We start from the raw sequence: 144,179 nt of genomic DNA, 5'->3' as shown, positions 1-144,179 counted from the left end.
GATTTAGTAACAGAGATAAGACATTTCTGCAAAGAAAATCTGTCATGGTACAGTTGGACTTTCATTCTCTTCATTCACTTGAAATCATCATTCAAAGATCTATAATGAAATCCAGGTCATATTTCATGTTCAATATTCAGGCCCAATTTTACTCAACATCATTTTGTGCAGTTTGTGGTTCTCTCTTCTTTGAAACTTTTTTTTTTTCTACTTGGTTTCCACAGTACTGCTCTCAGTTTATCTCCTCCTGCCTGGTCACTCCTTGTTTCCTTTGTGGGATCTTCCTCTGTTTCCCATCTACACACACTGAAGTGCCAAGGCCTCAGCTGTGCACTCCTTCGCGTCCCCTCCACATTCAGGCACTACTCCACATGTGGGCCCGCAGTCTTATGTCCAGCCCGATCTTCCTCTTGGCATTCAAGACTCATCTATTCAACTGCTCCTTAATCTTCCCTCTGGGGTCTCATTGCTACACCCTGGCTCAAGTCTAGAGTATTGCAACAACCACTTGCTTTCATCTTTGTGGCCTGTTCTCCACAATGCAGTTAGAGTGACTTTTAGAAAATATAAGTCAGATCATGTCACTCCTCTGCTCAAAACCATCCAACTGCTTCAGTGATTATTCAGAATAAAAATGGAAACCTTTCCAGTGACCAGTAAGGCTCTATGTGATCTGGTGTTACTTTATTCTATGCCCCACTTCTCTAGTCTCATTTTACTCTTTACCTTGCTTGCTTCCCTCCAGCTACTCTGCCTTCCTTGCTAATCTTGCCCTTAAGATCTTTCCTTAAGATCATTGCACTTATTGTCCTCTTTGCCAAAAAAATCTCCCCACACATATCCATAGACTGCCCCCCTACTTCCTTTATGCCTTTGTTAATTGCCAACTCCGGGCCTCTGTATAAAATAGCATGTCCTTCCCATTCCTCTCTGTCTCCCTACTTTGATTTATTTTTCTTCTTAGTTTTCCTTACCACATCTGTGGTTCTTTGCTTATTGTCTCTTTGCACTTCCACTCCCTTTGAAACATGAGTGTTTGAGAGCAATGACTTTGTTTTATTCACTGCTGCATCCCCATTGCCTAGAACAATGTCGGCACTTAGTAGATGCCTAATGAATATTCAATCAATGAATGTATGAAAGTATTTTAATTATTAAAAATACATTACTAAGATATATTGCTTTACAATGAGTTTTCACAGAAACCATGTCTACAAAAACTGCTCAGAAATCTTCGAGCATCTTCTTTATGGTTTTCTCATTTGCATTTTGGGAGATCTGCCTGAGATACAGAGAGATACAGAGAGCCTTCCACTTCTTTCCTTTGGCCAAGATTATTTTCAGGAGAAGGGAAGGATAAGTCGGAAACAGTTTTTTCTGACCTGAGAGCAAAATGGAATTTTTATAGTGCACAGTTATTTGTCATGCAGAAAAAAGTCCTTCAAACGGGCTGGGTAACCTTTAGAACAAAGCCCAGACAAAGCCACCTTTGCTCTCGCTCTGCCATTGCTCTGACTGGAGTCCGTCCTTTATTCTGTAACCCAGTGATCTCCTCTTTCCAATCCATTAAACAGATAATAATACTGTCTCTACCTTACCATGTGCTGGGAAGCTTGATTAATTAGTAAAGGTTTATGAAACACTTTGACATTCTCAGATGAAAGGCACTAAAGGTGTACAGTGTTATTATATTTTAACAATCAGAAAACCTAATATTAAAGTAATGACATTTCACACTTTCATAAGATCAAAAGCCTTAATAAACAGAAGTCATTTTATACTCATTTGATTTTTGGAACACTGAGGCACAAGAAGGCAGAAGTCTATTTCCGGAGGTGACTCTGCAGATCAATTGAACTTGAACGGTCATAGATGGATAGCAGCACGTGCAAAGAAAGGCCACAGCACAGGGAACAAAGTTTAACCACCTTAACCATGAGGATAATAGTATGGCATTAAGAAGGAACAGCTTATAGTAGAAAGGTCACTTGACCAAGAGTGAAGAGGACATTTTCATTGCCCTCATTGTCAGACCAATTCACATGATAGTAAGTAACTCATTTAAGAAACACTTAGTAGCTGACTAATAACCTGTACAGGTACAGGTATTACTTGTCCTTGTCCAGAGATTAATGGTACTGGAGCAGCATGGAGACTGGAAGGGAGACTTGACATTCCTGGATTCTAACAAGGTCACTGAAGAAGCACCTTCATTTGCTCAGGGGACTAACAACAGCCCAATTCCTGTGTGTTTTCTGGGAAGGGCCCATACAAACCTGGGAATTCTTGTGAGCCTGAAGGTAAACTGCCCTTTCAGCTGAATTTCTCCTGGCTCTAGAATTTGGACAGAGCTCTTGCTGGCACTGGGAGGAAACTGAAAGCCAAACTGCTTCTCTGTGCCTCATCAAAGTATTAACAGCTACCATACCTTCACTATTGGCCATCAAATACAAAATGTTATGCTTTTTTCCGTTCTCTGTACTGTGGCTCTAACCTGATAAAGAGCAATGATAAAGATATTATCACTGCCTGAACTGTACAAGTGCTATGAGGACATAAATCTGTCAGCAAATAAAGAATAATAACTTAATTAAAGAGCCCCAGTTACTGAGGGGAAGAATAAGGGGCTCCTTTTGTGGTAGAATCAGTAGAAGAGTCAGAAGACAACTTTAACAAATCAGCAATTGCAAACAGATCACACGCCAGAAAAACCTTTCTGTGTCTACTAAAATGGAGGGTAAAGTTTCTTTTCTGACGTTCAAGTGGTAGAAAATTCTAACAACATGGAACAAAAATACAAAGTGATGGATATTAAATAAAAGGAAAAAATCTTAAGAGAACATATTCTGTAAACATCCATGTGGATGATAGGCGTTCCATAGGGAGAAAAATGAAGACATAGAGTGATCATAACGTAAATACTTCAAGAATTGACTGGGCTGAAAGTGAACTGGAGTTTTTTCACTGGAAAACCCTCTTGGAACCAGGAAGAATTATAGATGGCCCCTGAATTAGGATGGTTCGACCTTATTATGGTGCAAAAGCACTGTACATTTAGTAGGAAATACAATTCAAATTTTGAATTTTGATCTTTCCCTGGTCTAGCGATATATGGTACATTACTCTCTTGTGTTATTGGGTAGTGGTAGTTAACTGCGACTTCCGATCAGCCCTGTGATCACCAGGGTAAGCAACTGATACACTGACCACTGTTCTGTACCCATATAACCATTCTGGTTTTCACTTTCAGTACAGTATTCAGTAATTACATGAGCTGTTCAACACTTTACTATAAATGGGTTTTGTGCTGGATGATTTGCCCAGTAATAGTCTAATATAATTGTTCTGAGCACATTTAAGGTAGGCTAGGCTAAGCTGTAATGTTAGGTGTATTAATGCACTTTCCACTTATGATATTTTTAACTTATGATGGGTTTATTGGGATATAACCTTGTCATAAATCATGGAAGATCTGTAATTTACAAAGCCAGATGCCTAGGCTTATTTTGGTGACTTTTCAGAATTTCAAAAATAGAAAGGAAACCTTATTATTTTACAGAGAATAGATAACCTAGAAAGACAATAACAGTATTCCAGTATTAAGTGTATCATTTGCAATATTGGATGCTAGAAAACAGTGGGATTACTATAATGCATGACTGAGCGACTGCAGTCAAGAATCATATACCTAGCCAAGATATTATCTAACTAAAGGAAAAACATTTCCAGGAATTCAAGAGGTCAGAGAATATACAACTTTGTATCTTCTGAAAAATATGTTCAAATCTGTGTCCTAACTAAATGACAACCAAGGAACTCAGGATCTCAAGAAGAACAACATAGCAGGTAGTAAATTGAAGGTGCTGCTCTTTAAGTATTAAGTTTGAAATAAATGACATACTCATTCCACAATGGAAAAACTCAGCAATTGCTTCCAGCTAATTTTTTTTTTTCTTTTGGTGTAGAAGTAGGGGGAAGGAGAGAGAGAGAGCGAGGGTGAGGAAGAGTTAAATACTGGAACTAATATCATTCTTCATTTCACTTACAAGTAGATAGCTCTGAATGAATGTGCAATCGGAGATAGGAGTCTGTTGTTCCTTCCATCAGCAGCATTTCCGATGTGCCTCTGACAGTGTATGTCCGCACTGTTGAAGGTTTTTAGTGTTCAAAGATATATTAGTTACACAACATGGCTTGTAAAGTCAAAACAGTGGCTTCATCTCGTGGTCAAGGATGATCAAGGATAATTTCCTGTATGCAGTTTCATGACTTAAACTGTAGATTGGGTTAGCTTCACTTCCATGTTAGATCAGTAAAACCCAGGGATTAAGGAATTCATGTTCTAAAGATCTTGTATGTTGGTGTGGAGAAGGGCAGTAAAAGAAGCATAAAGATTTTATCTTGATGTGTTGGGATGGGATGTAGGAAAGGAAATATAACAAAAGATTTGAAAGAGATTAGAAGTATGAAAGAATATTAATTGCAATTCTGTGGCAATAAATTTGCAAGCCAAGAGAAACTGGATATTTTCTAACCAAAATGAACTGGATGATTTTTGAGGACACTATCAAAACTAACTTAAGTAAAAATACAAAACCTGAGCAGATAATAATTACGGGAGAGATTTGGAAGATAATGTAAAATGTGCCATTAAAAAAGGCTAGTTTTTTTTTTAAATAACAATACCATTATTTAAACCATTTTTTTTAAAAGATTTTATTTGTTTACTTGACACAGAGAGAGAGATCACAAGTAGGCAGAGAGGCAGGCAGAGAGAGAGGGGGAAGCAGGCTCCCGCCGAGCAGAGAGCCCGATGCGGGACTTGATCCCAAGACCCTGAGACCATGACCTGAGCCGAAGGCAGAGGCTTAACCCACTGAGCCACCCAGGCACCCCTTATTTAAACCATTTTATATCTTGGAAAAAGATGAAAATCTCTAGTTGGGTTTATGTGGCTGAGGTTTATGAGGTTTTTTTATTGATAAGATGGTATCAAACTATTTATATATTTCAGAATATAATATAAAAATCCTACTCAATTATAATTCAACAGAATTGAGCAGCCATCAAAAAATACACCATGATCCAAGCTGAATTACTCAAGGAGGGTGAAGAGAGTGCAATATTAAGAAGTGTATTAATGCAGTTAATTGAATCAAAAAGTTAAAAGAGAAAACAAAAAAAAAGATTACCACCTTCTTCTGACCACCAATACCTGAAATATTGTTTTATTAATTATATATTATCAAAACTGATAACATTGAATTCTGCCTATTACCATGGTTCCCATGTAGAGTTCCACAATCAAATAGATTTAGGGCTCTTTACTAGTGTTTTGACCATGGTTTTTCCTTGAAGTTATTATTTTGAGTCGTCTATCAGTGGGCCCGTTTTCACTGACCAGCAATTTTACAAGAAGGACTCAGGAAAACTAATTACTAGAACAATATTTCAAATATCTGTGGTCAGGAGAAGGGGAGGTGGGGAGGAAGGGGAGGTAATTTTTTTTTCTTTTTGAGAGAGGAGGAGCAGTTATTCTATGACATATTTTCTGGATCTTCCTTTTACTTTGTTCACGCATTTTGGGGGGAGGCGAAGCTGTATCTGATCAAAGATGTCCTGTAAAGGCCAGTTATTTGATGAAGAGTTACTTGTAGAAGGTGAGGGGTGAGCTAACATAATCTGAGCTTCAGTTTTGTTTGCCTCTCTTAAAAATCTCTCACACGATCCTTTATTTAGTCTCCTCTAGGATGGCATTTCCATCAGTTTTGGTGTTCTGGGTTTGGTGAGTCTCACGGTGGAGGACTTCATATCATCAGCTTTGTGGTTTTCCATCTAATGATGACTGTCTCCCTTTTCCCATTTTATCTTGCTACCCCATCCATAGTCTTCTTGGTAGGAGCTGGGTGAAAGTGCAAATGACATGTATCTGGAAAACAGACAAAGGATCTAAATAGACATTTCTCCAAAGAAGATATACAAATGACTGATAAGCACATGAAAAGATGTTCAGTATCATTAATTAATAGAGAAGTGCAGATCAATACCACAATGTGATATCACCCCCCCCCCCCACTAGGATGTAAAAGGAATGTAAACTGGTGTAGCCACTTTGGAAAGCAGTTTGATAGTTCTTCAAAATGTTGAACTTGAATTTACCATACGACCCAGTTATTCCACTCTTTTCTGTATATGCGAGAGGAATGAAAACACACGTCCACACAAAAGCTTGCACATGAGTATTCATAGCTGCATTATTCATACAGAATTATTCGGCTTATGACAAAATGTGGAAACAACCCAAACGTCTATCCAGTAATTAATGGTTAAGTTAAATGTGGTCTATCCACACAGTGGAATATTACTTGACAATAAAAAATTATGATGTATTGATGCATGTTACAACATTATCAATCTCTTAAACAGTATGTTAAGTGCAAGCAGCTAGTAACAAAAGACTACATATTGTATTATTGAGTGATTCCATTTATATGAAATGTCTAGAACAAGCAAAACTATAGAAAGTAGTATAGTGGTTGCCTAGGGCTGGGGCTGGTGGTGGGAGGGGATGGGTGATAGGTTTTGCTTTGTGGGTAATAAAAATATCTAAAATTAGATAGTGATAATGATTGTACAGCTCTGTGAATTTTACTAAAAACCACTGACTGTATGCTTTAAATGGATGAATTATATGTGAATTACATCTCCATCTTCATATCTTTATTGAGCTGTTTAAATGACAACATATGACTGAAGACTCTTGAGTCAGAATGTCCAGTTTCAAATACTGGCATTTCCAATTGGTCATGTGACTATGGGCAAGTTTCTCCACATCTTTGTGCATCTGTGTCATGTGAATAATGGTATTACCCACCTCCAAGCTGGATTGTGAGGACAAAAGAGCGGATGCTCAGAACAGTATGGTACATAGTAAATGCCAAGGAAATGTCAGTTATTTTTTGAGTCTATTCACTGCATTTTTAAAAAATCTCAATGACCTTATTTTTCATTTCTACAAGTTCTGTTTAGTTATTTTCTAAATCAGCTCATACTTTCTTCATGTTACTTTTCTTATGTTCTTGATTACTTTTTTATATCCTTAATAATTTTTTAGCACTTTGTCTATGATTAAGTAAATGTAAATAACTTGGCACATAGGAGGTACTCAGTAGAAATTTGTTGAATTTATGAATGGATATCTAGTAGAAAGTCCTGTTATCCTCACTCTTCTAGTATGTTTTCTTGAAGAAATTATTTAATCGTCTTTGCTTTAGTTTTTTTAATCTGTAACACAGAACAATATCCATCCTCTGAAGTTGTTGTGGAGTTTAAATGAAATTGTGTGCAATTTAGTGCTGGATATACAGTAGTTGCTTAACTGTATTCACTCTCTTCCCTTTCAGTATTCTGTTCATCTTTTTACATGTGTTCTCACGGACCCCACCCTCTTGGGAGTGGCTGAATGCTCAGTTTTTAAAAAATATTTCTACTCAGGCTGTGCTGCCCTGTTTGCAAATCCTTATAGAATCTGTTTATCCATCTCATAGCTCTTTCACTATTGAGTTCTTTGGAGCCAAACATATCCTGATGTTGTCTATTCACTTTCTTTTGATTATTTTGCTTCTTTTGCCAGTCTGGCTGTTTTAGTTACTGAATTAATTTCCACCTTCAGAATGTTAATAAATGCAAAAGCACCTTAGTGTCTACAGAGTAGAAACTCAGCGCATAACAATTGAATCTTAAATAGCTCTTAAATTCCCTTGCCTGTCACTCAGCGATTCCCTTGGTGTTCACTCACTGCCTCACTGAGGGCTGCACAGTAGCTGTACTCTGGCAGATCTGCAATCAATTCTCTTTCTGACCCTGGATAGCCAGACTGAGGAGCATCTTTTGCTTCGTCTTTTGAATTAAAAAGGGCCTGAGTCCCTAATAAAGCAATGTCAGTGCTACCCATTAGGAGGGAAAAACAAACAACTGAGAATCTCAGATTGCCTATTTAAGGTACTTCTTAGTTTTTGCCTATGATTGGGTATAGGACTCTTAGGTATAGGGATCTGCTTAATTTTTGTTGCCCGTTCCCTTTGGTGATGGAAGGGCTGGATATAGTGTTCAAAAGATAATAATTACTATATAAATTTCATCATTACTAAAACATAAGGTGAAACTTAGCTCAAGTTTTGGGTGCTATCCAAACAAAGATATTACTGGAAGGACACCATCGTAATGTTGTTTTATCAACTAGAACTATTTGTATCCTTGATGCTTTAGGCTTCAGGGCTAACAGTGTGTGGTTTCTTTTGTGAAAAAAATTAAAGCAAGAAATGGGGGCAGGAGGTATAAAAAGAGAAACATTTTTTAAAAGAGGTGAAATAATTTCAGGCACTGGTCAACTCCCAAAATGTAATTTTTCCTTCTCTATGCCTAGAATTCTGAAAATTATTCTTCCAACAGAAATAAAATATTTAGTGAAAGCATTCATAATTATTCAGTGAGTCAGATGTCCCATCCCATGGTTTTATTATTACAGAGGTTTATATTGGACATTAATTATTATGTTTTGTCTTTCCCAAATTCACAATCTTTTCTGGAAAAGATTCTTACTTTTTCTTGTGGAAAACACCCCTTCCCCACTTAGTCCAAGGGACTTGAGTAAAGTTAATCAGTATGTACTATTTTTCTGGTCAGCCATTCTAATTAATTCAGAGATAGGCACAATATTATTTAAAATCAGCCATACCTCTTGGGGCGCCTGGGTGGCTCAGTGGGTTAAGCCGCTGCCTTCAGCTCAGGTCATGATCTCAGGGTCCTGGGATCGAGCCCCGCATCGGGCTCCTTGCTCAGTGGGGAGCCTGCTTCTCTCTCTGCCTCTGCTTGCCTCTCTGCCTGCTTGTGCTCTCTCTCTCTCTCTGTCAAATAGATAAATAAAGTCTTAAAAAAAAAAATCAGCCATACCTCTTAAGGGTTATAAACTCTATTATTACCTTGGAGTTGCTGAGAAAATGTCTTATCATATTTTATTGATTCTAAGGTGTCCTATTTTTACCTACCTTTTAAGATCTCTGATGTTGGGGTACATTTTATATTCTGCGTCATAGCAAGCTATTCTGTTATTATTAAATGATCAGCATTTTTCCTTTCTTACTAGTATATAATAAAAATATTTTCTTATAGTCACTGATGTTGTAGGTCCCATGAAATATGGTATACCTGGTTTCTGGCAGCCATCTTGCCATGATGAGTGCTGAGGTGAGTCTAAGAGTGGAGAGGACAGGGGAGGAAAATAGTTCAGAGAACAAGAGCAACTGAGCATTGATGATATAATTTAGATTTTGTGGTATCTAATTGCATCTGAAGTTAATGCCCAGGTTTTATAAGCCAACTCTCTTCTCAGTCAGCACACACTCGTATTTGGTGTTGTTTAAATATGTTAGTGGCTTATCTCTCACTTTTAACTGTGAGAGTTCTGACCACTTGTATATCAAGTAAAGAAACACTTGAGATATATCAAAGACCAATACCTGAATAAAGAGAACTTAACTGACATTTGTGGTCATTCTCTTCTTTTCTCAATGGGGAAAAATAATGGACATGAAGCAAGGTGGAGTATCTAAAATATTTGACACACATAAATAAGGTCAGTTACAGGCATTTTCTCTCAGGAAATACTGAGATGCTTTATAATTCAGGAGGCAAGCATAATCCATAGACACATTCTAAGGCCTATGAAACAGACTAAGATTCTTAGTTCCCCTTAAATGAAAATGACTTACAGAGATTGCTTCCTCTAGGAGAAAGACATTCTCACATGCTCATCAAGATTTTGAGAATTTACAGATAAGGTAGGGTCCAGCCAAACTCTAGCAGTAGACACACTATAATAGGGTGTGACAAATGGGTAATGGGATGGTGTGTATGTGGAGACTACAGGGAATTCAGAGCCTAGAATGTTAAACCATCCAAAATGAAAAATTTTATGCCTCAAAGTAAACAGTGGGACTACATTTTTGAAGGTAAAAGGGTGTTAGTATAAACTCTAAAGTTTTCTAGTACCATTGTCTTGAAACTGTAATTTGACTAAGGCTTCTTCTACAATTGACCAAAAATACTTTCTAAAATTTCAAGTTATTTGATAACTATAAATCCTTAAAATGCTTATAGGTTAGGACGTATGTGGAGATACTGTTCTGTCTTGTTCAGATGACTTCCTTAAAGATAGAGGGTGCCTTTGTGCATAATCAGCATATTTTGGCCTTAAGCCTTGCACCTAGTAATGCTCTTCAAGTGATTAGGATGATCTGAGAAATGTTATAATCCCCTAGAAATGTACTGTTTGGTTTTTCTCAGTGTTGTTATGAAAATGACTAAGAATGTGTAAGCTGGAATTAAGGAACAGTGTTTCCTGCCAGTTAAAGGAACAGAACAAAGGTGCATATGTTCAATCATGTTTGCTGAACTAAGGACAGCTTGAGATCATTTAATTAAATTGTTTAAACAACACCTTTAAATCCCAAATCTTTTTGTCTTTATTGTAAAATGAACATTATGCAATTAACATTTGTTCTCAGTCTATTTTTCCTTTAAAATGATTTTTTAAAAAAGTGCCAGGGATCATGTTTACACGAAGAAGGTCTGGACAAGTCTTTAAGAAATTACTTGACACCTCACAGGCAGATTCAGTATAAATCATAACCGTTCTTTTTAATTTGTTCTTATTGGATTTTTCTTCCACGTCTGTCATCACAGTGGGAAATTTACATGATACTAATCTAGCCGAGATTACTCTCTTTTTAATGCTCTATCCAAAAAAAAAAAAAGTGGACCAGACTCTTGAATGAGTACTTTGGTTTGTATCAAGAAAGGAATGATTATGTAACCAAACATATTCAGATACTAAATCTGTACCCTCATCTTGGTACAGATGGGGGTACCTATCTACAAAATCTTCTTATAGAAAGAAGTTACCAGCAGAACCATCTGGAGAGCCTCCATCTCTGCCTGGATGCTCTCTGGTGACAGTTTTATGTTCCCAAGGTTCCCAAGGTTAGTAATTAGTCATTACTAATACAAGTACTAATACAAGTAGTATTTAAGTTTTAAACAAATAAACAAAAACAACATTATTTGTGAGTTAGGTTGTAGACAGCATGATTAAATAATAAATGTACTAAATAGTTCAGCTTTACACAATCGGTTACAAATAGGCCATATTTTTTGAGCAAATGATGTTAGTGTAATTTTAAACACCTCAAATCTCCCCTGTTCCCATGATATCTATAGTAGTTATCAACCAGTAATGACCAGTCCACCTTAGTTGTATTGTTTCACCAGTCTCTTGTAGTATACATTCTTGAGTAATTCTTTCTGTGGGTTAATCCATCACTATAGGTAGGATTTCTGACCCCTTTGTCAAGCCACATAAGTTTGTTTTCTCATTCTCCTGAACACACTTCCCTGCTTCCTATATGCTCTTTAAAAACTTTCCCTTTTCTTTGCTTCTACCACTTTATTTGGTCTGTACTCCTGTTCTCATCTGTCAGCCACTTGTTTTACCATTGCCTGGCTTTCTGTATTTCTTACTTTGCTTTATGTTTGTGTTCTTGGTGAAAAGGGCAAAAAAAGGGAGTATTGTTCTTAGGAAATGCTGTTTTAGGGAGTAAAGAAACTGGGTATTTTTAAAGGATTATTTAGAAGACCATCCATTCTAGTATACAAAATACACATTTCTACAGTTCTTTCTATTTCTGCAACTTAAGGCAATTAAAATCAGTGAAACTGGGGTGCCTGGGTGGCTCAGTGGGTTAAGCCTCTGCCTTTGGCTCAGATCATGATCTCAGGGTCCTGGGATCGGGCCCCACATCAGGCTCTCTGCTTGGCGAGGAGCCTGCTTCTCTCTCTCTCTCTGCCTGCCTCTCTGCCTACTTGTGGTCTCTCTCTCGCTTTGTCAAATAAATAAACAAAATCTTTAAAAAAGTAAAATAAAATAAAATCAGTGAAACTTACTGTATAAGCAGCTGAGCAACTGCATGATCTTAGGAGGCGTTAGGAGCACGGTCTCTGCAGTCCAACTTTCCGGCTTCCTCACTCCACCACACCACTTTAAAGCTGGGCAACTACTCCTTATTCACTGTTCAGAGTATTCTATGCCTCTGCTTCTTTCTTTTTCGTAGTCTTGACCCTAAGACTCCACCCTGTTGTAACCACTGAACTTCACAGTCATAATCTAGAAGACTTTATAACTAACCCTCTGTAGTCTGAATTACCAGGATTTAACATTCCCTCCCTAGAGTTCTCGTACTGTTATACGCTTACTCCTTAGAGTTCTCAACATTAATTTCACAAGATCTTATGATCTCGTTTTTCACTATCCATTGCTTCCTCATGTACTTTTAACTCTTCTTCTCCATCATGATTCTGTGGTCCATCATTATAATGAGTTCTCTCTACATCCTCAAGTCAAGCAAGAGCCTCTCTTGCTCCATAATGATCTCCTGAAAACCCAACTGCAGTTCAATTAAGCTTTCAGCCTACCCTATACCTGTAACCTCACAGCAGAATGTGACTGAAGAAAGGCACACCGTCAGGTGACTGGTATTACTTCACATGCATAACAGTGAACCTTGGCCTACATCTGTGGCCACATACTCGCCTTTCCTCCTCTTACTATGAATGAACAATTACTACTAAAAGGTAAGGCTGTCTGTAACTTGTACATTTGGCTCTCTCCCTTCTCACCTACTCAAGACCTTTGTTTCAACCGTTCTTCCCTCATTCTCTGGCATCATCTATTTTTCCCCCATCAGTTTGATCACTCACATAAGCATATAAATGAATAGAAATCTTCCTTTCTGTGTGTAGTAAATTTGTACCAAAGAATTGTCTATATTTGTTTTCTTCCATTGCTTTGTTTTCATTATCCTTTGAACTCTTTCCAATTAGGCATTTAACTGCATAATTCCATCAAAAGCACTTTGGTTAAGGATACCAAGGACAGGATGCCTGGGTGGCTCAGTCGTTAAGCATCTGCCTTAGGCTCAGGTCATGATCCCAGGGTCCTAGGCCTAGGCCCTGTGTCCGGCTCCCAGCTCAACCAGGAGCCTGCTTCTGCTTCTGCCTCTGCTGCTCCTTCTGCTTATGCTCTCTCTCACATGCTCTCTCTCTCTCTCAAAATAAATAAATAAATAAATAAATAAATAAATAAATAAAATATTAAAAAAAGGATACCAAGAGCATGCATGTTTCCAAAGTTAGTGGTCAATTGTCAGTCTTCATCTTGGGTACTCAACTGCATTTGACAGAATGGAATCCTAAATTCTACTTGAAATACCTTCTTCAGTTAGCTTCTGGGACAGCATAATCCCCTGGATTTCCTAGCTTCTTCATTTTCGTATTTATCCAGTTTGCCTGAACTTGAAAAGCTGACATGCCTCAAGGGTCAGTCCTTGAGGGGAGGGGAATCATTTTTTTTTTTTTTTCTAGCTAGAATCCCTTAGCGATCTCATTCAGTCTCATAACTTTCAAGATCATCTGCAACACTGATGGCTCCCAGTTTTGTATCTTAAACACAGCTCTCTTTCCTTTATCAAACTCGTCCATCCAACTTCTTACTCAACATGTCCACTTGATAGAAGTACCTAATAGGCACTTTAACCTTAACCTGTCCAAAACTGAACTATCACTTTCCCCCAAATTTTGTTCCTTTAAGACTTCCACTTTACTAGATAGCAATTTCATTCTTCCAATTGCTCATACCCAAAGTATTTGTCAAAACATAATTTTTTAAGAGATAGGAACATGACATACAAATATAAAGTGAGCACTTGCCAAAAATTTATTAGCTCGCATATGTTGGAAACAGCAGGGTGGTAAAGCTGATACAAGAAGAATAAAAAACTCAACAGAGATAAAGCTGATTCAAAGGAGAAGCAGAAATTATATAGTCAGGAAAGCAAGGCAAGTAAGTTTGCTAAGCTGGAAACAAGAGTGGTTAATAATCTTCAAGACAAGAAATCTGTTGAGGTTATCTTCTCTACTAGGTAGAAAATACTTGCATCTTCACTGGACAAAAGTTTACAAGTGAACATACAACTACATAGTAATGAAGTTATTTAAAATAATAACTGGTAAGTCAGCATTGATGGATGTCCTAGAGCATAAAGTCATCTCTCTCAGGTCCTATGAAGCAGTGGTCTGTTATGTAAGGAACACAGTCATCCCTTTGTCTTATGTCCAAGTTTTAGAGATTGTTTCTTAATGCCTTTAGCCATCCATGATTTCTGTCTTATTTTTACACCGTACATCATCAAATCTTGTTGACTCTAACTTCTATTACCAGAGTCTAATCACTCCTCACTATCTTTACTGCTATCAATATAGTCTGAACAACTGTTATTTCTTGCTTAGATTGTTGACATTCTTTCTGAATTGTTTCCCTTACACTTCTTAAATCTAGTTTCTATAAAGCAAACAGAGTGATCCTAAAGTAAAAGTTAGGATCATAACACTTCTGTTGTTAAAATTTTCTGAGTTTACATCTTACTCCCCACTCCCTTCCCTAAATAAAAAAAAAGGTCTTTCCAATGGCCTGCAACACATTCCATGATCTGTACCTCTCTCCAAAGCTTATTATCTCTCTGAGATAGTCTCCTACAACACTGGTCACTTACCATGTTCAACCTCAAGGGCTGTCTTGCTGTTTTTTCAACACCCTTAAGATGCTTCCATCTCAAGGCTTTTTAGATTTGTTCTTTATACTTGGAATATTCCTCTCCTGGATGCTGTCTTGGCTCACTCTCCACCTCCATTAGGTCTTGCTCAAATATCACCTACTGAGTGAGACTTGCCCTGAGTACCCTATTAAAAATCCACCGCATTCCCCCAGATTTCTGCCCCTGGCATCCCATTACCTTCTCTGCTTTGTTTTTCTCCATAAGACTTATTATTTTCTGACATACATATATTATTTACCGAAGGCAGATATTTTTGTCTATTTTGTTCATCAACTTGTTCCAAAAGCCTAGAATAGCACCTGACACATGGAAGTTATCCCAGTATTTTTGAATGAGTAAATGAGTGGATAGAGTATTAATTTTCCATCTGTCCCTAATGCCATTTATTATTTCTTTCTAGGTGGTCCATGTTAACTTTAAAATGAAGTTGTTTATTTCTGATTTCCATCCTAATATTGTTTCTAATTCAATCAAGTCAAGATCAGTTACTATCTACATACAAGACACTGCACTGGTCCTGTGGAGGACACAAGGAAAATCAGATACGAGGATTTGCAGTCTAATTAGGGATATAAGACTAGCAGATGAAAAGTTAAATGCTAAGAAAAGATGTAAGTAATGTTTCAAACCAAAAAATTGATGAAATGTTAGGAAGCAGAAATACTTAATTACTAAAGTATTTTGCTTTCTGAGCCTAATGCATAGATGTTGTAAAGTGAAAAATTTATGGACAATAAGGTATTGTCCAAAAAAAAAAAGAAAATTAAATATACAAAATAATTAAGAAACTTCTAAGAGGTTACTAAATGACATTGTTTTGTAAAAAACAAAAACAAAAACCCTAAAACTCATCGTGAGATGCAAATGTAAAGAAAAAAAAATTGTATCTCATGCTCTTGAGCATGAAGACCTTGCATGAAGACCTTTTTGGGGTAGAAGGTAACCTATTTGTTCATGTTCTCACCTTTCTCTTGTTCAGGATTTATCTTTGTGCTGAATTCTGCATTCTGCTTATTTTCCAAGTTCTGTCCTTCCTATTTGGCCTTTCCCTACACACACACACACACACACACACACACACACACACACACTCCCACACCCACCCCTCCTGATTGTGTTTAGTGGAATGACCAGTTCTTCTGTAGCTCTGATCATAGAACTAGAAGCTTTTTCTTAGAACTGTTTTGGTTTCGAATCAAGACCTCCACCAGTGGTTTACCATTTTTGGTTCCCTAATCTTGTCACAAAAAGAAATTTTTAAAATATATTCAGACTGCCCCTCTAGCCGTAATCTAAGCATCTCAAAATCATATGTAGATAAGTTAGATCTCAATATAACAAGTGCCGCTCTGAAAAGAATGTGCTTTGCTTAAGGAGAATGTTTATATTTCATTCCCTGGCTTCTTCCAAAAAAGGTTTCAGGCTACTTAGGTAAATGGAGAACAATGAAAACAGCTTTATCAGCACAGCTTATTTAATTTCTTTTGGAAGTAACATCGCTAACCTTTCTGCAGGATTTTAGTTGATACTGCAGGGAAAAAATGCCATTTGTACTGAGAAGCTACCATATAGAGCTGAAGTCAGAAGATAAATGTCATGTACTTACTAAGGCTATGTCCTCCTCCCATTTTGAAATTTCCTACCCTTAGGGCAGGCACCAAACTGTCTACTCTTGATGCAGTACTAACTGTATCAGTAATGTTAAATAAATAGGAAATAATGAATCCTTAGACTGCGGCAGTTAAAAGACATGTTCTCTGTCAAAACTGATCATAAGCAACAAGTTCAAACGAACTTCTTTTTTGAATAACCAAATCTTTAGTATTTGTTTTCACACTAGACCTTGGTCTTTAAATATAGTCAGCAAATTAAAAGTTTTTTAAAAACCTAATAATTTTATTAATTTATAGCAAAAATTGGACTTAAGTATTATATTTTAAGGGTGCTCAACATTTGCTCATTATTTCTATGTTACAGAATTTCCCTTTATAAATGTAGGTCAAATGAAAATCATATTTCCTTTGCTTTCTCTAAAGTCATTTTTAATTTCTTTTTCTTTCTGTCTGTGCTATTTCTGTTTCCCTTGATGCTTAATGTTCCAAAGTAGTTGAAGAATGTCAAAAATACATTGCCCTAGATATGTACATTGCTAGCTATTATTATGCCCTGTCATCAAAGTTCTTTCAATTCTAGGAAGAAATCTGATATAAATCTTGAGAATTTTTTTAAATATTAGGGTCAAATAAAGCCCATATGCCTAATAACAATAAAGGATTAATTCTTGTTACTAATGTTGTTTTTTCAAAAGCATCAGATTTTTGTCTTAGATTTATTCTTTACAAGTCTAAGGTTTTGAACCTTCTTTGTGATGCTGATTTCTGAAGTCATCACTACAGCTTTGTTTATAACCTATGCCATTAATAATATTGTTAGATTGGAAATTAATAACTAATAATCACAACAAACTTTTATTAAGCATTTGCTGTACACTAAGCTCTGCTACTTCTATATGTTCATATGTCACTTAATCATTGGGAAGCACTAACATTAACTTCTTAATAGGTAAGAAAGATGCAGTTTGGAAAGATCATTAAATTTGCTCTAGGTAATGCTGTGAAAGTAGGTCATGCTGCCAATAAAAGTGGGAGAATAGGGATATGAACATAAATCTGTTAGACAACATTTCCTGAAGAACTCTGTTGTATGATCTAATTTATTTTTCTTTTACAAATCACAGAAGATAAGTGTAATATTATACGAAGTGTATAGATGAAGAAACTGAGTAGTTAAGTACTTTATTCAAGATTACACAGCCACGGAGTAACTAGCTCTGTATTTATTGAATGACTCAATCAACAGATACTTTTTGAATGGCTACTATGCCTGGCATTGTACTAGGCTCTGGGTTTATGAAGATGACAAAAACACATTCACTGTCCTGGCAGGAGTTTATTGTCTAATGAGAATCAAAATAAACACTTTCAATGCTTAATAGAGGAGATACCACAGGGCCCTATGAGAGTCCACTGGAGAGCAGTACTCTAATTCAGACAGAGTAGGATGGCATCTGGTAAGAAGAAATGCTGCTTACCAAAAGATACAAGTAATGTTTCAAATCAAAAAATTGATGAAATTTTAGGAAGCAGAAATACTTAATTGCTAAAATAGTTTGCTTTCTGAGCCCAATGCTTAGGCATTGTAAAATGAAAAATTTATGGACAGTAAGGTATTTTCCAAAATAGAAGAAAAGAACTTAAATATACAAAATAATTAAGAAACTTCCAAGAGGTTACTAAATGGCATTGTTTTTTGTAAAACAACAAAACACTAAGAAACTCATTGTGAGATGCAAATGTTAAGGGAAAAAAATTGTATTTCATGCTCTTGAGCATGAAGACCTTGCATGAAGACCTTCCAAAGTGAAGGATGAGTAAGAGATGTGTAAGAGATGAGATGAAGGGAGAGAAGAAAGGAAGGATGTTCTGGGGAGAGAGACGAAAAGCATTCAGAGTCTAAGAGGAAAGAAGACTTGACAATTTGATGGAGTCATAGGTGTGGCCAGCAGGATGAAATGAGAAGGAGACATTAGGGAATGGTGAGGTGAGGGAAGTAGCAGGCATGGGGCTGTGGAGCTCCTGGGATGCTGTCCTAAGCTGCCGGACTTTTTATTCTGAAGCCAATAGCTACAAAATTGACAGATCAGTTCAGAAAGATCTGGCAGGTGTGGAGGTGAAGGTAGGAAGAGAAATAAAGCATGAAGCTACTGTGGTAGATGTTACAAAATGATACAGCTTAAACTAGATCATTAACTGCAGGCAGCGCGGGGTCGTGAGGGCAAAGATAGTGAAGTCACAGAACTGACAATATTTGGTAAATGACAGGTTGAGGAGCCTGTGAGAAAAGGAGGGTTTTAAGATGACTTCCAAGTTTCTGGGAGCTTTTTGTGTTTCATAGATTTTGTATAAAGAACATGTCTGTGTGATGTGACTGAATCAACTGCAGATGCTCTTTGACTAGCCTGTTCACCATGAAAATTTTAAGTGACTAACTGTGGACCTTTTTTTGCTCTGAATTATATTCAGTATACAGCTGAGTAGTTCAGATGTCAAACAAACTGTTCCAACGTCTAAACTAAATAAATTAGCCAAGAGATGATTCCTTAATTCTTGTCACTAAAATTTCCATTCACTTTTAAGATTGCAAAGTCGATGGGTATGTATGTCCAGCACATCCTTGACTACTTAGCGAAGAAAGTGTCATCCATTCATACAGTGAAGGTGGAAAGGAAAAAAATTAATATGTTGATCAAAAGGAACATTTGAAAACTGCTAATTCAGTTAATAATTTTTTTCCTTACTCAGTCTTCTGCCTTTGCATTCTGAAGTGATGATTATGTAATCTGGGGAAAAAAATGAGTCTATTTTTCCAAATTATGGATTTGTTTGGAGAATAAAGGCGAGAGACTTGGAATCCCGCGAAAGTACTCTATTCTATTCTACAAACTATCCCAGATCTGAGAATTCTCTGGGAATCTTGGGGTTGGTCCCAGTGTGATGTGTTCTAGGCTAGTGTAGAAGCACCTGGCCTGCTTAGAGGAATAGAGAAAGGAGAGTTCAGTGTGTGGGTATTAGTGTTCATTGTACTGGTCTGAGAATTACTCAATGGTCAGCCCCTTCTAAGTCCAGAAAGTAGATGTCTGGTCTTTTGTATAGAACTGTGGTGGGTGGGTGGGTGCTGGAAAGCTTTTTAGTTGCCTATCTCAATATGAAACAGCAGCAGTTGGGTAGAAAAAATGGCAGGGCAGGACAAATGAGAAAAAGGTTGAAGGTTAACCCTCCAATCTTTTATCTATCTGGTTAAAGAAGAAATTCAAGAAGTGGAGCAAGAAAGGGTCTTAAAGATGAGAGCTGGCATGTCTGCTGATGATCCCAGAGGCACAGGGAAGGGGATTTGTAGCAGAAAATGAGTTGAAGTTGTCCAAAGTTGGGCAACCAGTTTTGCCTGAGCCAGTGGAAGAATCAAGTGACCAGATCCATGTCCACCAGCAGAGAAATAACCATGAACCAGGTATCCCTCTGCCACAGCCATAGTCTGTGTAAGCCCCTCACTGTCACCTCAGAACCCCCAAAGTCTCATCAACTAAGAAGCATCCTGAAGTTACTGCATTGTCTCCCAGAAGAAATCCAGTTTAAAAACCAGAAGTGACTGAATCGTCTTGTCCTAAAGGAGTTCAAGTTTGCACTATCAAATGGATTTGTGGCTCGAGATCTAAGCATGCTATAGAAAGTGTGGTTATATGAGGGTGGACTGTTCTAACTGCAGAATTACTATCAGAGTATGAGCTGCTGGTCAGAGGTTGATGATTCAGGGCTCATGCATTGTGTGTAGTAGTGGAAAGAGTATAGGCTTTAAAATAGACAGGTGTGATTCCTCCACTTGATGACCTTGGGAAAAACATTTTGTCTTACTGAGCTTTAGTATCCACCCCTCCCACAATAAAATGGGTTTAAAAAAGAAAAACACATTTTTGTAAAAATGTATGCTTTACTGTATTAGAGAATAAGACTTGCTGTACAGCGGAAGAAACAGCAGACTGTAAGATGCCGTTGACCTGAGTCATAGCTCTGCTGCATATTCAACAAGTGACTTTGTCTCCTTTTTATAAGATCGTGAGAAGAATTAGGTAGGATGGAAATGATCTTTTTTCAAAGTATGAGAACTCATGAATATGAACCCTGGCTCCAACAGGAGTAAATCTTTAATATTTTTTTTCCTATATGAGTGATCTGTGTAGGCTTTATAACCCATTATTCAATTCCGATAGTTTATATTTCCTGAGAAAAGCATCCATTTCACTGAGATCTTAAACCTATTTGTAAGCATACATAGACAGTATTTTCTAAAACATTTTAAATTTCTTTTTCATCGTTTTCATAGTTCCTTTCCTATTTTTAGATTTATTGTTTTTCTACATTAGATTTCTGAGAGTTTGGTCAATTTTATTGCTAAAGAAAACAGCTGTGTTTTCTTGAATTCCTCTTTATTACTGTGTTTTTTTTAAAATTTCATTTTTATGTTAATTATTTCCTTCTGCTTGGTTTTCTTGGGCCCTTAATTTTCTCTTTTAAAATTCTTGAATTGGGGGTGCCTGGGTGGCTCAGTGGGTTAAAGCCACTGCCTTCGGCTCAGGTCATGATCCCAGATTCCTGGGATCAAGCCCCGCATTGGGCTCTCTGCTTAGTGGGGAGCCTGCTTCCCTTCCTCTCTCTCTGCCTGCCTCTGCCTACTTGTGATCTCTGTCTGTCAAATAAATAAATAAAATCTTAAAAAAAAAAATTCTTGAATTGAACATGATTTTGAGTATGTTCCCTCTATTCCATTATCTGTAAGATTCTGATAAAGATTGACCTTAATTATTATTATTTTTTTAATGTTTGGTAGAATTCACCAGTGACACCATGTGGCCTTGGGCTTTTCTGTGCTGGGAGAGTTTTGATAGCTAATCCAACTTTTGTTCTCGTTACTGGTTTAAGAATATTTCCTATTTCTTGCATTCAAGATCCATGATTCAATTGTGGTAGCGTGTGCATTTTTAGAAATTATCTGGTTTTCTTTCTAAGTTATCTGATTTGTTAGTCTATAATTGTTTATAGTAATCTGTTACCACACTATGTATTTCAGTGGTTATCTATTGTATTGTTTTCTTTTCCATTTCTCATTTTGGTTTTTGACACTTCCTTTTTTCTTTTTCTTAGTTAATGTAGTTATAGCATTGCCAATTTTGTTTATGTTTTTGGAAAGACTGCTCATTACTTTCAGTGTTATGTCATTGTTTATTCTGGTCTCTGTTTTAGTTATTTCTGATTTTCCTTTGTTATTTCCTTCTTCTATTAAATTTTAAATTTAATAGAATTTAAATTTTATAGAATTTAAATTTAAATATTAAATATTCCTTCCTCTATTAAATTTCTATTAAATTCTTTTTCTGGTTCCTTGTGGTGTAATGTTAAGTTGTTTATTGAACTTTTTCTTTCTTAGTACAAGAATTTATAGCATAAATTTCATTGTAACATCTGCTTTTGCTGCATCCCATAGGTTTTAGAATATTGCATTTTCTTTTTCTTTTGTTTTGACATGTATTTTGATTTGCCGTTTAATTTCTTATTTGACCCATTGCTTGTGCAGTAGGGTGTTAATATTTTCATATTCAATATTTAATACTTACATTATAGATTTTCCAGCTTTGTTTTCTTGTTGATCTTTAGTTTTATACCATTATGGTTGGAGTATATGTTTTTCTTAAATTTCACTTTTCTTAAATTTACAATATTTGTTATGTCTCTTTTTATGTGATTTAACCAGGGGATTGTTCTCTGTGTACTTGGAGAAAATGTGTACTCTGTTTTTCTTGGATGGAATGTTTTACATAAATTTTTTGGATGAAGTATTCTTCAAGTAAAAAAATATGCCTGTTGAAAAAAAACCCCCAAACTTTAACTGATATGCTTGTAAAATAAAGCATATCAGAGGGAAAGTGTGGAAGAGGAATGGGTGGAGTAGGTGAAGGGGACTATAAGAGTACATTTACCATGATGAGCACTGAGTAATGATGTATGAAAGTACTGAAACACTATATTGGAAACTAATATACCTGAAACTAATATAGCACTGTATGTTAACTACAGTGGAATTAAAATAAAAAACTTAACTAAACTTAAAAATAAAATTCTCAAACTAGACATGATTTTCATTTATTTTTTCTATTTTAAAATCATAAACATTTAAGAATATGTTAGTAATGAGTACTATATTTTTTCATTTACTTTATTGCTAAAGTCTTTAAGGCCATGAAATTAATTACAGTTTATTATGTTTAGATTTGATATGTGGCATTTTCAACTTTATTATTTTCAAAAGTTTGTTATTGATACAGTACTTTGAGCTTTTAAATCTCTAAGCAATTTGATTTAGAGAATATTATAGTAATGTTTATGTAAAATTTCTGTTTTATAAGATTATATAACCTTTTGCTGTGCAGTATTTGATCAGCGCTTAAAATTGTCCTAATGACATTTGAGATGCAGGTGGATTTTTGTTGCTAAAACAGCATAATGTTTGAAAATATAACTAGTAATTATTTTAAAAGTAATAGAGCTATTCGTTATTTTCTGACTTACGTCTCTTATTTGCTTTTTACAGACTGACAATGAATTATTAAAATCTTGCACTATAGTCATTATCTCTATTCCTCTTTTACATTTCTAGTTGTGTTTTTCTTGATGTTTTTGATGCTATATTATTCATCTGTCATAGTGTATCTATTTTGCTTTCAGTTTAGATGTTCCTTTTTATCTATCAAAAATGACCTTTAATACTTTTTGTCATATGTTTGATTTTGGCTAATGTGAAGAATTGCTTTATTTTCTGCTTTATTTGGAGGGTTTAATTCTTCACTGCTGTGTTTCTTTGCATATTTGTGATCATCTTTATAGATTACACCAGGAGTGTTTTTCTCCTTGCACAGTCTAACTCATTATTCACTAAAGAGCAAAAATGCTCCCTTGAGTGCAGGATTATTAAATGTTTCCTCTGATTTTCACATGCTGTGGTATAAAACATGCCGTATCTGAAGATATCTAGACCTTCATCCCAGTTTCAGCACTTTTCCAACTGTTTTCCTTTCAACAGCCTATTTCTTTTTGATTTTGATTAATTATAAGAATGATGTGGGGAGATTGTTAAATTAAAAACACTTATTAGTAGAAGGCCTTAGGTTCTTTGACTATTTTCTTCATAGGCTTGAAATAAAATAGGCTTGATGACAAGAATTCTTGCTGTTTTCTTTTCATCTGTGTATGAAAAATGATGATTTTGCTAGCTAAAGAACATTCAGTCCTTTGAAATAAAAATAAGTAAGAGTCCATGAAAGGCGAGAGGTGCCCTGTGCAAACAAGAGGATTAGAATGGGAGTTAACTGCTCTTTCTACCCCATCTGCTTTCCAAATGTGGGTCACTCCTTCAGATCTGCATAAAACAGAAAACGTGGGCAAAGTCAGAGGTTCGTTCTTGTTCAGAAAACCTTTATTATACTTATCAACCCAAGCTGCAATCATGCTGACCATTGAAAGAGACTATTTTCCTTATTCCCAGCTTGTGATTATCCAAGTGGATTTCTTCTAAAATTTTAGATCAACAGTAATATAATTTCTGAGTTCCAAATCAATAGCTTCCTTTCTGTCTTTCCTTTTCCAACTAAATCAGGAGAAAAATGATATAGATCTTCTCTAATGAATTTATTTATGGAAGATTTTCTTTTCTCTATACACTATATGCTTTGGTTTAATTCCTAAAGGATTTTGTATTCACTGTAAGAACCTTCCTCAAATGAGGCTGAGGTTAAAGTTCTCTAACATGAAGACAAGTAAGCATTGACTCATTCTAATATTTCATCTCTTTGCAGTTTATAGATCTTTATTTTTGACCTTTAGTCTCTCTTGCCAGACTGTCTCACCCAGAAGACAATTAAAGAGGAATGATTTTTCCTAAGCAGTCACAAAGGACATAATTTTTTAAAAGAGATGATCCACAATTTTTAAATGGTTAGTTTTTTGGTATTTGTTATACCATGACTGGTTAAAAGTCACCCTTTTAAAAAAATCCTTGTCCTAAGATCTATTTCTTTGTCTTCTGCTCTTTTCATTGGCTATTCCTTTTTTAAAAAAAATTTGAAGTGCAATTGACATATAGCATTATATTAGTTTCGGGTGTATAATATAATGATTTCATATTTGTATACATGCCAAAATGGTCACCACAACATGTTTAGTTACCATCTGTCAATACACATACTTACAATTTTTTTCTTATGATTTCTTTCAAGATCTACTCTCTTAATAACTTGCAAATATGTGATACAATATTACTGACTATAGTCTCCATGCTGTACACTACATCCTCCTGACTTATTTATTTTATGATTGGAAATTTGTACCTGTTGCTCCCCTTCTCCAATGTTGCCCACCTCCCAAACCCTCTCCCTTTTGACAACCACCTATCTGTTCTCTGTATCTGTGAGTTTTATTTTGTTTGTTCTTTTGTTTTGTTTTTCAGATTCTACTTATAAGTAACATCACATGGTATTTCTTTTTCTCTGACTTATTTCACCTAGTACAAAACACTTCAAGTTCATCCTTCCTGTCACAAATGGCAAGATTTTTTTTTTTTATGTATAGTTGATACATGATGTTACATTAGTTTCAGGTGTATAATACAGTGATTCAATAAGTCTATTAAATTATGCTATGCTGGGGTGCCTGGGTGGCTCAGTCTCTTAAGCATCCGATTCTTAATTTTGGCTCAGGTCATAGTCACAGGGTTGTAAGATCGAGCCCTGTGTTGGGCTCTACACTCAGTAGGAAGTCTGCTTGACACTCTGTCTCTCCCTCTGCCCCCTCCCAACTCTCTAAAAAAAATAGTATGCTCCCCACAAGTGTAGCTACCACCTGTCACCCTACAATGCTATTATAATAATCATTGACTGTATTCCCTGTCCTGTAGCTTTTATCCCTATGATTTATTTGTTCCATAACTGGAATGTTACTTTTTTTCACCTATTTTGACATCCCCACAACCGTTGATAACCATCAGTTTGTTCTTGTATTTATGGGTCTGTTTCTGCTTTTTATTCATTTGTTCATTTGTTTTTTGTTCTAGATTCCACATATAAATGAAATCATATGGTATTTGACTTTCTTTGTCTGACTTATTTCACTTAGCGTAATACCTTCTAGGTCTGTCTATGTCTTTGCAAATGGCAAGACCTTATTCTTTTTATGGCTGAGTAATAAACATTCCATTGTGTGTAAATACTGCATTTTCTTTATCCAATCATCTATTGATGGACATTTTGGTTTCTTCTGTATCTCAGCTAAATTTTGGGGGAAATTTCATGCTGTTTTCTGTGGCTGTGGTCAATTTGCACTCCTACTAGTAATACATGAGTGTTCCTTTTTCTCTATATCCTTGCTAACACTTGATATTTCTTTTTTTCTTTTATTTTCTTAACAAAATAAATCCTAACAGGAATGAGGTCATATATCATTACGGTTTCAATTTGTATTTCCCTGGAGATTAGTGTTATTGAGCATCATCTCATGTGCCTGTTGGGCTCTATATGTCTTTTTGGAAAAATGTTCAGATTCTCTGCCCATTTTTAAATAAGATTTTTTGTTGTTGTTATTGAGTTGTGTGAGTACTTTATATAGTTTGGATATTAACCCCTTATTGGATATATGATTTGAAAATATTTTTTCCCATTCAGTATGTAGTCTTTCATTTGATTGCTGGTTTCCTTTGCTGTGCAGAAGCTTTCTACTTTGGTATACAAATGGTCCCCGACCTATAATGGTTCAACTTACAAATTATCAACTTTATAGTAATATGAAAACAATACCACATGCAGTGGAAAGTGTACTTCAGATTTTGAGTTTTGATCTTTTCCCAGGCTAGTGGTATGAATTATAATACTCTCTCATGATGCTGGGCAGTGGCAGTGAACCACAGCTTCCAGTCAGGTGAACCACAAGGGTAATCATCCAACATACTTACAGTGATTCTGTATCCACACACACATTCTGTTTTTCACACTATTCAATAAATTCCATGAGATATTTGACACTTTAATATAAACCAGGCTTTGTGTTAGATGATTTTTCCCAACTGTAGGCTAATGTAAGTGTTTTGAGCATGTTTAATTAGGTTAAGCTGAGCTATGATGTTTACTAGATTAAGTATATTAGATGCATTTTTAACTTGCAGTATTTCAAGTGATGATGGTTTTATTAGGACGTAACCCCATTGTAAGTCAAGGCAGATCTGTGGTCCCATTTCTTTATTTTTGCTTTTGTTGTCCCTGCCTTTGGAGGCAGGTCCAAAAAACCATTGCTGAGACCAACACAAGAAATATATCACCTATGTTTTTTTCTAGGAGTTTAAAGGTTTCTGGTCTTGCCGTCACGTGTTTATTTTAAATTAATTTTTGTGTACAGTGTAAGGTGTGGTAGTCAAGTTTCATTATTTTGCATGTGACTGTCCAGTTTTCTCAGCACCACTTAGTGAAGAAACTGTCCTTTCCTCACTGTGTATTATTGTCTCCTGCTTACATTTTCTTATATTTTAGTAACTTCTAATTACTTCCAGTTGATTGTTTCTTAAGAATCTGTCAGAGCTGAACAATGGATACAGGAAAATAGTCTTATCATTAGCAAAGCTCTTTCTGTACACAGGGCCACAAAATGTTAGGGTGGGCTTCAAAGTGTATACAGATCACACATATAGTGAGATAGTGCCAAGCAAATAATTAATGAAAAACCATAACAACCTTATAATGAAAATTAAAAACATACAGCTAAAAACATTTTAAAGACCTGGAGAAAATGCCAGCTCAGAGAAAATACTCTTAATACAGAGATATTGTGCTTGTTATATAAGTGATAAAAGAGTTTGTCTTTATCTGATTTGTTGACTATTCCTATTTATTTGCCTCGAGTTGCTTACTGACTGGGAATGTAGTGTTAATCAGGCCAAAGTTACAGGTTTAATTCCTGTGTGAATTGGTTAGACAGAGTGACATATTGGGTCAGGTGTAGGGGTAGGCATCTTACCAAAGGCATTGCTTCCATACCATGGCTGTATTTATTAGGCAGTTGACTGGAAAAACCTTTAAACGTTCTGAGCCTCAGGTTCCTCATCTGCAACATGGGGATAGTAAGTAGTCTCTTGCCTTTTAATCTCAAAGGAGTGTGAAGGATCAGGGAGATAATATAGTTGAATGTTCTCTTTAAAACTGAACAGTGTGACACAGGTCAGGTTATAGATTAGTGCTGTTCTAGTCATATGTTACAATCTCCATTGTCTTATAAACCAGGTCTCTAATGTGCAGGGATGGCCAATCATTTCCATTTTCTAGACTGTCCTGTTTTCAGTAGTGAAAATCCCATGTTCCTGGGAAACCTCACTATTCTGGGACCACTGAACTGTTGTTCACCCTATAACATGTAGGAGTCTGTAGTTTATAGGATATAACTAATTCTCAGTTCAGTTGTGGTTTCCATCTTGAAAAGCACGTTCATTAATTCATTCACCCCTCATAAATTTTAGATCACCCACAACGAATGCAATCGGACTTTTCAAGACAATGAGTATATAATGGTAACCAAACAGATTGGGCTTCTGCCCTTGGAGAAAAGGCCATTCTGCTCTGAGAGGGAGAAATTAAAGCAAGTAAACATACAAATAAGAATACAGTTGCAAGTTGGAAGAAATGTGCTAAAGAAAAAGAACAGTCTTCCATTAGAAGAGGAGAGCTTTAGACTATCTGAATGAAAGAAAAATTGCTTTTATTTAATTAATTAATTAATTTATTTATTTTTATTTGAGAGAGATAGATCACAAGTAGGCAGAGAGGCAGGCAGAGAGAGAGGAGGAAGCAGGCTCCCAGGCAAGCAGAGAGCCTGATGCGGGACTCGATCCCAGGACCCTGAGATCATGACCTGAGCCAAAGGCAGAGGCCTAACCCACTGAGCCACCCAGGTGCCCCGAAAAATTGCTTTTAGATACGACAAAACAAAAATGGAAATTTTTTGAGAATGATTAAAGCAGAGAATTGATGTTTAGGGATAAAAAAAAAGGGGTTTTGTTGAGTGAAAAAGTAATGGTAAACATTGTTGCAGTGTGGCTGCTAGCAAGATAATTAAGGATAATTAAGGCAAAGGACACCATAGTCATGGGTCACTCAGAAGTCGGAGGAGAAGAGAGCAAATGAGTCTTGTAAAAGAGGAATTGTTAAAATCAGGTCAAATTAGTCCAGTAATTCCTGGGGTGTTTGAAGACATCTGTCTTGGAGTTAAAACTGGCAAAACCTATGTTCAAAGAAAGGGGTTGGGCATTACAACCTATGAGGTGGTGTTCCCCTTAAGACTTCTTTTGCAAATGGACTTTCCCCTGAAGGAGCTGAATTCCTCTGGGCTCTTGAGTGCCACCAGCAGGTAATTGAAGAGTACAATGAACAAAAGCATAGCCTCTAAAATCATGGAGGTCAGCGCATGTGCTACTTTATCTAATTTGACTGTTCATCTAATCATATCAATTACTATGATTCAATCAGAGGACTATATCTAATAGAATGGATAATTCTGTTTTTAATTATAAATTGGATGAAACAATGAAATAAATCTTCTTTTTTGGGGGGTGGGGGTGGATTACTTACTATGCCCATAGTATAAGGACAGCCCCTTTGAGAGTTTAGGTCTCCAGATCTTTCTCATGTCATGAAACTAGGACTTGAAGCTATATTTTATTGAGACTTTCCCTCTCTACAATATATTTTTCTCTAATTTTTAATTTCTTTTTGAAATAAGTGTGCATATACATTTTTGTACCTTTCTGAAAATAATCATATTTTACATGTTCTAAATGTTAGATTGGATATTGAGCAGTTGATGTGCATGCATTATTATTATAAACAGGAAAAAAATAGAAGTTAAAGAGAAATTCTTATCATTAGAGAGTAATTTTTTAGATTAAATACGTGATGGTTTTTTTAAACCATCAGTTGCTCCTACCCCCTTTTGTGAATCCCACGTTTAGGAAGTCTGGACACTATCAAATAATGAAGTGTTTTTCCATTTTTTATTAATTTCACATGTATGATTCAGAACTTCTGCCATGAGATATCTATAGTTACTTGGTAAATTGCTATAATTCCAGCCAATTACAAGAAAAAAATCACATGACATGTTATGATCAATAAGTGTTAAATTAGATGTCAGAATAGAAAAGTAATAAAATTGCTGATGGATAAAGTCTTATTTTAAGTTTCCTTGAGGTAAAAACCATTGTATTCAAGCAACTATTTTAAGTATTACTCTTATTTCAAGTTAATGCTATTTCAGAGTTCACAAACTATCAGCTGTCCATTGTATCTTTCTAAGAACTAAAGATACAATGTCTATCCATTTATTTTTTCACACATCGCTATATGCTGCTTTCCAATAATTCACATTTGTTCATAGATGTATGTGTGTCTTGCTTCCTAAGAAGGTCCATTTGTTCTTTTGTCCATCTATCCTTTCATCCATCTAGAAATCCTTCAGTAATAAGCATGGTGTCAAGTACAGAGGAGTCAGAAGAAGAAGACACAGCCTTTTCATTAAGGGGCTCAGAGTTTAGAAGAGCTCATGGTACCTGTAACACAGTAAATTACCTGGCAGACACCACGGAAATAAAGGGAAAGCATTGCAGATATTGGCTTGCATAAAGTTAACATCTTTACATGACATTATATTTTTTGATTTTTCCTTCTCGGACTTGTTCTCATAAGTAGTTAAGATAAAAATGAGATTAAACAGAACCATTGAGTATCCCCTCCTTGGGCCTATTCCAGAGTGGCTCTTAAAAAAAAGGAAAGGAAAAAAAAAGTTAGATTCTGGTAAACATTAAACAGATTAGCTTAATAAGCTACCTCATACTTTAGTAAATGATTGACATTTCTCTTCAGACTTTAAGAAAAATGTCAAAGCTCCTTTTGCAGTTGTAAGAATCAGTCTTCAGCTGGGGAAGTGCATTTTGAAGGAAAACATTGCTTGCATTTGAATGAGGAAGGGGCATCTTTAAGGTAAACCTAATACATTTTGTTCAGAGACTTACTCTTTCTTGACCAGACTCATTAACTGTGCATTTGGGTCTAGAAGAATGACATGAGTATGAGGGTTTAACGGAGGGCACAAAAGGAATACCAACTTCCTAGACTCTTAAAGCTATTTGAGATATCAAATTCTAAGAACAGAAGTAAGCAGTTCATGGTCAAAACCACAGAAGTGGCATTCTTCCATTTAGCACTCCCTTACCTGTTTTAACTTCTCAACATTGTGAATTTGCTTCATTTATTTGGTCTTTTATGCCAGCCTAAACGGTCGTGTTCAGGGATACATACATGTAAATGTATGTAAACTCACAAATAATTACATATTTAAATATGTTTGGAAATTTAAATGACCTCCTATCTGTCATTTAAGCAGATTGCTCCAATTTCCCACCAGCATGACCTGATCTAGGTCTGGAAATTAGTTAATAATAGCTAAAATACTTTTTGCAAGACATTATGCTCAGTGTGCCACATGGGTTTCTCTCAATTAACCATCATAACTGCTATGTATGGTTTGAGTCAGTATATCCTCAGGATATCATGAAGAAACTAAGACTAGCCCAGTGTTTCAGAGAAGTAGGTGAGAGTGCTATGATTTGAAAACTATTGCCATTGTTCATTTTAGCTGACAATAATTGTAAGACAAAACTTGGTTAGTTTTAGAAATTAAAGATTTAGAAATTAAAGATGCCTAATCCTTTAGTGCTTTGGTACTTTACATACGCAGAGAATACATGCTACCCCTTCTAGCTAGAATGCTATCTCCTCTTGATCCTTCACAGGGCAAGCTTTCTTGCTAATTTTTCATTCACAGCTCAGTTTTACTTCTCTGAAGAAGATATCTGTGTCAACCAAACTGGGCTGATTTCTTTTGTAGCACTCTGCACATAGCTGTTTCTCAAGTACTTTAAACTGTTCACAATTGTATGGTCAGCTTCGAACATGGACATGCCATGGAATAAACATTTGTTGAATGAATGGACTAACGAGTAACCCACATATCAAATTACTCTGAATTAGGTTAGAATTATATGTTGGGCGTGCAAAATGTGTAGCAAGGAATGAAAGTGTGAAAATATCCTAAAGAAAGAACAAGCAAAGCTGACTCATGAGGCATAATAGTTTGAGGAGATCAAACAGTATCTATTTAGAAAGCGTAATCAGGACAAGTGAGACTAACTGAACATCTAATTGCTGAGAGTGTGGGGAGTAAAACAAGGACGAGAGTAACACAAAACTAAACCAGAGATATTTCCTGGAGCAAACTGTTAATCCCATAATTTCCCTTTCTGAAACACCTAGGTGTTTTGTAACTAATGTTGATCATAGAGTTCAGTCATGTTCTTAAACCGTGGTGGAGCCACAAGCAGATTGAATATTGTTGTCGTTTTAAAAAGCAGTATGTAAATGACCCTATAAATATGCTAAACATTAGTTCACCAACTGCTTATTTTTGCAGTCCATTAGAGAAGAAAATTGCCCCATTCACAGAATGTTTCATTTCCTTGTCCACAAAGCCGATAGCTAAAGCGTATGTCTTGCTGACATGACAATTTATTTCAGAACAATAAGAAGAAAACCATTGTCTGAATTATTGAATTCTTACAAAATCAAGGTAGAGGTCAGAAGTGGGGTGGAATCCTCTCTCAATAGCTTAGAAAGAAATAGTATTAAGACACTTACACAATGATATCGTGAGAAGATGCCACTTTGGGCTGTCTTCCCCATCTTCCTACCTTGGCCTCAGTTTTGTGAGGAGAGTGGGCAAAGTGGTCTCCACCATTACCTCCAACTCTAAAATCTAGCACTATACTGCTTTTTGACATTTCTTGCTCCAACTGACTGTCCTTTAGCCATTTTGTTGGTCATGTTTGTGCTAAGATAGGCAAACATTCTCTCACCATACAGTGTGACTTCTTGTTAGCAGTTCCTGGATAAGAATGGTTAAAAGCTGGCGTTGGAGATGGATAAATGGTAGATTCATTGGAGTTTGCCAATTGCCAACTATGTGAATTCAGGTGAATTTCTCAACTTCTGTAAGCCCTGCTTTCCTCATCTGTAAATTGAGGTTAATAATAGAACCATGCTCATAGGTTTGTAGCAGGTATTAAATGAAATTGCATGAAAAGTGGTATACATTTATTGACTAACAAGAATTGTCTCATACATTTGTTGACTAATAAGCATTGTTTCCTTATTTTTGTTAATTTTTAGGAAAAGATGTTCAGTTTCAGATATTTGGATTTTTATGTGTGAATTTCAATTATTTTTATATGTTCTTTCCTACTATCCCAGAATAAAAGAGGAAATTACTTTAAAAATAAAGTTTAGTTATAATTTATAAACATCAAATCTCTATGGTATACTCTTGAAACTAATGTAACATTTTGTGTCCATATACTTATACAATAAATAAATAAATAAAGTTTAGTCAGTGGTTACAGGAGCCACATATGTAGTCTAATTGCTATATAAATGCTGCAGTGTTGTTTTTTTCTGAGACCCCAATTAACTTCAGCTGAATAAATGTGAAGTACGAGTCTCTGCTAATTCTGGACAGAACAATTGAATATGTCATAAAGTGTGTTGTTAAATAAATCATGGTTTCTTCTAGTGATTCAAAGGTGTGGCAGCACAGTATCATAAAAATGGGCAAGAATGTTGTTATTTTGCTTATAAGGTGTTTCCAAGATCTTGATCATTTGCTTTGAATGACAAACTTTAGATACTCTCATTAATTATATGTGAAGTTTGTTGCTTTGCTAAGTTATATTTACCACAATTAATGATTTTTCCATTGTGTCTATAGTTTCTTTGTGCCTTCCACTTTTCTTCCTGGAGATAGTGCTTTTTTTGCATTAGTGGTCTTATGCCACAAAAGAGACTCTTCCAGGAGCCAATTATCAGCTGTTTTGGTAAAGGCAGCCTGTGATCCTGAGGCAGTTTCATAAACAGCATTAAATTCATGGATTGTTTATTTACAATGATAATTTCCTAAACGGGGTCTAAGATGTGAAATCCTGTATAAAATAGATAACCAAAGTTACTCTGTTGCTATTTACTATAAATGTCTATGTATATTAGGGGTTGGAACTAATATGGAAATTTCTTCTACATATTAGATGCTTTATGCATGTTACTTAATATCCACAACTACAACCCTGGCTAGTTAAATTGTATACATTTTGCTTTTATAGATGTTTATACTGAGGCTCAATGAGGTTAAGATAGCTTGCTCAGTACACACAGGTATATAATCGAGTAAGCATTTGAACCCAGGTTAATTTTATTCCAGAATGTATAGTGTTTCCAATATGCCACCATGGCAAATATTATACACTCATGTTTTGCTGGATACATGATTTTTAAAATAACTCTGTAAAATAGATACTACTACTCAAAGCAAAAATGAAAGGAAACACTATGAAAAGGGACATTTAATTCAAGAAGTTCCAAAGTGAATCAAATGATCCTGATTCACTGAAGAGGTTTTCATTCATTCATTGGATAACTGCCATTCATTCACTGATAATTATATAATGCAGTCATACTCTGTGGCAGCACTGAGCCAGGTACCAGGGGTACCATAATAAGTAGAAGCCAGAATAGTGTTTGTATTCAAATTGCTAAGATCTTATTGAGAACAGATACCAACAAAATTATTTTACAATTATATTATTGCTTATATTTGCTATGTATTATTGCTTATATTACTATGATGTATGTTTTTACTGAAAAATATAGGGGCCTGTGAAATTATAATAAGGGGATATGGACTTATATTTGCTATGGGAAAACAAATTTAAAATAAAACACGAAAGGATCTTTCCTATTATATATATCTGAATATTCAGTTTTGTAATGATGAGGTAATAATGACATAAACTCATGTAATTGAGCTTATATTTTTTAATAATCAGAGTTACACGTAAATATTTTCTAATTTCATCATGGCTTTATTAGAATGGTAGGATTATGGGAATTTTTTTCTCTTTTTTTGTTTTCCACTAAAAGAAGTTTTTGGTGGCATGGTTTTTAAAAAAAAAAAAGTGGAAGTGAAATGATTTCACATTATTACAGAATTTCCTAAGAATTCTGATTGCATCTTGGAAAACACTGTAGGGTATGTGTGTGTGTGTGTGTGAGAGAGAGAGAGAGAGAGAGAGAGTGTGAGAGACTGTGCTGTGTAATATGATTTTTTTTTTTCCTTCCTTGTTTTTGACTGAATGAACTTTGTACTCCTGATATGCCTCATCTTCAATTTTGGAGGTAAAGGTCTACAGCTGCAACTCAGTTGTTATGATCTCCTTTCCTGGTTTCTTGGCTCATAGATTTGATTAAAAGGAAAATTGAAAATGTATTCAACCTTGAGTTAATACCTACAAGATTAGGGCAAGTCTGTGGAACTCAAACTTCTAAGGTAATTTCTGCTCATTTCTGTTTGTGCTAAACTTGAATGCAAAACAGAAATGAAAATTGTTTTGTTGATTATACATTTGCAGTCCTATCAATCCTGGATCAGAAGCAATTTTGGGGGCACCTGGATGGCTCAGTGCGTTAGGCCTCTGCCTTCAGCTCAGGCCATGATCTCAGGGTCAGGGACTGAGCCCAGAGTTGGGCTCTGTGCTCAGCAGGGAGCCTGCTTTCCTCTCTCTCTGCCTACTTGTGATCTCTCTCTTTCTGTCAAATAAATCAATAAAATAAAAAAGAAGCAATTTTGCATTAGGAGACATTTTCAGTGTCATATCTTAACATACATATCTAATTACAAATTAGATATATACAATTTATATACGCTACACATAGAACCATGTATATATATGTATACATATATATTCGTTGTAAGTGAAATATATTTTTGTCTTTTTTTCCTGAAGGTTTTCAATCTTACTTAAAACACATTTATTCCCTTTCAAGCTAGAAAATACTTATAACATGTTTACTATGGAAATTTTAACAAGGCAGGTAAGAAAAAGAAGACACCAGTAATCATTCATAATCCCATCACACAAAGATAAACTATGTTTGTATTTTTGTACAGGGCATTCTAGTACTTTTTTTCTATATATACATACTTATTCACAATAAATGTATGTACCTGTGTGTCTTATAACTCTAAGATATTTTATGTTCTTATTTTCTTGTATCTTCTGATGTCTTTTAACAGCTGTATAATGTTCTATCACCTTTATTGATCAGTTATTCTCTTAGTACAGGACTTCCAAGTGGTTTCCACTTTCTCACTATTGCATACAATGCTATGACAAACATCCTTAGAGAAATTTTGAAGATGCAGTTTAGATATAGATGCATAAATAGGTTAAGGAATACCTGGCTAGAAAATACACACTGTTCCCCACCTCTTCTTCCCTCTCCTTCTCTGTGTATGTACCCAATTCATCATCAAAAAGACTTCTCAGGCAGCTTAAAAAATACAAATAAAGCTTATTTATTCTTGAACGCTCTATGACTACCTTAAAATTACAAATACACTAGACCATCCCCAAATGAGTATCAAGTGATAGAGACTTTCAGAATGTTAACATGACTGGAGTTGTATAAAGGCTTCAAGAGAGCTGTATAAAGATTACCGGCTCTGTCTCTCGTCCACGGAGTCCACATTCTCTTCTGTCTCTGTGATATTTAGTTACCAGTGATTGAAAAGTGATGGTTACGTTTCTGTCGTTTTCTGTCTGACCATGGATATAAATCTGCAATGAACTGCTAAATTGGAAAACATAACATGGAGGAAGAAAACCAAAGTAAGTTGTTTTATGTGTTACATAAAACAAAGTTTTATGTAACAAAGTAAAGTTGTTTTATGTTACATTAAAGAATTGGAAGTTGGTGAGCAGAAACTCTGTTCCAATTTGTTTACACATCTCTGATGGAGTTAATATATACGGGCTAGTGCACATGAGTGTTAAATAGCCAAGTAATCATAGCCCGAGGCCAGAGAAACAGGGAGCTGACATCCTGACATTTATTTTCAAAATAGCTGAACGTTTTCCAGGCACATTTTGTCAGTTCTACTGACAAAAGTTCTTCTGTTAACCATCTAGAATGAAATTCTTCTCCACATGACATAATTGAGGATCCACCTTAAAACACTTTGAAAAATAAAGACCTTTTCAAATTCAGATTGCCTTTTTGTCTCTCTCAGTTTTTATTTTGTGAAGACACTGAGCTTGAAATGTAGTTCTGAATATTTGTGAGTATAAAAGAGTTGGAAATCTAAAAGGCCCTTTAGTGATGGCTGCTGCAAAGACTGTTCTTAAGATGTTTAAAATTTTTAAAACAAAATAGTACATGAAGAATTGATTATTGTATTGATTTTTTCCATAAGCCTTTCCATATTTTATATTTTATACTGACAAAGTATCAGATGGAAGTGAGGGTTATTTAAAAAATAGTGCAGCTGGTTTTAAGCCTAAACTTTCAATTTAGGACAGCTGCGAAGAGTTTAGATAGTGAAGTAGAGTAAAAATTTTTCTGGCAGAGAAAACTTGGGATGCATGTGGGGACATCATAACAGAAGGGTCACATAAAGTATGCTTGAGAAGATCATGGGTGTGCTATGCTGAGGGCCAAGGAAAGTCAAGGAAGGACTTGGCGTTAAGAAAGTTACATGACCACATTGTGAGGAGGATGGAATGAAAGTGAGTGATCCTGGAAGAGAGAGAGATTAAGAAGAAATTGGAGAACCTTGATTATTTTTCTCCTGGAGTGAGTTGGTGAGGAAAATAATAATCAAGTGCTTTGCAGTAGTTTGGGAAAGCTGTAGACAAGATTAAGGGCAAATTTAATCTAGTTCTTTAAAATAAAAATAATGAAGAACACTCAGGATTTTGAGGAGCTTAAATATTTAAATAAAATGGATAGCTGACCCACACAATTTGAGTGCATTCTGCAAAATGCAGACCCAAACTACACTGCCATCATTTTTTTTTCTGTTATATGGCAAAAGTCCTTTTTTATACTTTCCATTCTTTCAGCTTACCCATAACTTGAAATTTAAGCAGAATTTAGATGATATAATCCATCAACATGGGACAAGATGGGGAAATTAATTATATGCATATTCTAGGACCTTTTCTAATATACTATTTGACCATTTACTTTCTATATAATTTTCGGATATTTAATTTATATTATTTAGTGAGTTAGATGTCTTTACCAAAAGAAGAAAAGAAAGACAAAATTAAAATAAAAATACAATTTAATGACACCTAGTTTTCTTTCTTTCTAACTTGATATGGTGAATTATTATTTTAATATTTTTTTGTTTATTTATTTACAGCATAACAGTGTTCATTGTTTTGGCATCACACCCAGTGCTCCATGCAGTACATGCCCTCCCTATTACCCACCACCTTGTTCCTCAACCTCCCCCCCCCGCCCCCCCCCCCGCCCCTTCAAAACCCTCTGGTTGTTTTTCAGAGTCCATAGTCTCTCATGGTTCATCTCCCCTTCCAGTTTCCCTCAACTCCCTCTCCTCTCCATCTCCCCATGTCCTCCATGTTATTTGTTATGCTCCACAAATAAGTGAGACCATATGATACTTGACTCTCTCTGCTTGACTTATTTCGCTCAGCATAATCTCTTCCAGTCCCGTCCATGTTGCTACAAAAGTTGGGTATTCATCCTTTCTGATGGAGGCATAATACTCCATTGTGTATATGGACCACATCTTCCTTATCCATTCATCCGTTGAAGGGCATCTTGGTTCTTTCCACAGTTTGGCGACCGTGGCCATTGCTGCAATAAATATTGGGGTACAGATGGCCCTTCTTTTCACTACATCTGTATCTTTGGGGTAAATATCCAGCAGTGCAATTGCAGGGTCATAGGGAAGCTCTATTCTTAATTTCTTCAGGAATCTCTACACTGTTTTCCAAAGTGGCTGCACTAACTTGCATTCCCACCAACAGTGTAAGAGGATTACACTGTTGGTGGGAATGCAAGTTATTTTAATATTTTTTACATAGAAAGCTTCCTCTAATTGCTTCTAAATGTTTGTGTCCCTTTGAATTGTTTTCAAAGCAGAGTCTTTTCCTAAGAAAGAATAGATGTGGATCTAGATCTGAATCTAGAAATGCCTTTGGAGATGTCTGTCTTTTGGCCCCTTCTTGCAAATATCTAGCATAGAGCAATGTCTGGGGAAACATCACGCTTGAAAACTTCCATGGTGACATCATCCCTCCTGTAAGAACTTTATGAGAGAAAATGTCCTTGAAGACAACTCCATGTGAGCTTGGAAAAAAACAGACTAAGTTGCTTAAATAATGAAGCAAGGTCATCCTCTGCTTCCTTAGAAAATATTTTTATTACTCTGAAAGGAACTTTGGAATTGAATCAAAAAATGAATGGCAGCCCCTCCCAGCCTAGGAGTTGTGTTTAGATTATTAAAAGGATTCGTCTGGTGTTAGTGAAATTAAAATGGGAAATATGCAGTGCCATTTCAATTTAAAATCCATATAAGCTTTGATATGTAAGTCATACATTAGTATTTATTTGTGTGTTTTTAAAAATTTTTTTCTATTACATATTATTAGAGTAATAAGATCTTAAAAAGTCATCTAGCCCCAGTAACCATAAAAAGATGCAGACTTTAGTATAAAAAGATTTAATTATGCATTCTCAAAAGATTTATTTTAATATTTGACTAGATATAGTCAAAAGAGAAATTTTATTTGAAAATTATATTAAAATGGAATACTATATAAAGCCAAATTAATAATATAGATTTCACTGTTTATTTCTAACTCTTACTTTTGACATATCCTTTCAGTTAATTTTTATCAAACGCTTGAAAAATTTTTAAAAATACACTATTTTATGTCTTCTATGTTTATGCAAAAAAGTGGATTCATTGAAAAATATTCCAGATAATCAGAAAGGAAAATTCATGTTTTGGGGGGAAAAAAACCACCAGCTACTTGTAGAGCTGTTTATTTTCTATCTTGCTCATTATTTCTTCCTGTTTTCAAATAATTGTTGCTGTCTTCTTAACTCTCCTGTCTTTTACTTTAAGAATTAGCTTTAGATACATTCCAAAACAACTCTACACTCAATAATCATTAACAAACGTTGCCCTAGCCTGACCCTTCTAGTCAGACAGCCACCAAGAGATAAATGTTTTATAAGGCTTCACCCTTAAAAGGGCTTACTTCTGCCCTCCAGGCAACTTGAACTCTGGAGCCCTTCATTTCCTACAAATCTTTCTTTACATTCCCAAAGCAAATGGCTTATGTTGATTTAAAGGTTTTCCAGACTTTGTTATCACCATAGATTTTGTAATTCTCTGTTGCTCACCACCAGTTTCCTAACCCTAAATTAAAAAAAGAAATTTGAAATGTTTCCCAGTACAACAGCAAGCTGGAAAAGGACGTGTTCTAGGATTTAATATTTTTTTTTAGTTTTTATTTTAATTCCAGTTTATATACAGTGTTATATTCATTTCAAGGAATTAAACGTATTCACACAAATTGCCCAAGCATGTTTTGTGAATCTCAACTATGTATGAACTCATCTCTTCCCCTCAATTGAGATCCTAGAGGGCACAGTTCACATGGTTTAAAAATTTTTTTCAGTATGTTGTATGTCCATCATATTGCTTTACACAAATTAGATGCTCAACACACTTGGCTCTCATGGTCACTGCTGATGACAGTTCTTCTCTTGTCCTTCGTTATTTATCAGATGATTACTTGCTTGTCTAACTTGTTTCCTGGCTTCTAGGCTTTTCCTTTTCTAACTCCTCTTACACGGTATTACCTGAAAAACTACAGTAACTATGTTATTCTGTTGCTTAAAAGTCCTTCCATTCTTTGTAGGAATTCACCTGACTTTTCACTTTCTTTCTTAGACTTTAGTATATTCCTTGGGAAATGTTTACTATGAGCATGTAGTTTTACTTAAATATAATTAAGAATAAAAGCTAATTTTATTTGAAAAGATAAAAATAGTCAAAGGAATAGAATTTGCTCTAATAAAATAATTCTGAATATAATAGCATTTCTGGTTCCAAAATGAATACCAGTCTCTGCGCTTGAATCTGTTGCTGCAAATGCCTGAACTCTTTATCAGTCACTGTGGGGAGAATGAGAAATGTATGTAAATATACTTAAGGATTCACATATAAAACCAAAGATTTTTTTTAATGCATCATATGCTTCCTACTTTCTCATATTTTATATTTGAAAATTTATTTTATTTTTATTATTGACAGATGTTTTTATATACATATATCTGTATACCTATGACCAGAGATGGAGGTCTACAATGATATGTACCAAAATACTAATCATTTCTGTATTCTAGGATAATTTATTGTATTTACAATTGTACATTTTTCCTAAAGTGAGTTCATTGCCTTCATCAGATTTTTAAAGACATGAGCGATCACCCAAATATTAAAGTCTACTTTTCGAGGCATAATTTAGTCTCTAGATAATTGGTCTCCTGTCTTTATTTAGAAAAAAATCAGTTTCCTAACCTCCCTGCTCTTGCTGACGCCTAATCATCTTCCCTTCAATGTTCCATTCCTTTCTTTCAAAGGAAATCATGATTATCTGATCTTTCTTTCAAGCCCCAGATCACTCCCTCCCCTTCGCAAATCACCCCCAAATTTCTTCTTTCTCTCAATTCTGTCAGCACTAATGATCTCATTAAATGTTGACTACTTAATGACATTTCAGTTCTTTTTTTTTTTTTTTTTTGAGACTATGTGGCATCTTCCCTTCTGGATGGTAAGTTAACCAAAGGCAGGAATTTTGTCTTTTTTTTTTTTTTAATTGAACTGTGGTCGACACACAATGTTATGGGAATTAGGTCTCAATCAAATCTCTAGCTGTGTTCCTTTCAGCCTAATAAATCGTGTTTGAGACATAAACCGTTCTACCTGATAAAGCAAGCAGCATATGGAATGGTCTAAATGAGAAAGGAACATTTTATTCTTTCAATTTATTGAAAAGAGTAAATGATAAACTCATGTTCCATTTTTCACTTTACCCAAAACCCATAAAGTTACTGGGGAAGGGTATGTCTCTGACAGACTTTTTACAAATGTGTATGTTTAAGTACCCAATGAGGTTTTAAGATGAATCACTTTAAAGACATTTAAAAAAAAATACTATCTTCAAACTAAATGATTCAAGATTGTGGGAAAGTATAACAATCAGGAATTTTATAATGACCAAGAATTTCCAATTCATCCTCTTCAGGTCCAGTGGGAAAGTAACTGTATTTTCTGGTTCTTTCTTGTTCTCACTCTCTCATTGCTGCCACAATATTGTTTAAGGACAAACTTTAGGTGAGAGAGCGAGTATTTATAATTACTGAACAACACATTTTATGTGATCAAAACTAATTAGCCATTGAGTCAATGAGTCCCTCTAATTTCAAAACATGTCATAACCTCAGATTCCCTCTTTACCACTGAGCCCTGATCTAATCCAATATGTAAGGACATCGGTTCGGTTTCAGGTAATTCTAGGTTTGAATTTTGAGTCAACCACTTAGTAGCTCTCAACTTGAGCAAGTTAGTTAATCTCTCAGAACTCATTTTCCTTATTTATAAAATGGACCTAAAAATATTGCCTCACACAGTAATTATAAAGATTAGAAAATATTAAGTATAAAATAACAATACCAGGAAAATAGTAAGAATGCAATAAATGTCAACTATTCTTATTAATGTTACTAACCTTGTTTAAATCTAAAAACAGAGATGCCCTACTGCTTCAGGGCTAAGTGGGATCTTTGGGTATAGAGCATTTTGCCTGGCATTTGACCACTCTGTGCCTCTCCAAACTTGCATATTTCTAGGCTTGGCTGTCCGCATCTTTACTCCAGTAATCATTGTTTTTCAAGCTCACCAAGCTCTTTCAAGTCTTTTATACCGTTAGACCTGCGGTCTCCTCTTCCCGGAACACCTTTCCCATTTAACAGTCTTTCCTCATCCTTTAAGTTCCAATAGAAGGGGTTCCTTCTCTCAAGTATTCCTGCCTTGATTGTGAGCCTCTGAAGAGACTGTAGCTTATTCATCTTTGTGTTCCTGGTGCCCCGTACAGTGGTTGACACAAGTAAATTCAACTGAAAACAATGTCCTTTTGCAAGGCACTCTACACTTCAGAATCCTTCCCCAATTCCTTGGGATCCCCTATAATGCAAGCCAAGCTAAAACTAAAATTTAATTAAAAGTAGGGGATTTTGAGTCAAATAGATATAAGGTGTATATTATTTGCTACCTATATACTCTTAGGTTATTTAAACCACCTGAGTTCAACTTTGGCCTACAAACTGAGGTTATTTAAAGCTATCTTACAGAGACGGCAGAAAGGAGTAAAGGACAGAATGTAAAGAAAGTATTTAACAAGAGCTTAGGATATTTTGAGTATTTAACAAAATGGTTGTGCTATTGCTATTGCAGTTGTGGCCATTATTGTAGCTAGATTCTTTTTATCATCATGATCGTGGATATCTTCTTCACCAAACCTTTCACCATCAGGAGGTAGGAAATCTATTGTGAAAGGACAAGGAATGGAAAATATTAGCATAAGCCGTGGACTGCCATCCCCTCTGTAAAGGATTTAAGATCCAGTGAAAAATGCTAAATGGAGGCCTCTCCTCTTAAGAGAGGAACTATGCCTTTGCCAATTACTAAGAGCAGGGCAGTGGAAAATGAAAGGCACCACAAAAAGTTAGTTAATGGTTTCTTTTGAAGTGAGTGATTGTTACTTGTAAGCAATAAATGAAAGTGGTATTCAGTTAGAAAAACTAGATAATACTTGGAAGGTCCTGTATACCATGTTAAAACAATTATAATCCATTGACACCATAGATCAATCATCTAGAGAGATGGTTGTGTTCTTTTTCTACTGCTGCAAAACAATTTGCCCCTAAGTGAGCAGCTTAAAACAGCACCCATGTTTCATTTCACAGTTTTATAGGACAGACAGACAGCACCAAGTGACTCGGTTCTCTGCTCAGGGTTGCGTAAGGCTGAAGTCAAGATGTTGGCCAGGCTTCGCTCTTATCTAGAGGCTCTGGTAACAAATATGTTTCCAAGCTCATTAAGATGTTGGCAGAATTCAGTTCCTTGCAGCTATGGTACTGAAGTCCCATTTCCTTGCTGGGTGTCATGTGGAGTTCACTCCCTGCTCCTGGAAGTCACCCGCATTCCTTCTCACATGGTCTCCTCCAGCATGAAGGTCAGCAGGAGAACACTGAGGACTTCTCATGCTTTCAAATCTCTCTGACTCTTTATTCTGCCATTAGTCGGAGGAAAGCTCTCATTTAAAGGATCATGTAGGGGCACCTGGGTGGCTCAGTGGGTTAAAGCCTCTGCCTTCGGCTCAGGTCATGATCCCAGCGTCCTGGGATCGAGCCCCGCATTGGGCTCTCTGCTTAGCGGAGAGCCTGCTTCCCTTCCTCTATCTCTCTGCCTGCCTCTCTGCCTACTTGTGATCTCTGTCTGTCAAATAAATAAATAAAATCTTTAAAAAAAAAAATAAAGGATCATGTAATTAGATTAGGCTCACCAGGAAAATCTCCCTAAATTAAGGTCCACTGGTTAGTTACCTTGATCACATCTGCAAAATCCCTTTTGTCATGTAAGGAAACCATCACAGAAGTAACACTAGGAGGCTACGGTCATGGGACCATCTAGAATTCTGTTTACCACAAAGAACTCATCAGTGTTGTACAAGATAGTAAAGGAAAGTTCCCAGACACATAAAGACCGCTCAAGAACTATTTTGATAATTTGAGCTGAGGTGTTAAAGGTCTAGTTAGTTAATAACAGCAGCTTGCTGTACACTAGGCACTGTTTATGGTTTCAACTCATAGAATCTTCACACAATCCTTCATATAGGTGCTGTTGCTATTATTTGACTGTTAAAGAAATTGAGGCTGACTGGGGTTAGGAAATGTGCTTAACTTCACAGAGCTAGCATTTTTGTAGATCTGGGATGTAGATCCAGACAAAACAACCCCAGGGCCCAGGTTCTCAACCGTTACCGCACCCATTCTCTCTTAGTTGAAAGGCTGGGGACCGTAAAGCCAGGGTGAAGACAACATAACAGTTGACCCCTTGGTTCTGTTTGAATCATCTTCATGCTACAAATTTCCATTTTTATTCACTTTGTATATTGAACATAGACCATATATTAAGTTTTCTGCTGGGTAGTTTTGATGGACTGTATCCTAATTCATTCAATTTTCGCAATACTAAAAATTTTCCCAGTATTAGAGATAAGAAAACTCAGATACATATCTTGTTTCAGAGCTCAGAGCTACTGAGAAGTCAATGTAGACTTCGCATTTCAGTTTGCCTAACTTTGGAGGCTTTTTATTATATCATATGATTAACCTTAGGTTCAGTGAGTTCAAAGCTCTGATGACTGGAAACAAGCAGTAGCTACCAGCATGGAAGTTGATGGTGCCACACTGCTTATATGTGAGGCCCAGTTCTGCTACTAACTTGTCTCTCTGGCCTCGGTTTCCTAATTTACAAAACGAGGATAATATCTGTTTAAGAAGGCTTTATCAAAAATTAATCAGTCATTATAGGAAAACTCATAGAACACTGCCTGGTTTGTAGTAAATACTCAAACACTGTGAGCTATAAGAGATGTCTGGGAGAAATGTATGATACAGATATAGGAATTATTTTTACGGGTTTTTTTTTTTTTTGTCTTATTTGTATCATCAAAAGTTGATGATACCAGGGAATAGGGATTGGTTAAATAATATAGAATAACCAGTAGTATAGAATAACCTACTGCAGCTCAGGAGGGCTAGCTAATTAGGCTATTGGTGAAGAGACACTTATTTTGAGTTGAATTTTGAAAACCTGGAGTGCAGGTAGGAGTAGCAGGAAGTGAGGGGAAGGCTTTATATGTAGGTCATTTGTGAAAAGGATGATAGAAAGTGGCTTATGCTTGGGACAAATTAAGTAGACTTCCCTGTTTAGAATGGGGAAGATAGCGAATAGTATGTCATTATTCAGGTCAGAGCATGAAGGTTAAAGCAATGAAAATATTGAAAATTAACTCATGTCTTTGTATTTATTCATCCATTTGATGAACATTCATAGAAAAATCTCCAAAGTTCAAGCTCTTATCAAAAATACCAAAATGAACCATAAATCTTACCCTCAAAGAACTGATAAACTGATAGAGTAAATAAGATAAGCAAACACATAAAACTGAAAGTAAAAATTTCCATGAGTTATAAGTGAGGCACAGGTGAAATTGTAATGATGTTCTAAAGGAGGAGAGAGCCTGCTTCAAGCTGAGAGAAATTGGGAAAGGTTCATGAGGGAAATGACAAATTGCAGGGAGTATAATTGAGGAGAAAATTTTTAAAATAGGAATTGAAAGGTGGAGTGGGATTAGGTCTTGGCCCTTAACATATGAGAGCAAATATAAATCTTCCTTAGAGTAATAACAGTGACAGTAGAGGTAAAAAGGCATATAGGAGAGAAATGTTTGGGACAGAGTTGTTAGAAATTGACAGCTAAATGGATTTTGGCAAAAGGAGAAAGAAGTAGTAAAAGTTCACTAGGGTTTTGGTTTCAGTGACTAGAGAGTTGGTAGAATTAGGAGAAACACTGAATTGCAGGAGTACAGGCAGGGAAAGTGATGCACTTTTATTTTGGATAAACTCCATTTTACCTATTGGGCAGACAAAACCATCTGGAATGTAATATGGCTTGGCTATATTGATGCTGTTGGTGGAACACCCAGCTACCAAAGTCATGAGGAGAGGAGATACCTGGACAAGAGATATCCCCATAAAATGTACACCATCAAGAGTGAATCTTTTCTTTTTGTCTTTTTTTTTTCCTTAAGTAGGCTCCACACCCAGCATGGAGCCCAACACCAGGCTTGAACTCATGACCCTGAGATTAAGACCTGAGCTGAGATCAAGAGTCAGATGCTTACCTGTCTGAGCCACCCAGATGCCCCTCAAGATTGAATCTTAATGCATATATGGACTTGGAGTGCTAGTGATGTGTCGGTAGGGGTTCATCAGTTTCAACAAAGGCACCAGTCACTCTGGTGGCAATGTCGATAATGGGAGACGTTCTGCATGTGTGAGGCCAGGGAGTGTATGGGCTATCTCTCTTTTTCTTTCAATCTTGCTATGAACTTAAAACTACTTAAAAAATAAGTTTTTTTTTAAAGAAAGAAAAAATATCAATTAAAAAAAGAGAATTCTGTTCTATTTTATAACAATTCCAGACCAGTGGTTTTCATCCATGTTCTAGAAGCTCATCACTTACTTGGCAGTGCCTCAAAGGCAAGCTGACTGACCATACAGCTTATGAGTGTGAAAGGGGGAGCTATTAATAATGATGCTGGAACAACCAGTGTAAACCAGGACTGTCCAGAAGCAACTGGGCACCTTCTTCATTCTCTTCAGGAGTCACTAGAGGAGAGTGGAGGTCGTGAAACCAGAGGTAGCCCTACCCACGGACTTCTGTCTCTGACAGAATGTCTGTGCTTGTTTCTGCTTTGTGTGTGGGTTACTGTGCTGCAGAAAACATAACTTGAAAAGGGGTTTTGATTGCCATAGAAAATACTGACAATTTTGGCTTAGGCAAAAGTTTAAGGGTCAAGAACAAAAAGGTTTAAGTGGAGAATTTTTTTTTTTTTTTAAGATTTTATTTATTTGACAGAGAGATCACAAGTAGGCAGAGAGACAGGCAGAGAGAAAGGGGGAAGCAGGCTCCCCGCTGAGCAGAGAGCCTGATGTGGGGCTCGATCCCAGGACCCTGAGATCATGACCTGAGCAGAAGGCAGAGGCTTTAACCCACTGAGCCACCCAGGTGCCCCAAGTGGAGAATTTTTTTGAGAAAAAAAAAAAAAAAGGACTGCTTTTTTGGTTCCCATCTATCTCACAGGGCAAGAGGTGATAAAATATTACGGAAGCACGTGTGCTTTTTAAATTACAACTATATTTTTAAACAAACCATTTGTTGGTGATGCAATTGCAAAAGGTGTCTAAAATTGTCGTGTCTATATTTGATTCATAGAATTGCATGTTATGAAGGAATGAATAGATTCTTCCAGACTATGTTTAAATTCACTTGTAAGTTGTGACTTTGCAAGGCAGGTTTCATCTTGGATCACATTTTTTTTTTAATGCTGTGAAAATGAACAATTTTAACAATAGCAACAAATGTGCTGTGAGAATCAGTTGCTCAAGAGCCTTTTCCATTTATAGTTCACTAGTGTTGAAAGGAAGAAAAATTATCCATATAACTTGTGAATACCAATAAAAAATCATAAAAGTATCCATAATATTGAATAAGAACTAAAAATTCAGTAAAAAACTAGAAAACTATAAGTTAAGATCTTAAAAAAAAATCATTGAATTCTGACTTAATTCCCAGACCTCAAGTATTTTCCTTGTATTAAATGTCATGGAAAATTGAAATTCACACCAGAAAAGTTTTAATTTACATCAAATGTTTTAGCTATTAGATTAATTATATTTGATTGGTAGTTTGGCAATTGAAGTGCTACAAATGGTTTTATTAAATACTTTGCAGTTCAATTTGCAATTTTGATTTCAGGGGAAACTCAAAATTCAAAATTTTGGAATAATATTGTGCATTTTTCCTCCTCCTCCCATTCATCTTCCTTCTATTTCATCTTCTTTTTTGAGCATTTAGTGAGCTTAATATGTGTTTAAGAATGGACCTGATGAATTTTTCTTCCTCAAGTCTAACTTTGGTTCTTATATAAGGCAAAAAGATAAATATCATTTTCTCAAGTTGAGATTCATTAATAACAGGACTTACTGTCTAGATCCATTTGGTGAAATGTCTTATTTTTCTTGAAACACTAATCCATGAATCAATATTCTCTTGGAAGTGTCTGACTCTTCAGACCAGAAGTATCATTCATGACATTATATTCATTCACAATATAAGACTTTATTATATTGAGATACTGGAGATTTTAGTGTTTAGACCCAGTTCCTGACAAGGATCCGAACAATCCTGTAAGGAGATAGAGAAACAGAGAAGCAAATAGATAATTGCATACAATGGTAGGTGTCCTGGTAGGAAGGGGCACAATTTCCTATGGAATAATATAGGGGAACTCCGAACGAGGCATTAGGAAATAAAGGTAGCTTGAGAGAATATGAATGAGATGTATTCTGAAAACTAGTAAAAATTCTTCATAAAAATCTGAGTAGGGATTCACATGTTCCAGCAAGTTCAACCTCGTGTTCATTCCTTCTCACCTGATGGTAGAGTCCCTTGAATAGCTCTCTTCATGCTGTAATCTGCCACACTGAGACATCTATGTTCTAGTTGAGAGAAAAGGGAAGGGTGAATAGATCCCACTTCAGAAAGGTATAGAAGTGAGTGAAATACCCAAGCAGGGTCATGACTTTAGAAGTCAGAGATCAATATAAGGAGATATAACTTTTTGTCTATACAGTTACATGTACAAAAAATAATTACATATAAAATAGTTTATTTAAACTAACTGAATTTAAACTCCAAACCTCAATACATTAGAATGGTGAAAATTGGATCTTACTCATTTTTGAGACTCTTCATTCTTTGCTGGGCAAAATTCTTAGATCTTACGTAACCGAAGGCTATGGCAAATCTTCAGCTAATTGGATAATAGATTCATTCTGCTTCCAAGAGGATATCCATTTTCTAAGTTCATGGTCCCCTTAGGTTGGGCAACTCTGCTTCTTGGACACAAGTATCTTCATCTTTGGAGGGACTAAGAGCCCTGGTACCTGAGATTATGTCTGTAAATGCTGCACATTTCTTTTTAAAATCTTTCACCCATTTAGGATGCTACAAGGTCCTGCAGGGCAGGACCTATTTCTTTTTCCTTTTTAAAAAAAATTTTAAATTCAGTTAATTAACATATAGTGTATTATTAATTTGAGAGGGAGAGTACAGTGATTCTTCAGTCTTACATAATACCCTACTCATTATATCACGTGCCCTCCTTAATGTCTACTATCCAGTTACCCCATCGCCCCCACCTCCCCTCCAGCCACCCTCAGCTTGTTTCCTATGATTAAGAGTCTCTTATGGTTTGTCTCTCTCCCTCTGTTTTTACTTTTATTTTTCCCTCACTTCCCCTATGATCCTCTGTTTTATTTTTTAAATTCCACATATGAATGAGAGCATATGGTAATTATCTTTCTCTGACTTATTTCACTTAGCATAATACCCTCTAGTTCCATTCACATCATTGCAAATGGCAAGATTTCATTTTTTTGAAGGTTGAGTAGTATTCCCTTGGGTGTATATATATACCACTTCTTCTTTATCCATTCTTCTGTGGGTGGACATCTGGGCACGTTCCATAGTTTAGCAATCGTGGATATTGATGCTATAAACATTGGGGTTCATGTGCCCCTTCAAATCACTATTTTTGCATCCTTTGGGTAAATACCTAATAGTGCAATTGCTGGGTTATAGGGTAGATCTATTTTCAACTTTTTGAGGAAGCTCCATACTGTTTTCCAGAGTGGCCGTACAAGCTTGCATTCCTACCAACAGTGGCAGGACCTACTTCTTGCTGGCCTCTCCCCTCTCCAATCAATCCTGGAGTTTTTATGGCTTCCCCAATGTTTTCTTCACTTTCTTCTCTCCTTCTGGCATAATCCTTCTAGAGATTTTGTTTTAAATAAAAGCAGAAGTAGCTCTTAACATTTGTCTGCTTCTGGTTTAGCCCTGTTCAAATCCTTGAGGCCACAATTACAAAGCTGGCTGCCTGCTAGAAATGGGAAGGGAAGGAGTGTGTAGGCAGAACATGCACAATTTAATCTTTCAATAAATTATCCTGCCATTAAGGTCATAATTCATGGGAAGGAACAGGGAAAGGAGGTCAGTCCCAGTTAGATAAGTTGGAAAAGTGCCATGGTACTCTGGACATTTGTGGTTATCTATGCAATGCTTAACATTGTTTGTAGCCTTTAGCCGGCCTGGTGCAGGTTATCAATGCTACTTCCTGAAAACAGTCTGTTTTGGGGTTTTATATTTTATGTACTTCAAATCCCCAATGCCTTTGTCTTTTTCAAATTGGTAGCCACAGGGCTTTTGATTTTCCACTTTGGAGTCTTCTTTGGAGTTATTACATGTGTTCTCCAGATGCCCTACATTTTCAGAGCAGAGCTGGATTTTCCACATACTCCTGGGTCAAAGTGTGTACCCCATGTCCCTGCTGTCAAGGAGAACTGACTTTTTCTAACAGAATTGTTGTCATTATTGACTGTCATTATTATTAATAGAATTTTCCACTCTATAGCAATTAAGGTTTTAAAGATTTTTCACTCATTATCCTTTTTGATTCTCATGAGAACCCCCAAAACTAGGACAAATGCTATGCCTCTAACCATTGTCTTGATTAGAGCCCTTAAAAGCTGCAGGTTGACTCAACATTTGTTGATAGAAATTTAAGTGCCTAAAAACATATTCCACATAACAAGACTGAACTGTATCCAAGGCATTCATGTATTATTTCAGCTGAGGACAAATCATTGCATAGTATCTGAGGCATTCACATACTAATCTATGCAAGACATTATAGGAATTGTTATGGGCGGGGGAGGTTGAAGGACATTAGTTCTACATTTTACTTTGAATCAGATTATATCCCTTTGATGCCTGTTAAAATCTTCGTGGTGAAGCTGTTCTTGTGTAACATAATGATCACTGTGAACTTTTTTCTTTCTTTTCTTCTTTCATCCTTCTCTTATTTGTTAATTCATTTGTTCATTTGTTCCTTCATTCTTTCCTTCCTCCCTCCTCCTTACTTCCCTTCCATCAACCACATGTGACATAGTTTTCTATTCCCAAGGCTCTATAAAATACCTGAATAATAATGATTTCTCAAGAATTCAAGGGTTGGCATTAATTAACTCAATCAAATAATAAATATGTAGTTATATAATATATATAGTGAAATAATACATAGTTGTATATATTTACGATTTACTAAGTGAAATGTTTTTTATTTCAGACAATGTGCTAAATTTTACTTTTTTTGTCATTTAAACTTCACAACCATCCTTTGAAGTAGATATTACTACAGTAGCTCAAAGTAATGTCAACTGTATTTACTAAGACCTCGTAATTGAAAACTTACAAGAGGAATTCATTCTTTTTTATTATTATTTATTTATTTGACAGAGATCTCAAGTAGGCAGAGAGGCAGGCAGAGAGAGAGAGAGAGGAGGAAGCAGGCTCCCCGCTGAGCAGAGATTCCCGATGTGGGGCTCGATCCCAGGACCCCAAGCGGAAGGCAGAGGCTTTAACCCACTGAGCCACCCAGGCGACCCAAGAGGAATTCATTCTTGAGGGAGTCCACAGTCAATACTTTGTCATTCCAAGAGTGTACTGAAAATGGTGAAGTTCAGTTTTAGGTTAGAATTATACAGCATATAACCTCAGACTTGGATGTGGCTTCATAGGTTTCCTTAATGTAAAATGCTGCTCCTCCAAAAATTTCTGCCTCGGCAAATCTAGTCATTTGGAGTATTTTCTTGAGAAATTTGTTCTTATTTTGAGCCAAATTTTGTCTCTTTCTCTCTTTTTCTCTATATCTATCCCTTCTTTGATCTTGGTTATCTCCCATGTGTAGGTTGACCATATCTCCTGCTTTGCTCAGGGCAGTCTTGGAATATATATTAATCTGTTGTTCCAATATAAGTATTAATAGTATCTCCCTTCAACTCTCAGAAATGCTCCATTTGGGATAATAAATTATATGTCCACTCATTTTTGAGGCCACAAAGATTTAAGTTTTCAAAATATTTAAGAAGAATCATTGTCTCTCACTATTTATCTCCTCTGCAGGTTAATATTCCTCGTTGACCTTTAAAAAAAACGACACAGTTGCAAGTTTCCTTCAATCCCCTTTGGCCACAGTTTCCTAGACTTTTTCCAATTTAGATGTTCTTAACTTGGGCTTTATGAACCCTTCGGGTGTCCATGCATGGGTTTGATATTCTAAGAAATATTACATATAGGATCATTATATTAGATTCCTAGGACTGCTGTCACAAATTACTACAAACTAGGTAGCTAAAAGCAACAGAAATTTAATCTCTCACGAGCCAAAAGTGTGAAATCAAGGTGTCAGCAAGTTGGTTCCTTCTAGAGGCTCTGAGGTTCTCCTGCCTCTCTCTTAGCCTGTGGTGGTTTCTAGCAATCTTAGACATTTCTTGTTATGTGTCAGCATACATACTTCCAATATCTGCCTTTGTCATAGCATGACATTCTTCTCTGTGTCTCTGTGTCTTCTTTTCTGTCTCTAAATCCAGGATGAACTTGTCTTGATATCCTTTTCTTAATTATATCTGCAAAGACTCTATTTCCAAATAAAGTCATATTTACAGATACTAGAGGTTAAGACTTGGACTTTTTTTGAGGGGACACAATTCAATCCACTCTAAACATATATGCAGTATTCTGAAACGTGGACCAATAGATTTTCTTACACCACAGAGGAATCTGTGAGTTCCCCAAAAGTTGAATAACCTGCTCCGGTTTTTAATCAGTCCTGAATACAATATTCCCAGCACTCTTAAGGATAGTTTTTATTGAGCTCATAATGTCTGCCACATGGTAGGCATTTAATAAATATTCCTTTAACAAAAGATTGAAGGTTTGATTATTTTAGAGGACAGTTCCTCTTTGAAAATTGGCTTTTCTTATGGCAGTTAATGGATTTATTTATTTTTAAAAGGCAAATGCTTGCTCATGGGTTGGAAGAACAAATATTATAAAAATGCCTATGCTACCCAAAGCAGTCTACACATTCAGTGCAATCCCTATCAAAATGCCATCAGCATTTAACTCACAGAGTTAGAACAAACAATCTTAAAGTTTGTATGGAATCAGAAAAGATCATGAATAGCCAAAGTTATGTTGAAAAAGAAAACCAACACTGGAGGCATCACAATTCTGGAGTTCAAGCTGTATTACAAACAGCTGTAATCATTAAGACAATATGGTACTGGCACAAAAACAGACATATAGATCAATGGAACAGAATAGAGAACCCAGAAATGGGCCCTCAACTCTATAGTCAACTAATCTTCAACAAAGCAGCAAAGAATATCCAATGGAAAAAAATACAGTCACTTCACCAAATGGTGTTGGCAACACTGGACAGCCACATGCCGAAGAATGAAAACTGGACCACTTTCTTACACCATACACAAAAATAGACTCAAAATGGATGAAAGACCCAAATGTGAGACAGGAATCCATCAAAATCCTGGAGAATGCAGGAAGCAACCTCTTTGACCTCAGCAACAGCAACTTCTTTCTAGACATGTTTCCATAGACAAGGGAAACAGCAAAAATGAACTACTGAGACTTCATCAGGATAAAAAGCTTTTGCACAGCAAAGGAAACCGTCAACAAAACTAAAGGGCAACCTACAGAATAGGAAAAGATATTCACAAATGACATATCGGATAAAGGGCTAGTATCCAAAACCTACAAAGAACTTATCAATTTCAACACCCAGCCAACAAAATTCCAGTCAAGAAATGGGCAGAAGACATGAACAGACATTTCTCCAAAGAAGACATACAAATGGCTAACTGACACATGAAGAAATGCTCAACATCACTTGGCATTGGGGAAATACAAATCAAAACCATAATGAGACACCACCTCACACCTCTCAGGATGGCTAAAATTAACAACCTAGGAAATAACAGATGTTGGTGAGGTTGGGGAGATAGGGGAACCCTTTTACATTGTTGATAAGAATGCAAACTGGTGCAGCCACTCTGGGAAATAGTATGGAGGTTCCTCAAAAGGTAAAAATAGAACTACCCTATAACCCAGCAACTGCACTACTAGGTATTTACCCAAAGGATGCAAAAATAGTGATTTGAAAGGGCACATGCACCCCAATGTTTATAGCATCAATGTTCAGAATAGCTAAACTATGGAAAGAGCCCAGATGTCCATCAACAGGTGAATGGATACAGATGATGTGATACAGACACACACACACACACACACACACAGTGGAATACTACTCAGTCATCAAAAATGTAATCTTGTCATTTCAAGTACATGGATGGAACTAGACAGTATCATGCTAAACAAAATTAATCAATCAGAGAAAGACAAATACCATATGATCTCACTCATATGTGGAATTTAAGAAGCAAAACAGATGAACATAGGGGAAGGGAAGGAAAAATAAAATAAGTTAAAAACAGAAAGGGAGACAAACCATAAGAGCCTCTTAATCACAGGAAATAAACTGAGGGTTCCTGGAGGGCAGAGGGGTAGGGGAATGAGGTAATTGCTTGGTGGACATTAAGAAGGGCACTTGAAGTAATAAACACTGTGTGCTGAGTGCAACCGATGAAGCACTAAACTCTCCCTCTGAAACTAATAATACATTTTATGTTGACTAAATCGAATTTAATTTAAAAATTAAAAAATAAAGGGCAAATGCTAATGATAATGAAAATTGAATTGATTTAGGATTATAGCTACTTGGATTCACCAACATTTCAGACAGAATAATAGAAGAATCCTCTTGTAAAAGGAGTTTTTCCTTATTATTTGGTTCAGGTAGAAATTGATGAAGGTGAGATTCCTCTCCTCAAAACAGATAAGGTCTGTTGACAATGTCAGAGTTCCATGAGAATCAGGCATCTATCTCCTTTTTTCCCATCAGTCTATGGTGCATCTTAGTATAGGCTAGAGATGCTGTGGGCACCTGCATTATGTCACTCTGATAAAGAGAACTTAATGTTGCTTTCTCCACTCCACTCCAGAAACCTTATTAAGACATCACTTCTTTTGATGGGACTTATACAGTTGACCTCTTCACTAATTGTTCACATCAACTTCCCCCATTCCCCAATTTTCCCTCCTCAAAACCTCATCCTGCAAGCAAATTAGATACCCAAATTACCTGTCTAAAATCAAGCACTAGCATTTCCCACTTATTTGTGATGTATTTCACAGCTGGAACATTACCCCTCTAATGATAGCTCGAGTCCAACAACCTATGGACTTTCTCCATGATTAGTGGTACTTAGGTCTCAACAATCTAGGATGGAACCAGTTTTGATAGTCACTCAATGGACAGTTATGCTCCACTTAATTCTATGCAACATGAGACAGAGACATCTCTGCTTGTGTTAGATTCCCCAGTGGTGTGCTTCCAATGTCCAAGATTCATTTCTAACAATGTGGCCAAATAGGGATCTGATTTCAGTAGTTCAATTTTATTGGTTTTTTTTTCTTCTTCTAAGTTTTAACAGTTTAAGCCTTCAGGAAAATTGGATTCTAGAAAAGTAATTTCAACTTCCCCAGCCTCCACAGCTGAAAGTCAAAAAAGGTAGAAATAAGGTCATATCAACTATTTTAATTTCAGTTACTATCAGAAGAGTCTTACTGAACATCTATTATTGTGTAAATGGAACTTCTTTTCATCTTGATGGAACTCCCAAATAAGATGAATGTAAAATTTTGTAATGTTTATATCCTCCTGCCAAGGTACCAGTTGTTTGTTTAGATACATGGCTATGATTCAGCAATCTTGTGAATTCCATTTAGGCCAAGTATCCGGCAGATGAAGTAAATATTGCTGTGGACTTGAATGCCACAATAGATGGTAGAGTTTCCAGAGCCTTACCTGGACTCGTGTTCAAGTATAGGAGGATTGTTTCCTCATGGGTCATCCTTTTAAGTGGAATGTTCCTGTTCAAATTAATATTTTTCTCAAAGTGTAACTTTACTAACATTGCCATTTTAAGACCCCTCTTCCCTTCTGCAATACTTAGTGTCCCTCCAGTGTTTGCACAATCCTGGATTTGATTATTTTTCCTTGTCCAATCCTCTTAAGTTGAAATGTTAAATAGGACTGAATTGTTATAGAAGGTTCTACAAACTTAAAAAATAGTCTTTTACGGTTTCAGACTCCATTCTTTTGAGAATATTTTGAGAGATATTTTAAGAGATATTTCTCTCCTTAGCCTCTATTAACAAATTGGCATTCTGAAATTAAGTCCTATTTGTCCTTTGTTAGACTTCCTTTAAGCCCCAAGTTGATAAGGATTATATAATAATCCTGACTATTGGAGCACCTGGGTGGCTCAGTTAGCTAAGTATTCAGCTTTTCTTGGTTTGGGCTCAGGTCATGATCTTGTGGCTGTGGGATTGAGCCCTGCGTCAGGCTCTGTGCTCAGTGCAGAGTTGGCTTCAGATTCTCTCTCCTTTCTCTCTGCCTCTCATTCACTCTCTCAAATAAATAAATAAATAAATAAATTCTTAAAAAAAAAAATTAGCAAGTTATCATTGCAAATGGCACCAAAAAGAAACTACTTAAGAGTCTAATGAGATTTTGGGTGCCTGGGTGGCTCAGTCTTCAAGCATCTGCCTTTAGCTCAGGTCATGATCCCAGGGTCCTAGATCAAGTCCTGTGTGGGGCACCCTGCTGGGCGGGAAGCCTGCTTTTTCTCCCACTCGCCCTGCTTGTATTCCCTCCCTCGCTGTGTCTCTGTTAAATACATAAATACAATCTTAAAAAGTCTAATAAAATTTAAGTATTATTTTAAACTCTGTCACCTCTCAAAAACCTAAATATAATAGTTTTTTTAGTTATTGCAGAACATGGCTGTTGGAAAAATAAGGACAGCCAATTTAGAGAGAGAATTACTTACTGGATGGGTTTGTTGAGTGAGGCTACAGAAATAAAAATTTCTTTTTCTTTTTTTTTTTTAAGATTTTATTTATTTGTCAGAGAGAGAGAGAGAGAGTGAGAGTGAGCGCACAGGAGGCAGAGTGACAGGCAGAGGCAAAGAGAGAAACAGGCTCCCCGCTGAGTAAGGAGCCTGATGTGGGACTCAATCCCAGTGGGATCATGACCTGAGCTGAAGGCAGCGTCTTATCCAACTGAGCCACCCAGGCATGAAATAAAAATTTCTAATAAATATCTGGAAAAGGTTTATTTCTCCCATCTGTGTAGTTCTATGAAAACAGTTTGAAACTCTATAAACACGAGGTCCCACAAGGGTGGTACACAAAAGCACCAGACAAAAAACTTTGTCATCAGAGCCAAAGTTTAATATGACTTGTGTGTTAATCTTTCTCTTCTACATTTCTTCCTTCTTTCTTGCCTTTATTTTTTCCATTTGTCTTTTAATTTTTTTTAAAGTCTTTATTTGAGAGAGAGCATGGGCACAAGTGGGGGAGGAGGGAAAGCAGACTCCCCGCTGAGCAGGGAGTCTGAGATGGGGCTCAGTTCCAGGATCCTGAGATCACGGCCTGAGCCAAAGGCAGCAGTTTAATAGATGGAGCCACCCAGGCACCCCTTTAATGTTTTTTTCTGATAGACAAAAGTAGTAACATAATCAGTGAACATATTTATAAGTGTTAAAAGGGAAGTAATATGATTAATATTTTAAATCTAAGTCATTTTATGAATAGTGGCACAGTATTCCATGGAATATATATACCACAATATTTTTCAACCATCCTTGTATTGGTGAACACTCATGTTTTGAAATTGAAAAGAGAGAAAGGAAGAAAGAAAGAAAAAATAGTGCTTAAATACTTGTACATATATTCTCATATGATCATTCTTTTGGGTGAAGTTCTTTTGGATAATTTCTTGATCTAATTGTAAGCTAATTTTATTTATTTATTTTTAAAGATTTTATTTATTTATTTATTTGGCAGAGGTTACAAGTAGAGAGAGAGGCAGGCAGAGAGAGAGGAAGGGAAGCAGGCTACCTGCTGAGCAGAGAGCCCGATGCGGGGCTCTATCCCAGGACCCTGGGATTACGACTTGAGCTGAAGGCAGAGGCTAACTCACTGTGCCACCCAGGCGCCCCATAAGCTAATTTTAAATGTTATTAGTTACTGCCTATATGTTTCTATAAGTATTATACCAATTTTACATAAGTAATAATTCTGACATAGTTTAAGAGGTATGAAGAATAGATCCAGAAAAGCCAGTTTCACTCCTATTAGAGTTCTTGATAGAATAGAAGATATAGTAGAACAAATAGTAAAAGACAAAATACTGATTTCAAAGGAAAAAAAGTGATTGCTTAAAAATGAAAACTAAAATGACATCAGACTTTTTGGCTGTAATATATGTTGCTAGCAAACATATCTCCAAGGTGTTAAAGGAAAATTATTTAGGTACTATACATAACTAAACTTTCATTCTAATGTAAGAGTAAAAGTACATTTCTCTTGCCCATTTCCTTGTGTGGGTCAGTGCCTACCCTACTGTATGGGAGTAGCTTCTCCACTGTATGTGAATAGAGAAAACACAAAAGGTAGAGGTAGGGGTGTTTATGAGTAAGTGCTTGAATGTTTCCTGCCCCCACTTCTCCTGCCATACTCCAAGAGCTAGATGATTAAACTTGAGAAAGATGGGTGGGGAAATTTCTGGGTAGAAATCCTAGATGGCTCCTTGAAGGGAAAGGCAACTCAGTAGAGGGATGATAAAGTGGAAAGTTGAGCCCATATTTTAATGTCAGAGGCTGTCTCATCTGAGGCCTTTTCCTCCTCAATCCAATGGGAAGTAAGATCTAGGTTTTTACCCTTTCATGAGCAATACTTTACCTAGTTATTTATCACTACATAATAAAATATTCCAAAACATAGGGCTTAAAACAATAAACTTCTATCATCTCTTAACTTCTATGGGTCAGAAATCTGAGTGTGCTTTAGCTGCGTGCCTGGACCTCAAGACCTGTCAAAAGGATGCTGTCAAAGTGCAGCAAAGGCCGGAGTCTTATCTGAAGGCTCAAATGGGGAAAGAGCTGCTTCCCAACTAACTTCTTCATGGGTTTATTAGCAGGACTTTGTTTCTTATTGGCCAGAGGCCTTCCTCACTTTCTTGTTATGTGGCCTCTCCATAGAGCAGCTCACCACTTGATAGATGAGTTCTACAGAGTGAGCAAGTGAGAGCAAGAGAAAGTAGAATCCAGAGTCTTTTTCTAATCTAATCTTTGAAGTGACATCCTATAGTATATTCTTATTATAATCAAGTTTCTAGGTCCAGCCCACACTCAAAAGGAAGAGATTAAGCAAATGTAAGAATACAGGATACAGGCATGACTGGCAGCCGTCCTTCAGACTACTTATCCCTATGGAATGTAAGCACACATGAGAAAATAAGGAGAATCCGATGAGTGAGATAGAAAAGAAAAATAGCAAACTAAAGAGCTTATAGTAGGAAAAAAACCAATAGATCAACGAGAATAGCATTTTAAATAAGATTAATATTCTCAAAGAAGTAAGGGGAGATACTGGTATAATATGAAGTAGGAACCAAAAATTGATAAAAAGGACCAGTTGGGAGCTATTGTTTTGAAAAACATGATTGTTTACAGAATATCATGTGCAGGATGAGACATATCACAATGTATGTAGCTGAACAAAAATACACAGGCTGCAAGAGGTCATGGAAGAAACTATCCGAATGGTATTCAAAAGTGACAGAAATGGAAACTGTAAAGCTCCAGAGATTTTTTTTTTAAATCTGTACCTGAATAGCAGAAGCCACAGAGAGAAGAAAAAAGTATTGATAGAGGGGGATAAATATTTGAAGAAATACTGACTAAGAGTATACCTGGATTGTTTCTTTTTTTAAAGATTTATTTATTTATTTTAGGGGGGATGGAGAAAAGGAGAGAGAGGGAATCCCCCAGCATACTCCCCACTGAACAGGGAGCTAGGCATAGGGCTCCATCCCAGGACCCTGAGATCATGACCTGAGTCAAAATCAAGAATCAGACATTCAATGGACTGAGCCACCCAGGCACCGCAACCTGGATTGCTTCTAAAACTTAATCTGAAGTGTGTTTCTTCAGTTTTTCTCATAAGGTGATAAGCCATTTAAAAACTCTGTAATTAATACTTCTTTGCTAAAACTAACTCTGGAGGATTTTTGTTTTTTGTGATTGAATCCTGGCTAATATTGTGTTAATTCCCAATAAAATACAAAATAATATATAACTTTAAAATCAGCAGAGGTAAAGTTAATCTATCTGATAGAAGCCAAAAAGGGAGAAAAGAAATGGAAGCAGAAAACACAAAATTGACTTGAGAGAACTATAACAACTCGATACAATGTACATACAAGTATAACCTTATGGTATCACTATGAAGGGTTCTGTAGAAGTATTAAGTGAAACTAAATGTGCATACACCTGGGCATCTCACAATCCTGCTCCCTGGAATATAGCCCAGAGAAATTAGCACATTGTTTGACAGATAAGCAAATAGAAGGATGTGGATCACAGTACTGTTTGTGGTCCTAAAAGGATGAAAACATATATGGTGGCTACAGCTTTAGTACTGGGAAGCAAAGAACTAGATTTCCGAAGAGCATCATGGTTGGATCTAAAAGTAGAATAAAAAAATAAAAAAATAAAAACAAAGACCTAGATTGATATAATACAATCCTATACTGATGCAAGTTAAAAAAAACTTGTGGATAAACATAGACATAAAACTGCATTATAAAGCAGTCAAAGGGGTGCCTAGGTGATTCAAGTCATGATCTCAGGGTCATGAGATCAAGCCTAGCCCTGGCCCCTGTGCTCAGTTTGGGATCTGCTTGGGATTCTCTTTTCCTCTCCTTCTTCCCCTCCAGCTCATGCTCTCTCTCTCTCTTTCTCTCTCTCTTTCTCTCCTCCCCTCCTCACAAAATAAATAAATGAATCTTTAAAAAAATAAAGCAGTCAGAAATCATAAAGTAATAGTACTTGCACATTGCCACCATTATCTATTGCTAAGTAGCAAACTATCCCACACTTAGTGACTTAAAACAATCTATTATTTCACAGTTTTGTGGGTCAGGAGTCCAGGGAGGAATCTACTGGGTGATTCACCTTTGCATGGCATTAACTGGAGTGACAACTGGTATTCAGTGGTAGAAGGGATGGTTTGCAGCATATAACATGGCTTCACACATACGCCTGCTATGTTGGTAGAGATGGCTGGAATACTGGACTCAACTGGGACTGTCCATGCCTACATGTGGCTTCTTCTGCATGGTGGACTCAGGGTAGGCAGGCATTTTACATGGCATCTCATGGTTCCTGGAGGAGGAATTCTAAGAGGCAGGACACAGAAGCTGTCAGTTTCTTAAGGTCAAGTCTCTGAAACTCACACAGTGTCATTTTGCTATATTCTTTTAGTCAAAGCAGTCACACATCCCACCAGATTCAAAGTAAGGCATTTGAACTCATCTCCTAATGGAAGGAATGTTCAAGAATTTGCAGTCATATTTAATCTGCCATATATGAGTAGAGCTAAGACACACAGTGATGATTAAGCAAGAGAGAAGATCTGGAACAAAACTTTTATAGCCTATGTATTTTTCAATGGCTCATATATCTCTAAGGCCATATATTAGACCCAGTAGGGTAGAAAACAATAAGAATGGAGGGAAAAGTACTGAGATTAGGGGACATCAGGGAAAAATAGAATAATATAAAGTGGGAGGAACTTTGTGTGTACCAGTGATGATATGTGCCAGGGACCTGAGAGTGTCGATACAGTGGGGATGGGTAAGAGAGAAAAGATACAGTAATTCCTTCCTTAAATCAACTTAGAGGGCTATCTCTTTAGACTCTATCACTCTAGAACTCCCTAGCTGCATTTAAAATCATGTCCTTTTGAGAGTTTTAGTACTTAAATATATTATCAGATCTTAGTACCTTTGAGGAAAACACGCTCTGTCATTTATATTCATGTTTTGTTTTTTTTTTCTTTTGAAAATGTGAATCACTTAGAAGACAGAGGAAGTATGGAGGGCTGTATATGTGTATGTGTGTGTGATCTGGAACTGTATTTATTGTTTATTATTTCTTCCTTCTTAATTGTAGACTTGGCATAAAAATCTGCCAAGATTTCTTCAGGGTGAGTCTCCACCAGCTGTTGAAAGGCAAGAAAACACTTCTAATTTGAGTTTTACGTAAGGTTTTGGCATTTGGCTACTAAATAGAAACTCCTTTCTTCCCTAGCTCTAATACTTACACTGCAAAAATAAATTTTAAGGCTCTAAATGTCAAATGTGATTCAGTTTATCAACTAAATACTTTCATTTCTGATGCTTTCCTCATTCTTATATCTAAGGAAAAGAATATTATAACTTAGTTTATAAATTTGAACATTTAAAAAATGATTTTATTTATTTATTTGACAGAGAGATCACAAGTGGGCAGAGAGGCAGGCAGAGAGAGAGGGGGAAGCAGGTTCCCTGCTGAGCAGAGAGCCCCATGTGGGACTCAATGCCAGGACCCTGAGATCATGACCTGAGCCAAAGGCAGCGGCTTAACCCACTGAGCCACCCAGGCTCCCCTATAAATTTGAACACTTTAAATTAAACATAGATCTTCTTTGAATCTGAACTTAAAAATCAGCAACACCGTAAGTGAATATCTGGCCATGATTTGCTCATCAACAATTTATCAGTTTTCAGTGTTGCAAGCTCAGTCCCTTAAGTACTTGGAAATAAAGGAAATGAGATTGCCTGCTCAGAATTAAGCAGTTTGGTTCACATCAGATGGCTATGAAAAGATACTTTAAAGAGGAAAAATGGCGTCTAGAAGAGGAAAATTTGAGTATCATAAGACTAAGGATATTAATCTAGTGAAAAGTCTAAGAATCTTAATCATATACTAAAGTAAAAAGCATAGAATAATAAACGTTTAGATTTGAGAAAGACTTCAGGGGCATCTGACCTACCTTCTCCTCACTTCTTTCAGAGACATCCAAGATGGTCTTGAATATCTTCGGTTTTTGCTTTCTGCCTGTTAAGCTGCCCATTCCCCTTTGAGTTTAGAATGTCAGTGTACCCATTGAATGTGTCAATTCACTTCTGGTCCACTGTAACAGTAGCTCACATAAAACCAACACTTATTTACTGATTAGATGAATTATTTTCTAAACTAAATGGAAAAATGGTTCATGTAAACAGACAGTGCCGGGTGGGGACTGTTCTCAGACTCCTAGGTGGAGTTTTGGATTTGGATGGACATCTCAGGGAGAAGAATCTATTCCTTGGCACTGAATCTCAGTTCTTCAGTTCTCCTTCCCCTGGGCCACAGAGTGGTGGTAGCAACTTCACACTGAGAGCAGGAAGGCAGTAGTGTGGATGAAGAGTAGAATATCCATCACATTAGAGGTTGTATCAGTCTACTTAACATTTGTTTGCCATCAACTTTGTGAGGAGCTTGATGCCACTCATTCTTCATCACCATGTCATGTAATTTTCACAGCATGCCTTCAAAGTGGGTTTTATAATCAGACAACCTTAAGAACCTTATCCACGATCAAAGTTTAGAGCTTGTGTTTGAACACAGGATGACCCAGCTCCAGATGTGGGGGGCACACTGGCGACCATGACAACATTTTCTCACCCAGGCTCCTTTCACTGTTGCTTGGCTCTCCCCCTTTTGCCCACCTACATGTGTCCTCCCACAGTCTCTTAGTTATTTTCTCCTTGTAAGGCCTGTTAAAGGTCATGTTAATTAAAAATATGCATTTATTACATATCCACTGTTGAAAAATGTGAAAATACAAATCAACAACAACAAAAATACTGCAAACAAAATAAAACAAAAAAAATTGCTTGAACTTTAGCTCAACTACCCAGAGAACAGTTGTTCCATGGGGAATAATTGCAATATTGATAAAACTTTATGTTTCTCTTATTCTGAACACATCAAAATGTCATCATATTATAATACCATTTTGTAGCCTGCACTTGATTATCCCTTAGATGATAATCAACATCTTTCTGTAAGTAAGCCTCTTCATCATAATATGTATTTGGGTTTTTAGAAGCTGTTACATTAACTGAATTTTATATCAGGTGTCTCTTAATTCATTACTTTTAAAGAGTATTTGTTTCTGAGTATGGAATATTTGCTTATTATTTAAAAATTAAATAATTATAGTAAACATGTCATGTAGCAAGTGAAAGCCTCCCTTGCAATTGGCACATACAACTCTTTGATTTCTTTCAAAATAGTTCTGTAATTTTTTAAAGTTTCTCCTTGAAGATTTCTTTATATCAGCAGATATTCCAATAATTTGAAAGATTTGGATATGTACACAAAGATAGAAAAAGTGTGCCTTGCTACTTATCTATCATAATTAGGGGAAATTTTCTTGCTCGTGTTCTCTCTTTCTCTCTCTCAAATAAATAAAATCCTTAAAAAATATATATATGACTTTTAATTTGGGAGTTAAATTTATTTTAAAAATATAATATGAGCAAGCTACATATATACTTTAAATTTTATGATACCCTCATTAAAACAGAAAAAAGGTAAAAATATTAGTTATAATAGTGTATGTTATTTATGACCCAATATATCTAAAATATTATTATATCAATATTTAATCAAATAAATTAATTAGATATTTTACCTTTTTCGTGTTAATCTAGTGTATATTTTGCACTTCAGCTCATCTTACATTGAACTTGACCACATTTTCAGTGTACAGTAACTCCATATGGCTAATGTCCAATATATTGACAGGCATAGCTCTAGGCATGAACAATCATGGTAATAGTAATTAACCATAGAGATTTAAAACTAAAGCACAGATTATGAATCTAAACTTCAAAAAAAAATCCAGATAAAAATGATGATTTTCCCTGTATTTCTATGTGTTTACATGTATGAGCCAATTGGCTGTGGCTAGAAATCCAAATTAAAGTCAAGCAAAATGGTAACTAATTAGCTTCAATGAAAAACTAACCTCAGTCATCACTTACTGGTTATGCCCAGTGACAAGTACGTAGTAGATAAACTTTGATGTTTTTTAACATTATGATGTGAGTTACTCAGCTGGTCTTGGAAACATTTTCAATAGGACACAGAAAGACATTGTTTGACTGATTAATTATTCATATGAGATTACCATTTTTCTTAGGAAACCGTAGGTTGCCAATATCTACAAAGATATGAGGAAGAAATAGAACAGGAAGCTTGGAGAATATGCCAGTATTCAGATTTCACTTAGTTTTTATTTCATCACAAAAAATCAGAGGACTGGGAATTTTTGTTGGAGTGTGGAAATGAGCACTCGGCTTTATGGAGATCTTATAATATCATTGATAGGATTTATAATTCTGTTACTGTTTATCTACCCAAATGATAGGACATTTCTTTGGGCAAATTGAAGTGCCTTTAATTCGCGTTCGTATCCTCTTTATATATTTGGGAATTAGTGAATAACAGTAGCAGTTAATATGTAGCCATCTCCTTTCCTAAAAAAATAATAGAAACAAACCTGATGTATTAAAAAATGACCTGACTTTTAATAATGAAAATGGTGGAGAAAATGAAAGAAAAACAAAGGAGAGAGAGAGGGACATATACACAGTCACACATAGGACAAGGTAAACAATATGAGAATGATACTCCAAAATATTCACTCCCTTAGAAATGCATGTTCCCCAGAGAAGAGAAAACTTGAATTCAGTTGAGAAGTATTTTTAATCAGACTATGGAGAAGCCAGTGTTTTGATAATAAACAAGTCCACACATGACCCAGATAAATTGGTTGGCTTAAATCGATCCTTCATCATCTTAGATGATCTTAGAATCATCTTAGAAGTTTTTCTTTTCTTAATCTGCTGAAGTCTTTAGTTGAAAAATACCTGAAATGAATGCTTTATTGTATCTCTTCTTAAATCCAACAATCCTTTCAGAGACTTGAGTTTACATAATCAACTTACTAAAATTTTGTTTCATGTTTGATGAAATCAGCATAGTAAACCACCAACATTAACAAGAGCATCCTCTTTAGTAGAGAAGTTCAGACATATTTATTTACTATTTACCACACAGTTTCTCCATAACATTTCTCAGCTTATTTTGCTCATTAAGAAAAAGACGATTTGATTTTTATCCTGCATACATTAAAATCGCTTCTCCCACTTACTTCAGATGATGAAAAAAGATGTCTACTGGGTGGATGAAGGAGATGAATATTTCATTTTTACATTTTATAGTTACAGCTTTATGATTAGAGAAAGAAAAAGAAAGAGGGAAATACACAAAACGCTGCATCTTGCAGAGCTCAAAGGGAAAACAGCAGAACTCAAAGGCAGGAACAGAAAAAGTTTAGAACAAAGTGCTGAAATAAATTAAAAGGAATTTAGAAACTTATATAAATATTTAGAAATTTTTCCTAAGACAGTGCTTTTTATGTATGCAAAGGAGATAAAGTTACATTTAGCAGTGTTTCAGTTCTCTTTATTCCTCCTCTGTTCTATCATCTACATGACTGCACATACCAATGAGTATCCGCAGCTTGCAGAAAATCTTTTACGAACAGTTCTGCCAAAAATATTACTTCAAATTGTACAAAATAAAAAATTTAAATTTGAATACACAGTTAGCTATCATTTTTAGAATTATATTCTTTGAAACAACGTTACCACTGCAAACTCAGGGAAAGAAAGGATTCCAAGGTCAAATTTTGGGAAAATACTACCTATATTTCTCTCTTGGAGATCTACCGTGGGCTTTATCATATCAAGGTTCTGATAAATCGTGCAGTATAAAGACTTTGGTAACCTAATACTTCCCAAATTCGTTTAAATTGGAAGCCTTTTTAAAATATGACATCTTGTAGAACAACTGTTTAAGGAAAAAAATATTTGGGAAAATGCTACTGTAGACCCACAATATTTATATTGGTTACAGCTCCAGACCCTTGAGTATTTTCAAATTCATAAAATCCAGAAATTAAGAAATTAAGAAACAGATGTTTGGGAATTAGCTAGGCTAGCAAAGTAACTTGCTTGTCAAAACTAACATCACAGCCCATGAGATTTGAATTCATGCTAGATGTTTTTATTGCAAGATCTTCATTTCTCCAGATGCTTATGTCTCAGAATAGCCATATGGTGCTAATGTCTTTATTCTCATTATAGTCGAATAAATCATGGGATTTTTTGTGCTCACTGATAAGTGGTTGGAAGTATAAATAATAAATCTATGATGGCCAGAGATTAGAGATGCAGTATAAATAGTTGTGCGGCCTAGTTATTTAACATCTTTATACCCAATTTCCACATCTATGAGTTGGGATAATAGTGGTTCCCACTGCATGGAGTTCTTTTTTTTTTTTTTTTTTTTTTTCAAAGATTTTATTTATTTATTTGACAGAGAGAAATCACAAGTAGGCAGAGAGGTAGGCAGAGAGAGTGAGAAGGAAGCAGGCTCCCTGCCAAGCAGAGAGCCCGATGCGGGACTCGATCCCAGGACCCCGAGATCATGACCTGAGCCGAAGGCAGCAGCTTAAACCACTGAGCCACCCAGGCGCCCTGCATGGAGTTCTTATAAAAGCCAAATTAATAGATACTTGTTAAGTTCTTAGAACAGTGCCTGTAGTAATAGTAAGCACTATTCAGGGGCTGTTAAATTAAACACAAAATATTTTCTTCATCAGCTTTATGACTGAACATAGATGTCATAGCTCTGGATTTTGTGAACTGTGGATAGCAACTGTATCTTCCCATAGAAAGAAGAGAAAAAGAAACAAACAAAATACCTGCTTCACTTACCACAGCAAGTGCATCAGTTGCTTCAATATCCATAAGTCTGAGAGTTTTTACATTTTGTTATTTGTTGGGTTTGCTTTGTTTTAAAGTAAGATTAAAATCAGAGAGGGAGACAAACCATAAGACTGTTAACTCTAGGAAACAAACAGTTGCTGGAGGGGAGGTGGTGGGGGGATAGGGTAACTGGGTGTTCTGCGTTAAGGAGCACACTTGAAGTAATGAGCACTGGGTGTTGTATACAACTGTTAAATCACTGAACTCTACCTCTGAAACTAAGACTACAGTATATGTGAATAACGAAAATAAAAAATAAATGTTGGTCTTAGAACTAACTTTGGAAAGTCAAGTTGAAATTCCTATGTGCCACCTGGATGACTGGGATCAGAACCAGAATCTATGTGGCTGTGGCTCAGAAATGTGAATGTTTAACAGGTACTTTTGGTGATTCTCAAAACACTAAAAAAAAAAAGCACTAAAGTTTAAGAAATTCTAGCAGACACCATTCAAACTCTGGAACTGCGCAGGACTCGTTTGGGGTGGCTTCCTCTAGTCTGTTCAGGTTCACTCCACCAGTTTGCCCAAGTAACACAAACCTGAAAAACTGACTTAACTAATTAAGGAGTTTTACCGTCTGGCAATAAATCCGTAATAGGCAGTGGAGGGTTAGTTTTTCAATCTAGCCTTAGGGTTGCCAGCTCCTTGCATCTTTCTGCTTTGCCACCCTTAGCACTTGCTTGTTGCCCTGTGGCACAGGGCATTGTTCTTCCTCTGAGCGTCATTTTCACATTCCAGGCAGGCAGAACAGGAAGGGAAAAAGACAAGGGCCCATTCCAGCTGAGCTGCTCCCTTTTAAAAATATTTTATTTATTTATTTGACAGAGAGAGAGATCACAAGTAGGCAGAGAGGCCGGCAGAGAGAGAGAGGAGGAAGCAGGCTTCATGCTGAGCAGAGAGCCCGATGCAGGGCTGGATCCCAGAACCCTGAGATCATGACCTGAGCCGAAGGCAGAGGCTTAACCCACTGAGCCACCCAGGCGCCCCAGCTGCTCCCTTTTTAAGGAATTTACCTGGAAGCTTTCCTCCACAACAGCCACTTTTAACTCATCAGCAGGACCGAGCTACATTCCCAGTCTTCACCTTTATTTGCAAGGAATGCTCGGAAATGTCATGTTTTAATGGGCACATCTTTATATCCAACAAAACTGAGGTAGGCTTTTTGGCATTCTCTATGTCGCAGGCTTAACGAAATCATGTTTTCTCAGCCTCCACGCTTCCGTGTGTACAGTTTACTTGAACCAGATTGCCCTTTCCCAGTTAACTGTCTTACGGATTTCTATTCCTTAACATCAATTCAAGTACCCATTCCTCTGTGAAGGCTTCCCATTCCACTAAGCAACCCATCCCTCCGGGTTTCACATTCCTGGTATTCTATTATAACACTATTGTGTATACTTAGTCAGTGGACTGAGATCACTTTGAAGACCCAGATGACTTATGTGCGGAGGTTGACTACAGCAGTTGACTCACAGTAACTACTTAATAAAGGTTTATGAAATGAATGAATATACAAAAATTTAAATGAACAACTGAACTTATAAATGAAGAATGGAGCATTAATTTCTTTGGTAAAAGAGTGACTGCTATTAGACTCTGTTATTTTTCGCATTCAGAGACATACCTGCCATGTGTTTGGGAAGCTATTATATTATAAAATTAAATGAAAGTAAGGAAGAATATAGTAAAGAAAATATCTGGCACACACTAAGTATGTGAGCTCCTCTGGTAGAGGACCCACTTTTATTATTTTTTATCTCTACTGTTCCACCCCATGAAGGGCTTAGTTCAGAATAAGTTTTTAATAAATGCTGAGTGAATGAGCATTGAATTGAAAGGAAAAGAGTGAAGAACCAAGGAGTTAGCAGGCTACTTTCATCTCTTAAAATTCCAGCAGTATATTATCAGTGTCATCGTTCTGAGTGAATAATTTGAGGGTACAATAGATAAATAATTAACAGCAACAATAACTAATAAGATATTGTGTGTCAGTTATACTTCAGTAACAACAGTAACAGTAATTATTTGCTCAAGATGCTGCCATACAGGAAGCTGGTATTTTTAACTTCTTTTAAGATATTTAGGGTAACTACATTGAACACTGAAACTGAAGCTTTGCATTTTTATAATCACAGATATTACATATGATTGTAGAATTGTAAGAAATGATTTTAAAGCTATGTACCACTAGAATTTAGCTATGAAAACCAGTGCCTTCACAAAGGAGTACATTTTGCAAGGAATTTTTTTCTATCAGTAAAGAAAAAAATAGAGGTGTTCTACCTAATTCATGAAAATAATCCAGATATTTACTTTTCAAATATTAAAATGATCGGTCTTAATTTGCTCTGCAAAGTCTAGTTTAGAGTAGGAAAGGCTGAGACTTAGCTTTTTTGTGAGATCAAAGCAACAAAAGCCTGGCTTTACAGATAGGGAGCTCATGCTCTCTCTTTTTACATACCCCAGGCCCAAACCTGGAGGTTCTAGCTCTTAGAATAACCAGTCCACTGTTAAAATCAGGAAGAGGGAGGGTAGCTACAGAAAAGACCTTACCCCCTTTTTCATGTCTGAGAGATAACAGAAAAAATGAAATGGAAATCAGAAGTAGGATGTTAAGGTTTCCTCTCTTCCTGAATGAGACTCAAAAAGACAGGTTCTAGAAGTTGAGAGAAGGAGCAAAGCAAGATATTCTTCCCTGTACCTTTGCAGCTCTGGGTAGGGACCATGTTGGTGGTGGCCTCATAATAATCTAGAATGGTGACTCCCACTTTCCTGAGATAGAGAGTTTCTGAGCCACTGAGTCCACGTATCATAGACACTGATTCAAGAACCACTGTAACTGGCCAACGGAGGTTGGAGGAAAACAATCAGGCCATTGAGCCAAATGAAGGACTCAGCAGAATCTCAGCTGCTAGCTTTAGGTTTATACAAGGCATTCAAACCAAAAGGTAGAAAAATATAAAAGGACAAGGAACAATGCCGTATTATTTAAAATTTACCAGGAATAATCGCAGGTAAGAAATTTTTACATATGAATCCAGTATGTATAAGAAAGCAAACTGTTTCTCTTTATAAGAATGATTTGGTTAATTAGTCATAGACATTGAAGATGAAGAATACTAATACTGCCACATATTAGAATTTATTTCATTTAGTAAGAAGTGGATATTATAGCTTTAGATTTAATCAAGTAGATAATTATGAAAGGAAAACAGTGGCTTTTTAAAAATCTTGTTTTGTTTCTAGAAGTGGCCAGGCAGATGAGTCAGGAGGGGAATAAAAAGTGATTTTGTTATGGACATTGGGGAAGGTATGTGCTATGGAGGGTGCTGTGAAGTGTGTAAACCTGGCGATTCACAGACCTATACCCCTGGGGATAAAAATACATTATATGTTAATATAAAATAAAAAAATTTTTAAAAAGTGATTTTGATGGGAAAGACATTACGAAAACACACTTCATGTCCCACTTCAATGACACATGACACCCTATTCTTTATCCTCAAGTTACAGAAATTTGTTTAAAAATATAAACCTGTAATAGTGGTACCAAAAGGGAATGTGAATACAAAACTCTGTGATTTATCAAGGACTAAATACAAGGTTATTAAGTTTGGAGGAGAGTTTAGTATCAGAGAAGGCTCTAAGAAAGGAAGCAGGATTGATTCAATTCTTAAAAATTATATAGCTTGATTAGAAAGAAAACATAGAAAGCCATGATGGTGTTGATGTAGACATTCTAGGTTGTCCAAGTTTCATTTGCAAAAGCCAAAATAATATAAAATAAGAAAATACATTAAACAAATTAAAAAAGGATACTTCTGGGGAGAATCCAGTGTGTGGTTAGGAGTAGTAGAAGACAACAGCAGGTAGTTAGATGCAGATCAAGATGGTCCTAAAGAGCCAGAAAGAGGAGCTTCGTTTTGGGGAGGAGAAACATCAAAGATTTGCTATAGATTCTTGAGGGAAGTGGCACCAGGAGTAGATTTTCTGGTGTATGTATCACAAGGGAAAAGGATTGAGACTGCAGAGAAGTGAGGAGGGTGCCACATAACTCGGGGTGTGGATGGGCACAGCAGCAGTGAAAAGGAAGGCAGAAACTTTAAGAGAGTTAAAATAAGGAATTGACAGAACTAAATGACAGAAAGATTAAATAGGGTGACTGTTAGCCCTGGTTTCCCAGGACCATCTCATTTACATTTTGTACACCCGTGGAGTTATTTATTGATAGCACTTCTTTCACTTGGATCTTAAATTAGAGTGTCATTTTCTATATATTGGAGAACAACAGCTCCTAGCCCAGGCATCTGTAATGATGAAACTGCCTTGCAGTGCCTCTGACAAATACAGGGAAGATGGGCATCCAGAATAGGAAGTAATTTCATCTGGGAGATTAGAGGGAGCAGTGGCAGGATTTCAAAGTACAAATACCCAACAGTTAAGGTAAAAGACAAACTGAGATGCACATTCCAGAAACAGGGTTTGCAGTCATCTACCTTCTTCTTTTGGAAAAACCCATTTGTACCAAGCTCCACATTTTGATTCTGAATCTGAGGAGATGAACTGAACCAGGGAATTCATGACATCCAGCACAATATCAGAAGTCCAGACACCACAAAGATCAGAAGTGGAAGACCACCAATGGAAAATTTCAAGGAGAGTTTAGCTCAAGGAGTCTCACACTTCCCTCTACATAACATTTCAGCCTATTCTGCTATTCCCCTTCATGAATATGTGAATCCAGAACCTTGCATCCCAACTAATTTGGTCACTGCCTCATGTTAACACTGGATGCCCTTCTTTTTCCTGTGTCTGTTAACCCACCCCCTGTGTTTGGCCTCTCCCTTCCTAAAATCCTTTCCCTAACTTTTCCATTTGCCCATTTTCTACTAGTGCTTTATTGCCCCTTACTTTCTAACTTCCCTATGAAATCCTTTTGACAACACCAACAAACTGCACTCTGTGGCATATGACCTCAGAACATTTACTGTCTTTATTGCTAATTTGGTTCCGAGTCAGTCATGTGTGTGCATCATGGCATTCATTTTTCTCTGATTTTTAATGGCCCAAAACTTTTTAATCACTCCATTATTTCATTTGTACATATCTATTCTCTTCACGATTATGTGTCATTTGAGAGTGGAGCTGCCATACTTCTCTTGATCTACTGCTATTCTGTACTTCTCAGAAACAAAGCAAAACAAAACATTTTAATGCTTTTTATGTTGATGAGTAAATTCAAATCCTAACACTATGACTAATGCATTTTCAGAATATTACTTCAAATTTGACTACAAACTATGTTAATTTTATCACTTCCCAAACTTACATCATATCATCATAATATGGAGAGGTTCTAGTATTTTAAAGATAATCTACACAAAACATGAGTCCTTTCCTTTGTTTCAAAGACCTTTTTAATGGATATATAATAATAATGTCATGTACCCCTAAAAATCATATTTATTTAGCCTGCTATTTAATGCTACATAATACAGTGTAATGAAGTAAACAGAAAGCATGCAACTTCCAAATTTAAAGCTATACCTGTCACCAAATTAACAAGGTTACAAACTGATTCACATTTCCAAGGTGGCAATGACACGGAGTTCAGGTGTGACTTCCTTTCCTATTCCTTGTGAATAAATCAATGACGTTTAATTATTTAATCACTGGACAACTGCAAGATCTTTGACTCTGTCCTGAGTTTGCCATTGCCATAAATGCCTTTACCTATGGCAGCCTCATAATTTGTTAAACAGAATGGTACCTCTGTATGACGACAAAGGAAATGTGAAAGGGATTTCTTCCAGTTTTATAGAGAAACTCTAAGATGACTGGTTACAATGAATTGCAGGGCAGAATTTGGACCATGATAATGTATGAGACATATGATCGAGAGAATTATTACAATAGGATTCCACTGAATTTTCGAAGTTACCTATAAAATTCTGAACTTAGGTGGTTCTTGCAACATCTGTTGAAATAGTTGTGTTTTTTTCTTAAGATTTTATTTACTTGACAGAGAATCAGTGAGAGGGAACAGAAGCAGGGGAAGCGGGAGAAGGAGAAGCAGGCTTCCTGCTGATCAGGAAGCCTGATGTGGGCCTTGATTCCAGGATCCTGGGGTCAGGAACTGAGCTGAAGGCAGATGCCCAATGACTGAGCCACCTAGGCACCCCTACAACATCTGTTTAATCTAATCATCTGGATATAGACTGTGTCATGGGAGGCAGCCAGTATGGACTGATCAACTAGTTAACCTTCATGAACCTCATCAACAGCAAAGTCCATAGGAGTAGGTGTAATTTACTGGACATCCATCCATCTTTACCTTAAAAAACATGAGTAATGTTCTTCTATTTTTAAACTTGTACTCGGTTTCTATGTAAAAAAGCCCATGTAAGTAGCTAGAAATTAAATGAGTAGAAATTTATGCTTGAAATTCAAATGGTGGCATGGGAAAATATTTTTACTATAGTACATACATCTCTGATGTCTTCAGAGGAAATTGAATAGTATTTTACCAACTGAGATCAAACAATCTGTAATTACCACCCAGAGGCATAAATCTATAATTACCACCCAGAGGCACAAGTAGAGGCAGAATGAGGTTGCATCACATAGGCAGGCACTATTCTGGTATATGCCCAGGCATTTCCCTGGGGAGCTCACATAGGTTTACCAGAAGATCCATCCCACTAGGTATTGTATAGCAAGGTCTTAGTTGCCCTTCTCTGCCATGTCTGAGTTTGTTTCTTTTTTTGCATTTGAGGTCTTCAGCAAACTTCAAATAACTGGAAAGCATAACCAGGCAGCTCTGGTTAATCAAAATGCACAGGTTTTTTTTTTTCTTTCCACCTTTTGGTAAAATACTTAAGAAATCTGTCAATCCAGTATCTGTATTACTAATTGCAGCATCCTGGATGCACATGAATCTTCTGGGCACAATTCTTAATTTTATTTTCCTGCATATAAACCATCAAGGTATCTTGATTCTTTGCTGAATAAAATGCATATCTTACCCTGAGGCAGAATCTGACTCCAGCCTGAATTTCCTGTGACTCTCTACCTCAGGCCCTAAACTCCAGCCTTTACAAAATTATCTTCACTTCCTGGGTATCCCGGTATCCTGTGGCTTTGCCCATGGAGTCCAAGTAAGTCTTATGAGTACAAATTTGATCATTTCAACTCATCTCTCTTTTGAATCCTTGAATGGCTTCATTGTTATTGCCCATGGGTATGCCTTGCCCTGTCCCTGCGCACCTCTCTAGAACCATCTTAGGCCACATTATGTGTAAATAATGCTCATCTTCATGGCATAGCTGATCATTGCATCAGGACCATTAGACATGGTATTGTTATTGTCTCTTAATGTTCTTCCTTCTCTGTTTTCCACTTGAGTAGATAATTCTAGTATTGTCTAGGCTTTAACTTCACTGTCACTTCTTCAGAAATATCTCTGCTTACCTCTTCTCTCTATCCCCAAATTAAGTCTTCTTATCAAACATTTTCATTGTACTTTTAAAAGACAAATTACCTGTAGTCAACCCTTCAAATTTCCCACTAAAATAAAGATGCACACAGGCAGTGACCTTATTATCTTGCCTGATCCTGTAATCCAGTATGCAGCATATGGCCTGCCCCACAGTGTTTTTAAATGAGCAGTTCGATGATTGATCTATAGTATTTCTGTTGCCTGGAATCCTACTTTCTAGTGAAATGAATAGCATTTCAAGATGCAAATCAAATGTTACCTCTTTCCAGAAACTACCCTAATCTCTTCCTTAGATTTGAGTTTACTTTTTTCCTAGTACAAGTTTTCATGTTCAGGGGTGGGTTGCTTGTGGAATGTGGAGCTGATTTGTCCTCATGTCTGTCTCCTTCCACATGTCTATGTTTGAGGACCATGACTGTGACTCATTTATTTTACACTGCCAGAACCTAGCAAGGCACCTACACAGAGTACACACTAAAAAAACTATTTCTATTAATGGATTCTTTCTAAGTAATCACATTGATGTCTATTTCTCTTTGAGGGAATGAAGTGGAAAAGGTGGAGCAAACAAGGATATTGGGCATCCTGGATATAGTCTGAGTTTTGCCAGTGGAAAAATAGTTAACCTCTCTGATATTTAGCTTCTTTACCTTTAAGGAAGATGCCAGTAATGGGTCTTAAAAATTATAATTAAAGTCGTAAATGTAAAAGGTGTAGAATATAAGACTGATTCTATGCATCAGCTTTTGACCAAATTCTTAATAACATTTGGTGTACTTTTAAAAAAATGCCTTTTCTCCTAAAGGGGAGTGGGGGGGGGGTATTGCTTACTTGAAATTTAAGACTCACTGAGCAAAACAAGTCAACAAAACTACCTCTGTTCAGTACAGTTACTATGGATTGAGGCCCTGGACTAAATGAGTAATGTTATACAGTGGAGGTTAGGATGACAGACCTGGGGGGCATACTGCTTGAGTTTAAATCCTAGATCTGTCACTTTTTAGGTATGTAACTTAAGGCAAGATACTTCTCTATGTCTCAGTTTCTCATTTGTACATGAGATGATAATTGTACCCATTTCAAAGGTTTGTGGTCAGAATTAAATGAGTTACATTCCCCAGAGGGTCCATGACCTTCAGCATGGCCAAGCCTTTGTAGTAGATATTCCTCCAGCTCCCGCTCCTTCATTTAGTCTCAGATTGTCTAGTCCATCCTATAGGAAACTTTTTTGGTTTTCCAAATTTTCCTCTTCTGTGTATCCTCAGTTCCTGGTGCTGACTTTGTGCTCAGAGTCATACTAGGTACAACTTTATTTCCATAGAATTCCTCTGCAGGTGCCTCTGTAAGTAGCCAGGCCATTGCCTGTGCCCCGTCACTGCCGCTGAAGCACAGATCTATTCTAGACTCAAGGCTGCCTGGTGAGAAAGAAGGTCTTTCTCCTTCCCCATGCCCACTTTTTTTTTTTTTTTTTTTAAATGCACTTTTGAAGAGAACCTAAAGCAGTGCTGCTTATAACTCAACATCATACCGAGATTCTAAGAGACTATCCTTTTGGGTTTAACATTTATATCTGGGAATTAGACAAGAGTTCATGGGCCTGGGCTGGCAGACAGAGCCAATACCCTGTTGTTTTCAGAATCATCTCTTCTCTCTGACTGCCAAGGCTCTGCTACTGCCTTAAATTTATTTTCCTAACTCTCTTTTTGCTCAGAAGAAATTAATTCCCAGGGGCTTCACAAATCTTTCATGAAAATAGATTTCTGAAGATCCCATTTCAGCATTTCAATGAAAATAACTAACCTGGTCTAACTCTCAGCAATAGACATTTCCTAGGTGAAAGCTGAGGTCTCCATTGTATTAACACTGAAAAAAAAAAAAAAAATCTCCCCTGCATATCCTGTGGATTCTGTGTGTGTGTGTTTTAGGTGTAGGGATAGTTTTACATTTCTTACATTGCAATATCTATTCTTGCTTTTCAGCCAAATTAAATGCAGCCTCATGTACAAAAGGCAAATAAGTCAGTTGCAAGAAAGGATGAAATGAGAAATTGGCCCAAGAGCACACAAAGGCATCAGCAAAGTGTGAATATACTGCCCAGAATGGCTCCCATAAAAGTCAGGAAATGGTCCTCCGGGTAATAAAAGTTCAGAGTTAGTTACTGGAGCTTGTAAGAACTTAATATGCACTGTAGCCTTTCCCGTTTAGTCAAATATTTCTTTTTTTTTTTTTCTCATTTTATTTATTTTTTCAGCATAACAGTATTCATTCTTTTTGCACAACACCCAGTGCTCCATGCAGAACGTGCCCTCTCCATTACCCACCACCTGTTCCCCCAACCTCCCACCCCTGACCCTTCAAAACCCTCAGGTTGCCCCAACCTCCCACCCCTGACCCTTCAAAACCCTCAGGTTGTTTTTCAGAGTCCATAGTCTCTTATGGTTCGCTTGGGGGAGGGGGAGCGGGCTATGGACATTGGGGAGGGGAAGCGAACCATAGTCAAATATTTCTTACATTTTCTTACATTCAAATGCAAATAATTCCTCGTTTTATTACATTTTAAAAATTCAGCTAAAAATCATAAAGAAAAGCAGCACAGATTTGTGATATGGGTATTAAGTGTCAGTTTAGTGCTCAACGCACTCAACATCCATTCTCATCTTCCATGGCCCCATTTACATTCATTCATTTGTTTGTTTAATGAATATGTTTTGAGCAGCCACAGTCAATATGTAAACAAATGAACATGGTTGCATTCCAATAAAACTACGTCTGGCCATTGAAATTCAATATAATTTTCACATATCACAGAATATTCTTTTTTAAAATTTATTTCAACTTCTAAAAAGGTGTAAAAGGCATTTTAGCTAATAGGGCATACTGACAGGGATGGATTTGGCTCATGGACTATGGTTTGCTGACCTCTGGTTTAGAGAACTTGGCATGTAAGTTCCATTAGAGAATGTTCCATTAGAGGATCTTCCATTAGAGGAGTTTTCCAAACAGACAAAGTCATCTAGATTGGAGAAGTCATGTTTAGCAAAGATATAAGTATGTGAACAGGCATGACTCATTTGAAAAGCCAAAAATAGAATTATTGGCCCTTTGGGTTGGAGGTGGTAGAAAATACAGGGAAGGAATTTCCTGTATTTACCTATTTACCATATTTACCATATGGGAATTTGGTATTTACCATATTATGATGTTTTATGTACATCATTCCTAATCCTCCCCCAAATCTCTTCGGAGTAGGAATTAAAACCCTCTTTTTAAAGCTGAGACATGGAAGCCCATAGACACTGAGTGACACACTTCAAGTCACAGATCTAGTAGTGGGTAAGGGTTTTGTTTTTTGTTTTTTTTTTTTTAACCATAATTGGAATTTGACCCCTATTGAGTAGCAGTGGGGAAACATTGTGGAATTTGTGGCATAATGAGATTTGCATTTTAGAAAGGTCACTTTCAGCCAGGTGAAAAACTGGTGAGAGAAGTCCAAGAGAGAAAGAAAGAAAATAAGAAAGTTATTTTGGTAATTCAGGGAAAGATAGAACAGGTAACCTATTATGTCCATGAAATTTTTTATTTTCTCCACAGACGCCATACCCTTTACTGACTCAGGACCACTGCAAATGATAGACCTTTCTTTCTGGATTTTTTTTTTCTTTTTGTTTCTCTTTAATTACTTAGCTCCTTCTCATCCTTTAGGTTTTCATTTTAATTTTACTTCTCTGGATAAGCTCTAATTGAACCTTCATATAGGATTCACAGCCTTGTGATACACAACCTTAGGACATTACACTTCTCTGTATCAATGATCACACCCAGGAGATGTGCTCAACATTGGCCTTCTGTGCTAGACTGTAGGCCACATGTCCACCTCTATACCCCAGTGCTTACTTCAAAGTAGATGCTCAGTGAATATTTGCAGTGGCCATGAAGTTGAAAGAGAGGATATTTACCAGGAAGAACTGACAGGATTGTCTGACTGAATGGCTGACTTGATGGATAATACAAGGTTAAGGAGAATTCCTAGATTTGGTAACAAAGTGGTTGGTCAGAAAGGAGACATAACAAAGGATAAAATCATATTTTTGGCAGTTGTGGGAGGGTTGATTTGAAGTTCCTGTAGCACATCTGAGGGGGCACACCAGGAAATATTTTGTCTGTTTCCATTTTAGGCAGATATGGGCAGCAAACTATAGCTTTCTTAGCACCTGGTAAAGAATTGATTATATTTTATAATTATCTCCTTAACATGTGTATCTTCCAGGATTCATCACTGTAGTCCTATCATCTAACATAGAACCTTGCATATCAGTAATTAATTAATGTGAAAGGAAGGAAAGAAGGGAGGGGAAGACAAAGGAAGGGAAAGAGTAGGAAGAAGAAAAATACTAGGTCACTTTGTGAACATATGATTTCTCCTTGGAGAATTTCCTAAGTATGGAGAATTTTCAGATTCTAGAGTCACAATGATCATCTGTCTAAGGTCTTCCTTTTCACTTGCACATAGATCATCTTTCTTTGTGTAGCTTTTTTAAGTTTCATTCTTTGTCCACCCCATAGTCTTGCTGATTCATTGCTTAAAATCAATGACTAATATCTTAATTTAATCAAAAGCCAAGTAAAATTATATTGAATGAATAAATCATGGAAAGCACCAGACTAGTCAGTAAAATTTCAAACTATGTTTCCCTGGATGTGAAGACTTTTAAATAAGGTTTGACAGCTCTTAAACAAGTGGTCTAATAAAAGGAGGTGAGCTGGGCCTCAAGCAATCAAGTTTTGGAAAACCCCTTACTCGCTATTAGATCTGTGACTTGAGGTGTGTCACTCAGTGTCTATGGGCTTCCATGTCTCAGCTTTAAAAAGAGGGTTTTAATTCCTATTCTGAAGAGATTTGGGGGAGGATTAGGAATGATGTACATAAAACATCATAATACCTGGCTCATGGAAGGAAAAAAAAATTTTTTTTAAATTTACGAAATGCACAAGTTTTTGTCAAATGACTATTACAGATATTATGATAATAAATTGCTTAGTGATTTAAAGAGAGACATATGATTAGCTACTAGCAATGCCTGAGAATAAAGTAAGGGCATAATAAATACCAATCAATTATTGAATAATGGATATTGAATACATTCCCAAAACACACGAGATGATTAATACATATTATTTGTTTGGGCATGGGTTGGAGGGGGAGCAGGGTGCAGGGGCTCAGTTGGTTAAGCATCCATCCCACTCTTGATTTCAGCTCAGGTCATCAACCTCAGGGTCATGAGATGGAGCCCTGCCTCAGTCACCACAATAAGCAGGGAGTCTGCTTGAGATTCTCTCCCTTTCCCTCTTCCACTGCCCCTCCCCCATTTCAAGTAAATAAATCTTTTAAATATATAAATAAATATTCAAATGATGCTGGTCTGGTTTGCTAGATTTTCACATCCTGTTCATTCCCTTTAAACATGGCCTATCATACTACTTAAAAAAAATAAAAATAAAAAGCTAGTCTAAGGATCTTAGAAAAATACAAGCAGCCAAACCTAGTGAATAATGACAAGAGAAAGTCCTTCAGAAATGGTCCTGTTATGTAAGTCTGGTTGAGCTGTTGTAAAGTCACACAAGTTATGTAATGTATCAGCCTTGTTAGACTTGAAAGAATCTAAGAGGAAAAGCAAGTGCACGCATGCTGGAAAGTGATGTAAAGAGTAAGCCGCTGCACACCCCTGTTCTCCCTTTCCCCATGGTTCCCATGCAGACTACAAGGGCTAAAAGTGGCTTTTCTCATGGAAAATACTCTACTGGCCAGAAAGAGAAATCCAGGTTTTCTATTTACCTGGTTGCTGTATGTACTCATTTTACTGTAACTTCCTGAACACACCCTGAGATCTAGTGACTCTCTGAACTCATAATGAATTCCAGAAATCATCTTTTATTGATAAAATTATGTTCATAAAAACATTTCCAGGAATTCCTAAAGCACATTCACTTCTCAGTAAGACAATGGATCTACCTACCTTCTAAAATCTTGAAAATCTTTATCTTCCATTGCGTTAAGAAAGGCTGATGCTGTCTCCATATGAAAGCGTGCCTGTCCATTATTGGTTGCTTGGTGTCCCTTCCACTTGTGCATATTGGGTTTCATTTGGCACACTTCCTGTGCTCACTGTGACTCTCTTCTATCACTTCACAAGCTACAGGATAGTTGGGCTTTAATTGGAAGCCTAAACCTTTCAGGTTTCTTTTTTGTCACTCTGAACAGGGCTGAATTACAGAAATGGAGTAAAACTGATCTTGTTGGACATGTTGGCTGCACTCCTTTGGTTTTGTGCAAAAGCCTTCCAAATCCAACCATAGGATGTCAATAAACTGAGCATCCGAATATATTTGTGAGAGCCACGGCTTAGGCCACCTGAAAGTATCTGATATCTCTCTTTGGTGAGTTTGCATATTTTCTTGCAAATAGAGCTACTTTTAAATCCTCCTACTGTACAATGAGTTCATGTGAGGACAGGCATTTCTTACTCAATACCACACCTCTTTGGAGACTTTAAAGGCTGGGTATGGTTACCTTGTTCATAGGTCTGATAATATCAAATGTTGTTCTAAAGTTGATTTGTACTTATGTAATCCCTGGTGTTATAACCTAAATACCTAAACCAATCTTTTTGTTTTTGTTTTCCTGAGCTACAAAGCCTATAACCTGGCATGCCATATGGAGGCATAAAGAATCTATAGTCACATTACAGGCTTGGAATATATGCTTAGGAATGCATTTCTGGGAGCCTCAAAGGTTTAGCTAAGCTATACCAGTTGCTTTACAATTTCTACCAGTTGGTTTACAATCTCCTCTCTCCTCCCTTTCTTTCTTCCTCAACTCAAGCTTGGCACCTGTATTGGTTATTTTTTTTAAAGATTTTATTTATTTATTTGACAGACAGAGATCACAAGTAGACAGAGAGGCAGGCAGGGCTTGGGGGAAGCAGGCTCCCTGCTGAGCAGAGAGCCCGAGGTGGGGCTCGATCCCAAGACCCTGGGATCATGACCTGAGCTGAAGGCAGAGGCTTAACCCACTGAGCCACCCAGGTGCCCTGGCACCTGCATTGGTTACTAATCAGAAATGTGTGCTTTAAAAAATTGTTTCCAGTTTTTCATTTCCTCTCCCAAGAAATATTTTATGTATGTGCAGTTCTAATCTCATCTGTCCTTTGAGGTTTTTGAAAAGTGCAGTCCCTGGACTAATAACTAAGAACTTTGGGAAGGGTGGCAAAAACCGGGGAGTCACATCTGCCCCAGACAGTCAATTGTGTAAAATTTTCTTCAGGACCCTGACAACTACACACTGAAGGTAAAGCAGCAGTCTGTTGTCACTGCCACTGGTCCATGAGCCCGTCTCCTGTAGATGGCAAAGCATCCTAGAGAAAGCTAAGTAACTTGTCCCGGCTGTATTATCATCTGCAAAAGTTGTCCCTAAGAAACAGTTTTTTGGGTGTGGAGCTGTAATATGAGGAAATATCACAGGAAACATTAAATAATTAAAAGCTTTCGAGGAATCCAAAGCATCCATTTATAACTATGAGTGCTGTTTTTAATGTTTGGAACTAGAATAAGGCAAATGAATAATAATAATAAAACCCTTTTGATAATAATAGTAAAAATGACACTGAGTAATATCTTGAGAGTAGATTTTTTTTTTTTGCTAGTCATTTTGCTGTTTTCTAATATTCCTTCTTCCCTCTTATTCCTCACATTAGCCATATGAGACACTACGTCCATTTTACAGATAAGGAAACTAAAGAATTACACATCTAGGGGTGCCTGGGTAGGTCATTCAGTTAAGTGTCTGCCTTCAGGGGCGCCTGGGTGGCACAGTGGGTTAAGCCGCTGCCTTTGGCTCAGGTCATGATATCAGGGTCCTGGGATTGAGCCCTGCATCAGGCTCTATGCTCAGTGGGGAGCCTGCTTCCTCCTCTCACTCTGCCTGCTTCTCTGCCAACTTGTGATCTCTGTCTGTCAAATAAATAAATAAAATCTTTAAAAAAAAAGTGTCTGCCTTCAGTCTGGGTTATGATCCCAGGGTCCTGGGATTAAGCCCCACATCAGGCTCCCTGCTCAGAGCCTGCTTCTCCTTCCCCCTACCACTTCCCCGGCTTGTGAGCTCTCTCTCTCTCTCTGCCAAATAAATAAAATCTTTTTTAAAAAAAGAATTATACATCTAATTAATAGCAAATTAATAATGGTAACAGTAGTTACGATAACAATAATAATCACTATTTTAAGAAATTTGTACATATCACTCAATTTCATCCTTAATAACAAGCCAATGATATAGGGTTTAGAATTAGGAACTTTACACATGAGGGAACTAAGGCACAGAGAGGTTAAAAAAATTGCCCAAGGATACTCAACAAATAAGTGGTAGAGCTGGGATTTGGACCCAGGCACATGGCTTCAAAATCAAGGTCACTAAGCCTTGTATTATAGCATCTATCCAGAAGCAAAGTATAAATAAATGTAGATATTGTTAATAAATACCCAGCTCATAACAACAACTTCTCATTTACTTTATTTTAATAATAGAACATAGCTGCTATGACGAAGAATAAAAGAGTGCATTCCTGGTTGCTGAAGCTAAGCGTAACATAAACAGACCAGCTAGAGAGAACACCCTTCCCAAACTGCCCAGTACCTCCCCAGTGTTATTACAGACAGTTCCACATCCCAGGAAATCTTTCAGTTCTAGATAAAGCAAGACAGTTGGTCTTAGTAGTGTAGACTGTCAGCATTGTTTACCTAGTAGCTTAGCTCCACTCCAGTATCGATTTCAACTGGAGCTTACCAAGCAGAGAATTAAGACATCCACCATGGTAAACTTGGCAAATTCTAAGGCTCCTGTTTTAACACTTCACAGCTTTGTAACTTTCAACATGCCTCATGTTCATACCTAGAAAGGACTCTGTAAAACTGAATTGGGAGGAAGGAATTTATCACTGCTAAGAAAGAAATATACCACATGTACCATTCTCATATTTCTGATTTCTTCCCTTCTCTACCATAGCATACAAAAGCCAGCATTTACTAAGAATTTTTACTAGGAGTTTGGGCTTTCTGTCAGTGGACCCAGAGAGTGTCCTCATTCTTGGATAGTCTGTGAGAAAAGCAACTCTATTGAATTTTTTGTGTGTTTGAGAAAACCGGTTGCAGTAGCAAATGTTGGAAAACACAAAGATAGTGGCTTATCTTTACCTGATGATGTTGGGCAGGAAGTATGACAGGTATACTAAATAACATCTGCAGTCATTTTTAGTAAATAAAGCCCCACCATTCTGAAAAATAAAATAGAAACAAGTTTAAAGAACTACATGAAAAAAAAATCCATATTATATTAAAAGAAGACAACCTACACTGTTGGATTTGCACATTTCACCATAAACATTTCGTGGGTGCCTATTATATGCCAGACACTGCTTTAGAGGCTTGGAAGGTGTAAAAATAAATAAGACAAAACATGAAGTAAAATGTACTAAAAACATAAATTCAAAGTTCCACGAGACAGAGATTAACTCTAACATGGAAGCCTTGAAGTTGAACTCTGTTTGCTAATGACTAGGAACAGAAGAGCCTTTCTGGCACAGCAAATGTCATATGCAAGTGTAAGAAAGTCAAATAGATTTGGTGTTCTGGAGGAATCTCAAAAAAACTTTCTGTGGATGGGGCATACCATGAGATAGAGGGGCTGTAACACATAACTTTTGAAATAACTTTGGGTAGGAGGTTTTCACGTTTGTCAGAAGAATGGGCATACAGTAATAATTTTATTAACAACAATACTAGGAAGTACTTTATTGAGCACTTACTATGTTGCAGGCCATGTGCTGTTTACTTCAATTTTCTCTGGTTAGCATAATCGACCTAGAACTGTGAAAAGTAAACATAGTTTCCAAAATAAAAAAGTGAAAGTGAGATGAGTAGCAATGTTTTAAATTCTTGCAAAATTTTCCTGGTCTTATGAAATATAACTAAGATATAATATTGTGTGAGTTTAAGGTGTACAATGTGATAATTTGATATGTATCTATGATTACCACAATAAGTTTAGTTAATACATCTATCATCTCATAGTTACCTTTTCTTGTGGTAGGAACTGTTAGCCACTTTCAAGTAAATGATACAGTATTGTTAACTATAGTTACCACATTGTAGGTTAGATCCCCAGAACTTATTCATCTTATAACTGGAAGTTTATACCCTTTGACTACCATCATCCATTTTCTCCACATACTCTCCACCCCCAGCAGCCACCAATCTATTATTTCTACATTTTCAGTTTCTTTTTAGATTCCACATATAAGTGAGATCATCCAGTATTTATCTTTTTCTGCTTGACTTATTTTACTTAGCATAATGCCCTTAAGGTTCATCCATTTTGTCACAAATGACAAAACTTCCTTTCTCATGGATAGATATTTCATCGTGTGAGTGTGTGTGTGTATGTGTGTGTATGTATCACATTTTCTCTATCCAGTCATCTGTTGACAGGCACTTTGGTTGTTCCTGTGTCTTGTCTTTTGTAAATAATTCAGTGAACATGGAGGTGCAGATATATCTCTTCAAGACAGTGATTTTATTTTTTTGTTGTTGTTTGTTTGTTGTTGATATATACCTAGAAATGGGACTGTTGGATCAAATGATCGTTCTATTATAAAATGTTTGAGGACCCTTAATTCTATTTTCCATAGCAGCTTTAACAATTTACATGCTTACCAACAGTGTCTTCCCAGGTTGGGGAACAAATCTGCACTCCAGCTCAACTGCTGAACATAGCCCCTCTGGGAAGTGTGGTTACAGATATATACCAGCAGCAGAGCACATCCTATGGCCTTTAAGATTAGGGAGACAAACCAGCCACTCTGCCCAACTGTTAAGCATACCTCTGGCCCCAGATAACCTGGGAGCCTGACAATGATCCTGAGTAGCCTCAGAGTCCAGCCTATAGTACCATGGAGTCCAATCTACTGCTCAGCCCAGCAGCAAAGCTTAGCATAGAGCTCTGCTCAATTGCAGAACAGAGCTTGCAGCCTCATCCAGCCAGGAAACCCAGCCAGTGACCCCAGGCACTCATAGAGCATGATCTGTGATCCCACTCAATCAGGGAGTCTAAATAGCAATCCTGCCTGACTGCAGAATCCAGCTCTGGTACTCTCTCTCTGACCTCTGAGCATGGGCAGTGGCCTTGCCTTACTAGGGAACCCAACAGCAAACCTTACTTGTTTACAGACACTACCAGCTGATTCGTCAAGCTTCCTTTAAACCAAGCTGACTGGCTAAAGTCTTTCCTTGCCAAGAAATCCATAAATTCTACTAAAGGAGACTCTATACTCACAAGCGCAGATACCAATGAAAGAATACAAAGATAACAAAGGATCAGGTAAACATGGCACTATCAAAGGGCATGAATAAACCTCCAATAACTGACTCTAAAGAAATGGAAACCTGTGAACTGTCTGACCAAGAATTCAGAGTAATCTTCAAGAAGTTGAGTGTGATACAAGAACACACAGAGAAGAAACAGTATTAGGAAAACAATGCATGAGGCAAATGAGAAATTCAATAAATAAAGACAAACCATTAAAAAATAAATAAAAAACAGAAAATTTAAAGCTGAAGAGTACAGTGCCTGAACTGAAGAATTAAAAATAAACAGCTGACTTGATAAAGTAGGAGAAAATCAATGAATTCAAAGACAAATCATTTGAAATGACCCAATTAGGAGAAGAAAAAAGAATGAAGAAAAATAAAACCTACCTTCTTTTGATGGTCTGCCATCAAAAGAAGCAATGTATGCATTATGGAAATCCTGGAAGGAGACAAGAAAGAGAAAGGGGCAGAAAATCAATTCAAAGAAATAGATGAAAACTTTGCAAACTCGGGGAGAAAAGTGGGCATCCAGATTCATGGATTCCCAAATAGGTTGAACCCCCAAAGGACTACACCATGCTTACCGTGTAACCGTCATGGTAAACACAAAAGAAAAACCTGTAATAGGTTCACAAAAGGTTATAATAGAAGAGTCAAAGCATACCTCCACAAAAAAAAAAAAAAAAAAAAAATCATTAAATCACAGAGACAACAAAAGAGGAAGCAAAGAACAAAGAATCTACAACAGTCCGAAAACAATGAACAAAATGACAATAGTACTATCTAAACTAACAATAATTACTTTAAACGTAAGTAATTAAATTCTCGAATCTTTCAGATTTCTCAAATTAATGTTTGGCTTAAATATAGTTGGTTCTAATATCTACATCTGCATTAAAAATAAATGATCTGTTGGTTTCGATTGAAGTTTACTCATCATATATTGGGCTCTGCGCTGGATGACAGAAATATGATGAACAAAACCAATGTGATCTCTTTACTCATGAAGCCTACAGTCTACTGAGGGATGCGTTCCATCAAGCATGATTATACCAATAGCTTCCTAACTGCTTCTGCAATAACAATTCTGTGATAAAAGCAGAGGATGCTGTAAGGGTGCCTGACCAGGGAAAGTGATTGAGGCTGAGGAATCTAGGATTAGGTGATTTGCAGGTGTAAACACACTACAATCTTCAGAAAAAAGGAAAAGCACATTTTCAGATGTTAATGAATTTGTTCATTTTTTTAAAATAAAATTCATTATTAGCAAACTCACATTGAAGCAATCAGCAAGACAGATGGAAACTTTGGATTCCACACAGATTCATGTCTTTCTATCAGTTAGCAATTAGACATGTGAAAGCATATTCTTAAACCATAATGTGTCAAAGATTTGCAGTTTTTAAAGCAATACTGTCAGGCTGCGAAACTTAAAAAATTATCCAATTTTTTATTACTGCTTTTGATTTATATGTTCCCAAAAGCAAGGTTTGGAAATCTTCCCATTTTAGTTATTGCAGTCACTGGAAAAAATAAAAAATATAACATATAGTTTTTACTTTCATAAAATTATATTAGAGTCTTTCAAGGGAGCAAATTTTATTAATATATTCTCTTTGGAACACTGAATATTCTGCTTTCTTAGTAGCAACAATGACAATAAAATGAGTGTTTTGGGATTCGGGAGATGTCTAGTCAATCCTCCTGAATTTTGAACAGGAACCGGAGATAAGTGAGCAGCCCTATAATGTGAGACTGACAAACATAATGCAAGCTGTTGGGTTAAAATGAGCCTCTGCGACATCCTCTCTCCAGTCTAGATCTAGAAGCCACCTATGGATTTTCAGAGTGTCACTGTAACCAAACTGACCACAAGGAAGGAAGATTGCAGCCTGCCTCTGTAGGGCAAAAAGCTCTGACCTGGTGAACAGAAGTGGAACAGAATGAGAGAGGCCTGAGGATAGGCAGATTCCAAAAAGTCAAGTGGAATCTGACTAAGAGAGCCTTGTGATCCCTGTTTTTACTCTCACCAATGGGTATCTTTCCTTCTCTTCCCTCACTCTTTCTCCTCTCCCCCTCCTATTGTAGGGAATAAGCTAGTGGAAGAAGAGAGAAAAGACTAAGGAAAGAACTTGAGATAAGAGAGAAAACATTTGCTTCCTCCAACTAGTATGCTATTTGTTTATTTTAAAGATTTTATTTATTTATTTGACAGAGAGTAAGAGAGCACAAGCAGGGGGAGATGCAGAGGGAGAAGCATGCTCCCCCTTGAGCAGGGAGCCCAATGCGGGACTCAATCCCACTACCCTGGAATCATGAACTGAGCCAAAGCAGACACCCAACTGGCTGAGCCACCCAGGTGCACCTAGTATGCAATTTAAAATCAGGGTCCAGGAATAAATAATTTCTCTTATTTGTTACCTTCACTGTTTCTCTCTGTTGTGGCTAATACTAGAAGCAGTGGACCACAAAAGAACCCAAGTACTTCATCTTCTCTCACCTTCCCACCTCCAACCAAGCTGTGAAATCTGGCTTGAAAAACTGACATATTGGTATGGAACTAGACTTCCAGAAACCAATCCTAGAGATGATTTACTTTTAAAAATAACAAGGCTTGGGCATCGTATGTGGTACAAAGAGCTTTGTAATCAGAGACCCGACTGTCCCTCAACACATTCCCCAAACTGCTATACTCTTTAGTGAGTTACTTAACTTTCTGAAACACAGTTTCATCTATATTTTTGGGATGAGGACTGTTAAAGTAATATTAGCTTAATTTTTAAAAGAAAAATTGAATGAGAGAATACATGCACAAACAATATTCAGATAAATCACTATTAAGTAAATATTCGGTTACTTCTTATTGATTACAACTTTATTTGAAGGTGGATGAGAAGTATAATGTCACTGACATATGAATATAATTTATTTGGTTTTTCAGAACTTTCAGTAAGTTCCCAGGGAAGAGTACTTTTTTTTTTTTTAATAAAGATTTTATTTATTTATTTATTTATTTGTTTGTTTTTAAAGATTTTATTTATTTATTTGACAGAGAGAGATCACAAGTAGATAGAGAGGCAGGCAGAGAGAGAGAGAGGGAAGCAGGCTCCCCGCTGAGCAGAGAGCCCGATGCGGGACTCGATCCCAGGACCCTGAGATCATGACCTGAGCCGAAGGCAGCGGCTTAACCCACTGAGCCACCCAGGCGCCCCAAAGATTTTATTTATTTGACAGACAGAGATCACAGGCAGGCAGAGAGGCAAGCAGAGAGAGAGGGGGAAGCAGGCTCCCTGCTGAGTAGGGACCCCAATGTGGGGCTCGATCCCAGGACCCTGAGATCATGACCTGAGCCGAGGATAGAGGTTTTAACCCGCTGAGCCACCCAGGCACCCTGGGAAGAGTACTTCTTAAAGATATCCCTCCCTCCCCTCCCTCCCTCCTCCTTTCTTCCTTGCTTTCAGGAAGGGGCTAGTCCAGAGAGTATGCTTTTTTGTATTAAGTGTTGTATAATTTTAAAACTCCCTTGAGAATAAGGTTTTTTGGTGCCATTTATTTACATGAAAAAGATTTTAGTGCTTTATTTACGAAATGCCCAATTAAAACCTGATCCATCATAATTCAGCCTTAACATCAGAATTAGAAATGCATGAAGTAATCTCTGTACTTGTCACTTAAGACTTACTTAAATTACTAATAGCACTCTGAATTGAAGGCTTTTTACAATCCAACACTGATTTATTACACCCCAGACATCACTGCAAAGGAGCCATATATTTTACAAAGTAAAACAACTCTGAGGTCCTTAAAATATTACTGTTTAATAAGTGTTAATGTTTCTAAACACATACACAGACAAAAGTGGGTGCTTGTTATTATTTTAGACTTAATTTTTTGTTTTTAAAATTTTGTAGTTTTTAAAAATTTAACCATATGACTTTCATCCACTGTCAGTTTATTACAACTTTCTTAAGTAAAGTAGTATACTTTAGTTGCTTCGTTCTCCCTTTCTTCTTCCTTCCTTCTTTTCCTCCTCTCTCTCTCTCTTTTTTTTTTTTTTTGGATCTTAGTCTACACACTTCCCTCAAATAAATTTTTCTAATAACAGCATGTTAAATATTTAAAACAATAGCAAAAAAAAAATGTGGATCTATGAAGATAACAAAAGGTGGTATAGACCTAGGAAAAAAAAGACTATGTTTCTCCGTTTGCCTGTATACACACATACGCCATTGTTATTACTAATTTTTTTTTAACATAGAAGCCAGTGAGTCTGTCCATATGTGATCACACAGTGAGTTCATCCTCAGGAAGGAAAAAAAAAAAGCTTTTCTCAATTTTAGTTATTGGTCTGTAGAGCCCAACATACCATTTATTCGTCTGCAGTGTATTTGTATAAGTTAAGTAAAATTGCTCCTGGCAAAAAAGAAAAAAATATATGTAAATATATGCTAGGATATCTTCTTAAACTATTGGTAGGGGAATTTTGCTTTTGCAGAAAATACTTCTATCACAATAGCCAAGATAATCTGATTTCAGCATATGTAGCACCAATTAGTGCATTTAGTATGGTCCTACAGCTCTATAATACCCCTTTTCCCAAGAACCTCCACCCCCATATAAGAAAGATGCAGATGTTTCCAGATCCTTGTTGTACATCACACTATACTGCAAGGTCCCTGCAAATACCTAGCATGAATATTTTGGGTCTATAATTTATTTCTTGTTATTGTTATACTCCTAACATACTTCAGGCAATAGTTCTGCGAAATTGTTAGCATTTTTTGTTTGTTTCAATTAATGGGCTAAAAAACTTGTTCGTTAATATTAAGTCTAACTCTCATAGATGTTAAAGGATCTTGTACACTGTCATCATCTAATAAATATTACAATAAAGTATCATGGTGTGCTTATGTAACTTAAATAAATTCAATTATATGTGTTCAGAGGGCAGAGAGAGAGAGAGCAGCTGATTTTATCCACTGCCCACAGGATGAGTTTATGGCTCTGAGTGAGCGTGAAATGGAAGACACGACTCTGCTGTTCTCAGTTATCTCTGTTCTCAACTACATGAATGTAAGCATCTTGCTGCATGCAGTAAGTGTAGTTTTCATTTTTAAACATGCAGTAAATCCTTTTTTCTGAGACATTGTCCTGAAATGCTGTCAACTGTTGCTTAACCAAGAAACAGCTCTATTCTGAGACTGGAGGAAAATTTTATTGAATTTAATGAGTGATGTATTTGAAGGTCATTTTCAAGGGCATTATTTATTTTATTTCATTTTTACTTTAAGTAATGACCGTAAAACTAATTCCCATTTGAGATGCTACTATGCTAATCTGTTATTAGTAGTCAGAGCTATAATTTAGTTTAGAATAATCAATATTTTTATTTTAAAGATATTATGTATTATTTATTTATTAATTTAGAGCACACGCATGAGCGGGGGGAGGGGCAGAGGGAGAGGGATAGAATCTCAAGCAGATTCCACGCTGAGCACAAAGCCCCATGTGAGACTTGATCTCACGAGATCATGTCCGGAGCCGAAATCAAGAGTCTGAAGCTTAACAGACTGAGCCACCCAGGCACCCCTAGAATCATCAATAAGTTTTTAATAGAGATTAGGAGAAAATTATAGTGTGAGTGGGAAAAAGAACCTCATTGTTATACTGAAGTGCCAATATTTTTGTTGCTATTTTATAACCAAAGTAAGATGTTGAAGAGATTTTCTAAATTGAGACCAAGCTCTAGTGCAAATCTAGAATTCAGTGGGACACAAATCAAGGACACCATGGATTTCTATTTAGTGAAGGAGCTAAAAATGAGTCAGTGCTCATAAACGCTATAACTTCGTAGAAATTGAGTTTTAAGTTAATAAAAACAGTGTTATGTGATTGGACAAAGTAAACAGACATGTTGGTTTTTCTCTTTTGCATTATATTATTATTAATGATAAAAGTGTAGTTTGAGAAAAACTTCATTTTATGTTTTTTAACCTAGCACATTATGATGTATTATTGAACAAAACTTATCATTTAGATTTACTAATGAGTTAATGCACAATGAAGACAGGTTAAATAAGGGAAGGATGTAATAACCACAGCAATAGTAGGAAACATGATTGAATACTTTGTATGTGATCAGCATGGTGATAAGTGCTTTTCTTACATTATGTAACTTAATCTTCAGGGCCTGTGTATGTAGTGGGTATTATTATTATTAGCCACCATCCTTCACCAATGAGAAAGTCAAGATATCGAGAGATTAGATAATTTTTCCAAGAATCATAAATAAAAAGTGTTAGAGCCGGTTCTGAACCCAAGTTCCAAAGCCCATTTAATAACTACTGTACAATTTTGACACACACATGAATATTAGATTCAGATAAAACACAGTTTATAAAAATTTAAAGATGGATGCTCCTAAATTAAAAATGAATACCCTTCATTAAAAACCTTTGTAAAGGGATTCCTACATGGCTCAGTCAGTTAAGCATCTGCCTTTGTCTCAGGTCATGATCCCAGAGTTCTGGGATGAAGTCCTGCCTGGGGTTCCCTGCTGAGTGAGGAGTCTGCTTCTCCCTCTGCTTGTTGCATCCCCTGCTCATGCTCTCTCTCTCTCTCTCTCTTTCTCTCTCTGACAGATAAATAAATAAATCTTAAAAAAAAAAAACCCCATATGTATTTTTTCATTCTTTCATTCTTAAACTGTCTCATACTCCTTCTGCCCTGCTGCATTAGGAACCAGTGCGGTCATTGTTTTAGTTATCAACTCTTATCTTTTGTTGTTGTTATTGTCAGGATGGTGAGTGTCGTTCTCCTCTGTCTCAAAACGAGACACCAGGCTTGCATTGCAAGAATGCAAAAGCAGAGCCAGGAGAGGCTGACGTTGGTGGTGACAGTCCAGCCACTGTTTATTTTGACTCTGTTAGCGATCACTCACTTGCTCCCAGAATAATGCAGCTGCAGTTGTGAGCATAACTACCATCCTGGTCCTTACCTCTTCTTCAGTCAAAAGACTTGTCTATACTTCCAGCCTGTACCACTTTACCAAGTTTTCATTTGTGGCACTCCATTTTCTCTTCTGACTTACTACACACTGAAACTTCTTTACCAAGGTTACAAATCATCGTTTTGTTGAATCAAGTAAATATTTGAAATTCTTTTCTCAGCTGACTGAACACTATTAGCCACAACTAACCATTTCCTCCCTCTTGAATATACTCGTTTGTTTCCTAATGCCTTAATTTCCTATCACCTGCCTGGCCATTTTTCTCAGTTTTCCCATATTAATCTTATAAATGTGTGTGTCGCATCATTGCAGTAAACATTTTTATCCCTTCTGTCTGGCCACAGAGGCTGAATTAGAGATAGCCACATGCCCCAAATCAGGTCAAATAGAGCCAAAGAGATTCTCTGCTAGGACTTAACGCTGAAACCATCAAGGAATAATTAAGTTCTGTCTGCTGAGATTGCTGGCAGTGAAAATGATATAAGCACAGTGTTGCTGGGGGTCAAGAAAATGAGGCCATTACCATGGAAAGCACCTAAAAACCAAGTCTTGACAAAGTCAGTTATGTCTCTGGATCCAGATGTGTCTAAAGCCCTAAATATACATTTGGATTTCTCTATAACATGAGCCAATATATTTCCTTGATTGCTTGAGTGAGGTTTTATATTATTCACAAATGAAAGATTTTGATGATAAAATACTCCCCTCCCACCTGCTCACCCATACCCACTGGATAAATGTAATTTCTTATTAGAAATCTCATTTTGGATGTTCTTCTGGCACCACACACTCAACACTCCCATTTCTATTCACCCAATTTTCTAACCAGAGACTTGGGCATGATCGTTGACTCTTTCCTCACCTTTAGCTCACCTTGTCATCCAAATAAGTCATCTAGTCTTATTCGTTTACTCCTAAATTTTTGCTTATTTCATCTAATTCTTCTCATTCTTGCTGCCCCAACATAAGGTACACCACTATCTCTTGCTTGGATTACTTTAACCATTTCCCAGCTGATTTGCTTGCCTCCGGTCCGTCCTTTGCCTTGTAACCAAAGGATGTGTGTCCAAAGTACAAATCTGACTGTACTAGTCTGTTTAAGACTTTGTATGGCTCTCCTTTGCCCACAGAGTAGTAAGACCCCCATGATGGCTCCCATCATGATCTGGCCCCTACTTAATTAACCCCTCTAGACTCACCTCCTGTTTTTCCCTCCACCCTTGCAATCGTCTACCTGGAACTACTCTTAATCCTTCAAATTGGCCATGCCCTCTCTGTTCTTGGGGTGTGCTTATGCTCTTTCCTTGCTTCAGAATATTCTTCTCCTCTGCAGTGACTGGTAGAATTCTGTGCACCCAGAGGAACACTTCTCTCAGGTCTTCAATCCTCTAAGACAACTTCCAAGTCTGAGTTAAATGCTCTTATTTGTGTCCCATTAGCTTCTGAGCCATATTTACCTACTGTAATTGCCATTTATGTTATCATTGCCAATTTATATCACTCAGCCTGAAAGAACCACTTGAGAGCAAACAGGAGTGCTACTCCATAACTACTTGTGTAAATGAACGAAGAAGCAGTGATTGAACAGTTGGAAACTAATTGAATATAATAGATACCAAATTGACATAGATTGAATTTTCTGCTTATGTAACTATATAAACCTCTCTCCAGTATATTCTAAGCAGATCAGGCTTAAAAAAAAAAAAGATAGAGTTTTCTTTTCTTTTTTTAAGGTTTATTTGTTTGACAGACAGAGATCACAAGTAGACAGAGAGAGAGGAGGAAGCAGGCTCCCTGCCGAGCAAAGAGCCCAATGTGGGACTTGAACCCAGGACCCTGAGATCATGACCTGAGCCAAAGTCAGAGGCTTAACCCACTGAGCCACCCAGGCGCCCAAGATAGGGTTTTCTGATAGAAGAATTTCAGATCTTACTTGAAACTGTTTCACTTCCCAAACTCATTTGATTGATATCATATACTTAAAATTAGGCAAATGGTTTATATCAGTGAAAATGAGGGCATGCCCTTAACTTTCCAAATCCATTTTCTTGTCAAAACATGGACCTTTTGACCCCAGTTTACATATTCATGTTTAAGCTTAAAATAACAAAATTATAGAAGAGATAGGTTGATAGTTCATGAAGGAAGTTATGCTTCTCTGTGATAGCTGATGGAGCGCTTTATACAAAATATCACAGCTGACAAGCCCAGTACCTTAAGCAAGAAATCCCTGAGGGCAGGAGGACAAATAGCAAGAGAAATAAAGGATGTGGAGTAAACCAGTTTTCATGCTTCCTGCCCTTCCTGACCTCTCCTCATCACATACACGCGCACATGCGCGCGCGTACCTGTCCCTAACTTATTATTTGCTGGTTACCAAGTAGGATTTCAGATTTCAGTGATTTGGGTTTCTTGACCACCTAAGAAACAGTCATTTACATCTCAGAAACCTGTCAAGGAAATTTTCTATTTCCTATACCTAATTTCCTATTAAGGAACCAAACGTAAGGAATAGAAAATTCAACAAAAAATTATTTAACAAACGGTAAAAGATCCTTTCTGGCTTTCTTGAATTTGCTTTTTCTTTCTTCCAGTTAGTTCATCACAAGAAGTCAGAGAAATATTTCAAGAACTCAAAACTCATCAGATTCTGTTTCAAACTTCAACGTCTTCCCATTACCTTTGGGATAAAGCCCCTAATCTACAATATACCTCTTAGTCCTGTACAACCTAATTCCTACAACAGGTTCAGTTGCAGTTCAGTCTGCAACAGGTTCCCTTTTCTCTCTTTCTCACCTCATGCTGGCCATAGAAGCCCTTTCACTTACTGGAAGGCACCAATCTCTGTTCTGTCCCAAGGCCTTTGCACATACTGTTTCTCTGCCTAAAGCACTTTGACACACACTCCTCTATTTATCAACCCATTCGTTCTCTGTTCAAATCTCACTTTTTTAAAGAAGTCTTCTCTGAGTTATGAGTGGATTAAGTCACTCTTACCTTAGCCATGCCCATCTGATGACTACGATCTTTCTCAAAAGTGCATATCACCCTTATAAATTTCCCTATTGAATTGTAAATTCCACGAAGGCAAAGATTATATCAGGTCATTTTCTTTGCAGCTCTGGTACTTACTTAGCACAGTACCTAAAAAACTGCTGGTGATTAATAAATGTTTATTGAATGAATTAGTGTGTAATTTAGAGGGAAAGGGACTAGACAACTATGTAATTCAGTATCAGCTAAGACCACTGGGGCACCTGGTTGGCTCAGTCTATTAAGAAGCTGCCTTCAACTTATGTCATGATCACAGGGTCCTGGCACCCAGTCCTGCAGCAGGCTCCCTGCTCAGCAAAGGGTATGCTTCTTTCACTGCTTCTTCCTCATGTTCTGTTTCTCAATCTCTCTCAAATAAATAAGTAAAAATCTTAAAAAAAAAAAAAAAAAAAGGACACCTGGGTGGCTCAGTTCGTTAAGTGGCTCCCTTTGGCTCAGGTCAGGATTGAGTCCTGAATCTGGCTCTCTGCTTAGCGGGGAGCCTGCTTTTCTCTTTCATTCTGCCTACTGCTACCCCTACTTGTACTCTCTCTCTGGCAAATGAATAAATAAAATCTTAAAAAAAAAAATCACAGTATGAGATATTTGCCAAGTTAATCATCAGTCAATCTTGAAAAAAAAAAAAAGAATAAAACCTAAGACTACCCATTAAAGTTTTGTTGTCAATTGCTTTGGCAGTAACTAGCATTAATTATGGCTAATTTCTTAGGCTATGCTCCATAGCATCTTGTCTTTTGGGTCCCTAAAGATGTCATTTAAATTATAATGCAAATATGGACATCTTTAATTGACTTTTCTCCATGTTATTAAATATCCTTCTGCTATCAAAATTCATACACTGACAACTTTGAGGACATGTAAAATTAGAAACCCTAGATGCTGAAAACCTTCTATAAGTATGGTGAATTAGCCCATCACAGCAGTATAACAGTCCTCTTATATTTTATTGACATTTTATAACCACAATTTGAAATCTTCTTGCCTATTTTTTGCTCTGTTGTTTGCTGCAATATCTCTAGTTCCTAATAGCATATAACCTCAAATAAAAGATTCAGTGCACACTTGAAAACCAGCCTCACCAGTGCAGTCTAGATATACTCCTCTTTCTGCAGGTGGGTCAAGGTAATAGCCCTTAGTCAGTTATTTCTGCCCACTATACACCCTCTTCTCTTCTAGGAAGGAGTCCAATTTTTAAGCAGTTCAAATCTGCTTGGGTTAATGCCCAATTTCCAGTCTGGTTCTTACAGTTTTAATTTTTTTTTAGTAGCAGGGAATCTTAACATGACACTCTCAGTAATAGACAGATCATCCAAGCAGAAAATCAATAAAGTAACAAGAGCATTGAATAACACATTCGACCAGATGGATCTCATAGATGTATACAGAACATCACCCTAAAACAACAGAATACTCATTCTTCTCGAGTGCACATGCAACTTTCTCCAGAATAGACCACATACTGGGTCACAAATCAGGATGAGTCCTATATCAAAAGATTGAGGTTATTTCCTGCATATTCTCAGACCACAATGCTTTGAAACTGGAACTCAACCACAAGAAAGAGCTTGGAAGGAATTCAGATACTTGGAAGCTAAAGAACACCCTGCTTGAGAATATTTGGATCAATCAGGAAATCAAAGAAGAACTTAAACAATTCATGGAAACCAATGAGAATGAAGACACTTCAGTCCAAAACCTATGGGATACATCAAAGGCAGTCCTAAGGGGGAAATACATAGCCATCGAAGCCTCCCTCAAAAGAAATTGAAAAATCCAGAATATACTAGCTCTCTTTACACCTTAAAGAACTGGAAAATCAACAAGAAATTAAGCCAACCCCACATACAAGAAGGGAAATAATCAAGATGAGAGCAGAGATTAATGAGATAGAAACTAGAGATACAGTAGAACACATCAATGAAACTAGAAGTTGGTTTTTCAAAGAATCAATAAGATCAATAAACCATTGGCCAAACTTATCCAAAAGAAAAGAGAGAGGGCCCAAATTACTAAAAGTATGAATGAAAAGGGAGAGATCATGACTAACACCATGGAAATAGAAACAATCATCAGAAATTATTATCAACAGTTATATGCCAATAAGTTAGGCAACCTAGATGAAATGGATGCATTCCTGGAAACCTATAAACTTCCAAAACTGAATCAGGAAGAAACTGACAACCTGAATAGCCAATATCTAGTAACAAGATTGAAGCAGTGATCAAAAACCTCCCAAAAAACAAGAGCCCAAGACCTGATGGATTTCCTAGAGAATTCTACCAAGCATTCAAAGAAGAAATAATCCTTATTCTCCTGAAGCTGTTTCAAACAATAGAAACAGAAGGAAAACTTCGAGACTCTTTTTACGAAGCCAGCATTACCCTGATCCCCAAACCAGGTAAAGACCCCACCAAAAAGGAGAATTTCAGATCAATATCCCTGATGAATATGGATGCTAAGATTCTCAACAAGATCCTAGCTAATAGGATCCAACAGTACATTAAAAAGATTATCCACCATGACCAGGTGGGATTTATCCATGAGATGCAAGGGCGGTTCAACATTCGCAAATCAATCAATGTGATAGAACAAGTCAATAGGAGAAGAGAGAAGAACCACATGGTCCTCTCAATTGATGCAGAAAAAGCATTTGACAAAATACAGCATCCGTTCCTGAATAAAACGATTCAAAGTATAGATATAGAAGGAACATGCCTCAACTTCATAAAATCTATGAAAAACCCACAGCAAATATCATCCTCAGAGGGGAAAAGCTGACAGCCTTCCCTTTGAGATCAGGAACATGACAAGGATGCCCACTCTCACCACTCTTGTTCAACATAGTACTAGAAGTCCTAGCAACAGCAGTCAGACAACAAAAAGAAATAAAATATATTCAAATTGGCAATGAGGAAGTCAAACTCTCTGTTCGCAGATGGCATCATACTTTATATGGAAAACCAAAAGACTCCACCCCAAAACTACTAGAACTCATACTGTAGAACTCATTCAGTAATGTGGCAGGATACAAAATCAATGTACAGAAATCAGTTGCTTTCTTATACACTAACATTGAAAATATAGGAAGGTAAATGAGAGAATTGATGCCATTTACTATAGCACCAAGAACCATAAGATATCCGGGAATAAACCTAACCAAAGAGGAAAGGATCTGTACTTGAGGAACTATAGAACACTCATGAAAGAAATTGAGAAGACAGAAAAAGATGGAAGAGCATTCTTTGCTCATGGATCAGAAGAATAAACATTGTTAAAATGTCTATACTGCCTAGAGCAATCTATACTTTGAATGCCATCCCGATCAAAATTCCACCAGCATTTCTCAAAGAGCTGGAACAAACAATCTTAAAATTTATATGGAACCAGAAGAGACCCCAAGTTGCTAAGGAAATGTTGAAAAAGAAAAAAAAACAAAACTGGGTGCATCACATTGCCCGATTTCAAGCTTTGCTACAGAGCTGTGATCACCAAGACAGCATGGTACTGGTACAAAAACAGACACATAGTGGGGCGCCTGGGTGGCTCAGTGGGTTAAAGCCTCTGCCTTTCGCTCAGGTCATGATCCCAGGTCCTGGGATCGAGCCCCGCATCGGGCTCTCTGCTTGGCAGGGAGCCTGCTTCCTCCTCTCTCTCTCTGCCTGCCTCTCTCCCTACTTGTGATCTCTATCTGTCAAATAAATAAATAAAATCTTTAAAAAAAAAAAAAAAAAAAACAGACACATAGACCAGTGGAACAGAGTAGAGAGCCCAGATATGGACCCTCAACTCTATGGTCAAATAATCTTCGACAAAGCAGGAGAAAATATCCAGGGGAGGGCTCAGTGGGTTAAGCCTCTGCCTTCCACTCAGGTCATGATCTCAGGGTCCTGGGATGGAGCCCTGCATTGGACTCTCTGCTCTGCAGGGAGCCTGCTTCCTTCTCTCTCTCTCAGCCTGTCTCTCTGCCTACTTTTGATTTCTCTATGTCAAAAAAAAAAAACAACAAATCCGGTGGAAAAAAGACCGTCTCTTCAACAAATGTGCTGGGAAAATTGGACAGCTAATGTGTAGAAGACTGAAACTTGACCATTCTCTTACACCATATACAAAGATAAACTCGAAATGGTTAAAAGACCTCAACGTGAGGCAGGAATCTATCAAAATCCTAGAGGAGAACTGAGGTAGTAACCTCTTTGACATTGGCCACAGCAACTTCTTTCAAGATATGTCTCCAAAGGCAAAGGAAACAAAAGCAAAAATGAACTTTTGGGACTTCATCAAGATCAAAAGCTTCTGCACAGCAAAGGAAAACAACAAAACCTACACTTTTTTTTTTTAAAGATTTTATTTATTTATTTGACAGAGAGAGATCACAAGTAGGCAGAGAGGCAGGCAGAGAGAGTGAGAGGGAAGCAGGCTCCCTGCTGAGCAGAGAGCCCGATGTGGGACTCGATCCCAGGACCCTGAGATCATGACCTGAGCCGAAGGCAGCGGCTTAAACCACTGAGCCACCCAGGCGCCCGAAAAACCTACACTTTTAATTTTCAAAAACTTGTTACATACTTTTAAAAGTGGAATAGTTATAATAGTTTATAAAGAAAACCAGATTTATCTGTTACTTCTTATAGTCTAGCTCTTTATTTTTTTTATTTTAAATTTAATTTTTAAATTAAAATTTTTTTTTAATTTGTTCATTTTCAGCGTAACGGTGTTCATTGTTTTTTGCACCACACCCAGTGCTCCATGTAGTACGTGCCCTCCCTATTACCCACCACCTGGTTCCTCAACCTCCCACACCCCCCCCCCCCCGCCCCTTCAAAACCCTCAGGTTGTTTTTCAGAGTCCATAGTCTCTCATGGTTCATCTCCCCTTCCAGTTTCCCTCAACTCCCTCTCCTCTCCATCTCCCCATGTCCTCCGTGTTCTTTGTTATGCTCCACAAATAAGTGAAACCATATGATAATTGACTCTCTCTGCTTGACTTATTTTGCTCAGCATAATCTCTTCCAGTCCCGTCCATGTTGCTACAAAAGTTGGGTATTCATCCTTTCTGATGGAGGCATAATACTCCATTGTGTATATGGACCACATCTTCCTTATCCATTCATCCGTTGAAGGGCATCTTAGTTCTTTCCACAGTTTGGCGACCGTGGCCATTGCTGCAATAAACATTGGGGTACAGATGGCCCTTCTTTTCACTACATCTGTATCTTTGGGGTAAATACCCAGCAGTGCAATTGCAGGGTCATAGGGAAGCTCTATTTTTAATTTCTTGAGGAATCTCCACACTGTTCTCCAGAGTGGCCGCACCAACTTGCATTCCCACCAACAGTGTAAGAGGGTTCCCCTTTCTCCACATCCTCTCCAACACATGTTGTTTCCTGTCTTGCTAATTTTGGCCATTCTAACTGGTGTCAGGTGGTATCTCAATGTAGTTTTAATTTGAATCTCCCTGATAGCTAGTGATGATGAACATTTTTTCATGTGTCTGATAGCCATTTGTATGTCTTCATTGGAGAAGTGTCTGTTCATATCTTCTTTAATCTTCAAATTTATCTTCCAAATCCTCCTCTAAATTTATTATTTTTGCTCCTTTATCTTTTTAATTTCCAAGGATAACTTTGTTTTCTGAATCTTATTGCCTCTTATTCTTACATAACACAATTTCATTTCTCTTTATAACTTTTATAGAAAGTTTTTCTCCTATTTCTTTAATCATCTCTGTTTCAATTATTTTATTATTTGTTTTGGTCTCTGACTTTCATATTAAAGGATTTCCTCTCATATTTGGTAATTGTTGGCTTCTTATTCATCCTTAAGAGACACCAAAAAGTTGATTGGATATTTAATGTATTAAAGTAGGCTTCTCCACTTCTGTGTTTCACTGTAGAGTGATCTGGCTGAATTGTTTCTTTGGAGAAATGTTTTGAAGACTATCAATATCTGCAGTTTCCTTTCCAACGTTGATCAGTTTTCTAGAGAGGAATCCTACAATGGCTTGCCCAGAGAGAATAAAAGACTGGTTACCAGCCACTCATTTATAACTAAATGAGTCAAGTGGGCCCACTATTTATATATAGACTTTTATTTTGCTTCCTTATATTTATAGTGATTTCCTTGCCTTCATTTGTATATGGTGTCCCCCATTTTCAACTTCTCTAGAAAATAAACTCTACTCCTTCCTGAGAGCAATTTCCTGACTAAGAATAGCATGGGAATGGATCTGGGACTTGAACTACTATCTTTTTTTTTGAACTACTATTTATATAGCTTTTTGAGCAATCTTCTAGTTTTCAGACACACTGTGCCCAAATTCAATTTGGTATAACTGGTGTTTCCAGCTCCCAAGATTTGCTGGATTTCTGCATTGTGATTAGCTTGCCTCAGAGGTTCACATCTTTCTGGATAAGCTTTAGCTTTCTCTGGTGTATTAAATCAACCATAAGTTACTCATTTTCAGCTTCTAAAATTTAGTTACTACCTTTTTCCTGTGTACATTGTCCTTGTTGACTTGTACCATTTTTGAAATCCATGTATGATCATTTTAGTATGGTTTTAAGAAAAAACACAGGAGTTATGGTCATTCCACCATGTTTAATCAAAACTTTATAACTTGATTGGGTATACTTGATATACTGGTGTATACTGTATTCCATTTGACATAACCTGATTCCAGAAAGACTATGAATGTCAATCCCATAGTTATTTCCAATATTATTGTGATAGCAACACCAAAAAAAAAGTCCAAACAAAACCAGAGACTGATATTCCTTATGAATATAGGTGAAAACATAATCCCCAACAAAACATTAAGAAACTGAATCTAACAATATGCATTAGAAAATATACAACATGATCACTATGATTTATTTCAGCATACAAGGCTATGTCAGCATTAAAAAATGAATCACTGCAATCTGCTATATCAACAGATTAGAGAAAAAAAATCACATCGCCATATGAGTTGATGTGGAAAAAGCCTTTGATGAAATTCAACACACAATCATGGCAAAACAAAATAAAAACTTCTCAGAAGACCAAGAATAGCAGGTATATTAGTTTGCTAATTACCATAACAAAATTCCCAAACTTGAAACGTTTAAACAACAGAAACACATTGTCTAACAGTTCTGGATATTAGACATTCTTGATTAAGGTCTGCTGGGTTGGTTCCTTCTGAGGGCTGTGAGGAAGAATCCATTCCATACATCCCCCTACTTTCTGGTGGTTTTCTGGCTATCTCTGGCATTCCTTGGCATGTAGAAGCATCATCTGATATCTGCCTTCATTTTACATAGAAATCTCCCTATGTGTCTGCTCCAAGTTTCTCCTTCTGATAAGAACACTGTTCATATTGGATTTTAGGGGCCCACCCTACAGGTACAATCTCACTTAACTTAGCTAATTAACTCTACAATTAACTTATTTACAATAAAATTCCATTCTGATGTATGAGGACTGAGACTTCAACAATTGGGAAAACACTATTCAACCCATAACAGAGGGGAGACTCCTTTAAATTTTTAAAGAATGTTTACTAGAAATTCTATCCAGTGCCACAAGCCAGTAAAAAGAGTGGGTGTACTTCTACATGAAAAATTAAAACCTCCAAAAATTAATGAATGAGTTCAGTAAGACTGCAGGATGAAAAATCAACATATGGAAATCAATTATATTTCTATACGCTAGCAGGGAACATGAAGAAAATGAAAATAAAAATACAATATCATTTGTTTTTCTCAAAAAGAAAAAAAAGAAAAGGAAAAAGAAAGAAATACCTAAATGTAAACTTGGCATAGCATATATAGGACTTGTATGCTGAAGAAAAGTACAAAATAAAAGAAGCGTTAGTGATAGAAATCAAAGAAGTCAAATTAAACACAGAGACATACTATGTTCAAGGATTGGAAGACGCAATGTAATAAGGATGTCATATCTCTCCAAATGCAGTTTAGTGCAATTCTTGTCAAAATCTCAGTGAGACTTTTTTTATAAATATAGACAAGATTATTCTAAAATTAATATGGAAAGAAAAACTGGAGTAGTTAAGTCAATTTTGAAAAAGAAAAAGAAAATGGGGAGGTTCACTTTTACTGATTTCAAATTTATACAACTATAGTAATCAAAGCTGTGTGGTATTGCATTATGGATAGAAACAGATCAATAGAACAGAAATACACAATACAAACCCAGAAATAGAAAACACAAGTACACCCAACTTATTTTTGACAAAGGTGCAAAGACAATACAATGAAGGAAGGATAGCTTTTTCAACAAATGGTATAGGAGCAATTGGATATCCACAGGCAAAAGGGAGCTTTAAACTAAACCTTACACTGTATGTAAAAAATGAACTCAAAATAAGTCATTAGTTCACAAAATGTAAAACTGTAAGACTTTTAAAAAATAGAAAACATAGCAGAAAATCTGTAGGACCTATGGCTTGGTAAAGTGTTGTTACATGTGACCAAAAACATGATATATATAAAAGAGAAAAAATAAACAAGTAGAACTTTGTCAAAAATTAGATTTTTATGCTATAAAGACCATATGAATAAGATGAGAAAATAAACTACAGATTGGGAGGATATATTTGCAAACAGCATATCTGACAAAGGACTCGTATCTAGGGTGTATGAAGAACTCTAAAACTCTGTAATTAAAAATCAAGCAGTCCAATTAGAAAATGGGCAAAAAATATGTAGAGACTTTTGCCAGAAGGGATATATAGTTGGCGAGTAAGCACACAAGAATTTTTCAACATCACTAGATTTAGTTAGATCACTAACTAAAATTAAAAATAGGGACAATACCAAATTCTGGTGAGGGCAAAGAGAAGCTGAATCTCTCATGCATTGATGATGGTAAAACAAAATGGCATAGTCACTTGAAAATTAGTCTATTTAAATTAGTTTTTGTTTTAAAAAAAACTAAATATGGGGTTCCTGGGTGGCACAGTCTGTTGAGCGTCTGACTCTTGGTTTTGACTCAGGTCATGATCTCAGGTTCATAAGACTAAGCTCCATGTTGGGCTCTGCCCTCAGCATGGAGTCTGCTTGAGTTTCTCTCTCCCTCTCCTTCTGCCCCTCCTGTTCGTGCTCTCTCTCTCTAAAATAAATAAATCTTTTTAAAAATAATTAACAAATGAATAAATATAAGCTAATGACATGGCTCAGCAATCCACTGCTAAGCATTTTATCCTAGAGAATAAAACTTATGTTCACACAAAAACATGTACACAATTATTAATAGTAACTTTATTTATAATAGCCAAAAACTGGAAATAGTAAAAATATCCTATAATTAACAAATGACTAAATAAACTGTAGTATTCATATCATGGAATACTGTTTATTACAAGGAACAAGTTCTTGATACATGCAACACTTTGGAGGATCTTAAGGACATTACACTAAACGATAAAATCTAATTTCAGAAATAACATACTTTATGATTCTACTCATATGACATTATTGAAATGACAAAATATAGAGATGATATTTAAACCAGTGATTTCCAGGCGTTAGGATGGTGGGGAGAAAGGCCATGAGGGTGACAACAAAGGAGTCACACAGTAAGATCTTTGTGCGATGAAACAGTTTTGTATTTTGACTGAAATGGTGGTTAAATGAATCTAGTATGTGACTACAACAAACAAATAAAACTCCATACACACATTGTATCAATGTCAATGATTTTAATATTGTACTGTGGTTATATGAGAGGTATCCATTATGGAAAACTGCATGAAGGGCATATGGATTCTCTGTACTATCTCTGTAACTTCCTTCAAATTTATAATTTCAAAATAAAATGTAACAATAATATATAATGGATAAGGGAAGTTATCCCTTAACTTCACACAGCTAAGTTTCATCTGTGTGAAGACACAGATGAAAGAATACTGGCCATGAGTTAATAATCATTAAGGCAAAGTGATGAATATGAGGAAGTATTATACTCTTGCCTGATTTTGTATATATTTTGAATTCTTTATAATAAAAAGTTTTAAAAAATCAGGCAGTATGTCCTATTTACTTCTATATCCCCAGTGTCCAGCATGTAGATGATTAAAACTATTTGCTGAGTAACAAACTATAAGAAAATCAATCTCTTCAATCTTTTTTTCCTCCAAAATGAACAGTGTAGTATTTGTCATTGTGACAGGGTTAAAAGACAATTAATATGTTTTAATATATAAAATATGAACAGAACATCAGGGAATCATGGGACAACTTCAGGCAACCTAATCTACATGTATTTGGACTCCCTGAAGGATAGAAGAAAGAAGGAAGGAGAGAAAAATATTTGAAAAAATAATGGCCCGGATTTTCCAAATTGGATGAAAACTATTAACCCACAGTTCAAGAAAATTCAATAAATCACAAACAAAAGAAACATGAAGAAAACTACATCAAAGTGCATAATAATACCAATGACGAAATATTAAAAGTAGCCAACAGAAAGGATGAATACCCAACTTTTATATCAACATGGGCAGGACTGGAAGAGTTTATGCTGAGTGAAATAAGTCAAGCAGAGAAAGTCAATTATCATATGGTTTCACTTACTTGCGGAGCATAAGGAACAACATGGAGGACATTGGGAGATGGAATGGAGAAGTGAGTTGGGGGAAATTGGAGGGGGAGACAACCATGAGAGACTGTGGCCTCTGAGAAACAAACTGAGGGTTTTGGAGGGGAGGGACGTGGGGGGTTGGGTGAGCCTGGTAGTGGGTATTATGGAAGACACTTATTGCATGGAGTACTGGGTGTGGTGCAAAAGCAATGAAAGCTAGAACACTGAAAAGAAATAAAATAAAATAAAATGGAAAAATATAATGTAAATAGCATATCTTTGGAAAAAAAGAAGATCCCCCACCCCCCAAAAAAGTAGTTAGAAAAGAAAGTTACATATAGAGAAACAAAAATAAAATACAGCATTTTCAGAAACAATACAAGCAATTGAGAAGTAGATCGAATGAGTTGAACTATATATAACTCTTAACATTTAGCAAAAATAAAACAATCTACCGTATAAAAAGAAAAAGTACAACATGACCGAATGGGATTTATCTGAGGAATGTAATGTTAGTTCAAACGTTTGAAAACTATTCAGTGGAGTCCACCTGCTAACAGACTATGAAGAAAAATGATACACTCATCCGCATAGATACAGAAAAAGCATTTGACAAAACCTAACATCATTTCATGATTGAAAACCCTCAGTAAACTAGGAATAGAATAGAAATTCCTCAATGTGACAAAGGACGTCTATGGGAAACCTACAACTAGCAAGCATGATATTTAATATTGAAGCATTGAATAGTTTCCTTCTAGATTTGGAAAGAGCTAAATATGTCCTCTCTTTCCACTTCTTTTGTACGTTGTACTAGAAGATCCCGCCAGGGGAATAAGGCAAAACAAAAATAAAACAAATAAAAACATATAAATAGAAATAGAGGAATAAAACTGTATTTGTTGAAAGCACAGAAAATCCTAAGGATTCTACAAAAAAGCAACAAAATCTTTAAATGAATTTAACAAGATTGTACATTAAAAGTCAATATACAAAATGAATTATATTTCTATTTATATAAACAAGGCATAACTAGAAAATGACATTTAAAAAACAATACCTTGGGGTACCTGGGTTATTTAGTTGGTTGAGCATCCAACTCTTGATTTTGGCTCAAGTCATGACTCCAGGTCCTGGGACTGAGACCTGCATTGGGTTCGGTGCTTGGTGAGGAGTTTGCTTGAGGATTCTCTCTCTCCCTCTGCCCCTCCACCACTCACACTCTCTCTTTTTCTCTAAAGATTTTATCTATTTGAGAGAGTGAGTTTCAGAGAGAGATTAGAGAATGAGTGGGAGGAGGGTCAGAGGGAGAAGCAGATTCCCTGTGGAGGAGAGAGCCTGACATGGGCCTCGATCCCAGGACCCTGGGATCATGACCTGAGCCAAAGGCAGATGCTTAACTGACTGAGCCACCCAGGCACTACCCCACCCCCAAAATAAGCAAATCTTTAAAAATTTAAAAATAAAAAATAATACTAGTTAAAATAGTTTAACATGAATACTTAGGAACACGTAACAAAATATGTTCAGATCCTATAAACTAGAAAACATTAAAGAACATCTAAATAAATGAGAGATATTCAGGTTTTTGGAAGGACTAATATTATGAAGACTTCAAATTTTCCCCATTATGGTCTATAGAATCGTAACTGCAATCAAAAACCAATGTGGGTTTTAAAAATAGAATTTGATAAGGTTATTCTTAAATTCATATAGAAATACTATCTAGAGGGGCGCCTGGGTGCCCCAGTGAGTTAAAGCCTCTGCCTTCGGCTCAGGTCATGATCCCAGGCTCCTGGAATCAAGCCCCACGTCAAGCTTTCTGCTCGGCGGGGAGTCTGCTTCCCTTCCTCTCTCTCTGCCTGCCTCTCTGCCTACTTGTGATCTCTGTCTGTCAAATAAATAAATAAATCTTAAAAAAAAAAAAGAAAAGAAATAATATCTAGAATAGCCAAGATGATTCTTGATGAAAATAAGTTTTTTAATGAAAAGAAAAAAGTAAAAAGACTTACAATACCTGATTTTATGGCTTATCATAAAACTTTGATAGGCAAGACAATGTCATACTGGCCTTAGGATCAACATATAGATCAGTGAAATAGAATGGACAGCAACAATTTCAGTGAAGGAGCCTGAGTAATTCAGTTAGTCAGAGAATAGTCTTTTTAACAAATAGTGCTGGAATAATTGGAAAGATCTATGCAAATAACAGGAGCTTTAGCTCTTATCTTACTTGATAGACAAAAATTATCCCAAAAGAATTACAAGAATTAAAGGTAGGAATTAAAACCATAAAAATTCTGGGAGAAAATCCTTGTGACGTTGGGTTAAGCAAAGTTTATTTATTTATTTTTTTAGATGTGCCACAAAATGAATGAACCATAGAAGAAAAACGTGGTTATATTGGACTTTATCAAAATTAAAACTTTAGCTTTTCAGAAGGTACTGTTTAAAAAATGAAAAGGTAAGTCAGAAGGTAGGAGAAAATATATTCAAATGTATCTGAATATTCAGATATATCTGAAATACATTTGTATCCATGTTATAAAAGGAACTATTACAACTTAGTAATTAGAAGATAAAATTTTGAAAAATGGAATGATTTCAACAAACATTTCAGAAAAGAAAGACACTTAAATTTCAAATAAGCACAGAATAAAATATTCTGTGTCATTAGTCATCAGGAAAATGGAAATTAAAACCCCAGTGAAATGCCACTGCACCTCAACTTAGAATGGCTAAATAAATAAAGCTCACAGTACCAAATGTTGGCAAAAGTATGGAGCAACTGGAATGCTCATTCATTGTTGGTGGAAAGGTAAAATGATTTGGTCACTTTGGAGAAACAGTCTTACTCCTAAATATTTATTTAAGAGAATGAAAGCATAATCCCACATTAATACTTGGATTCATATTAACTAAAAATTGGAAACAATGTAAATGTCCAACAACTAGTTGAATGAATAAACAAATTGTGATATAAGAATACTTTGAAATAACTATTAAGCAATAAGTAGAAACAATTTACTGATGCATGCAATAACGTGGTTGAATCTCAAAAGCATTATACTCAATAAAAGAAGACAGACATAAGAACTATATGATGTATGTCTCTAGTTATATGAAATTAGAAAAAAATAAAACTACATTAGATCAGTGATGTATAGGGACTGGAGGTTGGGAGATGAAATATACTGCAAAGCGGCATGAGAGACTTTTTCAGGCAATGGAAATGCACTTTGATGGCTACAGTGATTATGTGACTCTATGAAGTTTTAAAATTCATCCAAGTGTATACCAAATATTAATATTACTGCATTTAAATTATGTATATTAGATATTACACACATACATACATGTATGTTACAATATATACAAATAATATATATTACATATACATATTGCAATATATAGTATAATATATAGTGTAAATATTGTGTAATATATAATAGCATAAATATGTATGTATCTAATATAATATAATAATATTTCAATTACATATATACACACACACAGACATAACGTATGTTTATACAGCTGGTAGCAGTATGTAGACTGGATGAGATTAGAAAAAAGACTAAAGTAGAGAAGTCATTTATTAGGTTATTGCAGAAGGCAGGGTAATCCTGGTAATCCTGAAGAAAGCCAGTTGTAAGGAGATGGGAGTAAAGAACATGAAACAGATGTTGGAGATATTTCAGAATTAGAACCATTTCACAGAATTTGCCAGCCCCTGTTCTTTCTCTTCTTCTGGTGTAAATAAGAAATCCCTCACCTTTGGTCACGTATGGTGGTCGCAGGGACAAAGAAGGAGTTTGGATGTCCATGAGACTAATACAGCCTTTGTCAATTTGAGGTAGAGGGATTATGTTTGGGCAAAATCACCCGTAAGCTTTCCTCACTTTATGTCCACTTCCTCAGTTCCTTATCCCAGGAAATTCTGACACGTTTTTTTTTTTTTTTTTTTTTTTTTTTGTTTTCTCATTTTATTTATTTTTTTCAGCGTAACAGTATTCATTCTTTTTGCACAACACCCAGTGCTCCATGCAAAACGTGCCCTCTCCATTACCCACCACCTGTTCCCCCAACCTCCCACCCCTGACCCTTCAAAACCCTCAGGTTGCCCCAACCTCCCACCCCTGACCCTTCAAAACCCTCAGGTTGTTTTTCAGAGTCCATAGTCTCTTATGGTTCGCTTCCCCTCCCCAATGTCCATAGCCCGCTCCCCCTCCCCCAATCCCACCTCCCCGCAGCAACCCCCAGTTTGTTTTGTGAGATTAATCTGACACGTTTTATATAGAGAGAGCTTGCTTTGAAAACATACATGATTCTGATTCAGTCTTAACCTCATAACAACCCCAAGTTCCCTCTCCAAAACCTGAATTGAGAACCATTGGTCTACAATCTGATAAGAAATGCCCAGGGGAGATTCTCAGATCAGTTTTTAGATATGCTGAGTTTGCAAAGAATTCCAGGAGGCATGTCTGGCAGGAAATTGAAAATGAAGATAGGGAGTTCAGGAAATTCGTTAGGGCTTATAAGATTACATTGGAAATCTTCAGTGTGGGGATGATATTTTAAGTCATTGAAGTTGAAGAAATTATCAAAACAGTAGAGCTCAGAATTGAATTCAATAAATTATCTGTAATTAAAGGACAAGAGGAGAAAAAAAGAGCAAATGAAGTGGATAATAGTGATGAGCCCCAAGGGAGATCAAGGACAGTGTTACAAGGTCAAGAACCAAAACTAAAGTGTAATCCCAAAGAGAATCAGAATTTATTGTACTTACATGGTTACCCAAAACAGTTCCTCTAACCACCTCTCTTCTATATTAAAGATAAAGGTGAAAGATCTTTGGAGGTTTCTTAGGACCACATATATTATCTAGATAGAGTTGGGTGTGTAACGGAGAAGAATTATGATATTTTTAAAAAGAGATTTAAATGGAGATATTTTAAATATTTAAAGGTAAGTCTCATGCATGTAATTCATTTTCCAGAACATGACTGATCACTTTGCTTTCAAAGACAGAAAGAGTAAAACCCTGTCAGTTACATTTTCAGATGTCTCAATTTGAACTTCATTTTAATTGTAAAATGCTGTTATGTCATTTCTAAACCAGTTTATGAAGGATTACTTTGACATACTTATGTAATGGCTTCTATCAATCATCTCCTTTACAATTGTTCAATCCCAAATTTAACTTACAGTACATTCAGCTAGGTTGACTTAAATAAAAGCCATGCTATGAAAAGTAAGGAAACTCTAGAAATCTTTTTAATCATGCATAGGTATGTAGATTCCAAATGGTTCTAATCATAATTCTTAGTCAAACAAATCAGTCTGAATGATCTACGTGCCAATATTGAAAGAAGTAATAATCTAATTCTGTTCAAGAAAACTTTATTTAACATCTATACAGTGCCAGGGAACATATTGATAGAAAGAAAAAAAAAAGAAGAAAGGAAGAAAGCGAAACAAAGAGAGGAAGAAGAAGAAAAAACAGTCTTACTTCAAGTTGTTCACTAGTGAGGGAAGCAAATAACTTCTTTCCAGTTCATCACTTGAAAGTCATGCATATGTCTTTATACTTAGTTTTGTGAATTTCAGACAAAGAATTTGTCTTTGATTTTAAGTTTTAAGTCTTAAGTTTAAGTTTTAAGTTTTTTAAATTTTAAGTCTGAAGTTTAAGTTTTAAGTCTTCGATTACTTCTGATTTAAGATGGCACACATTGAAAGAATAAACATATTAAATGCATTAGTGAGGTTAACAAAAACAGGTATAGAGAAAATGTAGATAATTAAACTTTCAGATGTTATTTTTTATAAGTTGGTATCATTTATACTTCTGAACTTAACTAAAGCTTAAAACTGTTCTAAGGCTTTTCAAATATCCTGTTTTTCTTGAAAGATTTTTCCATACCAGTTTGTATAAGTTATACTGCAGAATTAAAATCTTAGTGGTTTGACACATCAAAGTTTATTTCTTGCTAATACTACTGTTGTTGTTGTACAACAAGTACAACAAGTACAATCATCAGGACTCTGATGATTATTGTTACTTAAGAAGCCAAGGTAATGAAGGCTCCTTTTTCATTTTTATTTTTTCAGGTTTATTGAGGTATAATTGACATATAAAATTGTAAGATGTATTTAAAGTGTGCGTCGTGGTAACACATATACATTGTGGAATGGTTCCCACCATCTAGTTAACATCACATCACATAATTTTTTTTTTCAATGAGTTCTATTCATCATTTAAGTTCTACTCTCTTAGCAAATTTCAATCATATAGTACAGCATTACCAACTATAATCACCTCGTTATTCCTTAGATCTTCAGACCTTATGCATCTTATGGTTGAAACTTTGTACCCTTTCATCAACTTCTCTTTATTTCCCCCATCCCCTCCTTCCTGGCAACCACTTTTCTACTTTCTAAGAATTGAGACTTTTTTTTTTTTTTAAGATATCATACTTGGGGCACCCCGGGTAACTCAGTCATTAAATGTCTGCCTTCAGCTCTAGGACCCTGGGATTGAGCCCAGCATCAGGCTGCCTGCTCAGTGGGAAGCCTGCTTCTCCCTCCCCCACTCTACCTATCTGTGTTCCCCCTCTCCCTGTGTCTCTCTCTGTCAAATAAATAAATAAAATCTTTAAAAAAAAAAAAAGATATCATACTTAAGTGATACCAGGCATTATTGAAGCCTCATTTTTGATACATGCCTCTATTGTTGAACCAAATGGGGAGAAAAGGAAATGTAGAAAGTTACACTCTAACTCTTAAAGCCTTTATTGTTCACATTTCTTTGGTCCAGTCTAGCCACATGCCTATCAAAGGAATGAGGAATCACAATCATGCCATATGCCTAGAATAGCGGAGAATCAGAAATCTATGTGAACAGTCCTTATGACTCCCAAATCATTTCTTTTCTCTTCTTCAGAAACAACCATCTTGCGTATGTTAGATTTCTGCAAATGTTTTTTCTGAAATTCCCCATATAAAGTTTTTCATTTCTTTGGGTGATATTTTCTGTAACTTATTCTCCATATTTCTGACTTTTTCAGTTGCATTTATCCCATTTGGGGGGTTACTTCTAGAATGTTTTTGTCTTTAATTTTCAGGTCTTACGAAAATGCTTTTTATTTCTTTCCATGGTCTTGTGATCACTTTTTGTATACGTGTATGATTATTTTGAACTTTTAAAATTTCTTTATTTTAGAAATGATAAATTATTCTCTATAATTCTACTATGTAGAACTATGTGATTTAACTATTCCAGTGTTTTTTAGATGCTTTTGTTCATGGCTCCTTTTTCTTTCTTGTTTCCAGTCTATTTTTTTTTCCTTTCTCTTTACACTTTTTCAGGTGTAATCCCTTGATAATATCTTTTCTGAATATTATTGGGCTTTGAATTGTGATGGGACCTGCCAAAGGATGGTTTTGAAATTTATTACAAACATTGCTCTCATCAAGTTATTTCCTTTGCTCGAGGAACAATGTCTTAGATTGCCAAGTATAGTAACCTGGCCTTAATAATCTTTTTTAAAGTTCTTCAATTCTCCTTCCTATTGAGTTATCTCCTTGGCAGAGAACCTAGGTCATGGACAAGAGAACTGACATGTACACCATGGTTTTTCCTTTAACATATGTGTTTCAGTCAGTCTAACAGGGCATTTTAATAAAAATATACATTATAGTATGTGTCCTTTAGAATGTGACAATCTGGGGAATGAGATTTGTTTTTGGCTCAATATTTTTAAAATAATATGTTTTCTTCTCTTAGGCCAGGTGTGTGTCATAATGTAAAATTAGGAGTTTAGGCAATTTCTTTGTCTTAATGAAGATTTTTCTTTTTATTTATTTTCTATTTTTGATGGGTTTGAAGTGGAAAGGTAGAATAAAAAGGCCTTTAACCAATTGCCTTAATTGGACATTTTCATTCTTTAAAAAAACAAAAACAAAAATCTGTTTACATGTTGTCTTCCCACTGAGTAGTGACTTTTTTTTTCCCATTTTATTTTTTCAGCGTAACAGTATTCATTCTTTTTGCACAACACCCAGTGCTCCATGCAAAATGTGCCCTCCCCATTACCCACCACCTGTTCCCCCAACCTCCCACCCCTGACTCTTCAAAACCCTCAGGTTGTTTTTCAGAGTCCATAGTCTCTTATGGTTCGCCTCCCCTTCCAAATTTTTTTTTTTTAATAAACATTTAATGTATTTTTATCCCCAGGGGTACAGGTCTGTGAATCACCAGGTTTACACACTTCACAGCACTCACAATAGCACTTACCCTCCCCAATGTCCATAGCCCCCTCCCCCTCTCCCAATCCCACCTCCCCCCAGCAACCCCCAGTTTGTTTTGTGAGATGATTGGGAGGGAGACAAACCATAAATGACTCTTAATCTCACAAAACAAACTAGAGTAGTGACCTTTTTCAAGACAAAGTTATTGCTTATCTTTTTATCTTTACCACTGAACATAGTGAGCCCTCGCCAAATGGTTTTGAATTGAGGTGACGTGGGTTGAATTTGTAAATATCTTATTATCTACTGTAGGTCAAAAATGGGAATGCATGGGCACCTGGGTGGCTCAGTTGGTTAAGTGTCTGTCTTTGGCTCAGGTCATGATCTCAGGGTCCAGGATCGAGTTCTGCATTGGGCTTTCTACTCAGGGGGGAGCCTGCTTCTCCCTCTGCCCTGCTGCCCCGCTCCTGTGTGTGCACAAGTGTGAGCTTGCTTGCTCTCTCTCTCTGTCACAAAAATAAAATCTTTTTAAAAAATGGGAACTAAAAAATGTGGACATCATCATATCTCAAGACATTCCCACTACTAGAGAAACATATCAAAATACTTTGTACTGGTTTTGGAATAGGATCATTATTATTTTTTTTATGCAGAAAGCCAGCAGGTTTATGTTACAATTCAATTTTCAGTGCTAATAATAAGTTGCTTTCACTTCTACTAGGCAACTGAAAAACAAGTGTACAGAGGTATATTATTCCCCCGCCAGTGTTAAGGGAAAGCCTAGTACTACAAGTCAATAGCTACAGGAATTCTATTCAGCTTGTAAATCTATACCACAGTCCAGCATTTCTCAAGATGGTCAACCTGTTTGCCTTTACAGGTGATTCAGACATGCTGATGGACGAACATGGGAGAGGTGAGAGGGTTCCTCTTTTGCCTGGTGTATTTATCTATGTCTTGCAGAGAAATAGAATCAATTAGATGCGTGTGTATATAGACAGAGAGATGGAGAGAAAGACTTATTTTAAGGACTAGGCTCATGTGATTGTGGGGGTTGGCAAATCCAAAATCTACACACAGAACAGCAAGCAAGCTAGAGACTGAGAAAAGAATTGATGTTGCAGTCTCCAATCCAAAGGCAGTCTGTAGGCAGAGTTCTCTTTCCTCAGATGACCTCAATCTTTTCTCTTAAGACCTTCAACTGATTAAATGAGGCCCACCCACAGTATGGAGTGTAAACTGCCTTGGTCAAATTCTACTGATTTAAATATTAGTCACTTGAAGAAATACCTTCCTAGCACATCTAGACTGATTTTTGACAAAAAAAAAAAAAACAAAAAAAACAAAAACAAAAAAAAAACCCTCATTACTGTGGCCTAGCTAAGACAACACATAAAATTGGCCACTATTTCTGGCATGCTTAGAAGAATTACAGATTAACATCAATAGACCTGGCTTTTAATTCAAGTGCTGTTGTGCCACATTAAGTGACGAAGGGGCTGCTGAGACATTTTATTCCACACAAAGTATCCCCATGGGAACAATGTAGAAGTCAAAGTCTCAAGCAATAGTCTTTGTTGTGGTATTCAGATTTATTCTGCCTAATAAGTATGTTATTGTAAAAAATTCTTGATAGCTTAAGGCATCTAGAAAGTAGCACATTTAGAGAAAATGACAGCATCATTATTAGAGCTGAAACTTCAACATCTCCATTCCCCTACTTCACATGATGGATAATTTGGTACTCACTCATGTATGCTTTGGCTAAATTTTGAGATTTATAATCAACCCGCAAAACGAGTCCCAATTTCACATGAGCTGAATGAAGACTAAAAATCAAGCAACAAATATTAGGATTATCCTTCCATTACACTTCTTTTGAAAAATGACTCCTTGCTGCCATGTGAAGGATTCTCTAAGCTTTAATACTGAGCAGAGATTTAAAAGGATTAACAGGAACCACCTTCCAGTAAGCACACAGAATGCATTTTAACATCTAGTATTTCATCTTTATTTGAGTACTCTCGAATTGTAATGCTCTGATCCTGTAGAAAGACTGGCTGGTATTGTCCATTATTATTCCTGCTAAGTTATTCACAGTTCCCCACTGACCTTTTTTCCAGCAAGTTTTTCAGATCTTTTGTTTCGGCTGCTGTTTTGTGTCTTGCTGACGTTAGTCAGTCAGATTTATGGTGCTCAGTACGGGGGTTCCCACCATGCATGTCATTATTACTGATGTTTCTCCCTGTGTTTATAACTTAGCCATTTAGTTGCTGCGCTCAACTCTTTGAATTCCTAGGACTTACACCTCACTGGAATAGCACCTCTTATTGCCAAGGTCCTTTGTTAAACACTTGACTCTATTTTCATACATAACTATTTATAGAGCCCACAGTGGAATTGAACAGACCTGTTCTTTGATTGTTTATTTTTACCCAGACACTTATTTGGAAGATGTTAGTTCTCTTTGCGCTTCCACAGATGCCCCATTCGTTCATTCAGCGTCTTTTATTGTACCAAATATGGACATGACCAACGTGCTCTCAGACGAAATTAAAGCTAGAGCTTTCTTATGTAAATATCTGCGATGCTGGGCTGTTAATTTAAGACTTCATGCTTTTAGTTTTCTCCAGTTATGCAGAATACTAGTCATGTCCTCCAACAAAATGTGCTTCTCATTATAACTTTCAAATGGATAATAATAATGGACACAGGCAAATACTAATAATGGTTTTGTAAACTTGGAAGAAAGGTGAAAATAACTAAAGATGATTATGCCATAGAAGAGTTGGAATAGAATGTCACTGGTATAGTAAGAGTTGGGGGGCATTGAAAACCTGCTTGCTCCAGAATGTCTTCTTATTGATGTGTGTCAGTGATTAAAATACCTACATTCATATAACACTTTGGATAAGTTGACCTATTAAAAATATTTAGAAACTGGAGTGGGATATTATCATCCATGAATATATTGACTTTTATGCCATGTCTTCATTAAGCATTCACAATGCCTGTAAGTATATTATCACTCCGTAGAACTGTTTGAATTGAGTACTTTACTATTTTATGGAACTTATTACATAATTCAGGTTTTCATATTCATCCATATTGTGCCTATCTTAATCAGTTTAACTGTGAGGTCCTTGAAGGTGAGGTAGTTGTCTGAAGTTTTCTTTAATATCCCCCACAGTGAATAGCAAAGAATTGTGTGCATGCTCAAAAAACTGTTAAATAAATGAAAAAGTAAATGACTATATTAAAATTGATTAGCTTATCAGTTTAACTAGGAAAGGTATATAAGTTAAGTATAATATGATGGTGAAGAAAGATAAGGCTGCTGCTACAAAAGTTAGTTTCCAAACAAAACAATAAAAATAATTGCCTGGGGGCACTTGGACGGCTCAGTGCATTAAGCATTGGACTTAGTTTCAGCTCAGGTGATGGTCTCATGGGTTGTGAGATCAACCCCTCTGTCTGGCTCTGCTCCTAGCAAAGAGTCTTCTTGAAAGTTCTCTCCCTCTACCCCCCCTCCCACTCTATCTCTCTACCAAATAAATAAATAAGTCTTAAAAATAAAATAGTAATTGACCGAAGTAGAACTTTCAGAATGGCAGAGTGAGAACCTTGGTAAATCTCTTCCATAAGAAAAACAACAATAACAAAAAATACTAGAAAAAATTATCAGAATCAATCATCTCAGGGATGCCTGGGTGGCTCAGCCGGTTAGGTGTCTGCCTTCGGCTCAGGTCATGATCCCAGGGTCCTGGGATCAACCTCCACATCCGGCTTCCTGTTCAGAGGGGAGCTTGCTTCTCTCTCTCCCTCTGTTCCTCCTCTGCTTGCTTTCCTTCTCTTTCTGTCAAATAAATAAAATCTTAAAAAAAAAATTCAGAATTCTAGAAATCCATCATAAGCACACTATAAAATATAAAATGTTTAAAAAAAGCTATTGAAATTTAGAAATGAAAGTAGGGTCTATGGAGTTTATCTTGAGGATACTCATATGCCTATCTACCTTCTATGGCACGGTAGCTATTGACAGCCACCAGCCCGCAGTCATCAGAGCCACAGATTTTTCAGGGAGCTCTGCAAATAGCCCCATTCCCCAGAGTGTTGTCATTATTTGACAAAACCTGCAGCTCTCTGGAAAAGTCCCATTTCTAGAACATTGTTACCATTTATCCTGACTTGGAGTTCAACTTGGTAGGAAAGCCCCATTTTCAGGTCATTGTCAAAAACAAGGCAATTAGCTGCAATAGTTAATGGTCGTACCTTGGGTTGCAATACCAGTTGAGACAAATGAGACTGGCCAGAAACTATGAGAGGAAGATGTAGTGAATGACACAACCTTAAAGGGTCTTGAAAAGACTCAACATGTTCCTGGGGATCTAGAAATTCACATATATGTGTGAGTTGGGAAAATGCCCAGGAAAAGAGTTAAATAACTCTTTATCAATATCTGGCTGAACTTGGGGCCCTGTACAAGCAGCAGTGAAGGCTAATGCAGATATGAAAACTGCCTGAACTTGAGTGTGTGCCTCAGCGTGGTTATAGAGCCCTTGGAAAGAGTGGAGGGTTTATTGGCTCAAGGACATCTCCTGACCAACTACTGACTGACCCATGGGTGAACCCTACAAATCCAGGCTTAAAAATACAAACAACAAAATAGATGATAGATAGACAGTAGATAGATAGATAAAAAGCAAGGATTTCAGGGGCCACACACTTCTGGAAATAGAATACTGTTTGGAATGAGTCCTGGAAAGTTACTAAACAGATAGTAGCAGCAGCAACAACAAAATACTAACAACAAAATTGGGAGAGGGTCTGATTGTAGAGTTGCTACAATATGCAGTTGATTCCTGTTATTCACAGATTTCATATTTATAAATTCACCTATGTGTGAAGACTTATTTGCATCACAGTCAATACTGATGGTGTTTTCCCAGTCATTCACATGATTGTGAATATGTGGAATGGCAAAAAATTTAAGTCCTCCAATGCATGTATTCCCAGATGAGGTCAGACAAGGTGATATACTTCCTTATTGTTTTAGCTTTCATATAGAGATGATCAAAGGACAGAAAAAGGCACCTGGATGGTGCATTTGGTTAAGTGTCTGGCTCTTGGTTTTGATTCAGGTAATGATCTCAGGGTTGTGAGATCAAGTCCCCCTTTGGGCTCCATGCTCAGCATAGAGTCTCCTTTGACTCCTCTCTCCTCCAGAAAAATGAAGAAAATGAACACAACCTCTTCCCCTCCTGCTCATGCTCTCTCTTTCTCTCTCCCTAAAGTAAATAAATAAATCTTAAAAAAAAAAAAAAAAAAGAGAGAGAGAAGAAAAGAATGGAGATAGTAGTGGGGTAGCCTCACATGAGTTACTTAACATTTCTAAACCTCATTTTCTCTTTTGTAAAATAAAAAAGAGAGAGTTTACCAGGATATATTTTTTTCAGGATTTAAAATTAAAATATATGTGAGATTTGTATATGTACATATATTCTCTAGGAATAGTGCTTCAGTATTCACTAATTCAATGTTTTTAATGACTCTATAGAGCATAACTATCATGAATAAAGAAAATCAATGATATTATCTAAATGTTCCAGTTTTCAACAAAAATTATAAGGCACACAAATAAATAGTAAAGAATAGCCCATGCATAGAAAAATAAAAATAGTCAATAGGAGCTATCTTTGAGGGAACCCAAATGTTGCTCTACAGGAAATCATGTTTATAGAACTAAGGAAAAGTGAAACAACTGTATATCACCAAATCAAGAAAATCAATAGAGAAAGATATTATGGAAGAAAAGGCAAATATTCTAGAGTTGAAAATACAATAACTAAAGTGAAAAGAAAAATGGAATGGATTAGCAACAGATTTAAGCTTTCAAAAGAAAGAACCAGTGAGCTTGAAGTTAGAAGAAAGGATTAGTGAATATGAAGATAAATTAACAGATTATCCAGTATAAGGAATAGAAAGAAAAATGAAGAAAATGAACACAACCTCAGAGACCAATGGAGCACATATGAATTTACAAACTTATGCATAGTGGGAGTCCCAGAAGAAGAGGATTGGTAAAAGGGACAGAAAAAAATTTGAAGAAATATGTCCAAGAACTTCCAAAATTGATGGAAAACATTAATCTACTCATTTAACAAGCTCAATGAACTCAATGAACTCCAAATAGGAAAAACTCAGAGATCCACATCCATACACATATGTGACATAGAGACCTACTTGAAAGAAATTCAAGTACAAATAAAAGGATCCTCAATAAGATTAATAGCTGATTTTTCATCAAAACCAGAGACATATTCTGAAAAGAAAAGACTACTGTCAACCAAGATTTCTATATATCCAACAAAATGAGTCTTCAAAATTGAAGGAGAAACAAACATAAACTAGATGGTAACTCAAATCTACACAAAGGAGTAAGAGTATCGGTAGAGCTATTTACACTAAGAAATATTAACTCTTTTCTTCTTTTATTGATTTAAAAACAATTGCATTAAACAATAATTATAAAACTGTATTGGTAGGTTAATATAAAAATCTGATTTGTGTGACAACAATAGAACAAAGTAAAGGAGGGGACAGTGCTGTATTGGAGCAAAGTTTTACTATACTATAGGAATTAACTTCGTATTAATCTGAACTAGATTGTTTTAAATTAAGGTGTACATTGCATTGCCCAGAACAACCATTAAGAAAATAACTTAAAAAACACGGTTTAAGAAACAACAAAGAAAGTAAAATAGTGCCGTAGAAAATATCTAACAAAAAAGAGACCAATGGAGAAATGGAAGAACAAAAAAGACATAACGTATAGAAAGCAAATAGGAAAATGGCAGGTGTAAATCCTACCATAACAATAGTTAAATTAATTAAAAATGAATAAACAATCCAAATTAAAAGCATAGATTATGAGACTGGATTGTAAAACAGAATCCAGATATATGGAGCTTGTAAGAGAAATACTAAATTCAAATAGATTAAACCAGTCAAAAGCTAGAGTGACTATACAAATATCAGACAAAATAGACTTTATGGCAAAAAATAGGTTATGAAAAGAAGGGGGCTATTTTATAAAGATAAAGGGTCAATTCATCAGGAAGGTATAACAAAAGGTATAAACCTTTGCAGCTTACAATGAGGCTAAAGGAGGGATTGGAAAGATGTTGCCAAAACATTTATGTAAGCTCTTCAATGGCATCATTTAAAAATTATTTCAATTCTCTTTAACAGTAGTCAGAATTCTGTTGTACTCTTTATATAATCATAAAATTTTATGATTTTCTAGTCATTTTTCATTTTGGCTTTAATGCCTATACCTATAGAATAGTTAAATTGTATTGTTAGTGGTAGTGTCTTATTCTCTCACATAATTTTAAAAATCTCAGATGGTAAGTAAATAACATAAGCACATGGCAGAAAATATGAAAAAAAAAAAAAGAAAAAGAATGACCAAAATAATTTCTATCAATTTTGGCTAATTTGAATAACTCTGCAACTTATTTGTAGCTAAATGATCATGTTATAATTATTTTCTGGTAGCAAATTTCTAGAAATAAAGTTGTTAGTGCAACTGGTATGCCCATTAAAAAACTTTTTTTAATATACAAAGGCAAAGTGCCCTCCCAGAAATAACAAATTAGTTTCTATCCCATCAAAATATAAGACTCTCTTTCTCAAGAAACATTTTATGATAGTCAGCTGAGTGGATTATTCAGTAATTTATTTAACTACTATGCTATAGTTGTACTTTTCAGCCATTCATTTAATAAACAAATATTTGCTCCTATGCGTCAAGTTTATGCATAGAGTAGTTATAGAACATACATACACTTTGCCCTTGAGAACTTCACCTTTTTACTACTTTGCTAATATTTATGGTGACTATCTTTTTACACATTTGGATTGTTTTTAAACAAGTCCTAAAAGTGGTGATTTGTTTTCTAACACTTATGAAAGTTCAGGGTTCAAGGGTTGCCTTCAAATTCTCTTCACTGGATATTCTGTGAGTATTGAGAAGGCTCCCAAAGGCACACCAGAGGATGACTTGAGTGCAAGGATTGTAGTAAGGAAATTTGGTTCATGCTTATTTTGAGCAATTTTTAAAAGAATAAAGTAGATGAAAATTGGTTCTATGTGTATATGTGAAGTAGGATAGTAACAGACTTTCAGAGCTAAATCAACTTCAGAAATCATTCAAATTCTTAATTTTACATTTTCATATTTTTAAGGCAAATATTCTAGAAGATGCTCTTTTTGTAGTCTCATGACTAAACATTTTAGAAATAACATAAAGAATTAGATAATAATTAGAAAAACTTGAAATCTCACTAAACTTTCAGTATGCCATATAGCAAATACCAGTGATCCAGTAATTATTGATCTTAAAAGGAGTTTTACTCTGGGACATAAAAAGCATTAAACAGCTATATTACATATAATGTTGAAAGGGGTTTTATTTTTCCTTTGGCCAGACTAATGATTAATGGATAATAAATAAACCTGAGATATTAAAATACACAAATCTCTCCATATGTGTCTCTTCTACAGAGAATGCAGGAATTTTGAAAGAACAGCGTAAAAAGCCTTCTCTGAGATTGTTCACATCATAAAAACACTGGTGCTTTGTTAGAATCTACATGAATATCATGAGTATTTCAATTTTGGAACTCTCCTAAGAAAACTGGAGAAATTGTCCTAAAGAATCAGAAACTTGTTTTTGACTTTTGGAAATTTTTTCATTTATATTTTTTATATTATTTTTGTTTTTATAATTGGAACTATTAACATTGAAAAAGACTGAGGATTTCAGTACAAGTGAAATTTTGTCATTTACTGTCAGTAATGAATAGTAACACAGCTGCTTTTATCACTCCAGAGAACTCCCATTCATGATGAAATAAGAAAGAAGCAAGTCAACACCCAGAAAATGAAGAAATGCTTCTGGTGATCAGGGTCACTGGAACTATGTTTGTCTGTATAAAATTATTTATTAACAGAAACTTCAAATACATTAATTTTTAAATAAATTCAGTTAATTTTCAAATAAATTAATTTTTAATGACTTAGCAAACATTTTTTTAAAATAATGTGATATCATATAAACTCTCCAGAAATAGTTTCACTTGTGAAAGACATTTGTGAAGCTGAAGTTGACTCACCGAAGATCAGATCACTTAAAGCTATAAAACCTTAAAGTAACAATAAAAATAAATCTTCATTAAATTCCCCTTCCAGAATGACTGTCAGCACAAGTAACAAAGAATCAAGAGTCCCTGTCCCTGCTTCTTTAACCTTGATTATAACTTTGGCAGAACATGTTAATGAACAATGTTTGTTTCTGCCAATGAATTTTTTTACATAAAATATATAATATAACCCAAAATGATTAAGTTCTTGGCTTGTCCTCATAGGAAATCTATAGCTTTACTTACTCATGTAACTGTCCTATGTTACCATTTCCTATTTTTTGTATTTTTTTGCAATATTGACAATGATCACTAGTTTCAGAAAGTTTACATAATATATTGTTTTTGCTGATTATCTCATTATATTTTAATACTCTCTTATTAATTTTTTTCCTGAGGGATTTACTCTGTGGTAGCCTTAGACTAGTTCTCAACATTCTGGGCAATGGTATAATTACACTCTTGACCCCCTTATGTTTGTATGAGACTGTGTGACCAGTAAGTGATTTTTGAGCAAAAGTGATATGTATAATTTCTGAACTAAACATTTGAGAGCTAATTTGGAATTCTCTGAAACTCTTTTTTCAGTGATGTTTCAAATGCTGGCTACTCTTTCATCCTGGGTCCTTGAATGCCTGCAATGGCAAGTAGGGGATCCACGGGAAAATAGATGCTAGAGTTGGTAACATCAGTTATTTTTTACAAAAATGAATTATATTGAATTCATACAAATTGTCCAGGTTTGGAAATAACTGCATCTGATTATTTTCTTGGTTTCTTTTTTTCTCATTGAAGCAGTTTTGGAATACTATAGTACTATATTTACACACGATTTTGTGTATTACTTTTAGGATTATACCTTGGAGATTGCATCACATCCATTCATGTAGAGTTACTCCACTTATTTTCACCTTGGAGGTTATTCCATAGACACTCTTAGGGAGCTGCTTCATTCTTCTTTACCATCTATATAATTTTCCATTGCGTCAATTTATTTATTTATTTTTATTTATTTATTTATCTTACAATTTATTTATTTTTAATCAATGTGTAATTGACATACAATGTTACATTATTTTCAAGTGTATGACATAATGATTCAATAAGTCTATACATTATAAAATATTCACCACTATAAATGTAGCTATCATGTCTCCATGCTAAGTTATTACAACATTATTGACTATATTTCCTATACTGTACTATACATCACCATGACTAACTTATTTTATAACTGGACATTTGTATCTCCTAACCCCCTTCACCTACTTTTCCTATCCTGCCTCTCACCTCTCTGGCAACCACCAGTTTGTTCTGTGTTATTTATGAGTCTGTTTCTGTTTTGGTTTATGTTTCAGATTCCATATATAAGTAAAATCATATGGTATTTGTCTTTTTCTGTCTGGCGTATTTCACTTAGCATAATACGCTGTAGGTCCACCTTTGTTGTTGCAAATGGCGAGATTTCATTCTTTTACCCATTCATCTATTGGTGGACATTAGGTTGCTTCTATATCTTGGTTATTGCACATAATGCTGCAGTAAACATAGGGGTGCATATCGTTTTGAATGAGCATTTTTGTTTTGGGGGGTGAATATTCAGAAGTGGAATTACTAGAGTGTATGGTATTCCTATTTTTAATTTTTTCAGCCACCTTCATACTGTTTTCTGTTGCAGCTGCATCAACCAATAGTTCACAAGGGTTCCCTTTTTTCTACATCCTTACCAATATTTGCCGTTTCTTGCCTTTTTGATATTAGCTATTCTGAAGGTATGTGGTGATATTTTATTATAGTTGTGATTTGCATAGCCCTGAAAATTAGTGACCTTGGGCATTTTTTCAAGTATCTGTTAGCTGTCTGTATGTCTTCTTTGGAAAAATACCTATTCTTGTCCTCTACCCACTTTTGAACTGTCTGGTTTTTGTTTTTTGGGTTTTTTTGGTGTTGAGTTATATGAGTTATTTATACATTTTGGATATTAACTCCTTATTAGATAGATCATTTGCAAATATTTTCTTTAAAAATTAGCTATATCATTTTAAGGTATGTTCACTTATTTTGGCACATATTGATGAAGAAAATTTCTTGAGGACTACTGAAGCTAACAACAAATGAAGAAATAAAAGTGACACAAGTAGAGTGGGTATGTATTCAAATAAAAATGGAAGGTTTAACATTTATTCTCAGTTTGGTTTGACCATCATGTGAACAGTTAGTTACCTTCTGGAGATCACCTAGTCACTGCTCTTGCGAATTGTTAAGGGATCTCCTGTTTGTGGAAATTTTTTAAAAAGATTTTATTTATTTACTTGAGAGAGAGAGAGAGAGATCAAGTAGGGAGAAGAAGAGAAAAAAGCACACTCCCAAAGTGGGGCTCAGTCTCACAATCTTGAAATCATTACCTGAGCCCAAATCAAGAGTCTAATATTCACCTGACTGAGCCACAGAGGTGTCCTGTGGAAACTTTTGATTAAAGTAGATATATAAATAAGCACTTTATTTCTAAGCAGCATGATACAGTGTTAGATACAACTGAGTGAAACTAATCTATTTAGAGGAGTTGCTCCTTTTCTATACACTTAATGTGTAAATTTATTTCTGGTGCACTTTTTTCTCTTTTTATGAATTTGGTTAGTTTTTTAATTACCATATGAAAATTGGCAGAGACACTGTTATTTCAGTTACTTTTCTCAGAAAATACAAAAAATGAATGAATCGTTGAAGGAAAATTTATGTTGTTACCAATGAATGAGGCATTTATACATTATATTTGTCAGTTATTTTATGCATTTTAGTATGGATTTAGTTATATACTAAAATGTATAAAATACAACTACATTGAAATTGGATTGAACTGGACAAAACTGAGAGGTAGAATATTTTTTTTTCAGAGTTTGAGCAGGAAACCAATTTCCCTAAAAGTACAGTCCTATTCAAATATGATTTAAATGATTAGATTTTCAGGTGTGGTTAGATCATGACAGAAGTAAGTTTATCGTATAAACTCATTTACACACAGCATAATAGCAAAGAAGGTAGAGCTGAAAGAGAAACTATGTTTTCTCTTCATTTACATTTTCTATAAATTATAACCCTAGACAAGGGAAATTTCCTGACAAGAAGTGGGGTAAATTATGGAGGTGGGGCAGTAATTGCTGTAATTTAGCATCAAAATCCTGTCACTTAAGGGCTTTGTTTTAAGCTATTTAAATCTCTTAAACATCAAACACTAAGGAAAAATGAGCTATCAGGGCAAAGGAGATAAAACATTTGGTGGCATGGTTTCAAAATGATAAATCAAAAAAAATGATAAATCAGAAACAAAACCATGAACTACCTCTTTTTTATTTGCCCTACACCATCTACCCTATTTAATATAATTATGCCATAATATATTATAACTATATAAATAAAATATAAATACATAATGTAATATATATATCTTAAAATGAGCAATAATATAAGACAAAACAAAACACAGACTCTAAACATAAATGCTATAAATAAATGCAGGAAACATATACAAGCTAAAAGAAAATGAAAGATCTATATCATGTAAAGACTTACCCAGAGCAATAAGACAAAAATAGTTCAGATTCATCGTTCTCCATAATTTCAAAGACATTAAATAACATATTAACCTGAGTAAAAAGAATCTCAAAGAATAAAGTAGCCAAAATGTGATAAAATGATGAGAATATCTGAAAGGATTTTCATGGTTGTAGAAAAAAAATTGAAGAGAAAAATATTAATTGTAGAAATAAAAACCGTTTAAAGTACAAAGACCATAAAAAAACAGAATACTAATAACTAATACTAATAACTGAAAATGCATCAAGCATAGTTTAATAGACTGGAGGAAAACACACATACACAAACTTGTGTGCACACAGGTGCATGTGCACACATGTACACACACACAGGTGTATACTTATTGGTAGATTTATTCTTAGATAATTTTTGTTTTAGTTGTGTTCTTTTATAAGTTTCCAATTTTTGCTGGAGTATTGAAATGCAATTGACTTATTTTTAAATCTTCTTTATTGAGGAATAATTTACCCATATAAGAAAATGTATCCATTTCAAGTGTTCAGTTCTGTAAAATTTTGATAAATGCATGTACCCTTGTAACCACAACAAGATCCCTATGACCTTAACCAGTCAGTCATGCTGCCAGATCTTGGTAATTACTGATCTGCTTTCTTTATTTTGAGTAAAATTTGTCTTTCCTTCAGTTGCATATAAATGGAGTTGATCTGTGGACAAAATACAGTAGAATTGACATCTAAACGATGTTAAATCTTTCATTTCATGAATATGGCATACTTCTCCATTTATTTAGATCTCTTAAATATCTGTTAGCAATATTTTATAATTTTCAATGTGGAAGATGTACACATCTTTTGCTAAATATATTTTGAAGTAGTCCACATTTTTATGGCTTTGTAAATAATTTTTTAAACTTTTTTTTAACATTAATTAATTAATTAATTTTCAGCATAACAGTATTCATTGTTTTTGCACCACACCCAGTGCTCCATGCAGTACGTGCCCTCTCTATTACCCTCCACCCGATTCCCCAACCTCCCACCCCCCGCCCCTTCAAAACCCTCAGGTTGTTTTTCAGAGTCCATAGTCTCTCATGGTTCATCTCCCCTTCCAATTTCCTTCAACTCCCTTCTCCTCTCCATCTCCCCATGTCCTCCATGTTCTTTGTTCTTTGTTATGCTCCACAAATAAGTGAGACCATATGATACTTGACTCTCTCTGCTTGACTTATTTCGCTCAGCATAATGTCTTCCAGTCCCATCCATGTTGCTACAAAAGTTGGGTATTCATCCCTTCTGATGGAGGCATAATACTCCATCGTGTATATGGACCACATCTTCCTTATCCATTCGTCCATTGAAGGGCATCTTGGTTCTTTCCACAGTTTGGCGACCGTGGCCATTGCTGCTATAAACATTGGAGTACAGATGGCTCTTCTTTTCACTACATCTGTATCTTTGGGATAAATACCCAGCAGTGCAATTGCAGGGTCATAGGGAAGCTCTAATTTTAATTTCTTGAGTAATCTCCACACTATTCTCCAGAGTGGCTGTACCAACTTGCATTCCCACCAACAGTGTAAGAGGTTTCCCCTTTCTCCACAACCTCTCCAACACACGTTGTTTCCTGTCTTGCTAATTTTGGCCATTCTAACTGGTGTAAGGTGATATCTCAATGTGGTTTTAATTTGAATCTCCCTGATGGCTAGTGATGATGAGCATTTTTTCATGAGTCTGATAGCCATTTGTATGTCTTCATTGGAGAAGTGTCTCTTCATATCTTCTGCCCATTTTTTGATAGATTATCTGTTTTGTGTGTGTTGAGTTTGAGGAGTTCTTTATAGATCCTGGATATCAACCTTTTGTCTGTACTGTCATTTGCAAATGTCTCCTCCCATTCCGTGGGTTGCCTTTTTGTTTTGTTGACTGTTTCCTTTGCTGTGCAGAAGCTTTTGATCTTGATGAAGTCCCAAAAGTTCATTTTCGCTTTTGTTTCCTTTGCCTTTGGAGACATATCTTGAAAGAAGTTGCTGTGGCTGATATTGAAGAGGTTACTGCCTATGTTCTCCTCTAGGGTTCTGATGGATTCTTGTCTCACGTTGAGATCTTTTATCCATTTCAAGTTTATCTTTGTGTGCGGTGTAAGAGAATGGTCGCGTTTCATTCCTCTACATATAGCTGTCCAGTTTCCCAGCACCATTTATTGAAGAGACTGTCTTTTTTCCACTGTATATTCTTTACTGTTTTGTCGAAGATTATTTGACCATAGAGTTGAGGGTCCATATCTGGGCTCTCCACTCTGTTCCACTGGTCTATGTGTCTGTTTTTATGCCAGTACCACGCTGTCTTGGTGACCACAGCTTTGTAGTAAAGCTTGAAATCAGGTAACATGATACTGCCAGTTTTGTTTTTGTTTTTCAACATTTCCTTAGCAATTCGGGGTCTCTTCTGATTCCATACAAATTTTAGGATTATTTGCTCCAGCTCTTTGAAAAATACCGGTGGAATTTTGATTGGAATGGCATTAAAAGTATAGATTGCTGTAGGCAGTATAGACATTTTAACAATGTTTATTCTTCCGATCCAAGAGCATGGAACGGTCTTCCATCTTTTTGTGTCTTCTTCAATTTCTTTCATGAGTGTTCTGTAGTTCCTTGAATACAGATCCTTTACCTCTTTGGTTAGGTTTATTCCCAGGTATCTTATGGTTCTTGGTGCTATAGTAATGGAATCGATTCTCTAATTTCCCTTTCTGTATTTTCATTGTTAGTGTATAAGAAAGTCACTGGTTTCTGTACATTGACTTTGTATCCTGCCACGTTACTGAATTGCTGTATGAGTTCTAGTAGTTTGGGGGTGGAGTCTTTGGGGTTTTCCATATAAAGAATCATGTCATCTACGAAGAGAGATTTTGATTTCTTCATTGCCAATTTGGATACCTTTTATTTCTCTTTTTTGTCTGATTGCCATGCTAGGACTTCTAATACTATGTTGAACAAGAGTGGTGAGAGTAGACATCCTTGTCGTGTTCCTGCTCTCAACGGGAAGGCTGCAAGCTTTTTCCCATTGAGGTTGATATTTGCTATGGGTCTTTCATAGATAGATTTTATGAAGTTCAGGAATATTCCCTCTATCTCTATACTTTGAAGCGTTTTAATCAGGAACAGATGCTGGGTTTTGTCAAATGCTTTTTCTGCATCAATTGAGAGGGCCATGTGGTTCTTCTCTCTTATTGATTTGTTCTATCACTTTGATTGATTTGCGATTGTTGAACCATCCTTGTGACCCAGGGATGAATCCCACCTGGTCATGGTGGATAATCTTTTTAATGTGCTCCTGGATCCTGTTTGCTAGGATCTTGTTGAGAATCTTAGCATCCATATTCATCAGTGATATTGGTCTGAAATTCTCCTTTTTTGTAGGGTCCTTGCCTGGTTTGGGGATCAGGGTAATGCTGGCTTCATAAAAAGAGTCTGGAAGTTTCCTTCTGCTTCAATTTTTTGAAACAGCTTCAGGAGAATTGGTGTTATTTCTTCTTTGAAAGTTTGGTAGAATTCCATGCTTTGAAACTGGAGCTCAATCACAAGGAAAAGTTCAGAAGGAACTCAAACACCTGGAAGCTAAAGACCACCTTGCTTAAGAATGCTTGGATCAACCAGGAGATCAAAGATGAACTTAAACAATTTATGGAAACCAATAAGAATGAAGACACTTCGGTCCAAAACCTATGGGATATAGCAAAGGCGGTTCTAAGGGGGAAATACATAGCCATCCAAGCCTCCCTCAAAAAAACTGAAAAATCCAGAATACACCAGCTGTCTCTACACTTAAGAACTGGAGAATCAACAACAAATCAAATCAACTCCACACGCAAGAAGGGAAATAATCAAGATTAGAGCAGAGATCAATGAGGTAGAAACCAGAGATACAGCAGAACGTATCAATGAAACTAGAAGCTGGTTTTTTGAAAGAATCAATAAGATTGATAAACCATTGGCCACACTAATCCAAAAGAAAAGAGAGAAAGCCCAAATTAATAAAATTATGAATGAAAAGGGAGAGATCACAACTAACACCAAGGAAATGGAAACAATCATCAGAAATTATTACCAACAGTTATATGCCAATAAGCTAAGCAACCTAGATGAAATGGATGCATTCCTGGAAAACTATAAACTCCGAAAATTGAACCAGGAAGAAATTGACAACCTGAATAGACTGATATCTAGTAACGAGATTGAAGCAGTGATCAAAAACCTCCCAAAAAACAAGAGCCCAGGACCTGACAGATTCCCTGGGGAATTCTACCAAACTTTCAAAGAAAAAATAATTTATTAAACTTTAACACCTTTAACACCCAACTAATTGTTAGTATAGAGAAATGAAATTGACTTTGTCCTAACTTTATGTCTTGTGATGTTGTTTAATTTACTTACTGCTTCCCTTCTGAGCCTTGAAATGCAGGCTAGACACACTGCTTGGTATTGTCCCAGAGGTCACTGAAGCTCTGTTTATTGGTTTTGTCTTTTTTTCCCACTCTTTCTCTGTGTGCTTCAATTTGAATTGATACTGTTGCTAGGTCTGCACAGTCTAATTTGCTCTTTATCCCATCCTCTGAAGTTTTTCATATAACTTGCTTTTCATCTCTAGTCATTTCATTAATTTTCTGTATCTTTTATTTCCCCTTCATCGTATCCTACTTTGTTTATATAAATTATAAATTTATAAATTATATAAATTTCCTGCATTTATTTATATTTATGTTTATAAATCCCTGAACATATTAAGTGTATTTAGTATAGCTGTTTTAATATCCTTGTTTTCTAACTAGTCCTCCCTGTCATTTCTTGGTCTGCTTCTATTGACTTATTTTTCTACTGATTATGTGCTATAATTTCCTGCCTCTTTGTATGTATAGTAATTTCTTTATTGTATGGCAGACAGTATGAAGTTAAATTGTTGAGTATTTATAATTTGGTATCTTGTTTTAAGGAGTGTTGTGCTTTGTTCTGGTAGGCAATGAACTTACTTAAAGATTAGTTTGATTCACTTAATTACAATTTTTAAGCATCTCTGTGGCATATCTAGAGTAGATTTCATTTTAAGCATACTTCAATCCTGTTACCAAGGTCTGACCCCTCCGGGTCTCTTGAATGCCCCAGTGATGACTGAAGAAACTCTACACTGGCTGGCCAAAGCTCAAGTGCTTTGCTGCTTTGTGTAGGATCTGAGAATTGTTCATCTTACAACCTTTTGCCTGGCTTTCCTTGAGTTTTACATTACACTTGCATAGCCTAGTACACAGCGAGAACTAAGGAGCCTCAGTGACAGTTTTGGAAACTCTTTTTCTTAATACCTCCTTCTTTTACAAAATTCTGCCACAGTTTCCAGCTGTCTCAAATTTCTTGAATTTCCTTCTCCATCTGCTAAACTAAGCGAGACTGCCAAGCTTTTTTTGTTTTCTCCTTCCCTGTACCCAAGGTCTGAATATCTCCTCCAGCCAGAAAGCCAGGGTGATCATTGCTTATCTTCTTTGCTTCCTTTCTCTCACAGATAACAGTTTGCTGCCTGTTGTTCAATATCTAAAAACAACTTTTTCTCCATTTGTCCACTTTTCTAATTATTTATGGCAAAAGAGTATTTATGGCCCATGTTTCTTTATTAGAGCCAGAAACAAATTTCCAATTAATTCACTTTTATATGTTAATATTACATCCAGCCAATTTGCCCAACTTGATTATTTTTAGTTACTTGGATGAGAATTTATGGGTTACCTATATGGATAATCATATCATACATTAGAAATAATGACTTTCATTTTTTTTCTTTCCTAATCCTTAAGCCAGTCATTACTTTTTCTTGTCTTTATGGGATGGCTACAACCTCTAATAAAATATTGGCTTATTCGGAGACCATGCTTATGGGTAAAATAACCTGAGAAGTATAAAATTTAGAAATTTTCATTTCTAAATCAAGTAAAGTGAAATTTTATATGTTATCCAAATATTAGCAGAAATAGATTCCACTTTTCCTATCTACTTATCCATCTGTATAGTTACCCTATATGGACAAAGATATATAAAGATGTTTGAAATTGATATTTACCAAATTTTATTTCTGGGGAGTAGGTGTTGAAATAGATTTTGGAACTAATTTTTACTTTTCCTTTTGTTCCTTTTTGCATTGTTTTAATTTTTTTTAAATAGCAAGTTTGCATTATTTTATGAAAGTAATGGCCTTTAATCTAAAAATATTACATGATTATTATAAAAAGTCAAATAACAGGAAGGTATGGATAGAAAAATGTGGAAATTATCTTCATTCAATACAACCCAATTCCCAGGGGGTATCCACAGTTAAATGATATATATATACTTCCATTCTTTTTTCAGTGTATATACAAGCATTTAAGTACATAAATATGTATGTATGTTTTCACATATATGTATATATGTACACACAAATGTATGCACATGTAATATATATATACATATATATGTACATTAAAATGTGGGCAGATACTGTGTGTGTGTGTGTATCTGGAAATATAACACACATATATAACTAGAAGTAGATATGATTTTCCCCAAATAAGATCTTATTGAATATAATAATTTGCAGTATACTTTTCTTGGTTTAACAACCTATTATAGACATCTCTTCATGTCATTATATAGATATACATTATACAATTATAATTTAAAAATTATTATTTTATATTTACAATTAAGTAATAGAGAAATATTGATAGAAAAATATGCATTTGTCACTTTGGCTACCTCATTCCCTCTTCTGCCATCTTTTCTACAGTGACACTGTAAACTTTGGTCTTCTTCTACATGATTAAATTCATTCAATTATATTTATATATAAGTATATATCCCCATATATATAACACCATAATATGTATATTTTAGTAAGCATATACATAGTTTTTTTGACACTTGACTTTATAATAAACCTTAAAAGAAGGACTATGAATTTTTCTATTTTATTGTTTGTGTTCTTTTTCATAGCATGTTAATATTTCTTAGCATAAATGTTCCATAGTTCATTTAGCTCCTTTTCCCTTGATGGACTTTTAGGTCCTGTGACAGATATTACACATTAACTCACTTCAGTCCATTTCAGACACCTTGGAACATGCTTGACTGAATGCCAGAAGCTGAACAGTTATAGACCACATTTCCCAGACTCTCTTAAGAAAAAAAATCAGGTTCCAGATGGGCTTAGCTTTCAATGAGTGAACACATTCATATATTGGAAAGGTAGTCTGGTACTTCTGCTGTTTCTGCTGGTGAACTCAGTCGTAATGGTATTTGGTTTCATGAAACAGCGGTTACTGGCCTGTGCATGGTACCTAACTTCGTAAGTGTTGGAAAGCAGGGTGCTTGGCATCAATTTACTGGCCTGAATCTTGTCTACGTGAGACAAATTGTAGAACTGGACATGGTGTGGACATGGGATTGTGTAATATTATGATTTTTAAGAAATGTATATTTGGTCATTTAGATGATCAAAATACATTTCTTACACATATTTGGTCTCATCCACAATTCCTGGTTTATAGCTTCCAAACTCTTGGAATTTCCTGTGATGAAAGCAAAAAAGGTCTCTTGTTATATTAGTAAGGTGACATTTGGACTGCACCTAGAGACTGAGATTGATTGCCAGAAGATAGATCATGTGATTAGAGGATTAGGACTTTCAGTCCTACCTCCAGACCCCTGGAGAGGGGAGAGGGGCTGGAGATTGAATTTGTTGCCAACAGCCAATGATTTAATGAATTATGCCTACATAATGAAGTCTCCATAAAAAAAAAAACAAAAAGGAGAGGGTTCAGAGAGCTTCTGGGTTGATGAACACATGGAGACCTGGGAAGATTGGCACTCTCCAAGAGGGCATGGAAGCTCTGCACCCCTTCCCTTGCCCTATTTATCTCTTCCGTCTTACTGTTTCTGAAGTATACCGTTTTTCAAACTGGTTTCAGATGAACCAGTGATACAGTAGGCAAAATGTTTCTCTGAGTTCTGTGAACTGCTCTAGCAAATTGATTGAACTCAAGAAGGGGGTCATTGGAACCTCTGATTTGTTACTGGGCAGTCATAAGTACAGGTACATGCTGGACTTGTGATTGACATCTGAAGTCCAAGGAGGGAGTTGTTGGAACCCTGAATTTATAGCTGGTAGGTCAGAAACATAGGTGACGACCTGAAATCATAATTGGCATCTGAAATGGGAGCACTCTTGTAGACTGAGTCCTTAACCTGTGGAATCTGATGCTGTCTTCAAGCAGATGTGTCAGAATTGAGTTGAGTTATAGGATACCCAGCTGGCGTCCTGAGAATTTTTTGTTGATGGAGGTATGGGGATCTCCTTCTCAGCATACATTGGAAGTTGGGTCTTAGAACACTTTTATAATAACACCGTTTCCTGATTTTCCTGATCGTGGTGGAGATAGAAGCTTGCTTGTTAGCACAATTCTGTAGGGGTGTTCTGGCGGTCATCTCTAGAGACTCAGCATAAAGATTGCTTTTTTAGTCTTTCCAATGATTTCGAAATGCCTAATTCTCTGTTCTAAATCCTTTTAGTTCAAACTAGCTACAGTTGTTTCTGTTGTCTGTAACTAAACATTAAGTGTAAAGGAATTTAGAAACCGAAATTGAAGGGTTTGTGTGACAGAAGCCATATATTTGGCATTGATTTAACAATCAAGTAGAAGATAGGAAGGACTCTGGTATTGCATTCTAAAAAGGATGATAAAGTTTGTTATTCAATGATAAAAAGTAATGAAATTATTTCCTGTGGTACAGTTTGCTGACCATGACTATAGCAATTAGGAAAGTGGTAGAAGCAATTAATAATATTAGCAATACTGATTGCTTTTCTCACCTTTAAACAAAGTTCCACAGGAAAGTCATGTACACAGTCTAAAGCCAGCCAGTCTGCAAGCAGACATGGGAGAAAACACAAGCCCTTTCAGGAGGTTTTCTCTGCCTAGGTCTACCCCAGGTTGACTGAGGGTGCAGTAATGTGGTTCCTCAGAGTGTTAAGAAGGCTGACTGTTTTAATCTAAAGATGGAAGCAGTTAGTGGTAATCTAAAATAATAACCATAGCAAGAGATAGAAGTAACAACAGCCACAGTGGGAGGCCAAGAGTCTGCCATCATAGAGAATTTTATCACTGCTAAGGGCCAATGACTGTGTGATTCTTATTTTCCTTTTTCTAAATGAAGCTTTTATCATATTTATTCTGTTCCAATTGCACCGTGATATATGGTGTGTATTTGGGAGCAGATAACTTGCCTCTTATTTTAGCTGTTGACAGACCATGAGATTACACATAATCCAGAGGTTCTGCGGTCATGCAGTCATCACTATATGGAACTGTCTTTCTTGGAAAAGGCTCTATGTGTTGAAAGAAAGTTATGGGTGAGCATTTGAGTGGACAAACGGCCAGACTATGGGAGGAAACTACCAGTTGTACTGCAAAATCAAATTTCCCCTCTTGCTTAGGAAGAGATCTTCAAATATTATTTGGGGACATGGACTCCAATAATGGCTATGTCCAATAATTATCCTTGAATTTAAGTGTGGCCAGATGGCTGTGGATAAGTTCTGGCCAGTGGCATGTAAGTGAAAATGATGTAAGCAACAATCAGTGTATTCACAATCAGTGTTCTTAAAGGGAGGGTACATGTTCTTCCCTCCTTTTTTCCTGCCTGCTTACTCAAATATGCATCAGATGACTGAAGCGGGAGCAGCTCTGTTGGACCACAGGTGAAGGGCACATATTGAGGATGACACAGAAACAAGACAGGAAGATTTCTGATAATTATGGAGTTTTCATGCCAGGCATTTACATGAAGAAAAAATAAATTATTATGTTTAAACCACTGTTATACTGTCATTTTGGGTTTTTCTGTCAATCACAAATGAAACTAATCCTGTGTTAATAGAGGTGTTCTCTAAATTTTTAGATTTACAAAAAGGATTTGAGGAAATAATTATGTCTTCATAGAAATGTGTTTGTGTACACGTTATTATTATTTTTGAGGTTAGATTCTAGAAATGGAATTCTTGGGCAAGTGATGTATGTTATTTTGATTTTAAAAAATACTTCCTAATTGCCCTGCAAAAAGACTTAATCAGCTTACTGTTTCACAAAAATACATGACAATTACTTACTTATATCCTTATAAATACAGGTTTTCACCAATTTTAAGTTTATTCCAGTGGAATAGGTATATTGATATACGTATCCCTGATTACAAGTAATGCTGATAATACTTTTTCTTTTTTTCTTCTCCTTCTTTTTTTTTCATCTGTTTTGTTCTGTCATTGCCAAACTTTCCATCCAAGGTTTATCTTTTTCTTTTTGATTTGTAGGAAATCTTTACATATACAGGATGTTAATTATTTTCAGTTATAGTTTGGCAAATATGTTTTTCTAGACTGCTGCTTATTGTGTAACTTTATGGTGTCTTTATATATGTTTACTTTATTTAAATAAGGAGTTATTTATATTCAGGCAAAAATGCCAGTATTTTCCTTTTGACTTTTGGGTTTTCTGTCTTGCCTAGGAGAACTTTTTCATCCCTAGAGATTATAACATTAGATTTTTGTGCATATCTATTTAACATATTTGTTCAATTAAAAAATTGTTTAACTCTTGGGGTGGCTCCGTTGGTTAAGCGATTTGGCATAGGTCATGATCTAATGGGTTGTGGGGTGGAACCCTGCATCTGGCTCCATGCTCACTGGGGTCTACTTGAAGATTCTCTCCCTCTGCCCCTTCTCCAACTCATGCTCACTCTCTCTGTCTCTTTCACTCTCTGCAATAAATAAATAAATCTTAAATAGTTGTTTAGCTCTTAAACCCATCTGGAATATATTTGTATAAGGTATAGAGTTACACATTCCAATCTTTTAAAAAATATTCAATTTTCCCAATGCCATTTGTTTAATAATACATCTACACCTTACTGATATGAAACAACAGTTCTTAGTGTAGTCAAATTCCTGAATATCCTGAAGATGCATGAATCTGTTTGTCGGTTTCTCTATTCTATTTTATCAGTCATCAGTCTATTTCTATGCTAGTGTTATCCTTTGTGAACTGCTGTAATTCTGATACATTTAGATATCCAGATAGCCCACGTTCTTTTTAAAAATGATTTGATATTCTCATTTATATACATTTCCAAATGAACTTTAGAAACAAATTTACGTCAACCCGGTTGAAAGGAGATTTTTAAATTATTATAGCTGTCCCATAATTTTTGGAAATCAATAAGTGTGTTTAAAATATATGTTAACTGTGGGCGCCTGGGTGGCTCAGTGGTTTAAGCCACTGCCTTCGGCTCGGGTCATGATCTCAGGGTCCTGGGATCGAGTCCCGCATCGGGCTCTCTGCTCGGCAGGGAGCCTGCTTCCCTCTCACTCTCTCTGCCTGCTTCTCTGCCTACTTGTGATCTCTCTCTGTCAAATAAATAAAAAATAAACAAAATCTTTAAAAAAATAAAAAATAAAATAAAATATATGTTAACTGTAATACTAACATTTGAAAAAATATGTGGTATCTAGCCTCTTGGAAATTATTGTAGAATAAAGGTGTTGTATGAATACATATATTGGTACATTCATATGAATACCTATGTTATTGATGGGTTAACAATCTGTGACTATAATGACTCAAACATTTTTATTTTATAATTCCAAAGAAAACTAAGCAATCATCTTGCCCAGAAAACTTAATTTAGGTTCATATTTAGACAAAGAATTAATCCAACCCCAATTCTCTTCTCCATATAGTCAGATGGTTTAGTGCATGTTGAATGAGATGAGCAAATACTAATGTTCTCAGTTTCCTTTGATTGACAAGAAATGGGCAGAAACTGGAAGCCCTAGTTTGTTCTGATTCTGTTCAGTGAATGTATTGGTATTGTGAAAACTTAAGCTACAGGTACTGTGATTTCATATTATTATGCAGAGAGAAAGACTGTGACATTGGATTAATGTTGATTTGCATTAATAAGAGTTAAATATAGAACTGAACTTTCAGTAAAATCAGCAAGAAATGTGGACCTTCATTATTCTATAGCTATTGTTGCCTCTATCACAGTCATCTGGCACTGTTTAGCCAGATAAAGTTTAATAGATTTTTTTTTATTTCACACTAGTCAACCCTGGAAGGTCGTTGGTAGAATACTTTCTCAGCTGCTGCTGACAGTCAGTCTTCTAATGAGTGCATATCTATTTGCTGACTGGGATCCTCCCCAGAGCCTGAAAGAGACGGTGGACATTTCCCTCATCTCCTCTGGTTCGCTCCAACAACAATAACAACAACAAAAGTTGCCAGCTTCACTTAGAAGGAGCTTATCCACACATATAATGTCCTAAATTTTGTGACTGCCACCTGAGGGACAGGCCCCCAAACCTAATAGTTCTTAGAGTCCATAGGGCTTGCACTCATGAGTTTTCAGGGAGCATTCTCCCCAGCTATACACAGGGCGAAGGTAAAAGCTCTCAACAAAGTAAGTGCAGAAGGAATGTACTCCAACATAATAAATGTTGTGTGACAAGCCCACAGCTAACATGATACTCTCTGGTGAAAAGATGGTTTCCCTCTAAGATGTCAAACAAGACAAGACTGTCCACTCTCTCCAGTTTTATTCATCATAGAACTGGAAGTCCTAGCCAGAGAAATTAGTTAAGAAGAAATGAAAGGCATTCAAATCAGAAAGGATGAAGTAAAACTGTCACTATTTGCAGATGATATATTTTATAAAGAAAACCCTAAAGATATCACCAGAAAACTGTGTTAGAACTAAGAAATGAATTCAGTAAAGTTGCAATATATAAAATCAATATACAAAAATCAGTTGCATTTTATACATTAACAATGAACTGTGGAAAGAGAAATTAAGAAAATAATCCCATCTACAGTTTCATCAAAAGGAATAAAATAACTAAGAATAAATTAACCAACTTGGTAAAAGACGTTAAAAACTATAAGACATTGATGAAAGAAATGGAGAAATACACAAATAAATGGAGAGATAATTTGTGCTGACAGATTGGAAGAATTAATATTGTTTGGGTTTTTTTTTTTTATGTTATCTTAGTCACCATACAGTAGTACATTATTAGTTTTCGATGTAGGTGTTCCATGATACATTGTTTGTGTATAACACCCAGTGTTCCATGCAATACATGCCCTCCTTAACACTCATCACCAGGCTAACCTGTCCCCCCACACCCCTCCCCTCTAACACCTTCAGTTTGTTTTCCAGAGTCCAGAAGAATTAATACTATTAAAATGTTGATCCCATCCAAAGCAATCTACGATTCAATGCAGTCTCTATCAAAACTCCAATGAGATTTTTCACAAAACTAGAACAAACAATCCTAAAATTGTATGGAACCACAAAAGACCCTGAATAGCGAAAGCAATCTTAATAAAGAACAAAGCTAGAGGCATTATGCTCCCTGATCTCAAACTATTTTATAAAGCTGTAATACTCAAAATAGTATTGTATTGACATAAAACGGACATATAGATCAATGGAACAGAATGGAGACTTGAGAAACAAACCCATGTGTATATGGTCAATTAATGTATGATAAAGGTACCAAGAACATACAATGGGGAAAAAATAGTCTCTTCAGTAAATGGTATTGGGAAAACTGGACAGTCACATGCAAGAGAATAAAACTGTTCTACTATCTTAACTATGTAAAAAGGTAATTCAAAATGGATTAAAGACTTGAATGTAAAACCAGAGACCATAAAACTCCTAGAGGAAAACATAGGTAGTAGGTTCCTTGACATCAGTCTTGGCAATGATTTTTTGGATTTGAGTTACAAGCGAAGGCATCCAAAGCAAAAATAAACAAGTGGCACTGTATCAAACTGAAAAGCTTCAGCACGGCAAAGGAAAATATCAACAAAATGAAAAGGCAACCTACTGAATGAGCAAAATATTTGTAAATTGTATATCTGATAAGTAGCTAATATCCAAAATACATAAAGAACTCATACAAATCAATAGCAAAAAAATATTCAATTTAAAAATGGGCAGAGGGAAAAATGTTTAAAAAAAATGGTCTGAGAATCTAAATAGATATTTTCCCAAAGAAGACATGCAGATGGACAATGGAAAAATAAGATGCTCAACATCACTAATCATCAAAGCAATGCAAATCCAAACAGCAATGAGATATTACCTCACACTGTTAGTATGTATAGTGTCAAAAAAAAAAAAAAAAGAAGAAGAAGAGGAAATTGCAAGTGTTGGCAAGGATGTGAAGAAAAGGAAACCCTTGTACACCATTGGTGAAACGTAAACTGGTGCAGCAACTGTGCAAAATAGTGGGTATTTTGCTGGGTATTATGGAGGGCACGTATTGCATGGAGCACTGGGTGTGGTGCATAAACAATGAATTTTGGATCACTGAAAATAAAATAAAATTAAATTTAAAAAAATCTAAAAGAAAAAAAAATAGATATTATCCAGCAGTTCCACCTCTGGGTACTTACCTGAAGGAAATGAAAACACTAACTGGAAAAGATACCTGCATCCCATGTTCATTGCATCACTATTCATTACCAAGGTATAGAAACAACCTAAGTGTCTGTCAGTAGATAAATGAATCGAGAAAATATAGTATATATACAGTGGAATACTTTTCAGCCATGAGAAAGAAGGAAGTCCTGTCATTTGTGACAACTTGGGTCAATCTGGAGGACATTATGTTAAGTAAAATAAGGCAGACAAAGACAAATAAAGCATGGTATCACTTATATGTGGAATCTTTAAAAAATAATCAAACTTATAGAAACACTGAGTAGAATGGTATAAACTTGTAGTTACATAGGATGAATAAGATCTGAGAATCGAAAAAGTATAGTCTATGCTAAGAAAGTAGAACTTAAGTGTACTTGCAAAAAAAAGTAATTGTGTGAGATGATGGATGTGTTTTGTGGCAAGCCTTTCACAATGAGTACATCTATCAAATCATCTCATTGTACACTTTAAATATATTACAATTTTATTTGTCAATTATACCTCAGAGCTGAAAAAAATAACTCTCAAGACACGAGAGAATTTTAAACACATATTACTAAGTGAAAAAAGCTAGTCTGAAAAGGCTACATGCTATATGATTCCAACTATATGACATCCTGGAAAAGGCAAAACCGTGGCATAGTAAAAATATCCGTGTTTCCCAGGCATTGAGGGGAGAGAAGTTTGACTAGATGGAGCACAGAGGAATTTTAAGGCAATGAAATGACTCTGCATGACACATGCCATTATCATGTTACATGCATCCAAACCCACAGAATGTACAATATCAAAAGTGCATGCCAATATACATTATGGACTTTGAGTGACTGTGATGTGTCCATGTATACAGGCTTATCAGTTGTTACAAACAGGAGCAGCTCTGTGCATGTGTGGAGTCAGAAGCTACATAGGGAATCTCTGTACCTTCCCCCTCTTGATTTTGCTGTGAACCTAAATCTGCTCTAAAAATA

General features: G+C 36.1%; 1 long non-coding RNA gene across 1 annotated transcript; it reads left to right on the top strand.

Moving 5' to 3' along the window:
• Window positions 1-30,304: 30,304 nt before the first annotated feature.
• LOC123946897 lies at window positions 30,305-116,797 on the top strand. The gene is made up of 3 exons (XR_006819673.1): window positions 30,305-30,399; window positions 109,990-110,095; window positions 116,762-116,797. It is a non-coding gene; the product is annotated as an uncharacterized LOC123946897 (long non-coding RNA).
• Window positions 116,798-144,179: the final 27,382 nt, after the last annotated feature.

This window comes from Meles meles, chromosome 7, assembly GCF_922984935.1.
Source record: "Meles meles chromosome 7, mMelMel3.1 paternal haplotype, whole genome shotgun sequence".
Classification (NCBI taxonomy): domain Eukaryota; kingdom Metazoa; phylum Chordata; class Mammalia; order Carnivora; family Mustelidae; genus Meles; species Meles meles.
Note: the sequence above shows the minus strand (reverse complement) of the source record. Positions and strands in the feature narration are given on the sequence as shown.